Source organism: Callospermophilus lateralis, chromosome 14, assembly GCF_048772815.1.
Source record: "Callospermophilus lateralis isolate mCalLat2 chromosome 14, mCalLat2.hap1, whole genome shotgun sequence".
In the NCBI taxonomy this organism is placed as follows: domain Eukaryota; kingdom Metazoa; phylum Chordata; class Mammalia; order Rodentia; family Sciuridae; genus Callospermophilus; species Callospermophilus lateralis.
In genome coordinates this window covers 97,302,398-97,446,576 of record NC_135318.1, presented here as the reverse complement: position 1 = coordinate 97,446,576, position 144,179 = coordinate 97,302,398, and the positions used below count along the sequence as shown (strand labels likewise).

Below are 144,179 nucleotides of genomic sequence, written 5' to 3'. Positions count from 1 at the left end.
CTTGCTAAGTTGGAGAGACTGATCTTGAACATGTGATCCTCCTGCTTCAGTCTTCCAAGCTGCTGGGATTACAGGTGTACACCATCATGCCTGGTAAGAAGTGATCTTTTTTTCTTTTTTATGTGGTGCTAAGGATCAAGCCCAGAGCCTCACGTGTGCTAGGCATATACTCTGCCACTGAGCCACAGCCCCAGCCCTTTCATCAATTTTTGTCATTATTATTTTTTCCATATCAGACAAGTAATGTGCCCAGAAGGTTTAGAGGGAGGCATATCTCACACACAGCATGAACACCCAACATCATGATTATTAACTGAAAATGTAGTGGCACCCCCTCCTCTACCAATGCATCTTAATTAAGCTTCTTCAGAGACCCTCACCACAATTATTCTTATTAATAAAATATCAGTCAAGAAAGATCTCTGCAGAAGGGCTCAATGGGCTCAAAAACTGACAAAAACAACCAAGCTGAATCTAAGCTATGGAACAAAAGCCAATACTTAACTAATCCTTGAATATGAGAAAGAAGGGATACTTCCCACCCTATTTTCTGTTGCTCTGCTCTGTCTTGCAAAAGCTAATTTTGGTTGTGAACCTCTGACTGTCATAAGAAATGAAACAAAAAGCACTTTCTGAGAATTTTGATGTTGACTCCTCTGCATGTAAATCTCCAACTCCCCCCCTCACCGCCCCCACCCCACACTGGGTATAAAGTTCAAAGAAATTCTAGTCATTGTCCAGAGGAGAATGTTTTAGGCCATCCAACAGACTCTCTGGACCCTGCAGTTTATTAACCTGCTTCTTGATAATTCCTTGGGTGTCCACCCTTTTCTGTCCCACTTCAAAAGGATCAATATTATTATTTTTCTTTATCCTATTTTATGGTTTTAATTTGTGCTTCTTTCCTTTATCTAATGATTGTCCTCTACACACTGCTTTAGTAGAATGATACATGTTTGGATATATTTTATTATAAGTTAGTTTAAAATATTTTCTACTTAGATCTTCAGGTTATTTAGAATTATGTTGCTTCATCTTCAAACATTTGGAGATCTAATATCTTTACATTATTTATGTTTAAGTTCGTAGTGGTTAAGGAACATATTGTATATGATTTCAGTTCCCTAAAAAGTTGTTGAGCTGGTGGTGGGGGTGCATGATTATAATCTCAGTTACTTGGGGGGGGGGGGCTAGGAAACTTAGTGAGACCTGTTTCCAAAAGTTTACAAAAAGGTGGGGAGAGGGCAGTTGGTTAGCATGCATGAGGTCTTGGGTTCAATTCCCAGTTCCATTAGGAAAAAAAAAAAAAGTTTTGAGATTCTTTATGGCCCAGAATGTGTATTTTCGAAAGTGGCAATACATGTACATTTGAAATAAATGTGCATTCTACAGCAGTTTGATGTAATACTCATTATATAAGTAGAAATAGGGCAGTTGAGTTACTATGCTATTTCTATCTTTTTTTCTAAAGATGCAGAAAAAAAGAGTGCATAAAGCACTCTGGCAGGGAGGTTGATAAGCAGACCTTGTAGGGCCCCATGAGAAGGGAAGGCCAGTGTTTTGGGGGTTCTGAAAACAACTCTGAAAAAACTGACAAAAACAATCAAGCTGAAACTAAGCTATGGAACAAAAGCCAATACTTAACTAATCCTTGAATATGAGAAAGAAGGGATACTTCCCACCTATGTTAAGCAAATTATCTCATTTCTAGAAAAACAAGGCATATAACATCACAGGGGTTTCAGAAACAATCTTGATCATGTCAAAAGCTGCTGTTTCTTCTTCCTCCTCCTTCATCAGGGATGGAAAATGACCTCACGCATGTGGCCTGTGCAATTTTACATTGTCCTTGGGAAACTGTGCCACTTAGAATATGCACATTATTTAGCATTGTAGTGAGAAAAGATGAAGGGAACAGGTTTTTGGCCTGAAAGACACACAATTTTAGATTGAAAAGGGAATTGCAATTGTGGTATAAGGAGGCCTCCATGATCCCTGCCCCCATACTTGTGGAATTCCCTTCTTCCTCCAGCCAGGACAGGACCTGTGATTTGCTCCCAGCTAATGGAATGCAACAAAGGTGATGGATCCTTGGGACTGTATGTAAATTATGACCTCATAGTGCCCTTCTTGTGAGTCTCTCTCTGGTGCTGTTTTTGAAGGAACAACTTGCCATCAATCCTAGAGCTACAAGGAATTGAACTGTACAACCCTGGAGCTTGGGAACAGATCCTCTACAGTCAAGCTCTGAAGATACCCAACCTTGGCAAAAAGATTTTTCTGCAGCCTGTGAGATCCTGAACAGATGACCCAGCCAAACTGTCCTCACTTTAGACCCACAGACATTTCAAGTTAACAAGTGTGTGCTATTTCAAGCAGCAGTTTTTGATAATTTGTTATGCAGCAGTAGAAAACCACTCTGGAAAGCAGCATGGAGGTTCCTTAGATAACTTGGAATGGAACCACCATTTGACCCAGTTATCCCACTCAGTATTTACCCAAAGGACTTAAAATCAGCATACTACAGTGATGCAGCCACATCAATGTTTATAGCAGCTCAATTCACAATAGCTAAATAATGGAACCAACCTAGGTACCCTTCAACAGATGAATGGATAAAGAAAATGTGGTATCTATACACAATGGAATGTTACTCAGCCATAAAGAAGAATGACTTTTGTTGGTAAATGAATGTATCTGGAGACTATCATGCTAAGTGAAATAAGCCAATGTTTTCTCTGATATGCAGATGTTAACACACAATAAGAGGGGAGGGCAGAAAAGAATTTCAGTAGAGTAGAGAAAGGGGAATGAAGGGAAGGGAGGAGGGATGTGAATAAGAAAGACAGTAGAATGAATCAGGCATAACTTTCCTATGTTCGTACATGGATACACGACCAGTGAAACTCCTCATCGTGTACAACCACTAGAATGGAAAGCTATACTCTCTCTCTCTCTCTCTATATATATATATATATGTGTGTGTGTGTGTGTCAAAATACACTCTACTGTCATGTATATCTAAAAAGAACAAATTAAAAAAGGAAAAGAATGCACTAGCCCTAAAGATTTTTCCTCTAAAGATTTTTCCTTCAAAACAACTGCATTTCTAAATATTCAACTTAGCATTTAGATTCCTTCTTCTACATTAGAGGACAACAGTATGCCCACACTGGAGTTATCTGAGCCAGATGTTCAAGAGACAAAGGAGAATAAAGGGTGACTAGAACAGAGGCTCCTCATCTTCAATGAGCTGCTGAGCTGCCCAAGGCTTCCCCAATATTGACCCTCCCCTACAATTTACTTCTCTCCACCCCTCCAGGTGTCAGAAATAGAAGGAAATAAAGTAATTCTCCCTAAAAGATTTCCTCCTCTTTTTTCTTCTTTTAACTAGCAACCTCAACTGTAGACAGAGGTTTCTTAAAAATTCAAAAAACATCCATTTTGAAACTGAAAACAGAAGTCTATTTTTTATTAATTCTAAATGTTTTTACTTCATACTCTGTTCCGTTAGGAAAATAGCTACATACAGCTGAATATATTTTGTCCATGCAGAGTGCAATAATAAAGTTTAGCCAAATTTAACTTTTCAAAAATGGTTTTAAAGTGCTGGGGATCAGGGCCTCACACATACTTTGCAAGTGCTCTACCACGAAGCTATACTTTTAGCCCTTTTTTGGATTTTATTTTGAGACAGGGTCTAAGTTTCACCCAGACTGAACTTGGAACTTTTGATCCTTCTGCCTTAGCCTCACATCAGGTTTATAATTAAAAAGTAAGAATTTTTTTGGCATTAAATTAGGGAGAACATGAATCTATGTCCACACTTGAATTTATGGACTCTGAAGCACTGGATTACTGGATCCAGAAACACCCCATGTTTCATGCCTTTGTATTTCCCCAATACATAGCACAGTAGTCAAAGAGCTTGTCATGGTTTAGATATGTTTGGTTCCCCAAATGTTCATGTGCTGAAAGCTTAGCCCCAATGTACTGGTACTGAGAAGTGAAAGGATCTTTCACTTTCAGTGGAGGGTGCCTGGGTCATGGGGTCACTTCTCAGAAGGGATTAATATCTGTCTTACACAAAAGCATTAACGTCATTTTGGCTTCCTCAGCAAGCTCCTCCATCACTTACCACTCTCTCATGTGCTCAGATCATACGTTGTCATCTTCCTTGTTATGATACTGTAGGAGGCCCTCACAGGTATGGCTGCCCAAGCTTGGACTTTTCAATGTTTGAAACCAAAATAAAACTCTCTTCCTTATAAACTACAGTCAGAGATTTTGTTAGAAATACAAAGTGGACTAAATAGAGTCACTCAAAGAATTTGAGGAATCCAGTTAAATTGGAAAATAATTTCTACACAAAAATAAGTTACTTGCTATGATGTCAGAGGATCTAAATTTAGATATTCAACAATGCTGATCTTACCTACTTTAGAGTGAAATTCTTATGGGAAAAGAGAGAACATTAAATAACCAAACTTATAAATCTATATGGTAGGGAAGAATCAACAGTCAGTGAGAAGACTGGGATTTCAAATATGTTTTAAAGATTTTAATGAAAACATTTTCTCACCAACTTTAAATAAAAATAATTTGCACTTTTTAATCTGATGCTGCAATGGTGTCAGGACTTAACTGCTTCCTACTCCACAGGCTTTAGATGCCACTGCACTACTAACTCCCCAGTGCTCTTGAGGCATGTGGAAGACATATTCTCTTCTGTTGGAAGTCCTTGTGGCAGCTTCAGGGGCTGGATTCTGTGACAGAAGAAAAGGCATTTAGAATCAAACTAGATAACACATTTTTAAAAAACTGCTGAGATAATGAACAACAAACCTTATCAAATGTTTAACCACTTTCAGTTTTGCATTCACAGAAGGGATATTCTTGTGAACTTGAGGGGTATGTGCCTACAAACAAAGGAATAATGTTATGAATCAACTGAAAAAGCAAATAGCTCTGTTTTTGGAAAATGTTAAACTGAAGGTTCAGTCTGTTTAGATCAAAATTACAAACAAGTTACATTAAGTAATACATTAAAACAAGAGACAATTTTAAAAAGTTTGAAATGTAAAGCAAATTTAAACAACACTGAGAATGACTAAAATAGTTGCATACTTTTTCTAATCCAAGCATCTTTATTGTATCTTTTTCCCAGTATGGACGTCTTTTTGTACTTTTTATTCTGGTAACGATGTGTAGTTTATGAGGGTGCTGTGGATCCCCACCATATTTTTCATGATCTGCTGGTGAAGGCTGAAATACCTACAAAGGAAGAATTATAAATGGTAAACTTTGAACTTACACAGTTTCTATGTACTTCCCATTTTTCTTAAAAAATGCTTGCACTGCATGTGTACACATAGACACACACCCCATACTGATCTCATCCTTAATCTTTATATAATCCTCAATCTGAAACTGCACATTTCTACCAGTTTAGTCTGATTACTAAAAGGGAGTTTAAGACTTTTATCATTTTAAGAAAAATGTCACATAAGCAAGAATTTTGTCTTGTTTTTTAACCCCTGGGAACAAAGCCTGAGGAAACCAAATGACACTAAACGATTCAAATGCCAAGAGAACATATTAGTCCTACAGGTTGAACATCATTCATCCCAAAATCTGAAATTCTCTGAATCTGTCAAACTCAAAGCAAACTGGGGTACTCAATTAGAAAAGTTTATGTAAATATTCCAAAATCAAAAATCTTCGAAATCTGAAATTGAAAAGGGCCAGTTAAGACAGTAATTTTATCTCTGTATTTTACCACTATAAAACAATGCAGGGGATGGGAGACCCCAAACCAACCAACTAACCAACCAACCAACCATCCAAACCAATAAAAAAACCCAGGTTTCACAAAGCTAAATACAGTCTTTACCATAAAATCTAGCAACCATGCTCCTGAGCATTTACCCAAAGTGTTGACACTTATGTCCACACAGAGACCTGCACATAAGTATTTGTACTACTTCCTGTAGTATTGTCAAAACTGGAAGCAATCAAGATGTCCTTTAGTAAGTGAATATACAAATAAACTATATAAATCCACACCATGAAATATTCAGCAATAAGAAGATATAAGCTATTAAGCCATGAAAAGGCATGGAGGAACCTTAAATTACATTGCTAAGTGAGAAAAGCGAGTTAGAAAAGGCTACACACTGCATAATTCCAACTACAGACATGCTGGAAAAGATAAAACTATAAACATAGTAAAAAGATCAGTTGCTGCCAGGGTTTGGGAGTTGGGAAGAAGGGATGAGCAGGTGGAGCACAGGTGATATTTAGGGCAGTGAAAAATTCTGTACTATACAGTGATAATGTATATATGACATTGTATCTTTGACCATAAAATAAACAACATAAGGAGTGTAAACCATGAGCTTTAGTTAACAAAGTATCAATGTAGTTTTATCAGTTGCAATAACTGTATACCAATGGAAGATGTTAGTATCAAGGGAAACTGTACGTTGTGGGGAGAGAATATATAAGAAAGTCTCTATATTTTCTGATCAATTTTCCTATAAGTCTAAACTCCTTTATGCAACAACATCTATTAATTAAAAAGCAAAACAAACAAAAATACAAAACAAAAGCCAAAAATCAATGGAGGGCTTTTTTTTTTTTTTTTTAAAGAATGATAAGTACACATAAATCTAATAGAAAAAAAATGGAAGATTTGAAATATAGAAAGTGAAGATGAAGAGTCCCATTGTGAGAGCCTGGGCAAGAAGGACCATTTTCTCAGGACAACGATGATACAAAAAATAAACAAATAATAATAATAAAAAAAACAAAAACAAAAAAACCCAAGAAGCAGGAACAACACTCAGAAAAACAAAACAACTCACCCTGCAAAGGCCAGCAGCACAAGTAACAGAACACAGTTTTATTTTTAATAATCATAATTTACATGAATACTATTATGTTTTAAACTCTGTATATATGACTTAACATAAAAGCTTTCAAAACAGGTACCTTTTAATACATGGTACTTAAAAAAAAAAAAAAAAAGAAGGAAAGAAACAGTAGCATTGTTCTTACTTTATCTGGAATTCTTGATTTGGTAAATTTGTGACGAATCCAATCTGTACGAAGGAGAGACTCTACACCTTTTGTCACAGTCTAAAATACGAAATAAAACATTTGACTTTTTAGAATTCTGTCTAGTGCAGAAAGCCACACCCACCAATCCTTAGGTGACTTCATACAATTGTTAAAGATTTATCTCAACTCCCTAGCAGAATGAATACCTCCCATCTAACCACTAACCAAGTTGGTAACTTTTTCCTGGGAAGAATCACATACTATTATCCAGCTTTGGAGCTTTAGATTCTCCACTGCCAAGACTTGATTCTGCCCTTATAGGGTGAAAGCAGTCATAGACAAATATGGGCATGACATGTTTCCACAAATTTCCTGCCAAAGTGGCAGACTGAATTTGGTCTAGAAGTCACTGTTTACCAACTCTTGCTCTAGACAATATGCAATAATTCACCTTCAACAAAACAATGTAAAAGCTGGGTGCAGTTGTACACATCTGCAGTCCCAGCTACTAAGGAGGCTGATGCAAGAGGAATAGCAAATTCAAGGCTAATGTGAGGAACTTAGTAAGACCCTGTCTCAAAATTTAAGTAAATAATTAATTAAAAGGGCTGGGATGTAGCTCAGTGATAAAGCACTTGCCTAGCGTGTGCCAGGCCCTGGGCTCAATTCCCAGTACTGCACATATGCCCCATCCCACCCCACCCCCCCAAAAAAGAAAAAAAGTAAAAGAAATCCAAATAAAGAGTTTCCCATTTTCTTTCTGGTTTTCATAATGCCATCACTCCTAGCTCCTATCTCTTGTTCCACTCTGTATTCCTCCAATCCTCTTTTTCTCAGACTACTGAAGAAAAAGGATTAATTGGCAACCTTTCATATAGAAAGTGCTTTGCGGATTGGCAAGTCACTCCTGTCATTCCTTTTCAGCCTTCCCTTTATTGCAAGGATGGCATAAACAACTAGAAAATAGGCCAGAGGGGACAAGTTAAGTAGAAAAAACAATGGGCTTCTAATCCTGGTTCTGCTACTTACAACTATGAGAAATGAGATACTTATCCTCTTGGAGGATGATTTCCTTGGCACTAAGAAGGAAACAATACTGACTTCACAGAATTAATCTGCTGTTAAGATAATGTATATAAAGAAACTGATATTGTTATCATCTGTAACTAGTTGTATATAGATCCATATGGAGACCCAGTGTATATCTAGAGCTATCTTGTTGGGACCTCAGGTAAAGATTAAGCTATACCATTGAACTCTCTAAAAGAAAGAATGAAAGGTGTACATAAAACTACTACCATTAATGGTCTCGGGAAGATTGTTTCTCTTCTTGTTTTCCTATATTTTTCTAATTTTCTATGATTGAAATAATATATTCTTCCTTGTTTGCTTTTTCTTTATTTATATACTTATTTGTATACTTATCTATCACTAAGCTGCATCCTCAACCCTTTTTATTTTATTTTTAAAATTTTGATTGTGATTCTCCTGCCTCACACTCCCAAGTAGCTGTAACTACATGTGTGTACCACTATACCTGGCAAAAATGTACTCTTTTCATAACTGAAGGGAAAAAAATCTCTTTAACTTTAGGAAATTTAAGGCAGATCAAGGGGAATCAATGGTTGTCGATTTTCATTGGAATTTTCTCAGGAAAAATTGTTTTGTGGTTCCAAATTTGATTTTGAGACAGAGTCTCAATAGGCTGTTCTCAAACCTATAGGCTCAATCCCCAGGCCCAAGCTTATCCTCCAGCCCCAGCCTCTCAAGTGATTGGGACTCAAGTGTACCACACTTAGCTATGATTCCAAAGAGAGAAAACTGAGATAAACCATAAACAAACAAAATTAACCCCAACATTAAAAATTAATATAAAAAAAGGACTCTGCAAAAAACATTTTTTGTTGACTTTAACATCGCTGTATGTTTTGTAATTAGAAAAGAAAAAATCTTAAGGAATAGGGCAAAAAAATTCTTGAAAAGAAACACTTACCTGTAGCCTGTCTGGGGGCCTCTGAACTACTGAGCGCAAAATCCCTGCCATAAGCGTAGTGATTGTTCTCTTTAGCAGCTGTGAAAAGTAGAAAGCAGACCTATCAGTCAAATAAGTCTTGGAAATGGACAGGACCCCTTTCTAGTGTTCACAACAAATCAGCACATTAATTGTAAACCTGATTGAAGTTTACCAGTAAAATTTTATTTTAACGTAAGAATAAGAATTAATTTATAGTGTTTCATTCAGATTCAGCAAAACCACAGGTGGTAATTATACATTAACCACATCCCTTTTTTGTCCAATGAGTTAGAGCCTTGGCTGATTTCACAAAATGGGGAAATGGGAGTTTATTGTCCTTTGAAACATCTTCAGTAATGAGGGCAGATAAAGAATGTTTTGTCATAGAAAAACAGAAAGTTCAATCTGTTTTCCAATGTCATCCAGCCATCAAGAATATGTGTTCTGGAGCCCAATTCTCCTAATTCCTAGTACTATATACTTTCACTAAATCAGAATAATTCTGTTAAAAATAAGTCTCACTTTTGCTTATTTGTATTTTTGAATGATTCTAAACACACGTGCATTGCTTTTGTTATGTAAAAAGATCATGTTGATCTAGTTAGACACGGAACAGTTCGTCTACTATATTGATGGACACTGAAAGCAGAAAGATTAGGTTCATGAAGTATCTATCTATCTTAAAGAGAGTATTTAAATTGTGTTTCAATTTCTTGCCCAGAAAAGAGAATAATACTCATCTTTCACTTAAATTATTCTATAAAACACTTGAAACAGTACCTGCCACATGAGAAACCCTCAATAAATTGTAGCTTTTATTATTATAAGATTATTAAATTATTATGAAGCTAATGGGAATACTGTATACACTAAGATATGGTATGTGTTGTCAGTGTCCATCAGTTTCTAGCACGCTCAAACTCTTCCTATGATGTAGAGGAAGTTGAGAATCATCCAAGATATCCCTGAAAAGAGCCAGACCTCAGGAAAACTGCTCAGCAACTGAAATCTAATGCTAAATTATTTTGTCATACTTCTTCCTCCCAGACTAAGGGTTATATACTAATCTTACTCACTTAACTTTGTACTTTATTAAATCTTTTCTTTCTCACTTTCAACAAAATCCTGAACTGACCTTCTGACTTCCATTCCAACTCCCCTAATGTCTTTTTCCCATAACAGCTGTATGTTATCTTGTTAAATAACGTCACTCTGCTCGAAACCACTGAAGAGGGAGGTCATACTTAAGAAAGAAGGCTATACTGGATTTCATTTGGAAATCAACATTTAGCTTTACATAAGCAGTGAAGGACATGAAAATAATTATATATATAAGTATATACATGGGTTAGCTTTGTTAATTGAGAGAACCTAAAGTCAATAACACCTAGTAGCAATGAACAAACTCACCCAGACCTTGGTTTCTAGTAGCATTATCTAACAAAAGGAAGCAGGTCTCCTCAAGAGATGGCTGATAATGTTTGAAACATCTTAGAGTGACCAAAAAAAAAAAGACTTAAAAAAAAAATGAGTAACAAATAATTGGCTTATAACCCGAACCAAAAATATAAATAAGCCTATACAATATAAATAAGTGGATAAATTAATAAGAGAAAACAAACAAATGTCCTATATAAAAGAATTCTATGTAATTTATGAGGACACTACAAGAAGGTAGAGCAGAACTATTCACTCCTAATTGTGGGCTATGGTTAGTAACTTGCTCCCAATGAGTACAGTACAGAAAAGGGGAAAATAACTTCATAGAAGAAAAACCTGACAAATACTACCTCCGCCAGCTGATCAACGTTAATTAACATCAACAGTGAAAACAGTAAAGTTGTTAGCATGTACACTTGATATGATGTAATGAGAATGGCACTTTACCTCCATGTTTGTTTGTTTGTTTCCCCCCAAACCCATAGGCCCACTCTAAGAAAAAAACAACAAACTCCAATTGAGGGACATTGTGCAAAATACTTGACAGGTATCTCCTCAAATACCTAACAGCCTCAAAACTGTCAAGGTCATCCAAAACAAAGAAAGTATGAGAAACTTGTCAAGGAAAATCCGAGAAGATAAGATCATTAAAGTAATGTGGTATTTTAGATGGGATCCTGGAAATAAAAAGGACACTGGACGAAACAAAGGAAATTTGCATAAAATAAGTATGGATTTTAGTTAATAGTGTATCAATATTGGTTCACTGGTTAATAAATGTACCATACTAATATATGATTAGAAATGGACGTGGCACATATAGGAACTCTGCACTATCTTCACAACTATTTTGGAAATTCAAAATTATTCAAATATAAAGCTCATGTATTAAAAATTTTAAAATTTCCAGTGCCTCTCCATTTAATCACAGTGAAAAACAAAGCCCTTAATTCCCTTACCCTAACTCTCTCCATCTCTAATTACTCTTGTTTAACCATTAGACAAGCTGCCCCTTGCTTGCCCTGCATCTAGCCAAGCAGGCAACCTCCCCTGAACTGAAAGGATCCTAACATGGCTAATCCCTTCACCTTTTTCAATTTGGGGCTCAAATCTCATTTTTTCAATGAGGTCTGCCCTGGTCACATTATTTGACATTTTACTCAAACAACTGTTAGTACTCCCAATCTCTCTATTCTACTTGGTATTTTCCCCATGGCATGTCAGAGTCTTAATATAATTGTAAGTTTTGTTGCTTAGTATTTGTCTCCATGTTACTTCCAAAAGAGAATCATTTTTAGTTTTGTTATTTCTGGTTTGTTTTACTCACAGATATATTCCAATCTTCTTCCTAAAACAGCATCTGCCTCACTGCAGGCATTTGATATGTTTTTGCTGAATGAAATTACAGACATCAGATGTGACAGTCAAAAGTTATGTCTTTTCCCCCACTGAGTGCTCTTACATGCTAAGAACTCTACCAGTGAGCTGCACCCCCCAAAGTTACATATTAATGAAGTAAAGATTATTCTTATAAGGCACTCTTGGACTATAAAGCAATTATACAGTCTTCCACTGTATAATAACTATTCTCTTGCACAGCTGCAGAAACAGGAAAATACCATGCTTCCTATGAGATAGGAGAACCCTTTCTATTCTTAAAACTTTGGAAACTTGTCAAAAACTAGCATACCCCTGTGGGGTAGGCTACCATGGTAACTGTTCTTTTTATGTCCTGTAACGTCTGATAGTTGTTTTTTTGTTTTTTTGTTTGTTTTTTAAGCATTTACCATGCATGTAGTGGTTCTCTTAAAACACGATTTCTTCTTCTAAAGAGATGACATGGAATGACACTGGCCAAACTATGCTATGTCGTGCACATTTTCGAATGTATAAAAACAAATCCCACTATTATGTATAATTATAATGCACAGATAAAATATAAAAAGAGACATGCATTTGGGGCTGGGGATGTGGCTCAAGTGGTAGCCCGCTCGCCTGGCATGCGTGCGGCCCGGGTTCGATCCTCAGCACCACATACAAACAAAGATATTGTGTCCCCCGAGAACTAACAAATAAATATTAAAAAATTCTTTTTTAAAAAAAGAGACATGCATTTAAGTATATGAGGGAAAAACATTAATTAAAAATATAGCACACGGAATTTCCCTTTCAATAAACCAAGATCTCTTAAGACAAGAAATGTATTTCTCTTCTCTCAACTAGCGCGTAACTAGTAGTAGGCAGCCCTCATAACTGCCTCTTGCCTAAAAAAGACAGAAGCAACTTTCGGCAGGTGACGATAAAAACATGGTTGTAAAAAAAAAAAAATTAGTTTTTGGCAAATAACTGCCAGCTCCCAAAGGTTTGCATTCTAAAATGCAACAATCTTAAAAAATAGGGCAATTTTGTCTTCATTTTTAGAAAATCAAGCTGGCCTGATCTTCCGTTGGAGCCCATGCCCATGTTACGAATATAGCAGAAGCACAGAAAATGCTAAAACAAACTTGAATTCCCTTTCCCAAGCAGTCCAGCTTCGGTGGTTCAGCTCCAGGAGTTAGAGAGCACTCATGGGCCGGGCCGGGGTTCCTGGAACCAGCAATGGCTCAATGGCTTTTCACAAGCCAAAGAGACGGGATTCGGGCACAGGCCCATATAGTCGCCAACTCAAAATGGAACAAGGAGAAATCAACCTCACGCCACAGAGAGTTCCCAGATACACGCTCCTGGTGAAAAATCAAATATTTCACACCACTTATTCCCGACTCACCAGCGCCCGCTAACAACGCATCCTGAGGTGCCCCACCGCGGAAACCGAGCGCAGGAAGGACGACCCAGCGCGCCACTCAGACCTTTCCGTCGCAAGGCGTGCGATCCTTTGGTTCCGGGGAAGGGCGCGTTATTTACAGACCTCAATCCCTCCCACTTAAGGATGAGCGTAGGGAGAGAGCGCAGGCGCGTGGCGTCACGTGACCGCTTCCGGGCAGCGCGGCTGACCCGGGTAGGCTGAGCAGAGTTCTTGTAATTATGGCCAAGCCCGGGATGGCGCTGGGTTCGGAGAGCACGGCTGCGGCCACTGTGCTAAAACGGGCGGTGGAACTAGATTCGGAGTCTCGGTACCAGCAAGCTCTTGTGTGCTACCAAGAGGGGATTGACCTGCTCCTGCAGGTTCTGAAAGGTGAGCTGTGAGCCTTGGAGGGCATGAGGACCGTAAGTTTCGATTTCCGCTTTGTCTGCAGTGAAATGAAACCTGAAAGTGATTCTTCTACACCACCAGGAAACAGATAAGAAGGTGGGGATTTCTACAGGACAAATGGGCTAGTTTCTTCTCTCCCTTTTTAAAGTATTATTATTGTTTTTTAGTTGTTGATGGACCTTTATTTTATTTATTTGTACGGGGTGCTGAGAATCGAACCCAGTGCCTCACGCATGCCAGGCAAGCGCGCTACCACTGCGCCACAACCCCAGCCCCTGGTTTTTGTGATAGATTGATGTCATCATGAAAATGGGGTGGGGGGGGTACTACTCTAGATTTTAAAAGACTTAATGAGACATAACAAAATTACTATATAATCCTTGATAGATGGTAGGTGGGTTTGAACGAACTTTAAAAGACATTTTCGATCAGTTAAGAAAGTTTCGGTGGATTCGGTGACACTGAAATTACTTTTTGTTAAGCATTTTTTCCCCCTGAAAATGTTAATATTTAGAGATGCAGACTGAAGTGTTTCAGAAAGAAATATTGTGACATCAGTATTAATTTTACTTAAGCAAGAAAATTTTTTTAAAAGTTGAGCGGGACTGGGGTTGTGGCTCAGCGGTAGCGTAGCGCGCTTGCCTGGCATGCGTCAGGTACTGGGTTGATTCTCGGCACCAAATACAAATAAATAAAATAAAGGTCCATCAGCAACTCAAAAATATTAAAAAAAAAAAAATTGGCTGGGGGTGTAGCTCAGTGGTAGAGCACTTGCCCAACATGGATGGAAGCCCTAGGTTCAATTCCCAGCATAAATAAATAAATAGGCAAAGCTGCTAACAGTTTTTAAAATCCAAATAATGGATAATTAATATGTTCATTATAGTACTATGCTTTTTTGTTTAAACATTTTGTTTGAGCATTTTCATTAAAACAACAACAATAATTTTTTTTCTTAAATAGATGTACTGAAATTCAAATATAACAAATACACAGGGTTATAGGTAGACCCATGGGAATTTTTGTGTTACATAGTTATTCATTATTGAAAAGTAACTCAATTCCTTTACTCTCAGCACAACCCTGACTTATAGAAGACACCCAATAATTAGGTAGTAAATTGATTAGCCTCTATACCCCAATCCAGGACCCCCAGTGTGGTCTAAGATGATTTCCTGGGTGCTTTCTGGTTGAAGCTTGTTATAATTTTACAGAAGCTTTAAGAGAGCAGAGGATTTCCTTCAAAGTTTGGTGCCCTTTTTTTTTTTTTTCCCCAAAACTCTAAACTCCACCTTTGTAGAGCCTATTTAATGGCGATGATGATAATGATGATGAGGTCTGGTTTCATAATTAAAATTGTTCTATGAATCATGAGTTGATGGCATTCTAATTTCCTTGCATGGAAGAGTATGCAAGGAAAGTTAGCTTTCAAGTTCTACCACTAGGAGATGGTAGTACTACAAGTGGAGCCCAAGGCTTTCATGACTTCTATACTGAATCACAAAATGAGAAATGGTATAGTGTCAGGTGGAACCCTGCTGAAGTCCTGGCTGCTGTAGGAATCTGAAACAGGAGAATCATAGGAGTTCTGCTCCAATGTGCTTCATTGATCCCAGAGCCATTACAGAAACAGGGACATGACAGAGACAGATTAAGACCTCAATGCAAATAACTTTAATGTAGAGAATGTGTCTGGAGAGAGAGACAAGTGCAATGAGGATTTAAACAGGTAAATGTCTTCTGGGGATAGAAAGGTAGAGGAGGTGTTTGGTAGAGGATTTGGAGGAAAAAGAATTCCAGAGGTCAGAAATTCAGCTAAGAATAGGTATATTGTTTGTGCTGTTTTACCAATAAATAGTTGAGTTTGGTTCAGTGTTTGTATGAGGAAGAGTGAGAAAAAATAAAAGTTTAAAGTAGCTAGAGGTTTGGATTACACTGGACTCATTCTGTAGGCTAGGAGAATGACAGTATTACAATTGTATTTCAGTGTTAGTATTTCTTAGGAATATGCTTTCTCTCATGTATTTTCATGACACACTCCCTCTCTCTCCTATTACAGGCCTTTATACAAATAACACCCTGGATTCCAAATAACAAATAACACCTTTGTGAGGCTTTCCCTGATCTCCAGTATAAAGTTACAACCCCATCCTAGCTCTCCCTGTCTGCTTTCTTTTTTTTTTTTTAAATTTAATAGCACTTATCACAATCTATTGAACGTATTTTAACAATTTATTTTTATTGTTGTCTTTCTTCCCACTTAAAGGGGAGAATTTTGTCTCTTTTATTACCCGATGTATTCCCAGTGCTTAGAACAATGTCTGGAAGGTAGTTAAGTTCTCACTAATTATTTCTTGAATAAATGACTGAATATGCTAAGGGTGTAGGATAGATATTAGCCTATAGACCCCGGATTCCAACAGACAAATAAGAGTTCCTCCTGGTATTCCAAGGAGAGATGATAGGGCCTGAATGAACCAGAGATGATATCAATATTAGGATAAGGAGGGGACAGTATAGATGTTGAATTACTAGCATTGGCACATGATTAGATTTGGGGGTGAAGTTTCATTGGCAATCAAAGATAATTGTAGAGTTTCAAGCCTTGGAAAATCAAAGCCTGATGATTGAAGGGTAACCCACAGTGTCTACCATTGCCAGCTGATCAAAGACGATGACTAAGAAAGGACTTTTGTACAACTAGAAAAGACTACTATATTGCTGAGCTTAGCTTTTGAAATCACTTAGAAATATTTCATTCCTAAAGACCAAATGGCAAGTAATTAAATTGAGTGGGCAAATGCAGACTTATTTTTCCAAGAAAGAAATCATTAGTCGAAAAATTGGTAAAATTCAAATAAAGTTTGCTAAAAAAATGAGAAATTAAAAATGAAACTATTGTGGAAAATATAAGCAATGTTGAAGGAAGGAAAAGAAGAAATCAGAAATGATTCGGTGGGGTAGATAAGATTTTTTTGGCAACATGATCAAAAATAACATTTTTTTTTTTTTTTTTTTGCGGGGTGGCTGAGAAAATAATTGAGCTAATTATAAATGAAGTTGTCTGAAAGAAGTTGGTTTTATGGAAGATAGTTCTTGTTATCTTTTAATTATGCTAAAATTTAAAACTTGTGGGTAATAAGGACAAAACAGTGCTTGAACTCAGGTTTAATACATAGGAAGGTATCTTTCTCAGCCCACCAGGTTTGGTTTCCCGTGGGTGATAGCATCAGAGACCAATTCCTAAACAAAGCTGCTCCAGGTGCTTACTAAAAGTGAATATCCTGCATCAAGCTGAATTTGAGCTTAGCATCTATATATTTTAGGACTAAGACAAACAGTCAAACAGTGCTAAAATAGGAAATTTTGGGGAAACTGGACATAATGCTTGAACTAAATAGAAAAACTGTTTTGTTTTGTTTTTTTTTAATTTATAGGGACCAAAGATGATGCTAAAAAACGTACTCTCAGAGAAAAAATTTCAGGCTACATGGATAGAGCAGAAAACATAAAGAAATATGTGGATCAAGAAAAAGAAGGTAAAAAGACTATTTTCAGAAAATGTGTCCAGGACTTGGGTGTGGCTTGGTAGTAGAGTGCTTCCTTAACCTAGCATATGTAAGGCCCTCAGTTCAATCCCCAGCACTAAAAAAAAAAAACAAAAAACAGTAGAAAGAAAATGTGTCTGTAAGTTACAGTAATATATTCTATTTACTCAGTATTTCTGGCTTTTGTCCTTTGGACCTCTGTGTGGTATGGACTGTTTGAGCCTGGGAGATTATAGATTTACTCTGCATTTCCTCTTCCCTGTATTAGAGTTATCTTGACCTTTTTTTAAGAAAGCATGCTTGTCTTTCCATTGACACATTTAGCACCCAACACCAAGTTAGAACCTGCTGACCTGTTTTATCACTTCAATCTCATTGGAACTTTAGGTTTCACAGCACGAATCCCCTGAAGTCTAACTGGACATGTGCCACAGGAAGATTTTGGTGCTTTCCCCCTTTACGCTTCTGATGAAAGCTATACATGCTGCAGAACTTTGCCATTTTTAAAAAGGAATGTGCAGATCCCCAGGAAGCTTGTGTATGGAACCCAGTTTAAGAACTACTACAGAGAAATACTGAATATGGATCCTGGATTTTATTTGAAAGTCTAAAATCATTACAGTAGCCAAAGAAACTCCTGGGACTTCTTTCCAATTTTATTGAGAATCAAAATATTTCAAGAGTTATGTATTCCTAATGATTAGAGGTGAGATTTTAATTCCCTATTCATAAGATCCAGTTTACAGACATCTGTATAAATGGGCATTGACACTCTTATCTGAAGTGCACTCTAGGGCCAGTGGTTCTGCAGCTCTCAAAAATAGTGTCCTCAGTCCTTAGTTGATTTTCCTCCACATTCTCACAATCCACTGCCCAGCTCTTCCTAGTGTTCTGTACTGACATATCCTGCAGACTCCCACTGAACTGTTTAAGTGGAAATAAAAACTGTACTTTCTTCACCACAAGTTCAAATATAGAATGAAATTTACCTCCAAAATAATGAAACATAGTACCACATCAGCACTGAGTTAAGATAACTTATATGACTAGCATGGCTTGAAAATTTATGCATATTTGCTAACATTATCTCTGTGGAAATATTTGGAACAGAATCCAAATCACAACTGTGTGTGTGTGTGTGTGTGCGCGCATTGCCTGAGGGTTGATTGTTTATAGTGCTAGGAGTTGAACCCAGGACCTTGAACATGCTAGGCAAGTGTTATACCACTGAGCCACACCCTAGCCCAGCTTTTATTTATTTATTTTTTTGACTTTAAAAAGCTTCTCTTTTTTTTCTTTATTTAGCTGACTCTGTGCTTATGCTTTCAACACTTTCACAACAAATTTCTGCTCCTCATTAAGAAAGCATGCTTGTCTTTTCATTGACACATTTAGCACCCGACACCAACTTAGACCCTGCTGACCTGTTTTATCATTTCAATCTCATTAGAACTTTAGGTTTCACAGCACCTGGACATGTGCCACAGGAAGATTTTGGTGCTTTCCCAGTTTTCTTGGTACAGAAGTAAACAATTCTGTTCCCAGGGTTTGGGTATAGCCTGGTTTTGTAGGCTTTGTTAGGAAAGCCTACAATAGTACATCAAATAATGGGCCATTCTGAGTGCCTCTAAATACTACTCTGCAGAGGGGCCAAACCACTTTAGAGAAGGTATATAGTGCACTAGCACAAAAGTTAAAAATTACCAGTAGGGTTATATTTTTTAAAAACTTTAAAGTTCTCCGATAATTTATTCAAAAATTAGTAACACCAATAGAATTATCCTATTGATCATGTGACATTGCCAGTCTATCACTTGAATTATTAAGTTGTATTATAAGTTTCCACTTAAGGGGCTGGGGTTGTGGCTCAGTGGTAGAGCGCTTGCCTAGCATGTGTGAGGCACTGGGTTCTATCCTCAGCACCACATAAAAGTAAATTTAAAAAATAAAGGTCCATTAACAACTAAAAAATATTAAAAAAAAAATAAGTTTCCACTTAAAACATTCTGTAGTGTGATTGGCAGATACACGGCTCTGGGCTCAATTGCCAGCACAAAAAATTTAAAAGAGAGAGAGAGAAAACAACAACACCTTTTAGTGCTAAGAAAGACTTCTAAATGTCCTGTAATGCTGTTTGTATTTAATAATTTATTAAATTGCAAGACCAAAAAAAAAAAAAGGAGAAGTCTGAAGAGGACTAGCTGCTACTAGTTGTGATTTTACCCATGGTAACAAAAAGTTATCTAATGGGATGCTTTTGTACATACAGTACTCTCTCGAATAAACTTTTTTCTCTATAGGATCCAGCTCAGAAACCTGTTCCAAGAAACCTCTGGAATTTCCCCTTCCTACCTTAATGAAGATAGAATCACTCATGGAGTGGTTTGTCTTATTTACCTCTATATGTGTAGCATCTTATAATATGTACAGAATAGACATTCAGTAAATATTTTTTGAGAGAATAAGTTTAAAAATTAATTTGAAATTGATCATGAGTAATCACTATATGAAATATAAAATGTATAAAAATTTATATTACTGAAGCTTGTGTCTTATAGATGGAAAATATCACAAGCAAATTAAAATAGAAGAGAATGCGACAGGATTCAGTTATGAGACACTTTTTAAAGAATACCTTAATGAGACAGTTACAGAAGTTTGGATAGAAGATCCTTATATTAGACAGATTCATCAGGTAAGTGAAATACACTAAACTATAATGAAATGTTATTTTAAATGTATAACCAGCCATCCATGTTTGTGGGTTGCACATCTAGATTCAAAGGAAGTTGAAAATATCTGTATAAAAAATTGACATATGCCAGGCATGGTGTCACACATCTGTAATCTCAGTGGCTTGGAAGCTGAGGCAAGAGGATCACAAGTTCAAAGCCAGCCTCAGCAAAAGCAAGGCACTAAGCAACTCAGTGAGACCCTGTCTCTACATAAAATACAAAATAGGGCTGGGGATGTGGTTCAGTGATTGAGTGCCCCTGAGTTCAAACCCTGGTGCTCCACCCCCCAATAATTTGACGTCTGTATAGAACATTTCCAAGTTTTTTTCTTGTCATTATTCCCTAAGCAAAATAGTAAAACAACTATTTACATAGGATCTACATTGTATTAGGTAATGCTATTATAAGTATCTATAGATTGAAAGTATTTAGGAGGGTATGCAGATATTCTGTGCAAATACTGCAACATTTTATATAAAGGACTTGAACAACCATGGGTTTTAGTATGGTGGGGGTCACTGAAACCAGTGTCCCAGAATACCAAGGGATAACTATATTAGCTATTAATAACCCATCTTGCTGTCTTTCAGCTATATAACTTACTTCGATTTTGTGAGATGCTTATTAAGAAACCATGTAATGTAAAAACTATTCACCTTCTCACCTCTCTAGATAAGGTAAGTATCTGGAAGAACTTTCTTTTAACTTGCTAATTTTATTCGGTTACAAGGTATAGTCTGATCAAGGAAAACCTTGATGTACTGTATTGGTTATATCTATTTCCTTGAAATTGAACTTATTATCTAAATAATAAGCATAGCATATCTTGAGAAAAATGCTGTTGATTTTAGGATGTTGACCTTATTTGGCCATTTTGCTAACCTCTGTTAGTTTAGGTAGTTTGTTAGTTCCGTGTTTTGGAGGTGATCATGCAGTCTGCACTTTGGGCAGTTTTGTCTCTTTACCTGGGATTAGCAGCATGATAGAAGGCATCTCTATTTTTATTTTGACCTAAGTAGTTTTTCTAAATAATCATGATTTCCAGGATTACTTGAATAAGTAGGCAGCCCCACTTGAATGACCTAAAGATAATTACTAAAATACATATAAGGAGACAAGTTTTGGAATTGTGAATGTTCATGTTAGAAAAAGAACAGTTATTTTTATAAAAACTATTGTTTTCGAAACAACTTCACAATCTTGAGTTAACTTGTTATAACAGATATAGAAACTAATAGAACCTTTTTTTCATTCATGTGTTTATTCCTCACTCAAAATAAGTCATAATTTAAAGCCATAATTTTTCCACATTTTTAATTGGTACAGTATAGCTGTACATACTGGTGGAATTTGTTGTTACATGTTTGTACATGCATACAATGTATCAATATAATTTGGTCAATGGCATTCCCCAGTGTTTCCACTCTTCTCTCCTCCCTACCCCAGTTCCCTTTCCTCTGTTCTACTGATCTCCCTCCAATTTTCATGAGATTCCCAGTCTCCCTTTTCTTTTTTCCTTTCTAGTGTTCATATATAAGATAAAACATACAACTCTTAACCTTCTGGGTTTATAAAGCCATAACATTTTAAAAGATAAAGGAGAATTTTTGGTGTTAACAAGACAGATACTAGTCTAAGGTGCAACACTGAACAGTTGTTCTCTTTTTCCCATAGTGGAATAAATGCATGACAGTTACACATAAAATTTCACTAAAGATCTGGAATGAGGCAAATAATTCTTTGAAACACACTGCCCAATGAGCAGAGGCATGCTGCAAATATTTTTCTGTTAACATTTTTACTATAAGATGAAAAAATTTCCAAAGTGACTACTAATTCAGATTCTTCATTTCCTGTGCCTGGCCTTGAATTCTGTCTTCCTTCCTTGGTCACATCCAAATCCAGAAGGTTTCTGCATTCCATGCTGAAAAATGCATTCCTCAGCACAGACGGACATTAATGAGCCCATGTGCAACCTTCATGCAGTACCTCCAGGGAAGTCAGGAGCTCAAAACACAGAGCACAGCATCATTTCTATAAAAACTAATTTTGGCTGAAGATATAGCTCAGTTGGTAGAATGCTTGTATCACATGCACAAGGCCCTGGGTTCAATCCCAGCACCACCAAAAAAAAAAAAAAAAAAAAAAAACCACTCGTGTTTGTGTGTGTGTATGTGTACGTACATTTATATAAACAATAATTTTAACTGTCAAATGAGCTCTGACTTTTGAAGATCACATATATAAACAAACCAAAATACTGTCTTCATATCTTTTTTTTTTTTAAAGTTGAGTAAACCATCAAAGTAGGAAAAAAAGTACAGAAACCATGAAAAATGAAAATTTAAAGGGTTTATGCCAAAAAAGACAAACCAATCCTCTCCAGCCCAACTCATCTGTTTTTGGGCGGTGAAATTATATATAGGGTTATCAGGCAGTAGATGATCCTTCCCATAGTTACCGCCATGCAGCTCCAGTGAAGCATTCAGTCAAGCAGGCCTCATTTCAGGTGGATGTGCACACCATTGGATTCCTGGAAAAACTTCTGTATCTCTGGAACTTTGTTCTTCCCAGCACAATCATATGCAGTGGGACTGGTGGTCAGTTTAGATGGCATGACAAATATGATAGGTGGCTCTTCTCTGGAAACCAGAGGCCTTAATCCATGGAATGTCTCACCTGAGTGGACTTCAGAAACTTCATACACACAGTAAAGATACATCTTAATCTGGGGGCTGGGGTTGTGGCTCAGTGGCAGAGCGCTTGCCTAGCATGTGTGAATCACTGGGTTTGATTCTCAGCACCCCATATAAATAAATAAAAAATAAAGGTCCATCAACAACTAAAAAAAAATTAAGAAAAAAGAAAGATACATCTTAATCTGGAAGAGCCCGCAGATTTGTAGGCCTCTTAAGCCCAAACTCCAGCCAACTTCTGCATGAGGTCACTCAACTCATAATACATGATAACCTGTGTCCACAGCTAATGCTGTGTGACCACCTACAGAACCTTTTCATATTAATCTATCTATACAATATTCATTGTATAGCTTAGGGATAATTTAAAATATTAATAAATAAGGCAGCAAATTATATTTTTGCTCTTAGCAGGGGTATGTGAAAGAGTCACAAAGAAATGGCCTAGAAGAAATAAAAATGTCACTCAGTAGACATGGAGTGCTGTTGGAAATAGAATACTCTTCTTCAATACATGACCGAGAAATTAGGTTAGTGAACAGTATTTTTATTTTAATACAATTGAAATATATGTTTAAAATTTTTCTTAATAAATGTCATAATTGCATGTGAATATTATAAATATTCAAAATTCAAATAAAGCTCAGTTCTAATAATTTCACTTTTGAAAAGAGGAAAACCTTAGCTTACTTTGTTCTGTGAGTATAATATTTCCTAACTGAATTGAATTTACATGTTCTATGTCATGTGGGAAAAGGCAGTACTGCTTTTCTGCATGGTACATTAAGTATTATGATATTGAAATAATTCCTTTTCTAATGAAATTAATATTTAGTGTGGTTTTCCTTAAAGTAGGTAAGTAAATATTTTGATAGACACAACAGTATGCTGAGTCAATAAGAAAACAGTATATGCAGTTATTTTTATAATATTTTCCGTCTGTTTAGAACAGTGGTTTTCATAATGATAGCAATGGCACCCTTATTTTTAATGAAAATTAACTTAAATATGCAGAACAGATGAAAATACAGTTGTTGCTGAGGTTGCAACAGGAGTAAGGGTCCAGGACTCTTCCTGCTCACTTTCACCATCTGCAGGTGGGAAACCCCCAAAACACCTCGATCCCTTGACTGACAGCTTCCCTGAATATATTTGGTAACCACTTGTTAGCAGAACAGGGAAATTTTATCAACAAGCTGAAATTCAAGAATAAGTTTTAATTTAATTGTTAGATTTTTTAATAGCTAATCAAATCAGCTAATTATTTTTGTGGTCCTTTTGTTTCATTGTAGACAGCCCATGATTAACCTCAGGTTATATTGAACTTGTGTCATTGGAGGAAGTGGTTTTCTTGGTTAGGGGGAAATTTTGCTCATACTTAACACAATACAGCTTTAATAATTGTCTGACTTTAATGCCTTGAATATAATACTATATATTAATTTCAATAGGTTCAACAATGGATGGATGATTAAGATCGGAAGGGGACTTGATTATTTTAAGAAACTGCAGGTAGGAAGCTAGGCATGGTGGCAAATGCCTATAATCCCAGCAGCTTGGAAGACTGAGGTAGGAGGATTGCCAAGTTCAAAGCCAACTTTAGCAACCTAGCGAGATCCTATCTCTAAATAAAATATTAAAAGGGCTACGGATATGACTCAGTGGTTAAGTGCCCCAGGCTCAATTCCTGATAGCAAAAAAAAAGGAAAACCGAAAGAAACTGCAGGTAGGATATAATTTTATGAGTTAGTGTGTAGTGCTGTTTTTGTATAACTTTTATCTATATGTATATGTATTTTTCTTCCTAGGGTCGTTTTCCCCTTGGATACCATGATTTTGACCTGAGGCCATGTCATGAAACAACAGTGGACATTTTTCATAACAAGCATACAAAAAAAATATGATGGATAGTGGCCTAGTCAATATATATTACTACTTTCAGTGATATCTTAGTCCATTTTCTGTTGCTATACCTGAATACCACAGGCTGGATAATTTATAAAGAATAGAGGTTTATTTAGCTCTTGGTGGAGGCTAAGACATCTTAAGAACATGGTGCTGGCAACTGGTGAGGACCTTCTTTCTGCACATGGAGGATGGCATCACATGGCAAGACAAAGCAAGCATGCCAGAGAGCTTAACAAAGCCACTCCCGTGAGGCACAGCCCTCATGACCCAGTCATCTTCCAAAGGTCCCACCTCAACACTGCTGTACTGGGGACCACGTTTCCAACACATGAATTCTTGGGGAACATATTTAAACTATAGCAAGTGAACATAAGATTTTTTATAAATTATTTTTTTACTATGAATAGACCTTTCCTATAATAAATGAATTAACAATACACTTACATTTCTACTCATTTATGAATTCTGTGTGTCAACTGTAGGAACAATCAGATATTTTGGCAAATGCATTACTCAATAGGTCTACAGTGTTTCTTTTTATATAGTCATATAGCTGGTTAAGATTTTGCCAGCTTTTTCTCTATTTGGCTGTTGGAAAATAAGTCAACAGATATTGAGCATCTCTTATGATGTGAGCTGGATGTTATTATTGCTCCTGGGAGTTTAGAGTTCAAGAGGGAAAATCATAGTTTACAGTGATCTTAAGAGAGAGATGGGTTTGGGGTGGGGGATGGGTAGTAACCAGATAAAACAGTGGCTGGGGATATCGTTCAGTGGTAGAGTGCATGCTTGGCATTTGCAAGGTCCTGGGTTTGATCTCCAGTATTTACCCCCGGCTCCCTCACCAAAAGAACAAAAACAAAAGTATAATATTAACTATTAAAAATTTAAAAATTGTCTTTGGCAGACATTCACAAATACTCTGTGGTCTCATTACCTAGCCCCATGAAGGCAGATCAACTCATTTAGTCATCCTGATGTACACTGCCCCTCATTCACCTTGGCTGACACCTTTATAAAGCCTTATAGCTTAGAATCAACTGTTCTAGATAAGCTCATCCATCCAGATGCCAGGTGATTGGTTGGGGACAAAGACTAGGTTCCATGGTCACAGGCTGGAAGAGGAAATATATGCTGGAGGCAATGGGCAGTGCACAAATTAAAGAATAAACTAAGCCAGAGGAAAACAAGTACCCCAGGATTCAGTACTGGAGAGTGCACACATAAACATCTGGAGAATATGCCAAGGGAGAGGAACAAAGAATATGAACAAGAATATTCTTAGCATGGAGGAACAAAGCCAGGTAGAGACCTTTGGCTGTCCTGGGCAGGCTCAGACATTAGGTTTATTTTGCTTTCATGAGCCAGTAGGTACATGATTGAATTGGTATAAAAGGCTAGGAAGGAATTACAGAAAGGTTCCTGATACTTTTCTTTGATGCTTTCAGGTTTAGAAGCTGATAATGCTAAACCTGAAAAATTCAGCGTCTGAGAATACTTGGATTTTAGGCCTAACAAAAGTTCCTTTCAGCATCTTAGCTTATCCTCATGGTGTGGAAGCGGCACAGCTTTTCATTTGGGTGAGGACATCTCTACCTTCCTATTAAAATAATACTGATTTCTAGGGGCTGGGGTTGTGGCTCAGTGGTAGAGCGCTCGCCTAGCACACGTGAGGCACTGGGTTCCATCCTCAGCACCACATCAAATTGAAATAAAGATATTGTGTGTCCACCTACAACTAAAAAATAAATATTAAAAAATAATAATGATTTCTAGACATATGTACATGTCACTGTAGAGAATTCTGCAGTCTACAGCCCTCTAAATTATTTTTCATTCAGTTCCTATAAAAATCCCATCTAAAGCAGGGGATGTAGCTCAGTGGGCCCTGGCTTCAATCCCAGCATGGGAGGGGGAAGGGACCCTGGCTGAGAGAGTATTAAGGAAAAGTTCCATTATTCTAGATATATGGGGCCCCCAGATCAAATTAGAACACTAGAAGGCTACCAGGTGCAAGCTTAAATATGTCAAGAAATGTATAAGAACTAAAGGAACAACTACAAGTTTTACAGAAAGATGTAAGAAAACTCAGAAAACTGGAAAGAAAAATTACATTTTTTTTTCTAGTTGTAGGTGGATAGTATGTTTTTATTTTGTTTATTTTTATGTGGTACTAAGGATCAAACCCAGTGCTCTCATATGCTAGGCAAGCACTCTGCCACTGAGCTACAGTCCCAGCTCCTAAATTATTCTTGAATGGAAGGTTTCCTGTCAGTTCTCCTTAAATTGGTTCATAAATTAGATGACGAAGAAGACCAGCACTAGGAGACTTGCTCGACACAATTATAAGACACAGCTACAATATTTCTTTAAACATGAATGGGCATAGGAATGGCTAAACAGTGGAATACAATAAAGAACTTAGAATCAGAAAGTCAGTCTGTGGGTGCGGATAATATGTAATAAACATGTCAGTTTAGTGGCTGGAAAAAATATTAGATCTCTGTCCTGCTCTACTTAAATAATCCTAAATGAATGACTGAAAACTAATTAAATGGAAAACCGAAGTGTATTTTTAAACCCCTACTAAATATATAAACATAACACAAAACCCAGGAACTGTCAAAGGAAGAGCAAAAGAACAGATCATATATTAAAACAGAAGGACCCAGGGCTAGGGTTGTGGCTCAATGGTAGAGCACTTGCGTAGCATATTTGAGGCTCTGGGTTCAATTCTCAGCACCACATATAAATAAATAAAATAAAGATCTATTGACAACTAAAAAAAGAAAAAAAAAAAACAGAAGGAACCATAAATGAAGTTTAGAAACATGAAAGATCAAATTGACAACATATAAAAAAGTTTTAAGATTCCTGATATGTAAGAAAGATGGTGTGATTTTCAGCAGTGACCCTGATCTGCCCTTTAGCCTCACTGAGTAGCTGGCTCTTTGAGCACCATTCACTGGTCTTTCCTGCCAATGTGCACATCCCCAGCCAGGTGCTGCCCTAGTTTTTGTTCTTCATGAACCAACTTCTTAAAAGGTTTCTCTCTAAAAAAGTATGCACCAACTGTTCGTACTTTCCACCACTTCACTTGCTGCTGTCCCAGTCACTCCACTGAAATTGCTTTTGGTAAGCTCAATAGTGACTTCCATACCACCATATCTAATCAGCACTTCTTAACACCTTCGCATTACTTGACCTTTGGGGGCATGTGACCAAGCTGGCCCTTCTCTTCTTGAAACTCAGCTTCTGGGAAACATGCATTTCTCTTCCATCCTTCCTTTTGAACAGTACAGTTGGGGTCAAGGGTGCTAACTCAGTGGTAGAGTGTGTGCTTAGCATGTTCAAGGCCCTGTGTTTGATTCTAGACACAAAACAAAAAAACACTACAGTTCCCCTGAAGTAGGTAGTAACCGCTTTTCTTCAACCCATACTTTCCTGGAGTGACTGTAACAGTAAGTTTTCTTAGTAAAAAGCAATAAAAACTGCTGCTACTTGATGTAAGCAGGATGTATGTGGGGAGTATTAAAAGGCTGGTAAGTGGTTTAAACCATCATCATGAGAGTTATAGACTGAAATGTGGAGGCTTTGCAACTAATTATCTTCTCCTAAGCCAAAGATTTTAAAACTGAGGTCTTGATATATTAATGAGTGATAAGAACAATAAAAAGCAAAAAGGGCTGGGGTTGTGGCTGAGTCCTTAAGTGCCCCTAGGTTCCATCCACAGTACCCCCAACAAAAAAGACCCCAATTTTTTTTTTTTTTTTTTTTTTGGTGTGTGGGGCGGGCACCAGGGATTGAATTTAGGGGCACTTAACCACTGAGCCACATCCTAGCCCTATTTTGTATTTTATTTAGAGACAAGGTCTCACTGAATTGCTTAGGGCCTTGCTTTTGTTGAGGCTGTCTTTGAACTCGCAATCCTTCTGCCTCAGCCTCCTGAGCCACTGGGATTACAGGTTTGTGCCATTGCACACAGCACCAATTTTTAAAGACAAAATAAAATGGAAAATATCAGAGAAGTAAATAGTAAGGAACAAGCATTGTATTGTTAAGCTTATTAGGTATGCATAAATGTGTGTTAAGGCACAATGTAAAATATATTTTTTACTTTGGTCTGATTTTTAAAATGTTTGAAAGGCATTATACTAAACTGTCAATTCCTGAGGTCAGTGATCATGTCTTTTTAACTCCCTATGAACATCCAATATCTAGTCTAGTGCTTGACACAGTAGGCACTCAATACTAACACACAGTATATTTTAGAAATAAAAGCAGGATGAGAATTAATCAGCTGTAGAGACAGGAAATGGTCAACAAGAATGATACTCTGAAGAAATTTTGTAATGAAAACATTGAGAATCTTTTCACAAGCATCTTGAGCAGGAATGTTTTGGGAAAAGGGAGACATGTTCATTCATTCTGGTTAAGGATCCAGTAAAAGTGGGAAGACAAATGCAAGACAAAGAAGATATAATGGTGCAAGTCCCAAACACAAGCAGGAGAGAAAAAATCCAGGTTTAATTAGAGAGGTTATACTTACGGCAAAGGAGGCACTTCCTCCTGAGATTGAAAGAAAAGATAAATATTGAAATAGAGAACCTGAAGCTAAAAGACTCATTTCTGAAGACTTCAACTCTCAACAAATTAAGAATCAAGGTTTGTGAAGACTTGTAAGGGCTCTATGATTGTGATTGGGGGGTCTCTGATAAACTTTGTGATTGTGGCATGCTTGGAGGCTAGGAAGTTTCTGTGCAAAGGCACAGAATACCTGGCTGCTGGGAAACTTCTGTGTAAAGACACAGGATGCCTGGCTGCATTAGAGATGTCCTTCACAAGAAAGCTCTGTTAAAGTCGTATCAGCTTCGACCTTCATCTCAGGCACACAGCTCCTGGGGAATATAGGGACTCTCTTGTTAGAAAACCACAATGATTCACTGAACCTAAATCTGTCCACATAATAGTAACTTTATACAATGGATTTTCTTCAGAGCTGCACAAATCTCCTGACATTGCATATTGTAACTGTAACTGCAGAATAAGCAACCTTACTGACACTGTGTAAACAATAATGTAGATATGGTACTAATGATATAATGTAAATTATTGATATAAATAAACGTGGCCACTTGGACAAGCAGTCACTTTTCCTGCCTCTGCATCTTGTGTCTGTGTCACCCTCATTTTATTTTCCTTACAAAGACTAGTGGAATTCTGGAGCCTGTGAGAGTGGTAACCTTTAGGAATAAGATGCCTGAGAATGAGAGGAATGCCGGGCATAGTGGCACACACTTCTTATCCCAGCTACTTGTGAGGCTGAGGCAGGAGGGTCACAAGTTAGAAACCAGTCTGAGCAATTTAGCAAGACCATCTCAAAATTAAAAAAAAAAAAATGGCTGGACATGTAGCTCAGAGAATGCTTGCCTAGCATGCGTGAGGCCAAGGATTCAATCACCAGTACTGCAAAATTTAAGAATGAGAGGAAGTCAACCAGAGACAAGATGAATCTGACACCAACAGAAAGATGTGGTAAGTTAAAAACTGTAAATATGAAATTGGGCAAATCTGCATGATTATATGATTTTACCCCCTGGATTGCTTGCCATCTAGGTATAGAAATAGAAAATCGATTGTCTGAACTTTTTTTTTTTTTTAAAGTGGCAATGGTAGGTCAAGGGAGAAAAACAGATGAAAACACTGGTAAGAAAGTAGAGTATACTTGAAATAATTCAGGCTTGGTGAGGGAAGGAAATGAAGGTAGGAGAGATTAAAGTCAAAGGCTGGGAAAAATCAATGGGTTTCATTTAGTGAGAGAAGATGGAAAGACAAGAAAATATTTTAAATATGAGAGAATTTTAGAGATTATGATATTAGAGGTGGCAATAGAGGTATGAAAACAAGCAATTGTGAAGCTGGACTGTCTACTGTGGCATACATTTCCAAGGCAATAAGAAGTGAAGGAGCTAAAATATAAATGTGTGCCAGGAACTAAATCAATGAAGAAAGAATATTCTATATGTCAAAAGAGAAGATGGATGAGGACAGATAATAAACAATTTCAAATGGGGAGAAGTTACTGAAAGAGACTAGGCTTTTTTCCCCAGACATGGTCCTCACTGTTGTCCAGGCTGACGCTGAACTCCTGAACTTCAGTGTCCCTCCTGCCTCAGCCTCGTAAGTGCTGGGATTACAAGCAGATGCCACTGCACTCAGCTTTTTTGGTTTTTAGACATACAATACATTTAAAAGTTTTATTTTCTCATTGAAACTGACAATATAAATAATTACTTGGAGTCACATTATTCCTCTAATTTTTTCACAAAGAATATTCCATTTACTATGTAGTTCATGGTCTTCTGGGTATGTTCTAAGTAAAATGTTTGTCAGCATGGTAGTTTCAGTTGGGCAAAACTTGCTGCCAATAAAACTTGAATTTAACTTGTCACATATTGCCAGTGGTAACCAATGATCAGGTGCTTCAATATTGCAGATTTCAATTCTTCCATTCTTTATATCTATGAATAATTTAATTTCCAAGTGTGATTGCTCATATAACACATTCAAAGTAGTGTCTATACTAAACTTCGGTGTTTTGCCATATATCCATTCCCAAGTTTGTAGTTCTTTGGCTTTGCTATTTATTCCAGGAAACAGTGTTTCATCTGTTGGATTTATTAGATTAATGTGATTATCAATTTGATGATAAGCAGCATACTCTGCAGCAATAGCATTTATCAGTACTTCACAGGTCAGAGTGGGATCTTTTTCCAAAAGATTTTTCACTAAAGAAGGTATGCTAGTAGTGGCATTGCTCTTGATCCCTCGGTAAGGGCTCTTTAGTGAAGAAGACAAAGAGGTTCCATCAGTACTACATAATAAGGTACAATGGTGATAAGCAGTAGTCCGGCCAATCTTTGAGGCTGTTCCTGAGATTTTAAACTGACCATCAAGTAAAAGGTCAAATCTTTTGGTAGCCTGAACATCCAGCTGGGGTTGGACAGCATTCAGTGCTCTCACAATTAATTTCAGATTGTCCATTCTATCATACTTTTTTTTGGTTGTAAAGAAAGTCAAATTGATATTACCCATATCATGGTAGACTGTTCCTCCTCCACTTCTTCTCCTAGCCAGTTTTATACCTTCTTCTCTCATCAGATTCAGGTTACATTCTTGCCAGGGATTTTGATGCCTACCAATCACAACACAGGGAGAATTTCTCCAAAAGAAAAGAACTGGCTTGCCTTCTAGGTTTACATGATCATGGATCCAGTCTTCTACAGCCAGATTTTGATATACATCATTGGAAATTGACTGTAAAATGAGCCCACCTCTTGTAGTGTTTTTAAAGCCTGCTGCTGGAACCTTGTGATTACAAAGCAACTGGAAGCAGTTCTTCACTGAAAATGGGATCAGCATGCTTTTAAAAATGGAAGACAAACAAATTAATTCAATGAAAAAAGGAAAATTAAATTCTACCTTCTAGCTATCAGTTATTGGTTATTTGATTCAAACTTAACCAGGTGTCCAGTCCGATTGTTTTTCTTGCCTGTTAGCTTTTTAGTCTTTGCAACTCTATACAAAGTACTTTAAAAAAAAAAATGAAGATAAAATTCAATAATTTCAGTTGAAATGAAGGCACATACTTTTCAAACAAAAAAGGATGCAGCAAATACATTACACATACCAAAGTCAAACAAATTATTTTGAATTCATAATACATGCTCATTGAAAAAAAAAATGAGGAAACAACAGGTAAGCAAAAGAACAGAAAACATAATCCCACTGCTGAAAAGAACCACAATTAACATTTTGGTATAAACAACCCATTTTATGTCTTCTGGGAATTATGTATATACATATAAATGATTTTTTATTTTTATTTTTAAGATGATGTCTTACTATATTGCCCAGACTGGCCTCAAACTCCTGAGTTCAAATGACCTTCCTGTCTCAGCATCCCAAGTAGCTGGGACTACAGGTGTATACATCATTGTGCCTGGCTCTCGTTCAACATTAAATCTATTTTAAAATCAGGTTTAATGACTGTGTAATATTTTGTTATTAAATATATCAGTTCACAAGTTCAAGGCCAGTCACAATGTATAACTTAGCAAAACCCTTCTCAAATTAAAAGCACTGGGCTGGTCATGTAGCTCAGTGACTAGCATATGTAAAGCCCTAGGTTCAACTGCCAGTACCATTAAAAAAAAAAAAAAAAAAAAAAAAAAGCCAGTTTACTCAGTTTCTTAGTCTATATTGCTTTTTTCCTAGTTTTCCTATATTATCAACAATGCATTCATGAACGTCTCTATGGAAAGTTCTAATTATGTCTTTACAATGTTATAAAAATAATTCCTATTTCAACTTGGAATATATGATTTACTGCCAGCATAACTTTTACTTAGGTCAATATTAAATTAGTATGAATTAAAGAAAGGCTAGACTAGAGACTAGAAAAGAAAACTAGTTTATACCTTCCCCTAAGAAATATCTGGAGAGTTTAATAGAGGAAGGGATACTTGAACAGTGTTGAAATTTGATGGTTGATGGGAGTAGCATATGCAAAGGCATATACAAAGGCTGAAACTATCAGAATCTTCTACTACTAAGGCATGTTTTGGGTACTCCTTCCTAAGAGACAGTTACACTGACAGTATTCTAGCTCCATTGATGCTCACAGCTCTACTGTCCTAGGAAGTTGCTGCACTCAGATTGCATTTCTTTGGTTAATCTCCTTGTTCTTGGTTCTGTTTGAGTTTGATAAAGTCTTATACTCATTCAATAAATATTTATGGAGTGCCTGCTAGGCACAGGTAGTAAGAAGACAGAGAAGGGAGGAGACAAGTTCATGTAATCCTAAAACATATGGATTCTCTGTGAAGGCAACTATGATCTACTGATATGTTTTAAGCAGAAAAGTGTTGAGTCACACAAAACTATCTCCACAGTGTTGTGCATGGATTAAAGAAAGGCTAGACTAGAGACAAAAAGAGTAGTTAACTGATAATGTACAGATCTCACAGGAAGAGGAGGTATGGGGTGAAAATATTTGGTTCATTTAATTGTGTTGAACTTAAGTGTCTATGATTATTTGTCAGCCAATGGGACAGGGCTGAAAAGAAAGTAACTAAGGCCATGGGAGAAGATTAGATTGTCTCAGGAGGGTTCTGTAAGCAGACACAGAGTCTTCAACACAACCCTAAAGAGCAGCAACATTTAACAGATATAAAGAGAAGGGAGGGAGAGCTCCCAAAGAAAACTGAGAAAAATAAGAAGAAAAATTTTAAATAGGGCATTATGGAAGTTTCAAGGAGGTAAGATGCTGAAAATAGATCTTCATTAAGAAAGTTATTAGTGATCTTGGCAAGAACCAGGTATGCTGAGTGACTAGAGGGTCCACAGTGATTCAATGAATATATTCTAGTTGTAAAATGGAGAAGCTAGGGCAATAGAAGAAATGTGAAGTTAGGAGATAACCTAACATGCAAGAGACCAAAGCATGTTTAGATGTTGCTGGTAGGACAACTGGAAGAAGAGGGTAACATTGGTGAAGGGAGCTCCTTGAGAAAGTGATGGTGCTGGGATCTAGAGTTCAGAAGGAGCAGAAAGGATCCCCTTCCAATGTGATCCAAGGGAGAAACAATGACAAATGGGTCGGTGGTATATTGGACACTAATGAGCCAGAAAGTGTTTGTGGAAGACCTCGTGACATACTCTTGTTAATATGTGCAGAGTGTGGCAGGATAGCAAAGTAGTTAAGATCTTAAATTTTAATTCTGGCTCTGCTGCTTACGAACTGAATAACCCTAGGAAAGTAGTTAACTTCTGGCTGCTTCAACTGTCTCAGACCTCACAGAATGGTTAAGAGAATTAGATGTTATTACACATAAACCATTCCTGTCTGGCCAATATGAACTGCATGGAAATGTTAATTGTTATTATAGTGTTCCTTCCCATCTCTGTTTTTCTGTTCCAGGCATAAAACATTACGTTCTCTCAAGTGTACAATGACTCATAACCAAGATGCAATAAAGTGGCATTTACTTTGAAAAATTAACCATAATCCACAAAATATTGGTCAAAAATAATATTTTCTAGGGTTCTATAACTGATCTGATTCATGTATTGATCCAATGTATGGATCATGAATTGATCTAATTTATGTATTTTAATAGTGCCAAACTCTCCATTCATCCAGGCACTGTGTACATATTATGAATGAAACACAACCCAGCAAAGGTATTAATTTGACAAATTCTGCATCAACTATATGACATGTACTCTTCTTACCACTTGGGATTTATCAGTAAGCCAAGTAATTAAGGGGGGTAAGGTCTTTAGGACAAAGAAAAACTAAAGCTGGGAGAGGGAAGACTGAAAATGTATATGCAAGAATCATTAGGCTTCAATTTCAAATAGGATTGTTAAACTACTCATCTTTAAAAAAGATGGCATGGGAACAAAGATTAAGGAGTTAGGTTGAATGCTTATGTAACAAACTATTCTAGGCCTCAGTGAGAATGAAACATTATAACTGGGCCCTAAAGGATAACAAGATCACACAGAGAAAAGTGGAAAGAAAGGTATGTCCAAGAAAACCTAAATGTGAACTTACTGATTTACAGAGAGAACCATAAACTATTCACCAGAGAGAGATTCCTCTAGACTTGCCCAACTCTTGCTATAGGACTACAGGTAAGGCTATTTATCTTAACTTTGGTAAATATGCATCAGAACCAAAAGACTGAGTTATATGATCTCAATATCAGATAGGATGGGTCCAGAGGAAACCACCTCAATTCCTGGGACCAGGAAAGATTCTACTCTTAAGCCAGGATAGTGTTTACTCCTCGGGGAGCTTTGGATTCGCTGGGACAGGTGTGCCTCTCTTTGGCTCTATGCTCCTGTGGCAGATAGGTACGGACTAAATGATAGTTGCCAGGATATAGCTAAGACTTTGAAAGACTAGCAAAATTTTTTTTAAAATCGCTTTGCATATCTACTCTAACCCTGTAATTACGAACCGTACACGTTTTCTTCAGAAGACGCTCTCATGTCCCTGTTCTGCGGGACACTTTGTTGTCACTGTGCACTGCCAAACATACTTCCCCATCACCAAACAGAAAACAGATTTAAAAAAACAAAAAAGCATAATCCCGGCTAATCATAAAACCTTACCCAGACTTTTACTTTGCCACCTGACACACACGACCGGGGCTCGGGATCGGCCGCTCTTAACAGAGCCACCAGGTCGTGCCGAGCGCGGAGCACATGCTGCAGAGCCTGCAGCACCAGCCGCTGAAGGCCAGAGGCGCGCGCACGCAGAACCCGTCTCGGGGATCTTTGTCCTGACCCGCCGCCCGAAGAACCCCGAGCGCCCCGCTGGGCCCGTTGCCACCCGCCACCACGCGCCGTTCGCGTTAGATCCGCTTCCGGCTTCTCTCACCTGCTGCTTCCGGTAGCACCTACCCGCCGGGGAGGACTGGTACCCGAGAAGAACGAGTCGACCCCGGGTGCTCAGCGGCTGCGCACGCGACGCGCACCACCCCAAGCCCCGCCCACGAGCAGAGGCGGTGCCCTGGACCGGCCCGCCCACGAGGGCCGGAGGAGGCGTGGCTACTTCCCGAGCGTGCCCTGTTTGCCTGGGAGGTCGCCGGGCGGGGTTCCTAAGGCTCCCTCGGGACGTGCCAACTAAAGCAAAACCACATTTGAGACAGGGTCGCAGGCCACGTTTGAATAAAAGTATCTAAAGTTTTAAAGTCCCAGCTCAGATGGCAGTTCGCTGTGTGAGAGCACAGAGATAACAGCCGTCCCGGGGCGAAGGTAGGAGAGGCAGGTGCGCCAGGTGGAAGGGACATTTCGTAGGCTTGTTCAGGGGGAGTCCCCAGAAACCCAAAGCACTCAGGTCACAGCCCGCAAGAGTACCAGCAAGTGCTCTTTACTGACTGCGTGGACTCTCAGTCCAATTGGCAGGTAACTCAAAAGGGAAAATTCAAATCATTTTTGAAAGACAAATTGCATTTAAAGGAATAAACATTGGCATTCGCAACACAGAGATGGTAATAAGTTGGACTGAGTGGATCAAAAAGCAGACACATTGGGTTGTACTCATTGTTGGCAAGAAAGTCCTTCCCTTCAGCCAGATGGGAAATTCTCTCAAAAGCCAAGATTTCAGCTAGTTATTGCAGTGTGATAAAGCACCTCAAACATCATGACTTATTATCTCTAAGAATTATGTGAACAAGCTGGTTTCACCTGGGTTTACCCTTGTGGCTCCATTCAGCAAGGGGTGGCTGAGCTGAGGGGGTCCAAGATGATCCTTATTCACACTCTGGCACTTGGTGTAGGCTACCTGCTGGAGCAGCTCAGTTCAGCATCTGGAGGCAGCACTTGAGAAAGCCAGTGGAGAGTTAAGGGATAGGATGATGGCCCCCTGTGAAGAGCAGGCTGTGCCCTGCTCCAAATTACTCCATGTTGTGTAGAACAGCAGTGCCTTGCCCTTAGTCACTCCATTTTATAAAGCAACAGTTTGTCCTGAGCTACTCCAATTTGAATGTCAGTGCCAAGGCAGAATGACTTGGTAACTTGTCTTGGCAAATAGATAATCATCATATTTTGGACATACAGAACTTTTTGAAAAGAATAACCCTCAGCTACACAGCACAATCATAAGGCACACACTGATAAATTAATTAGTCATGCTAATAAAAATGACCACCTGTGGGGCTAGGATTATGGCTCAATGGTAGCAGTGCTTGCCTAGCATGTGTGAGGCATGGATATACCACTGCATATACATAATAAGTAAAATAAAGGTCCATTAACAACTGAAAAATATTTTTTTCAAAAAAAGTCTATTAAAAAATGACCACCTGTGAATTTATTAAATTAGAAGCACATGTATGAATGGACAATCAAATGCATATCAGAAAAACCGGGCTCATGAGTTTATTGTAGTCACCAGATATAACCCCCTCACCTAAGGCCCATAAAAGGAGGAGTACCCTCCTGGACATGGCAGCACTCTGACCCTGTCACTAATCATGAGTCCTGCCCACAATGCCACATCAATGGACTTTGGACTCTGTCCCCAGGGTTCAGCTCAGTGTTTCTCCTGCCCACGACAAGACAAGGCCCACGTCAAATGACCCTGTTAAGTGCCTACCTTCTGGACTCTCAACTTATGAGAACTGGTTCCTTAAACACTGATCTCACCACCTGCAATGACTCTTTGCCTTTGCACCTGCTGTCTACCTTTTTTCTCACTGCAGCCTTTGGAAACCTGTGGCCACTTTAACCCTTCGTTAGCATTTCTGTGATGTATGTACATCACTGTGTGAAGCCTGATGTGTGACTTGAGTACTACAGATATTATTAAGATTGGGATGGAATAAAAGAACTTGTGACTGCTCCACTCATGACACCAAGTGAACTGTGAGTATTTTCAGTGAATTAATCCCAATGAAAGTGATATAGTTTGTGAATTTACAGTTATTCAATAAATTTGACATTGTGGAAAGACACAAACATGTCTAGCCTATGTTAATGGCATAGCCCACTCATGACAACCCCATTTCTTGGTGAGAGGACCCCAAAGAATTTGTGACCATCTCTTTCAATTTTCCACAAAAACCAGTCCCTACTTCAGTTAGAAGGGTATCCACCAAGACTTATCTCTTGGAGTAAGCAGCATTCTGTGTTCACAGTTGGCAATGCTGATACCATAAATGATAGGGCTGAGTCTTATATTATGCAGGTAGAAATGGATTCTTTTCAGTAGGAATTTTCCTAGTAATTGATAGTAGGCCCATAATGTTGTCACTCTCTGTATTGTTTCCTTCCAAATTTGATTTCTCTAAAGTAGTTTATTTTTCCTCTTCTTTCCTTCTGAGGTGGTTATAGAGAATCCTATTCTTTTCTCCCTGCTCTAAGATTTCTGTTCCTTGGCTATTGTTACCCGCTTTCCTACTTCTTCAGCTTCTCCCCTGGAACTTTTCAGCAATACTCTAATATGCTTCACAAATCCTCCAGAGAACTCATTTCCCCTTCTAACTTTCAATGTGTTTACTCCCTTTCAGAGCAAGGCTTCTTGGAAGAGTCACTATATATACAATATCTACTTCCTCACTTCTTATTCAACCCACTCCAAAATGGCTTTTGCCCCATTTATTCCACCACAAATGCTTTTGCTAAGACCACTGTGACATTCGTGTTGCTGGATCCAGTGGACTTTTTTGGTCTTCACCTAACCTTTCTGTTCACTGGCTCCACCTAGAAAGACTCCCATAGACAACCTTTATATTATCAACTTGGTTTTCCTTTGGCCTCATTACCAACTTCTCAGTACCCTCTGACAGTTGCCCTTGCTCTGATCAGCCCCTAAATGTTGCAGTTCCTCATATCTTCACCTTCCCACAAATGTGCTCCTTAAACAATCACATTTATTCCCATGACTTTAAATACCAACTTGATACCACTATCATCATCCATTGGACAATCATGTAACTGCAGAAATTATAAATGTCATATCCTTGGAGAAGTCTTCCTAGTTCCCAGAATCAAAATCAACTTTATGTGTTATTTCTCCTGTTACATCTCTCTTAATTTTTTTTTACGTTTTCTTCATAGCATATCTTATGTAATTTCTTTATATGTTTTGGCTGGTAGACAGACAGAAAGCACTGTGAAGGCAGTAGCTATTTTATCCACTGCCATATCTCCAGCACCAAGCATAGTGCCAGCCTTGGTGAACAATGAATTCTTTTTTTCTTTTCCAAAGAATTATGTTTTGTAAGTGACAAAAAGCATTGTTTTACTCATTTATGTATCATTTGACAATTCTGGTTCTTTTTACTTTAGGCTCAATATTCCCTTCAAATACATTTAGCATTTGTCTGTTATTTTTAAAAATGAATATTGAGGAGATTATGCAGTGGGCATTACAGACAGTTGTTAAATACTACAGTACAGGAACATGTTCCAACTGTGTGTGTGTGTGTGTGTGTGTGTGTGTGTGTGTGTGTGTTACTGGGGATGGAACCCTTGCACTTACTGGGCAAACACTCTACCACTGAGCTAAACAAAATATACTAGGGGTGTAGCTCAGTGGTAGAGCATGTGCTTAGTATGTGTGAGGCTCTGGAATCAAGTCCCAGCACCAAAAAACAAACAAACAAACAACATGCATAATATAATTATAGGTCACTCTCTGTATGGATATAAAATGGTTTTAATTTCATCTAACATTACTTGGAACAACACTGCTGTTTCACACTGCCATGTATTTCAATAACTGATATGTAAAACAAATTTTGAACACTAGGTTGTTTTTGTTATACAAAATATTGGAATATAACTTTTTAGCATCTGCAAGATATGCTGTGATATTTGGAAAGAACTATTTTCTAACTTTGAAATGAATTCCACATGAGAGAAAGTTTTAAAAGAAAAATTTTAAATGTGAAATGCTTCTGAAGCTATGTAATTTATTGGTTGGTGTAGAGTTTATCTGCAGGAATCTTTTACAGAACAGAAATGCAAATTATAGGAAGGCAAAGTATCCTAAGGAAAAATCCCAAATTGAAGACGCAACATACAAAAATGGTACAGCAGAAATATCATAAAATACTGGTGTGGAATTTCTTGAACACTCTGCCCCTCCCACCACCACTTGTTAAAGAAATTCATAAAAAGCATAGCAAAAAGTTTTGCATTTCAAATACTGTTACTAAAATATTCTATTTTTTAACAAAGATAGAATATAATCCCAGAGAAATCTGCCTTGAATTTTGGAAGGCTATTTTTTTTCCCTTAAAGCAACTGCATATTGCTTTATATAATATCTACAAATACATTTAGCATTTTTCTGTTACAAAATATTTTTATTCCCTGAAATCATGCCTTTTCCTCTTTTTAAAATATGAATATTGAGAAGATTATGCAGTTGGGTATTACAGAGTTATTAAATATTACAGTACAGGAACAAGTTCAAATGTCTGTGTATGTGTGTATATTAGTTACTGAGGGTGGAACCCAGGACCTTGCACAGTTTTTGCACCATCAAAAAATATAGTTTAAGATGACTCATAAATAATAAAATATAAGATACCAACCTTCCTTCATTTTGTTAGATTTTCCTAATAAGGCTCAGTTCTCATTTAACACCTCCACTTATCAAAGGCAGTTTTTGGATTTTTTTGGTAATATGTGTATGATACTTCATTCCACATCTGTCATTTCTAGTCCATCACTTTCTTTAACATATACCACTGAACCCAAGGCTTTCTTTGAAAAAGATCCTGGGCCAATTCCTTCAATTCTTGAAAAGTTTTCTTGGTTTGTGTCTTCTAACCTTATTTTCTTGGTGTTTTGAAATAACAGAGTCACTGGTTTCAACCTGCTTTTCTCAGTCCCTTGCATTAAGTGACTGTCCACTTTTGAATCCATTCGCATGGCAGATACCTGAGTAGTAGATTTACTAAATGAAAATCCCATTGGGACAGTTGAACAAATATCAAGGTTGTTTGAAGACACCTTTTTAAGTAATTGAAACGTTTCTTCAATTTGATTACTGAAAAAAAAAATGTAGGTAACAAGTGAATACAATAGGAATTTTGACAACTTCATGGCAATGTTGGTTTGGATAGAATGTCATGGTAGAATGTCATTTTACTATAAATAAAAAGTAAAATTGACTTTTACCTTTCAGTATTTACATTTTCTTTGTGGAAGTGTTTGTAGGTTTATAAAGTCCCTTGAAAGTCTTTTTAAAAAGGAATTTGCCTGACATTATGTTTATCACCTTTCAGTAAATAACAGAACTTCTCTTAGTCTTGTCTTGTTATGGGCCAGGCTATATGGACAATGACCAAATAGACTCAATTTTACCCTGATATTCCACATCATATAAGAAATGCTTCTCCCATGGGAATACCCTGCCTCTGTACCTATTAACAGTTGCTTATTAGTATAGTATAGCATGTCTGACAACACAAAATAGCAATTCTTATACAATGAAAGATTCTCTTTTTGTTTTCCATTTTTCCTGGACAATGTACACTGTCAGAGATTGACTATTTATTTGTTTATTTATGGTGCTGGGGATTGAATCCAGGACCTTGTGCATATGAGGAAAGCATTCTACCAACTGAGCTATATCCTCAGCCCCCAGATGTTAGGCTTTTAGGTAATGATTGGATCATGAGGATTCTGACCTCATTAGTGGATTAATCCATTAATAGCTGAATAGACTACTGGGGTGTGGGACCTAGTTAGAAGAAGGTCATTTGGGACATGTCCTACCTTCTCCCTGGTCCCTTACTTCTTCTTTCTCTCTCTCTACTTATTGGCTACCATGTGCTGAGCAGCTTTCCTCCATCACACCCTTCGACCATCTTGTTCTGCCTAATCTCAGGCCCAAAGCCATGAAGTTGGCCTACCAAAGACTGAATCCTTGGAAACCATGAGCCAATAAAACAACATATTGCATTTGAAATAAATCTAAAATAATGGTAATTTATTTAATTATCAATTTGCACATTAAACTTCATTCTAATAGAGGAATTAAGGAAGAACCAAATATCAGGGCAGATTTGTCCATGAAAGTCTCACTTTAACTTCCTCCAGAGTCCTGAGGACATGAAGAAAGAACAAGTGTGTTGGGGGCTTCTTTGGCCCAGCATTCAGGTTGCTATTCAAGAGGAAATCTTGAATGTGTATGGAAGAATAAAGGTCCATGAAGATTAAATGAATTTAGACAAAAAGAACAAAGAGGCTTATTTTATCAGATATTAAGATATGCTACAAAATCAAAGTAACAAAAGCAATCTTGTACAGGTGCAGAAACAAATAAAGGAAGAAAAGAACATGACAGAGCTGCAACTTGGACCTAGGTATATTCATGAACCTCACATGTGCTACAGGAGGCACTATAAGGCAATGGAGATTGAGCACACTAAGTTTGGTATGTTGGCACTGTGAACACTGGCTCACCATGTGGACCATGAAGCAATCACATAGGATCCTGTGAAAGTAAAGGAGGATCCCTATCTTACATATAAAAGTAAAGTTCAAATGTAGAAAAGACCTGAATGTGAATGGTAGAACTAAAAATACAATTGAAGAAAACATAGAACAATTTGTTTGTCACCTTGGGGTGGAGAAGGATTTCTTTCTTTCCTTTTTTGGAGAAGGATTTCTTGAACAAGTCTTAAAGAATTTAGATTGGAGTCTCATAATTAATAATTTCTATCAGTGAAAAAACCATACATAAAAAGGAATAAAAGTTTGAAAGGAGATATTTGCTATCTAAAGATGACAGGCATAATAGCTGCAGTATTGGAAAGAACTACAAATCAATAAGAATAAAGAAAATCCAAGAGAAAAATGGGCAAAGGATATAAAGACATAATTCATAGATTGAGGAATCCCAAGTGTGTTATGAATACATAAGAGATGTTCAAATTTAGTAGGAATTGGAAATCCAAGTTTACTGACATTATGGTCGACTAGAAATGTGGATAGTACTGAACATTAAGGAGAATGTGGTATGACATGAAACCTTGTGCACTGCAGGTGGAGTCATTTTTGACTCTTCTTTATCTTATATTCCATGTCCAATCTGTCAATGGATCTTGTTTCTACTTCTACCATGGCCTATACTGTAGTTTTCTAACAGTTTTGCTTTTATTTTTATTTTTTAGTTGTGGTTGGACACAATATCTTTATATATTTATTTATTTTTATGTGGTGCTGAGGATCAAACCCAGGGCCCTGCACTTGCTAGGCGAGCGCTCTACCGCTGAGCTACATCTCCAGCCCCAGCCCCAGTTTTGCCTTTTTAAACATAAGCCAGATCACATCAATCTCCACTCAGCATACTCTAGTTGCTTTCCATCTCAGACAAAAAGCCAAATTTTCCACATATCTAGTCCTCACCTGTGGGAGGCAGAATAATGGCCCCCAAAGACCAGCTGACCCAGAGGTGGGAAGATGACACTGGATTAGTTGGGTGGCACCAATATAATCACAGGGGTCTCTATAAGTGAATGAGGAAGGGAAGAAGGTAGGTGTCAGAGTGATGTAATGTGGGAAGGACTTGTTGACTTTGAAGACAGACAAGGACTACAAGCCAGGGAATCACGAGCAGCCTGTAGAAGTTGAAAAGGTAAGAAATCTTAGTTTTAGCTCAGTGAGAACCAATTTGGATTTCTAACCTTAAGAACCATATAATAGGGGCTGTGGCTGTGGCTCAGTGGCAGCGCACGTGCCTGGTATGTGTGAGGCACTGGGTTCGATTCTCAGCAACCACATATTAAAAAAAAAAATAAAGATCTATCAGCAACTAAAAAAATATTAAAAAATAACCATATAATAATAAACTTGTTTAAAGCACTAAGTTTGTGGCAAATTGTAGCAACGAAAACTAACATACCAGTTAACACTCTCCCCTAGCCCTCTTTTCTCCTGCCCCAGCTGTATGAGCTCACTGATGTTCTTAAAGTATGTGCTGTGGCAAATCTGCATCTGCTTCCAGTCTTTGACCTAATCATTCCCTCAGATGGTAACAACTGTTAAACTGCAAATTACTTCCATTGGAGATAATTAGTGACATAGAACCTCAAACTATGGCGATCTGGTTAGCTTCTGTTTCCAGTCATAGGGGAGCAATGGGAACCAGATTTATGCTCATGCTTTCCAATTTAAAAATATAGACAAAATACATAAAAGTGGTTTTTAGATATTGGACAAAGGCTGTGCGAGACAGTGATCACTGAGAGAAAGAAAATAAAGAAGGTGAGTCCTCTGAAGGCAAATTATTTGGAATTTTCAGGCTTCAGCAGAGAAGAAGTGAACCCAAAGAGAGTGTGGTCATTTTAATGAACTGAGAAGACAGAGTTTAGAGTTTGGAGAGGATAGAGTCTGTGGAGAGGAAAGAGATAGAGTGGGAAAGCACTCTAGGGGTCTGAAGAGGATTCCCCTCGATTCTTCAGCTGAGTGCTAATTAGTACATGTATAGAAGGAAAAATGTGAAGTCTGGGAAACAGCCACCTAAAAAGAGAAGGCAGAATAATCCAGAGCTTACACAGGACAAGGGATGATTTACATTGTCACCAGAATGGAAAGACCTCCTAATATTTGAGGTATTGGGTAGAATGCTCAGAAAGTTATTGACTCAGTATAGGGTCCAAATCATCCAAAACTAAAGATTACATAGAACATAAACAAACCATAAAAGCTAACCACTATATAGCACTGTCCAGTAGAACTATTTGTAGTGATGAAAATATTCTATACCTATGTTGTTCTATATGGTAGCCACTAGCTACATGTGGCTTTTGGTATATGAAATGTGGATACTACAAATAAAATTTAATTTTATCAACTCAGATTCAAATAGTCACATGTAGACAGTGGCACTATTTTGGATGATACAGTTTTTGTTTTTTTTTTTTGGGTACCAGGAACTGAACCCAGGGTGCTTAACCACTAAGCCACAACCTTGTCCCTTTTCATTTTTTGAGACTGGGTCTCAGTAAGTTACTTAGGGCCTCACTAAATTGCTGAGGCTGGCTTTGAATTTATGATCCTCCTGCCTCCGCCTCCCAACCTGCTGGGATTAAAGGTGTGTGCTACCATGCCTGGCTTGGATGGTGCAGTTCTAAAGGATCGAACTCTTTCCAAATAACCTTATTCATCGTAGAAGAAAGTCAAACATATTTAAAGAACACACACACACTTCAGCATCCCAAAATGTAATATCTGAAATGTTTGGCAATCAAACTTTAGTAGGCATGAAAACAAGCAGAAATAAAACTGTAAACAAATCGAGAAGTGACACTTAAAATATAATTAGTATACAAGTAAGTACCTTAAATATTTTAAATATAGTCCATATTTTCAAGAACTAGAGTAAACCACGAGCATGATACAGTGTGAAATGAAAGATTTTTTTTTTTTAAACCAAACTTCCAGAGATGAAAAACACAATTTCCAACATGAAGCATATTGTGGGTGGGGTTAACACTACCAAAGGATGAACTGAAAAATTCCAAGGTACAGCAATAGAGGGCTGAGGATGTAGCTCAGTGGTAGCTGTCAGGCCCTAGGTTCCACCCCCAGCACCATTTAAAAAAATGAACAGACCTTTAGTAAACTGTGGCACAACATCAAGTAGCTTAACATGTATGTCTGAAGTCTCAGGGTTTTTTTTGAGGGAACCAAGAGTGGCACAGGGGGGACAAAAAAAGGGCAAAGCAGAGGCTTTTTCTGGTAAAGCTTTTGAAATGACGGAGAAACCAAAGGTTTAGAAAATCCAGACCTTAGAGCAATAAAGAAGTTATGTGTCACAAGGGTGAGCAGAGGTACTATACAAGGTTCTTGAGTTTCCATAGAAGGAAGGAAATTTTCACTTTCTTAAGATAGGGGAGTAAGTGAATAGTCTGCAATAGGAAAAGAAATTAAAAATCTTGATGCCTTCTTTTGGCCTTCAAAATATCTTCTCCCTATATTCTTTCCCAAGAATCTGTGGTAACATCTGGAAGCATACATAAATGCTTAAATTTTTTATTCCTATATTAATAAAATTTTCCATTTCCTATATTAATAATTCTCCTCCCCCTGAAGTCTTCAATTGCAATGGATAGATTTTTGTTTTGTTTTGGTTCTAGGGATTGAACTCTTGGCCTCCCATGTGGCAAGCACATGCTTCCACTAAACTACACACCCAGCTCAACTGCTAGTTTTTAAACTAGTACATTCTTCCTCATTTGTTTTCAATGCCAAATGACACTCTTCTATTCAAAATAATCTTATATCTAAAGAGGATACCAGATTATACATCATTTCCCCTAAATTTTTAGGATAGTCTTTGAAAGCCCATGCTCCTTCATTACTTATTTTATCAATCAGGTATAATATTTCACAGGAAATGTGCTCCCTGGGTATTCCCATCTCTTTGTCTAAAATAACAGGAACATTTAATTTGCTAGTATCTAGTTATAAAGTATGTGGTATATGTAAATAAATGTTACAAAATATTATAAAAACATAATGACATAAACATCTTATGGAAAAACCCCAGGGATTAGAAAAACAAGACACTTATATTTAAGTACTTTTCTAAAGAAATTTGTTTTAACGTAAAAGTTGCTTACCCCCTGCAAATAATATTTGGTTAAAAAAAAATGAGCACTCACCAAGAAACAGGAATTGTTAGTTTTCTCAAACATGAACTTATTTTTGACAGGCACAGACTTATACCGCATCAAAAAAACTGGAGACCGTGGAAAAAAAAACAAAAACAAATGTCTATGTTATCTGTGGGAAAAGACAAAGACAAGATCAACAATGCGGTTCAGATGCTACTGGGTTATTTAAGAAGGGTGGAACATGTTATATGTTAAGAAACAAAAGACAATATATATTTTTTAAGTTAGGCTTCAAAAAATTGGCAAAATAACACAGAGCTCATTTCTTTCACCTAAAAGTTCATTTCTCCACTTGAACATTTTTTACGCAATTGGATGGCCAAAAATACTACCCAGGTTAAGTTAGAGTGTTCCCAGATTGAAGACTCCAAATTAAGAGAAGTTTGAAGGATATTAACCAAGGGAAAAAATCAATACTCTATAAAACATCATGTGAGGTTGTCTATCTTTCTTTGTTAACTACCACCCATTTTTCTGGGAAGGGGACTTGGAGGAGGCCTGGGAATCTGGGCTTTCATTCCTATTTTTGCCACCTCCCAATACCAGCTTGAATCCATCGTGCACGGCTAACGGAGGTCATGGGTGCATGGCTTCCCTGGACGAGAGGCTGCACGGGCTCACCGGGACCGGCGGGCTCGTTCCCTGGAGGCTGCAGTGGGAGGACCCAACCTGGAGGCTCCCTCAGGAACAGCCTCCTGGCTGTGGCAGGAGCCGCGCCGAAGAGCAACTCTGGGGAGTAACCATTTCACTGAAGGTGAGTCCAGAACGATGCCCGATCCTTAGGAAAAGTGACACAAAGCCACTGCCTCAAGCAGCAGGTGTCCCAGAGCTGAGGGACCGCCAGCGAGAGACTGCACCGCGCATGCGCGTCCCATCCAGTGGCGGCAGCCGTGGCTGGAGTAAGAAAGTGGTGGGGTAGGGGTCTCGCTGATGGTTACTAGGAGACGGGACGCTCAGGGTCGGGCGTCTAGACGCAGCGTGGGCTTGCGCCTGCGCGGCGCGAATGGGCCGGGAAGAGCCTCTCCTGGGCTCCCTGTACCGCGAGCAGGTGGATGTACGCGTCGCTACGTGCGTGGGTGCACGCGCACGGCTTGTAGTCCCCGCGAGAGGGCGAGTGGAGCCAGCTACGCGTGCGCACGGGGACTGGGGGCGCGCCGGACGGAAGCGGAGCGGAGGCGCCGGGGAGGTGGAAGAAGAGCCCCCCTCAGGTACAGAGCGTGGAGGGCGGGGCCGACGGCGCGCAGGCGGGCGCTAACCGCCCCGGCCGACCTCCCGTCGGGGCCCGCTTTTCTCCGCCTTCGCAGGGGCGGGGCCGGGCTGATTTTGGGGGTGGGCAGGGAGGAGAAAGGGGCGGAGGATGGAGGCCGGGCGGGACCTGGATCTCTCCCAGCGGCCCTGGCCAGGCAGTCGCAGGGATGAGCTCCGGGGAGGATGGCGGGCCAGAGAGGTCCCCGGAGCTCCAGGTAGAAGCAGCGGAGATGCGCCAGGGTGGGGAAATGCCGCTCTCGGGCCGGAGGCCTCCGACCGGGAGGCTGCAAGAGGGCTCTGTGGAGGGGTCGGGGGCTGAGGGGGCCCAGGTGGGTGTTCGCTGCCGCAGCCGCCGTGAGGGGCAGTAGCGGGCCGGGTCGCGGGCCAGGAAAGCCCTCGGGCGGCGCAGCCTGCCCGTGTGGTCGTTTGTGGGGAGCTCAGGGTTGAGCCCAGTTCCTATGGTGACCGCTTCGCTTCCCTCCCTGCCACAGCTGTCCGCTGGGTTGGTCTGCTTAGAAACGCGCTGGAGTGGAGCGGAGACTTTTGGAAGTCAGATTTAGCGTTCAGTCTACCTCTTCTGACTCCCAGGCTCACTTCTCAGTCTCCCTTATAGACTTCGATATTATTTGGTCGTTTGCATAGTATAATTTCAGCAGGAATTGGCCACAGGAGAGTCAGGGTACGTTGGCTTTTGTTTGAAAAGCTATTGTGGGTCTCAAATATGCGGTTTTCATGGACCCAGCACCTAAAATCATCCCCGCCCCCGAATAAAATTAAGTATTCTGGCTTCATTGAAACTTTGCACAGAAGACAGTGTTCTAGCGTTTTCCTTTTTCCATTTTGGGACTTTTTGTCCCAGTGTTTTGTTTTAAATGTCTTCTACCAGCTTTCAGCATGTCAAGTACAATTTGGTTTTTCTTGTAAGGAAGACAATCGGTTTGTAAAATAAATAAATAGGTTATTTATAAGAGAAAGGGAAGAATCACATCTCTGCCTCCAAGATAAAACTGATTCTTATTTGTATTTTAATTGATTAACGGACTAAACCTTTTGATCTTAATTCATCTAGTTAATTCTCAATAATTAACATTAATGAATTTACTAGAGAATTAACATTAATGAAACATTTCAGACTCTAAACGTTGGCATTATTTAATGGTAGCTTCAAAATATATCATTTACTTTCTGAAGAAAATATAATTAGGAGTAGACATTCTCTGAGCTCTCTTTTCTGCCTTTTTCAGTTGCTTAGAGCAGGTTGTTCTAGGATGATTTGATTTAAACTCCTCCATATGCAAAGGTAATTAGAGCAGGTGCAGTTATTCATCTCTACACATCACAGGCTCTGTTTTCCCCCCATACATAAACGCTTGCCCAACTTCCTTGCCTTTCCTTGTAGTTTCACAGTCTTTAACATGAACATGTATATTATAGTTTAGCTTGTTTTTGAATTCCATATAAATGGAATTTTACTGAGTACTGTTTTGCATCTTCTTTACTCAGCATTGTTTTAAAGATTTTCCTTATTGTTGCTTGTAGTTAGTTTGCTGATTAGTGTTCCCTTGTTAAAACACACCATTTATCTATCTTAGGAAGGTATAGATTTATACAGTTTGGGGCCATTACAAACTATGTTGCTGTAAACATCCTTATATCTGCATCCCAGGATAATATTTTGAAGTGAGTGAGTTAGTAAGGTAGTTCTTTTTGTCTTAGTTATGTTCTTAGCAACAGTTTGTTATGTTGCTAAATCCTTTTAGCATAGAAAAGCCTCCTGAAAACAACCGTTTAATCCCTTCTTGTGTTTCCAAGAGATCTTGGTAAATACTACCTCTCTGAAGAGAGTAGCTTTGAAGACACAACTTATTTCTTTACTCTATGGTCAGGAGTGTAGAAAAGAGAAGAGCTTGGGTTTGGATGGAATTATTGGAGAGATTATTGAGGAGAAGATCTAGTAAAATTTAATTTTTTAGTGAAACAGAAGATCAAAGAGACCTAAGTCTAAATACAAAATTCATTTTTGTTTTATATACATCTTATACACATTTCCTGAAAGTGATTTTATCAGTGTTTTGGGTGCACCCAATGGCGAGATTATTTCTTTTTTTGTTAAGTTAAACTGTTACTTTACTATTTTTAAGTGAATTCACAAAATATTCACTTGTTACAAATATAAAATTCTTTGAAAATTATTCATCAAATTTTGTGTGGTTTCTACACCCTTTGACTTTTCCTTCCTATTCAAAGTGTCTATAATTCTAAACTTTTGGAAAGAACTTTTGGAACTTCCCCACATTTCTACCCCTTCTTTCTTTTTTAAATATTTTTTTTAGTTGTCAATGGACTTTTATTTTATTAATATGCAGTGCTGAGAATCGAACCCAATGTCTCACACATTCTAGGCAAGCACTCTACCACTGAGCCACAACCTCAGCCCCACATTTTTACCCCTTATCCAAATCTTCACCTATCCTTGCTTTTCTCATCCTTGTCCCAGAGGACAGTGCGCACTCTTCATGTGGGTTGCCTCATATTTCCTCTTTTTTTTTTTTTAAAGAGAGAGAGAATTTTTCAATATTTATTTTTTAGTTTTCGGCAGACACAACATCTTTGTTTGTATGTGGTGCTGAGGATAGAACCCAGGCTGCATGCATGCTAGGCGAGCGTGCTATCTCTTGAGCTACATCCCCAGCCCTCATATTTCCTCATTATTTCTTCTTCATCTCTTAACATTAACCCAAGTTTTAGGAATGGTTGTTTGTATACTTTGGGGCTTCTTCACCTGAGGCCATGGACCTTAAGGAGTTTTTGAACTCCCTGAAATTGTAAAGTTTTGTGGGTACAGGTTGCACATCACTATCTGAAATGCTTGAAATCAGAAGACCAGGTTTTGGATTTCAAAAAAATTGCATAAGCATAATGAAACATCTTGGGGATGGGACCTAAGTCTAAATACAAAATTCATTTATGTTTCATATACATCTTATATACATGTCCTGAAGGTAATTTTATACAGTGTTTTTGGTGTACCCACATTTTCATTTCAGCCCCAGACATGAATTCACATGTGGAATATTTTACCTATGGTGGTACTGTTGTCAAAAAATTTCAGATTTTGGAGCATTTCAGGGTTTGGATTTTTCAGACTAGGGATGCTCAATCTGTATTTGCATTTTCCTGAGGGAAGAACCCAGGGCTTTTGCTTGATTCTTAAATGGGTCCTTGAGAATTAAGAAACATTTTTCTCCTCTTATAATGACCCTTCTGTAACCTTGGTCTTCCTCCAACTTTCACTTTTCTTTTCTTTTCTTCTTTTCAACTATGCTTCCTAAAAGAAGTTTACATTTTCCACTTCTCTTCTCTAATCCTCATTCATTCATTAGTCCTCTTTAGACTTTTCCCTTCTTCCCCGCCACTGAAACTACTTTGTTTAAATAATCAAAATTCATTATTTTGAAAACTATAAAATAAATATTTTACCAAGCAACTTTGGAGTGGGCATTTATCAGGCATTGGAGATATACTTGTGACCAGACAAGAACCTAGTGTCTTGGATGGTATATAGTAGGGAAAGACAGATAATAAACATGTGAATAATTAAACGATGTAATTTCAAATAGTGATAAATACAAATAGCTTAAATAGATAGCGGCTGGGAAAGAGGCTACTTTAGATGAGAAGGCAGGAAAGACCCTGTGGTATTCAAGCCAAAGGGCTGAGGATGAAAAGGAGCCAACTATGCAAAGGGCTGAGGAGAAAATATTCCTGATGGGAAAAGCAAGGGCAGAGGCCTTGAAGAGAAGTGAGATTGGCATGACTTGGTTCATTTGGGCTGCTCTAACAAAATACTATCTACCTGGTAGCTTGTGAACAACAGAAATTTTTATTCTCACAGTTCTGGAGGCTGGGAAATTCAAGATCATAGTATTAGCAGATTTCATATTTGGTGAGGGCCTATTTCCTGTTTCATAGATACTTTCAGGACATTTGCACAGGCAAAGGAGTTCTTAGGGGCTTTTTTTTTTTTTTTAAAGGGCAATTAATTTTGACCTAATACTTCCCAAATACTACAATTCACCCCCATCCCTAGTTTTTGTTTTGGTGCTGGGGATGGAACTCCGGTCCTCAGGCATGTTAAGCAGGTATTCTGCTGCTGAACTACAGTCTCAGCCCTGGTACCTCTTAATATAACCATTTGGGGGTTAGGATTTCAACATGAGAATTGAGGAGGAACAAATATTCAGTATAGCAGTGCATTAGAGGAACAGAAAGAAAACAAAGCTAGTAGGTGAACAAAGAAGAGAGTGCCAAGTCTTTTTAAGTGAAGGCAGGGCCCAAATCATGTAGGACCATAAAAAGTTTGGATTTTATTTTTTGGATTTTATTGCAGTAGGAACCACAGTAGGAGTGTTTTCAAATGGTATTAATTTTACTTTTTTTTTTTTTTTTTAACAGTTTGGAGATTTAATCCAGGGCCTTGTGCCTGCTAGACAAGACTTTATCACTGAGCTACAGCCCCAACTGGTATCTTGTCATTTTAAAATGATTGATTTGATTTTAGTATGGAGAATAAGCTGTAGGGAGTAATAGAAGCAGCAGAAAGACCAGAAGAAAATTTGAAGTAATCTAGGTGGGAGATGACGATGACTTGAATTCAGACGGTGTAATAAAAATGTACAGAAGTGAGTGGATTTAGGATATATTTTGGAGGTGGGACCAACAGGATTTGCTGATAGAGTACATGAGTGTCGGGGAAATTAAAAATGACTGCTCCTTTTTTGACCTTGGCACAAGTGATGGTGCCATTTGACACAGAGAAGACTGGAGTGGAGGCATGGCTGAGAGAGCAGGGGTACAGGTGAGGGTTTAAGAGGTCTATGTTAGACTTGTTAAAGTTGCCACAGTGTGGACATCCAATAAAAGCAATATCACGTATTCAGTGCTTAGGGGTATGTTCATGGTTTTGGGGGGAATGGAGAGTAGATCCTAAGTCTTTTGGTTGGGAGGGGCAGTAAGTCAGAAACACTTTTTTTGTAGCTCTTTTCTCTGTCTTTTTTTTTAGCATACATATGCAATAATTTCATGTGGCAGCAATCATGCTGTGTTGTAATTTCTTTTTTTTTTTTTTTTTTCTTGGTACTGGGGATTGAAGGTTGGGGGCACCCAACCACTGAACCACTTCCCCAGCCCTATTTCACTGAGTTGCTTAGTACCTTGCCATTGCTAAGGCTGGCTTTGAACGCTCAATCCTCCTGCCTCAATCTCCCGAGCTGCTGGGATCACAGGCTTGTGCCACTGCACCCAGCCTGTGTTGTAAATTTCTGATTTATTTTTCCTGGACTTCCCTAATTGAAGGTTGAAATTGTAGGTTTTTATTTGTTTCCATTTTTTATCCCCATACACTAATATTATTGATTTTTTTCATATTTTAACTATTTGAAAATTTGTCTGATCAGTGAATAAATGTGACTATTACAATTGAATAGCTATGAACTAAAACAATGATTTGAGAGAGTTTTGTGAAAAGATCAGAAGGATGTGATGGCTGATTAGATAAATAATGAGAGGAATTAGTAATAATAATAATGGTAAATAATAATACTTATAGTGTTTATTATGTACCAGGCACTATTCTAAGGACTTTATGTATACCAATTCATTTAACCCTCACATAGCTCTATGAGGTAGGCACTCTTTTTTCACCCCTAGTGATCAGATGAGGAAACCATGGCTAGAGAAGTAATGTGCCCAGTGTCATGCAACTAAGAAAGTGTAGAGTTAGGGTTATGTTCATAACCTTTGATTAAGAGCAAAATATGTGCTCTTAATCACCGTGCTTGCTACTTCCCAATTAAGAATAAACTTAGCATTTGCATTCTCTGTATGAAATCTGTGCAGAAATACCACATTCTATTCTTATAGATATTGATGTTAAAGATCACTGGAATGTGTAAGATACTCAGGTGTCCCAAGGTGTAGGAACTGGCAGGCTAGGTGTGGGGATTTCAGGTACAATAATCTCTCTCTCATCAGCCATATTGCCTCCAAAGCTAGTGTCGGGGGTGGTAAGTAGCAAGTTCAACATGATTGCTTATAATTGTTCAGTGGATTTGTGGCTGCTTCCTGTTTTTAATTCCTAGACTAGCCTTATAGGTAATTGTGTAGAATTCCTATTTGACTAGTTTACCAAAGAGAAGGAAAAATTCAATTTCGTCTGCTTTGCACACTGCGTATCAACCTCAACAGATTTTATTGACACCTTATTTATTTAGGTACCAGGGATTGAACCCAGGGGTGCTTAACCACTGAGCCACATCCCCAGCCCTTTTTATTTTTTTATTTTGAGACAGGGTCTCACTAAGTTACTTAGGGCCTCCCTAAATTGCTAAATCTGGTTTTGAACTTGCAATCCTCCTGCCTTAGCCTCCCGAGCCATTGGGATTATAGGTGTGCTCCACTGAGCCTGGCACCTTCTTATTTTATAAAGAACTGTGTTGATGGAGACACAACTTTTGGACATTGCTTGTTCTTAAGATTTTAGTAAATGTGTGAGGAAGACATACCTAGAAAAAATAAATAACTACATAAATTGTTCTATATTTAGTAAGACAGAAGTCTCAATGAAATGTAATTATGTAATGGATAAGATAGAGAAAACCTGGAGAATATGAAATTGAAGACAAGCCTTAAAAGTATCTAGTTAAATGGAGAAAATATAAGTGTATGTAAGTAGATGTGTAGAATACTTTGTCTTTACTAGAGGGGTTCTTGGAAGTGCCAAGTAGGAGATAAGTTTGGAAAAGTGGGAAGAGAACAAATTATGTTGGGCAGGCTTAGACTTTAGTTAAATAGATCCTTGCAATTCAAGATGTCCTACTAGCCAAATAGGGACTACAGGGCAGCTTTTTACAAATGCAAAATCTCAGGCTACTGTATATAAGGGTCTGTATGTGAGTCATATGTTCACTAAAATTTAAACAGTCTTGCTGAAGTGAGAAATCATTTTATTACCCTAAGTTGAATGTTTATAACTAGAAATACACTTCCCAACAGAACTTGTAAGAAACGATAGGATTCTGATCTAGCCCATAAAAGAGTAAATGATTGATGATTTCAAATATTCTGTGAGATTTTATGCTGACATTCCAGATGGTACAATAATTATTGAAGTGGACATAAAAGGACCCATCTGTATTTTATTTAAAGAAAGGAAAAAAGGAAACTAAATCCAACGGTTTGCTTAAGTGCCAGGTTGCACAAGATGCAATACAAGACCAGTCAAAAGAGAGATTCTAATTCTATAATTCATCAAGGGATATTTTGGAGAACAGCAGCTGTGTTGGAAAGAAAGATCTAGGATGCTCATAGTAAATTTTTACTTTCTTTACATAATGGTATCATTGATTCATGAAAAGAAAATATTTCCCTTAATAACACAATCTTTAAGGTATGTTATCAAACTTAAAAAAGCTCAATGTGGAGGAGTATGTATAGTATACTAAAGTGGAAAATCTTCAACATAGACATTTTATACATGTGCAAATGTATATGTAGGTTAAACTCCTAGAAATGGAATTATTTGGACAGAAGCTCTATATACTTTTGTAATGTTAGTAATACTCTATCAATTTATACTACCACCACTGATTTATTAGGATGCTGAATTATATATCCAGTTTATTGATCTTTGCCAAGGTAATGGTTAAATGAATAAATGTGACTATTTTGTGTTCTAATTTGTACAGTAAAGATGGAACATTTCTTTCTTTCTTTTTTTTTAAAGAGAGTGAGAGAGGAGAGAGAGAGAGAGAGAGAGAGAGAGAGAGAGAGAGAGAGAGAATTTTTTGATATTTATTTTTTAGTTATCGGCGGACACAACATCTTTGTATGTACATGGTGCTGAGAATCGAACCCGGGCCGCACGCATGCCAGGCGAGCGCGCTACCACTTGAGCCACATCCCCAGCCCGATGGAACATTTCTGTAAATGCCTATGGTCTTTACCAATTTTTGTATTAGGGCATCTCTTCTTCCTTTTTTATTATGTATATATTAGGGAATTATGTATATATTGGGGAAATTTGTTCTTTATGAAAGGGTAGCAAACATTTTTCTTAATATACAATAGCAACAGCAAACTTGTAGCTAGTGGCTACACAGGCCTAGACGTAGACTGCTTCATTTGCTACTTTCTCATATTTCCTTAGAACAGTGATAAGATAGGGCATCTCTTCTTTGAAAAACATGTTCAAGTTTATAGTTTTATATTTAGAAACCATACAGATAATGTTTTATAATGCAAATTTAAGAAAATAACTTGTTCTTTTGATCACTGGCTCATAGTTAAAAATAATTTAAAACATCATCTAGGGCTGGGGATATAGCTCAGTTGGTAGAATACTTGCCTCGCATGCACAAGGCCATGGGTTCAATCCTCCGTAAGCCCCCCCCAAAAAATCATCTAATATAGAATGTTACGAATTCTCAAAATTTATTGATAATCATGAGAAATCACAGCTTTTTGAAAATGAATGCCTCTGTGTTATTTCCCATTCTTTCCTCTAGGTTACCACCAAAGAACATCATTTTGGTTTAGGGGCTCCAGTTTCTGAAGCTGAAAAATACCAGAATACTCTCCAACTAGAACAAGAAGTGAGAAACCAAGATAGATTCATCTCTACACTGAAATTACAGGTTACCTTTAGTTTACATGTATATTTTTCTGAATCTATTTGGGATGGGGTCCTATTTTAAAACAAAAAAATGGAGAATAAATAATTACTAATTCAGAGCTTATTTATATCTAATGGGTCTCAAATAATTCCTTTTTTATCTTAAGTATTTTGACATGCATAGAGTCAGAGCCATTGAGTGCAAACTTCGTGCCAAGAGTTGTATCAGGTGCTTTTAAGTACATAATCTCACTTAATCTTTTCAAGTCCTATGAAATGGTGATGTTATTTCTCTTTGCAGATGTGGGAGGTAAAGTTCAAAGAGGTTAAATAATTATGAATTCGAACAGCTAGGATTACTCTGAACTTCCAAGTTAGTTGATATTTGAACCCAGTCCTCTGAACTCCAAGTTCAGTATTGTTTCTGTTTTTGTGCCTGGTACATTATATAGCTGTTAGTAAAGGCTATTAAAAGAGACTACTGCGAAGATAGAGTAGACTTACTTACCTTTTCCTATTCCTCTCACTAAATACAGCTGGTAACTCTAAACAGTATATATAAAACAAACAAAAGAACAATGAAAAGTAGACAGAAGAAGGATGACTGGTTAGGATCTTAAGACACAAAGAATAACATATAGTGAGTTCCTATATTTTCCTTTTCTCCATATATCCCAGAAAGAATGCTGTAATAACTGGCAACTGGACATGACAATGAGTGTAACCCAAAACAGACCCCCCCCCAATAAAACAAACCTCTCCTGAACTAAAGGACTAGGAGTGGGAGAGCCTCACAAAGCAGACAGCTTTTAATCATTAACTGCTTATTCCAAACACCATAGAAAAAAATAGAGCCCCGTTCCTGCCTGCAAAGGCCAAGTAGAGAGCCTAGACTCTGACCCTGGCTAGGTTGTAACAAAGAACCTCAAATGTGCATTCTTGGACCACATTTCCCACCTCCTAGGCCCAGCCAGTATGGTATCAAAGAAGGCTGAATGAGGAACAAGGACTTCCATCCACACCAGGCAGTAAGGAGGCCCCAGCCTCATGGAGTCAGTGGAGACCATATAGGGAGCCAAGACATCTACTCCTATCTTGTAGTAAGAGGTGTCCCTTCTACTTGCTAGGGTGGTGACAAAGGAGGCCTCCTGCTGGGTCAGAACTCTTACCACTTCTCTGAAGTAGCAGGGCCAACCACCATTAAGTCAGTGGAGGACATGTGAGGATCTGTAACAAACCGCCTCTGTTCTTCCTAGCTCTGGTGGTAATAGCAGAGGTCCAGTGGAGAACCTGAACTCCCACCTCTGCCTTCAGTAACAGGGAGCCTGTACTCCTCAGTCTCGTGGTTCCACCCCAACCTAGCAGCAGTGAGACAGTGTCTCACTTTCCTAACAGGAGCAAAGTTATAGGAAGCTTATGAAAATAAAAAATTCAGAAAGTGATAGTACCAGGTCTCAATAAAGAAATTTACTTGTCATCACAAGAATTAAAACTGTTGAGAAAAGACAAGAGAAACCAGCATTGGAATGCAACTTGTTACAGTTGTCTGACAAGGATTTTTAAGGCATTCATCATGTAAGTGTTTCAACAAACAAGTATGAGCCCACTTGAAGGTTATCAGGGATTTGGTGAGAGGGAGAGACGAATAGGTAGGTGGTGTACTGGACTTTTTAGGACAGTGAAGCTATTCTGTGTGATATATCAGAATGGACACATGTCATTGTACATTTTTCAAAATCCAGAGAATGTGCAATACCAAGAGTGAACCCTAGTATAAAACTATGGACCTTAGTTAATGTATCAGTATTTGTTCATCAAGTGTACCACACTAATACAAGATATAAATGATAAGAGGACACTGTTTGGGGGATAGAAGGGAGTTTGTGGAAACTCTCTATATTTCCTGATCTAACAAAAACCCTGTTGTAAAAAACAAAAACCAAAACAAAAAAAAAAAACAAACAGGAGGCACAGGGATATATCTCAGTGATAGAATGCTTACCTACATGTGAGTGCCCTGGGTTCAATCACCCACATCCCCCCCCCAAAAAAAAAAAAGAAAATGTTTTTTAATTTATCTGATAAGGGCTCAATATCCAGAATATCTAAAGAACTATAATTCAACCAAAACAAAATAAAACAATCCAATTTAAAAATAGGCAAGAGGGTTGGGGAGTATAATTCAATGATAGAGCACTTTTCTGGAATATACTAGGCCCTGAGTTCAAAATCCACCACCTCAAAAGGAAGAAAATAAGCAAAGGACTTAAATAGACATAAAAATGGCTAGTAAGTATTTGAAAACATAATCAACATCACCAACCATTAAGGAAATACAAATCAAAACCATAGTGAGATATTATTTAATAGCCATTAGGATGGCTATTATCAGTATAAGAGAAAATAACAATGTTGGTGAGGATATGGAGAAACTGGAATGTTGTGTTGATGGTTGGAATACAGTTGATGGTTGGAATACAGTTTGGTAGTTTTGCAAGATGTCAGAGATAGAATAACCGTGTAATTCAGTTAGCTATTCCATTCCTAGGTATATGCACCCAGGCATATACTCTATAGAGTTGAAAGCAGGTGCTCAAGTAGATACTTAGACACAAATGTTCAAAACAATATTATTCACAATAGCCAAAAATTAGAAACAACCTAAATGTCCATCAACAAATGAATGGATGACAGATTGTGTAGATGGACTCAGTGGCATGTGCCTGTATTACCATCTACTCAAGAGATTGAAATGGGAGGCTTTTTTGAGCCTCAGAGTTAAAGGCCATCCTGGGATAGTAAGACCACATCTCTTTAAAAGAAAATGAAATTCTGATACATGCTACAAAGGATGAGCTTTGAAAACATGCTAAGTAAAACATGCCAGACACAAAAGGACAAATATTTGATTCCACATATATCTAGAATAGGCAAATTTCATAGAGACAGATCTATTATTTAATAGAGTGTTTTTTGTGGGGGGAAGCTGAAAATTCTGAATGTAGACAGTAGTGATGGATGCACAACACTGAATATACTTCATGCCACTGAATTATATATTTGCAAATGGTTAAAATGGTAATTTTATGTATATTTTAGTGTAAAAACAGCTTTAAAAATACGGTAAAAATACTCAGTGCTCTCAAACAGAATGGAGAAAGGAATGAATCAATGAATATAAGAATAGAACAATATAAATTACATAATCTGTAATGCAGTGCCTATCCAAATTCAAGTGACGTTCTTCATAGAACTAGAAAAAGCAATTCTGAAATTCATTTGAAAAAATAAGAGACCTGGAATAGCCAAAGCAATCCTTAGCAAGAAGAGCAAAGCAGGAGGCATCACAATACCACCTCAAATTATACTACACAGCTATTGTAACAAAACCAACCTGGCACTGGCACAAAAACCCATATGAAGACCAATGAAATAGAAGACACAGAGACAAACCCATAACAGTACAGTTATCTGATAGTAGACAAAGGTGCCAAAAACCTAGGCTGGAGAAGAGAGACCCTTTTTAACAAATGGTCTTGGGAAAACTGGAAATCCATATAGAGACGAATGAAACTTGACCCCTATCTCTCACCCTGCACAAAATTCAACTCAAAGTGTATAAAGACCTAGGAATTAGACCAGAAACCCTGCAACTGCTAGAAGAAAATGTAGGCCCAACACTGCAGCATGCCAGAAAAGGAACCAGTTTTCATAACAAGACTCCTAAATCACAAAAAAGTAAATAAAAAATCAGTAACTGGGATGGCTTTAAATTTAAAAGCTTCTGCACAGCAAAGTAAATGAGTGTGAAGAGAGCTTACAGAATGGGAGAAGGTTTTTGCCACCTGCTCCTCAGGCATTAATATCCAGGATATAGAAAGAGCTCAAATACACCAAAACCAAAATCCTCCAAATAACCTAATCAGTGGACAAAAGAAACTAAACAGTTCTCAACAGAAGAAATACAGTCTGGCTGGGCACAAATCACGAGTCTCCACACAGCTTGTAGATTCAAACAGCAATTCTTTATACCCGAACTCACACCGGCCGTCTACAAACACGCTCTGGGGGAATCCACGTTCTCTGCCCAAATCCACTCCGCATGGGCTTCTGTCTCCCAAAATATACTGTCTGACCCTAAGCACTCAAGAGGAACTCAGCAGCAGGATAAGCCCTATTCTAAAGGGGGAACACCCTAATCTCCTATTATGCTAAACTGCCCTATTCTAAAGGGGGAACACCCTAATCTCCTATTATGCTAAACCGCCCTATTCTAAAGGGGGAACACCCTAAACACGGATCCTGCCCTGGTCCTTGAGCAAGGTCACCTTTCAGAAGTCCTTCCACTAGACAGCATGGGAGTAAGCTGGCAAGGAATTTGTCATACCTACTTGGCTGATGGCTCCCAGCAATACAGAAGGTCACAAGTAAATGGAAAAAAATGTTTAACATCTCTAGTAATTAGGGAAATGCAAATCGAAACTACACTGAAATTTCATCTCCAGTCAGAATAGCAGTTATCAGGAAAACAAATATAAATGTTGGTGAGGATGTGGGGAAAAAGTTATATATTGTTGGTGGGACTGCAAATTAGTGCAACCACTCTGGAAAGTAGTATGGAGATTGTTCAAAAAACGAGGAATGGAACCATCATATGACCCAGCTATCCCACTCCTTGAAATATATCCAAGGTTTAAAATCAGCATACTACAGTGGTACAGCCACATCAATGTTTATAGTATCACAATTTCACAATAGCCAAGCTAGGGAGCCAACCTAGATGCCTTTCAACAGATGAATGGATAAAAGATAATTTGGTATATATACACAATGGAGAGTTATTCAGATATAAAGAAGGATGAAATTATGTCATTTGCCCATATATGGATGGAACTAGAAACTATCAGCCTGAGAAGGAAATGAGGAAAACTTTCCCATTTACAATAACCTCAAAAAAATAAGATACTTGGGAATCAACGAAAGAGGTGAAAGATCTCTACAATGAAAACTACAGAATCCTAAAGCAAGAAATCAAAAAAGACCTTAGAAGATGGAAAGATATACCTTGCTCTTGGGGAGGCAAAATTAATATTATCAAAATGACCATACTACCAAAAGCACTATACAGATTTAATGCAATTCCAATAAAAATCCCAATGGCATTCCTCATAGAAATAGAACAAGCAATCATGAAATTCATCTGGAAAAATAAAAGACTCAGAATAGCTAAAGTAATCCTTAGCACGAAGAGTGAAGCAGGTGGCATCACTATACCAGACCTTATATACTACAGAGCAATAGTATCAAAAACAGCATGGTATTGGCACCAAAACAGACTGGTAGACCAAAGGTACAGAATAGAGGACACAGAGGACTCACAAAACTACAATTATCTTATATTAGACAAAGGTGCCAAAAACATACACTGGAGAAAAGATAGCCTCTTCAACAAATGGTGGTAGGAAAACTGGAAATCCATATGCAACAAAATGAAATTAAACACCTATCTCTCACCATGCACAAAACTCAACTCAAAGTGGATCAAGGACCTAGGAATTAAACCAGAGACTCTCCGTCTAATAGAAGAAAAAGTAGGCCCTAGTCTTCATCATGTGGGATTAGGTCCCAACTTCCTTAATAAGACTCTATAGCGCAAGAGTTAAAACCAAGAATCAATAATTGGGATGCAAACTAAAAAGTTTCTTCTCAGCAAAAGAAACAATCTGTGAGGTGAACAGAGAGCCTATATCCTGGGAGCAAATTTTTACCCCTCACACATCTAACAGATAGAGCACTAATAGAGCACTAATCTCTAGGGTATATAAAGAACTCAAAAAGCTAAGTACCAAAACAAAACAAACAAACAAACAAAAAAAAACAACCAAATAACAAATGGGCCAACGACCTGAACAGACACTTCTCAGAAGAGGATATACAATCAATCAACAAATATATGAAAAATGTTCATCATCGCTAGCAATTGGAGAAATGCAAATTCAAAACTACTGTAAGATATCATCTTATTCCAGTCTGTTATGAAGACAAACAACAATAAGTGATGACAAGGATATGGGGAAAAGGTACACTCACACATTGCTGGTGGGACTGCCAATTAGTGCAGTCAATATGGAAAGCAGTATGGAGGTTTCTTGGAAATCTGGGAATGGAACAACCATTTGACCCATTTATCCCTCTCCTCGATCTATACCCAAGGGACAGCATACTACAGGGACACAATCAATGTTTATAGCAGCACAATTCACAATAGCTAAACTGTGGTGCCAACCTAGATGTCCTTCAGTGGAAGAATGGATAAAAAAAATTGTGGTATATATCACAATGGAATATTACTCAGCAATAAAAGAGAATAAAATCATGGCATTTGCAGGTAAATGGATGCAGTGGGAGAAGATAATGCTAAGTGAAGTTAGCCAATACTCCAAAAACAAATGCCAAGTGTTTTCTCTGATATAAGGAGGCTGACTTATAGTGGGGTAGGGAGGGGGAGCATGGGAAGAATAGATGAATTCTAGATAGGGAAGAGGGAATGGGAGTGGGCAGGGGACTAGCAAGGATGGTGGAATGTGATAGACATCATTATCCAAAGTAGATGTAGGAAGACACTAAGTGGTGTCAACATACTTTATATACAACCAGAGATATGAAAAATTGGTCTGTATATGTTTAATAAGAATTGTAATGCATTCCGCTGTCATTTATTTTTTTAAAAAATAAAAAATTTAAACAAAGTACACACTTGTGATCTGAAAACTACGGAGCACCAATGAAAGAAATCAAGGTCTAAACAAATGGAGAGACATGTTCATGGATTGGAAGCATCAGTGTAGTAAACAATTTCAGTTCTTTCCAAATTGATATATAGCTTTAATATAATTACCATCCAAATTTCCACTAAAACACTTTTGAAGAAGATTAAACTGGAGTCACTTTCCCTAATTTCAATATTTATAATGTAGCTACAATAATCAAGGCAGTGTTGAGAGATCATAGATAAATGATACAGAATAGAGAATCAGGATGATTTTAAACAAACATGCAGACTGAGGTCAATGGAAGAAATAGTCTTTGCAACAAGTGATGCTAGAGCAACTGGATATCTCTGAGAAAAAGTAAACTTCTACCTAAATCTCATATCTTATGCAAAAATCAATGCAGCAATCAGTGCAGCTGGGATAGGAGAAATTGGATTATTCATACATTCCTGTTGGGAATGTGAAATGGTACAAAGATTCTGGAAAATTGTTTGGGACTATTTTTAATAAGATGAAACATACAGTTACCAAATAACCCAGTGATTTTACTTCTGAGCAGAGAAGTGAAAACTTACTATTCAAAACCTATATGGATGAGGCGTGGTGGTGCATTCCTGTAATCTCAGCTGCTCTGCAGGCTGTAGTAAGGGGATCATGAGTTCAGAGCCAGCCTCAGCAAAAGCAAGGTGCTAAGCAAGTCTCTGAGACCCTTTCTCTAAATAAAATAGAAGATAGAGCTGGGGATGTGGCTCAGTGGTTGAATGTCCCTGAGTTCATTCCTCAGTACCAAAAACAAAAACAAAACAACATCAACAACAAAACTATACGTAGTTGTTCACAGCAGCTTTATTTGTTCTAGCCCCAATCTGGAAAAAACCAGTTTTCTTTTATCAGTCCTTGGTTAAACTGTGGTGATCCATACCATGGGATTACTTAACTATAAACAAAAACAAACTATTGATTCACAATAGTGAAATGGATCTTGGGCATTGTGCTGAGTAAAAAAATTACATACGCAGCCTGTATGATTTTTATATAACATTCTTAAAATGATGAAGTTACATGGATTACTGGTTGCCAAGAGTTAAAGATGAGGAGGAAAAGATGTAAATATAAAGAGGTGGCAGGAGGGGGATCCTGCAGTGATGGAATAGCTCTGTATCTGGAGTAATTTATACGTATGGGAAATGGGGTAGAACAATTTGAACATACTGTGTCAATGTCAAATCTCTGGGTTTAATTTAACTATAATTAAATTGCAGTTATTGGGGGAAACTGGATGAAGGGCAGAAGAGACTTCTCTGTATTACTTCTCCAACTTTCCTATGAATCTTTATTTAATTAAAAAATAAGATTTTTATTTTGGTTTTTGAGACAGTCTTACTATTTGTTGAGGCTGGTTTTGCACTCCTTTGCTCAAGCTATCCATCTGCCTCAGCCTTCCACAATTTTGGGACCATAGGTAAACACTACCACACACAGCTTTTAAAAAAAATTTGTATTAAACTATTGTTGAGTTTATGTAGTCTTTCAGAAATTTTATTTGAACTTTCATAACAACCCTGCAAATTGTAGGGATCCTCTCCATTTAACAGATGAAGCTGAAGAGGCTCCTATTTATTTTTTTCTGAAGTCAGATGCATCCCCTAGGTTCATTAAAATATGGTAAATTGCTCAAGGTTACATGAGTGAAAACAGAGAATTTTATTCTTCATTGCCAAAGTCCACATCCTTCTTACTACTATATGCTGCCTCTTCTGAAGTGCTTGTGTCTTGAAAGGGCCTCACACATGCTAGACAAGTACTCTACCACCAAACTACACCTCCAGCCTTCATTTGTTTATTGATAATTTATTTGTTTTATTTACTCATTTAACAATCATTTAAGTATTATGTTTGAAACACATAAAGTATGATACAGAAATGAATGATAGAATCCTTTATGTTGCTTAGAATTTAGTGGAAGGGACAGGGAAATAAATGATTTTTATACATCTTATAAAATACTGAGATAAAGCTGAATGAGAGGCTTCATTGGAGCATCTATGGAAAAGGAGAAGCATTTAACCTCTGCTGGTATAGTGGGAGGTTAACCATATATTTTGCACATCCTTCTTGCTGAGAAATGTAGCATAGTTGACAGCACAAAGAGAAAATTCATGTAGATAGATAAATTGAAATTTGTTTACCCCACATCCTATAGTTTATGAAAAAATAACAAAACCTGATGATGAAAATAGTGGAGATAATATAGATAGGAGAAAATAATGAAACAGTAAAAGTTTGAGTTGAGAACTATGAATAGATTGCTGCACATGGATTCTGTACAAATTTTGCTTCAGGTGGGGTATAGATTGGCTTTGAAGTTCTGTGAGGCAAAGACAAGGAAATAGTAATTAAATAGTCCATAGATATTAGGGACTCCAAAAGAGGAATATATTTTCCTGAAATTGAGGACTAAGTGGAGATTTTCCCTGAGATTTCTCCTAAAGAGTATTCTGTGATATATAGTGGGTAACATTTCAGTTACTTCCCTAAAATATATTTTTAAATAAGTTCAGTGAGATTATTTCTTATAATGTATTTGGAGTTTCACTATATATACATTGGAGATGTTGGGAAGTTTGGGCTGGATAGGTGAGTAGGGCTGGGGTTTTAAATGGTGTTTTTCTTTTGCTCTCAGTGTGATTAGTCATCATAAGGTTACAGTAGTGACTCCAAAATTGTGTTTTCAAAGAATTTTTATTATATGGTAGCAGGCCATAAGAGAAGAGAATAGGTGGCTCAGGCTCAGGCCAGCTGTGATAAGAGTTTGAACTAAGTAAACAGAGCCTTTTTTCTTTATTTTCCCTTCTTATTTTCTAAAAATTCTTAATTTTTTTTGTTTCACACTTTTGATAATTTAAACTCTTTACCTCAAAATCTCATAAATTAGTGTGCCTTACAAAATGCCAAAGCAAGGGTTGGAGTAAAAGAATGACTTTTTATGCTTCTTGGTGTGTATTAGTCGGGTGTAATAGTTGATACTAGGATATTTCATTAAAAATAATTCATGACCTGGAGAATATTCTTGATATATAGTAACAAATTGCAAAGTTTACATTTTTAAAGTAAACTTTGTTGTTTAGGATCTGAAAGAAGATCTCTCTCTACTTATTTGAGAAGGTTAAGGTTAGGGCAAGACTAATGTTAGAATTAAGAGATTGGAGATTTAACAATGTTAGATACTCCTCAAAGACTTAGACTATTTCTTCTGATTTGTTTGTGTTTGTGTTTTTACATCTTCTACAGGACACCAACTCTGTGTCTTGAAAATAGTAGGTGCTCAATAATTGACTGTTAAAGAGCTGGGTGCGGTGGCACATGCCTATAATTCTTTCTACTTGGGAGGCTGAGGCAGGAGGATCACAAGTTCGAGATGAGCCTGGCAACTTAGCAAGAAAGATCCTGTCTCAAAATAAAAATATAAAAAGGCGGGCATGGGGGCTGGGGTTGTGGCTTAGCAGTAGAGTGCTGGCCTAGTATGTGCGAGGCCCTGGGTTCAATCCTCAGCACCACATAAAAGTAAATAAATAAAATAAAGATGTTGTGTACAACTAAAAAATAAATATTAAAAAAAAAAAAGGTGGGCATGTAGTTCAGTGGTAGGATGCTTGCCTAAGCATGGGAGAGTCCCTAGATTCAATGGGCAGTACCTCAGGGGAAAAAAATTGTTAAATATGCAAGGGACAAATACTTTGGAAAAGTATTTGTGCCACTATTTTATCTCATAGATGTTTCTTTTATTGTACTTAACATATTTCCTTCAGTAAACAAAAATTCTCTGAGGGAAGGCATCTAATCTATTTTAGTATTTTTGGAATAGATGGCATAATTTCTGATATAATTGTTCAGTGGGTCTAATATGTTTTTTTTTCCTTTAAAGGCATTTGGATACCTTCGTGATAGAAAAGCCCCTTTTCTTCACCGTTGATGGTTTGATAGTGGGCTGGGAAGGAAAGCTGTGGTCCTCCATAGTAGTCAGCAAACACTTGATTGATTTGGTATTTAGCTTAGTCAAGTAAGTTACTATGTTCAAAAGGACTTTTCTAAAAAGTTAACATATTTTGATAACAGTAACTAGAAATTTAATTCCAAAGAACTCTTAATGATATTTATTTACATTAGTTTTAAGACTGTAGTTTATTATACGTTTAAATAATTGGCTCTTTTTTTTTGAGTGGTTTGTTAAACATGAATCGTGTTCAAGTCCTTTCTTTAATGAACTGGAAGTTGTCTTAAAAGACATAGGTTAGGGCTGTGGTAGGCATGCACAAGGCCCTGGGTTCTAGCCCCAGGACTGTAAAAATAGTAAATAAATACAAAGATAAGAAAAAGATATAGCTTACATTTTTTAAAAAATTCGGTCTGAAGATGTGACTGTTAAAACACTTGCCTAGCATGCATGAGGGCCCTGGGTTTGATCTCCAGCATTACAGTAAATAAATGGCTAAAATTTTTAAAATTTTCACTCAATACTTTTTTTAAGTAGGTAATATATTTGTATGATACAAAAGTTATACAGTTAAATCTCTTTACCTGGGAAGCAAATCTCCCTTTCTGATTACACTCACCTAGTTTCTGTCCTCAGAAGGAAGCTAAATAAAATTTTTAATGTGATTATTTTCTTTCTAATTATAACAGATTGAAGACCTCAAACAGACAAATCATGGCTTGGAAGAATGCGTTAGGAAACTCTTGCATAGTAAGGAAGTGGTAAGCAGTCAAGTAAACGATTTAACCAACCACAATGAGCATCTTTGTAAAGAATTGATTAAAATCGACCAACTAGCAGAGCAACTAGAAAAAGAGAAAAATTTAGTGGTGGATACTGCTGATAAGGAACTTGAAGGAGCAAAGGTACTACTAGATTTACCACGGTTGGGGTCTTAATTCTATTTTAGACATGTAATTATTAAGTATAATGGAAAAAATGACATTCTCATATTAATTGGAGGCTTTTTAGATTTGACGTTATTTTTAAATATCTATACAAAGGGCTAAATTATGTTTCTCACATTTTTATTTAAAAATTTTTGCTCAAGAAGTTTTCTAAGTAATATGCAGTCATTATAACAATTTCAAAACAACTGGAACAGAATGTTGGAAATAGACTGTTGCTCTCCCTCCCCAATCCTTTTCTCTGCAGAAAAATCCACAAAGAGGTAGATCTATTTACTTATATCTGTTCATTTTCATGTACATTTATTTCATATTTAATGAAGGGATTTTACCCATATTTAAATTTCTCTGCAGTTAAACTTACTAATTCATTCTTTGTTGACTTCTGAGTTGTGGCTTTGATTTAGGGAATTCCCATCATCCCAAGAACTACAAAAAGTTCTCTAAAGTTTTAATCCTTTTATGGTCTTTTTAAAAATTTAGTGTTTCTTGAATTTCATTTTGTTCTAGTAAGCTGTATTGTTTTTTTCTTTCCCCAATGATATGAAGTACCATTTTTTAAACAGTTTTTTTAATATTTATTTTTTAGTTATAGTTTATTTTACTTTATGTGGTGCTGAGGATCGAACCCAGCATCTCACACGTGCTAGACGAGCGCTCTACCTCTGAGCCACAACCCCAGCCCTAAAGTACCCGTTTTTTTAAAAAAATTTTTAGTTGTAGATGGACACAATACCTTTATTTTATTTTTATATTTGTATGCAGTGCTGAGAAACAGTGCCTTACATGTGCTAGGCAAATGATCCACCATTGAGCTACAAGCCCTGCCCTAAAGTCATTTTAAATAGTACATCCTATGTCTGTGGATGTATTTCTGGACTATGTGGCCTCTTTGATTAATTTTCCTTTTCTGTGCCAGTACCATATAATTTTAGTTATGGTAGCTTTATGGCATTTTGTTAAACATTATATTTCTCGATTGAATTTTAGTACTGTGCCATAAAATTTAGAAACCAGGGATTTAAGCATAATTATAAAATGAAGACAGTTTCATTTCTCTTGCTGCCTAATTGCTTAGAAGCAAGACACAACCCTATTGAACTTTTAAATGATAAATGTGATATTGTGCTTATCTGGATTTTATTTATCACCAAATTTGTAAATTGTGTATGTAATGACATAATTGTTAATATATGTTGTTCCTTAATATCATTTTAACATACCAAGAGTCTGTAGCATATAATGAAGCATATAATTTATTAAATGATCAGACTGAACATATTAATATGGTGTTAGTTGCTATAGTAATTTGAAATATATAAACCTGGTTGATGAACTCTAGGCTTGTGAGTTTTTGTGCAGTAATCTTTCTTTCTTAGACTGTGTAAAAGATAAGACTAAATCAATGAAAAGTCTAATAGTGGGCTATTTAAATACAAAAAGTTTATTACTTTAATGTAAGGACACACTTACCTCTGTCAGAGTCTTGCCTGAAGAAGTCCTAGAAGGACTACTTAAAAGAGTAGATAAGAATGGTTTGTCTTCAACTTGTGAATAATTTACCTTCTAATGGATGCTGCTAATATATTTGAAGGACATTTAAAAGTAGTTTGTATATTTTAGCATTTCTCAATAATAAGCCTTTAGTTTGCCTGTTACTTTATTTAAGAACAGTTATCCTTCATTCACAGTTTAATGGTAAATTTGAGTTCAGTCTTTCTATAATTATAAAAATTACCAAGTTGAGGTTTTATTGTTTTCCTTCTTTAAATTAAAAATAAACTGCACTATTTCCAAGACTGAGGGAAGCCTAGATTGGCTGAATTCCCACAACGAGAGTGCCCTTTTTAGAAGTCATCAGTTTAAAGGGTTATTTAGGGTCAGTATTCTTCAGAGAGGGCAAGAACTGTGTCAGGCTGAATTCTCTGCTTTCAAAAGGAAAAACATCTAAAATATAAGAAATATGGAAAACATCTAAAATATAAGAGCTAGGATTTCCTTAAAATATTAAATCCATGAATGGAAATTTTGCCTGGCTCAGACAAGAGTATTTCTGGAATGTTGGATGCGTTTGAGAATTGGAAAGCTATCTGAACTTTCAAGGAAAACCCGGGCAGCAGTTTTGGAGATAGTATTGTTGATGCAGGGAAGATGTAGGAAATTTTAATAGACGACAAAATGGAAAGAGATGCTTTGAATTGGTAGAATGTCCTGAAATGAGGAACCCTCCAGCCTCAGTAAATCAGTGTCCCAGATAGAATGGGGATTAGGAGATGCATGCCCAACATTGGGGATATGAACATCAAGTGTGTTGTCACCATTCCCACGCCACTGGGTGTGCTATTTAGGTGTATAATCACTGGTCATAGATTCCTTGCATAATATGTGGACAGAACTTGAAACGAAAATTTCTAATTTGCTGTCAAAGAGTGTTTGAGTTCCTATAGCATTGGAGATTTTGCTATAAGTACTAGGAAGTAGGGTCTGAGGCTAAAGCTGCTGTTAGTTTGTCTGGAAGTGAGATAGTATTAAATTTATTTACTGGGAAGAGTTTACTTTTAGTCATATTTTTAAAGTTCAACAGAGTTAAAATGTTTTGAGTATTATATTAGTTATTGCTCTGTAACAAATTATTCCTAAACCTTAATGGTTTCAAACAGCAAACATTTATATTTTAGGTTCCATGAACCAGGAATTCAAGAATGGCTTGCTTACCTGGATGGTTCTGGTTCACAGTTTCTCAGGAAATTGTCAAGACAGTGGCAGAATGCTGTCTTGGCTTGACTATTCTTGGAGAATTAGCTTCTAAGATGGCTTACTTAGATGGCTATTGGCTGTTGGCAGGAGGCCTCTGATTGTTGCTAAGTGGACATCTCCCTAGGGTTGCCTGACATGTTCTGTATGACAGTTGCCCACCCCTTCCTTAGCCAGTGATCCAAGAGAGATTTTGCCTGACATGTTCTGTATGGCAGTTGCCCACCCCTTCCCTAGCCAGTGATCCAAGAGAGATAGTGCCACATATAGTGTGGTGTGCTGACTTCAACTTTTGCTAGTATACTATGTAATTTATTCATTAGTGGGTTTTTTTGAGTTGTTTATCCCATCTAGAATGTTGTTAGATGCCCCAAGGCAGGGATCTTCACTTTTTTTTCTTAAATGTCAAGTGCCTAGAACAGATACATGAGTGCTTATTGTATATTTTTTGAGTGACACAGTTACTATCTGACATATATTTTGACTGTAGTCTTTTTCTTTCTTTTATTTTAGCCCTGGGGATTGAATCCAGCAGCGCTTTACCACTGAACTATATCCCCAGCCCTTTTTATTTTTTATTTTGACATAGGGCCTTGATAAGTTGCCCAGGCTAACCTTGAAGGGATTCTTTTGTCTTAGCCTTCCAAGTAGCTGGGGTTACAGTCATGTGTCACTGTGTTCAGCTTGTTTTTTCTTTTTGGCTAGAGTATAAACTCCACAAGGGCAGAGATTTTTGTTTGTTTTATTCAGTACATATCACAGTATCATGCATTTAGTAAACAATAATTGAATAATTATCAAATAAGTAAAATCACTGGATTATCATTTTTTCATTTGGGCTAGTTATAATTTTATTTTTCAGAATAGAATCAACATTTTTAATCATTATAATATAAGTATGGGCTTGGACTGTGGCTCAGTAGTACAGTGCTTACCTAGGATGGGTGAAGCCTTGGGTAGCACTGCAAAAACAAAAATGACTCATAGTACATGTTTATTTTAAGAATTTAAGTCTCCATACAAAAGTATAATGAAGATAATAACATCTGCTCTAGTCACACCTTGTTAGGTATAGATATAATCTGTTTTCTTTTGTTTCTATGTTATTGGTTATATCTTATCCTGTCTTATCTATATTTAGGATGTATGTGTATAAATTTATTTTTTATGGAAAAATGTCCTATTAGATATTCTGGTTTGTTGATTTTTTTATACTTAATTTAGAATGGGAATTTTTACACATTATTTTTACTAGACTCATGTCTTTTTATTATCTATGTAGTAATATAAATTAAAACATTAGAAATTATCCATTCAAAACTATTCATAAGCTTATCCAAACTCTAAATTCCAAATAATAGGATCTCTTAATATTTCATAAATTTAAATCTGACTGCCAGACTTCCAGAAATTTTAGAAGAGAACTTTTCTTTGATATAAGGAGGCTGATTCATAGTGAGATAGGGAGAAGGGAGCATGGGAAGAACAGACGAACTCTAGATAGGGCAGAGGGTGGGAGAGGAAGAGAGAGGGGACATGGGGTTATTAATGATGGTGGAATGTGATTATCCTTATTATCCAAATTACAGGTATGAAGACACAAATTGATGTGAATACACTGTGTATACAACCAGATATATGAAAAATTGTGCTCTATATGTGTAATAAATATTATAATGCATTCTGCTGTCATATATAAATAATAAAATAAAGTGGAAATGGTTAAAAAAATTAATGAAGAGGGCTGGGGTTGTGGCTCAGTGATAGCATACTTGCCTAGTATGGGTGAGGCACTGGGTTCATCCTCAGCACTGCACATAAAAAAATAAAGGTCCATCAAAAAATGATTAGAGAGCAATAGTTTCAGAAAATTGAAATCTAAAATATAGGGGGTATGTGAGTGAGCTTTGTATTGCTCACAATATACTTGAGAAAATAAATTTAAAAGGAGGAATTATTTATTTTGGCTTAAAGTTTCGGAGATTTCATTCCATGGTTATTTGACCTGTTGCTTTTGGACCTATTGTGAGGTAGCATATTCATGGCAGAAGTTCAAGGCAGAGGAAAACTGCTCATCTCATGACAACCAGGAAGTGAAAAGAGAGAGGAAAGGGCCAGGATCCTTACATATACTTCAGCAGCATGCCCCAGTGACCCCACTTCCCTGCACCAGGCCTTAACTCCTGAAATTCCCACCACCACATCTCAATAGCACCATTAGCTGGGGAATAAGCCTTCAACACATGAATCTTTGAGGAAATTTAAGGTCCAAATCATAAGAGCAGGCAAGATTAGGACACATGGTATTGGAGAATAAAATCGGGGAAGTTGATGAATTGAAAAATATGTTCATTAAACTAATAGGCTAACTTTCAGCAGAGAGCCTTATTGCCTTACATAAAAATTTGGTCATTCTCCTTTAGGAACATACAGTGTAGACATATGCTACATATATGACTATAGGTGGCAGTGCTTTAAGACTTGGTAGGTTCAGTGTTGCAGGAGCGATACAAAATCTATTGAGTGGATTGAATTGAATTAAGCTATTTAAAGTAGTTTTAAGGAGAAGGCAGACTCTTCTAAATGGTATAATTTGAGGAAACTTTTTTCCTAATCGTTCTTTATAGACTTCTTATTCAGAATTATAACTAGTAGTAACATTTTGTTCTAGTTCATAGGGAGTAATTTGGTAAAATATAACCCATTATTATTTTATATAAAACATTAGGTGATTTAAAGGAACTCTTTGTTTCATCCTAGGTTCTTTTACCATTAAAGGTTGGTAAATACAGGGATGGGTTACCTTTTTTAAAAAAAAAAATATTCACTGTTTTTAAGTGAATTCCTGTTTTTGTTTTTGATGCTCTTCCTAATTGAATCAGCTTAAGTATCTTTAACATGAATTATTTCTAATTTTTCAGATTGAACTCATTTGCCAGCAAAATAATATAATAGTTTTAGAAGATACAATAAAAAGGCTTAGATCTGTAAGTACACTTTTTGAAAATATACGTAAGGAATCATTTTATCCAGTTAAGTAACCTACAAAAATATATCATACCTTTTGTAAGCAATAAGAATTTTATTTTTCAAAAGTCAGCACCCCAGGCTGGGGTTGTGGCTCAGCCATAGAGCATTCACCTAGCATGTGTGAGGCGCTGGGTTTGATCCTTAGCACCACATAAAAATAAATACATAAAATTAAGGTATTGTGTCCAACTACAACTAAAACAAATATTAAAAAAATAATAATAATCAGCACGTACTACTGGGCCACAGCAGTATCTCCATCTGAAAGAGTGATGTTTTTCATTGCTCCATTTCATCATTACTTTCTTTCTTAGAACAACTTTTGGTTGCCTTTTACTAATGACTTTTTCTGTTTTTAAATGTTAAATAATGGCACTGAAAATTTTAATTTTTAAAATATAAGATGAACATATTAAATTTTTTTTTATTGCCTTTAGTATTATTTTTAAACCATAAATTGTTTCATTTCTTTTATTTTATTTTTTTAGTACTGGGAATTGAACCCAGGGGCACTCAACCACTGAGCCACATCCCCAGCCCTATTTTGTATTTTATTTAGAGACAGGATCTCACTGAGTTGCTTAGCGCCTTGCTTTTGTTGAGACTGTCTTTGAACTCTCTATCCTCTTGCCTGGGATTAAGGCATGCGCCTGGCCATAAATTGTTTCTTAATCCCAAGTGTTATGTTTGATTTATATGACAACATGAAATGAAAATTGCTCTGTTTAAATATTTTAATCTTATCCTTTAAAACATTTTAAAAACTTTATAAAATGTTTGTAATTTTCTCCCAAGAAAGTATTGATAAAAAAAGGTAAAAATATTGTAAATGTTTCTAAATGTATTAAAGTAAATCAGAATTCATGGAAGTGCACTTGAAAGTATGTAATATTCAGCATCCACTTAATTTATTCATTTATTGAACAATTATTGAACAAACTAACCAATGTGTTAAGAGTAGTATGTAAAGTTTTTTTTAGAAGCAAATTAATTTCATTTCTAAGACTTATATTAGGTTTTGGATATCTTGGTATTTCTGCCTTTTTTGTTACCATTCTTTCTTCAAAATTAGGAGTATTTTTTTAGTCAAATAAAAATATAGCACATCCAGTAATTGTGAAAAAGAAAACTATCTAATTGCATTTTTAAACCTATTGATGAATAGTTTTTTAAATGTTCAGTTTTTAAAATACCAAATTTAATATTTTTAAGGATCTATTTGTTTTCCTTTAGAAAAGTATGCTATAGTTTAGCTTTAAATAATTACCTAATTTTTTCCTCCTTGGCAAGATAATTTTAGAGACTGAAAAAGCACAAAATAAATCTCCTTCTAGACTTGATTCCTTTGTAAAGACTTTAGAAGCAGACAGAGATTACTACAAAAGTGAAGCTCAGAATTTGAGAAAAATGCTCAGAAGTAGATCTAAAAGTCCAAGACGCCTGTCTCCATCTTCTCGGGTAAGTTGGAAACTTATAAATATTTTGAAGTTTGTTACTCAAACACTGACTGTATTCTTTGATTTACCTAATCTGGGAATACTTTGTTTTGATTTGGCATGAATTATTGTATCACAAAGATTGGGAAAAAAAGGTTTCTTTGAAGGCAGAGTGGACAACAATATTGGTTCTTTATTTATTGGTGGTTAGGAGGTAATTAGACAAATTTGGAGCAATTTGGGATGAAACTGTTGTAAAAGGGAGATGATTTTGTTATTTATTCTTCACTATTTCATTGAATAGTCATGTTTGTATAATAGAGATTGTGTACTATCAGCAGCAGCACCTTTTTATTAGTACCGTATGTGAAAGAAGAACTTCACATTCTGTATAATTGTAGGGTGCAAACTGTGATGTAGAGCTTTTGAAGACAACAAGAGATCGTGAAGAACTTAAATGCATGCTGGAAAAATATGAGCGTCATTTGGCAGAAATTCAGGGTAATGTCAAGGTTCTTACATCTGAGAGAGACAAGACCTTCCTTCTTTATGAACAGGTAAACTTATTTATAAATAAGCAAATTTTATAAGTAATAACGTGCTTTTAGAGGTATATAATTTTTTAAGTTCTATGAAGTGCTTAAACCTATCAATCAAATTATTTTAACCAATATTTGGGAATTATGTTTGTTCTTAAGATATTCCTAATGAACGGTAACATATTTCTAGTTTTATATGAGTATTCTCATATACTTATACCCTCTAAAAGATAATATGCATGTGTAAAAATAGTCTGATTTTTGGATTAAGAAATGAGGCTAGGGGTTGGGATATAGCTCAGAGATAAAAAACTTGCCTAGTATGCATGAGGCCTGAGTGTTGAATCCCAAGCACCACAAAAATTAAAAAAAAAAAAAAAAGAGAGAGAGAGAAAAGAAAATGAGGAAAATGTATAATGATAGGATTTGGTGAGTTCAAGGTAAAAAGATCAGGATTTGAGTGTTAAATACTAACATTTTATTTTGGGAACTGCCGTATAATTTACTTAATTTCAGAGAGTAAAATCACATTGTAGTTTATCTCTATCTTGTTGCTTAAAAATGCATAGCTTTTGTGAATTAGATGGCTTTTAACCCCAAACTGTTAAATCTCATGAATCACAACATAATTTCTGTTAGTTACTATGTGCAGAGTTCTAGGGTTACTACTCTAAAGGATAGAAATTTTTTTTTTCTATAAGCTTGCACTGTAATCAGGGAGATAAAAGTATATAGTGTTTATTTTTGTTGTTGTTACTATAGGGTAAGTGGTTTGGATGATGTTTCAAGAAATAAAAGAAGTAAGCATTTTTAGTTAGGGTGATCAAGAAAATCTTTGTAAGATGTGGAATTTCAACCCTGGAGAATGAATGGGGCTTCTATTATCCTGAAAGGGGCAAGGAGGAACATCCAGCCTAAAAGAATGCTATGAGGCAAACGATAAAGAGAAGACAATCAACAGATAACTAGGTCAGCTTAAGACTAGAGCAGATTGTATTTGTTAGTAAAGTAAGAGACATTAAGACTTGAAAGGAATATTGAACTAGAGTAGGAGTCTGGAAACTTTCTGAAAGGCCCAAATAGTAAATATCTTCAGCTTTTCAAGCCTGTGGTCTCTATTGCAACTGTTCAACTCTGTTGTAGGTGAAAGCAGCTGTAGATGATACATACATGAATAAATTGAAATTATAATAAAACTTTACAGACACAGAAATTTGAATTTCACATTATTTTTACCTGTTATGAAAAATTATTCTTTTGCTCTCCAGCCATTTATTTAAACATGTAAAAAAAATTCTTGGAAATAACAAATGGCCAATGAATATATATGAAAGAAAGTTTAACATCTTTAGCTATCAGGGAAATGCAAATCAAAACTACATTGAGATTTTATTTCACTTCAGTTAGTATGGCAGTCATCAAGAATACAAATAATAAAAAATGGCAAGTATGCGGCGGGGGGGGGAGCGGGTGGTGGTGGTGGTGGTGAGGGGGGGGGTTGGGCAGGGAATGGAACACTTATATGCTTCCCTTGACCCGTGTGGGCAGCTGAACTTAAGGTCGCTCATGTGAATTTCCAGAGACACCAAATAAAACACAGACACACTTTACCTTTAAACAAGCTTCAGGAGGGCTTCTCCACTATTAGTCTCAGGCTCCCCAAATGGGGGAGCAAGAGAAAGTCACGAGAGGCTGGGGAGAGAGCAAGCACATTTGGAAATGAACTTTTATTGGGGGGACCCTATTCTTAGAAAGTTCCATCCAAAAAAAGGCCAGAAGGGGCAGGGTTACACGGGACAGGTGAGTATAATTCAACCCAAGGGGCATCGCCTATATCTGAAGACACGCCCTCAACTTTCTGGACCGGAACAATGTCCAGGTCACTACAGAATATAGTGACTGGTCAAAACCTTTCACTTTAGGATGGAAGGCACGAATCATTCAGAGTGGCTCCTCACACTTATACACTTGATGATAGGATTATAAATTAGCACAACCACGTTGAAGTCAGTATGGCAGTTCCTCAAATGGAATTGGAATGGAATTACCATATGACCTAACTGTACAACTTCCCCTTATTTATTCAATAGAATTGAAGTAAGCTTACTATGGCAGTACATGCATACCTATGTTTATAGCCACACAATTCACAATAGCCAAGTTATAGAACTAGTATAGGTGTCTATCAACAGATGAATGGGTAAAGAAAATGTGGTATATATGTAATTTTTAGGAAAATGGATGGAACTTGAGATTATTCTGTTAAATAGAGTCAAGGGTTGTGTACTTTGTTATATGTGTAAGCGAGAGGGAAGAAAAGCAAGAAAGGGGCATTGTTCTTGAAATTACAAGGGACACCAGTAAAACAGAGGCAGGAGATCAGCGGGAGGAAAGAAAAAAGAAAAAGGAAAACTGGGGAATGAAAGTGACCAAATTATGTTATGTTAATTTACGAATATTTCATGATGTTTTCCACTATTATGTACTATTATAATGTACCAATAAAAAATTAATTAAATAGAAAAAACATTCCTAGCTTATAGATCTATAAAATCAGGAGGCAGGCTGTATATTTGGCTTTAAACTCTATATAATTTGCTCACTTCTGGACTGTGATGGTAGAGGCTATCCCACAGACCTAATTATGGACTCATACTTTACTTTAAAAGCAGTGTGCAGTTTCTTACTTTTAAAGCAAGAGAAATATGAGCAAAAATCAGTTTTAACCTAGTGGCAACCTTTTATTATCTTACACATAATCTTTCTGTATTTCTATTTTTATGTAACAATTTGTCTTTTAAGAGAATTAGAGGAGACACACACACACACACACACTGTGGACTCCTTACAAGACTGTTACAATGTGCATGCACACAACATTTAAGGATGTAATGAGGGTGCCATCAGTAGAAATAAATACAGAGACCAATATAAGAGACATGAAGGAAGACTTGACAAGATTTGATTTAAGAGACAGAAACACTATAGTAATATTCACTAAACCAGTATTATGTGTGATTTATGCCGATTTCAAATTTATTCCACAAATGAAAATAACTGAAATTCTTTTTGAATGACAGAACTGTGATAATAGAAGAACTAAGAAAGTCATTGGTGGTTTGAGGAAAATTGTGATTTTGTTGTTAGATGGAACAAAATCATGGTAATATGGTCAGGTAGTTACTGCCATCAGTCAATAAGTAATATAGGATTGGAGAGGGGAGAGAGCAGGAGCTGATATGTGGCTCTAAAAGTCATCTTCTTAGAGGTAAGTTCTGAGCCTCATGGTAAATGAAGTCTCTAAATATGAAGGCTCTACACAGCATAGTAAATGAAGTCTCCAAATGTGAAAGCTCTTCTTAGACAGATATCCTCCCACCCCTATAATCTACAAGAGGCAAAGAGGAAACTTCGAAAGATAAAAAGAAGACAGAAAACTAGGGTAGAAGTTGTTACAAGCACAAGGGAGGAAGGAATCTCAAGAGAAAGGTTATTAAAAATAGTGTCAGATGTTGCCAAAATATGAAGAACAGGAACTGAGAAAAGGCCATGAGATTTGGTAAGTTCGGTAGTTGAAATTCTGTAGAACCACAGGGATGGAACCCAGGTTATACTGGGGTGAGAGAGTGGTAAGGAACAATTAGCAGTGGGTACAGATAGTGCTGTGTGTGTGTGTAGTGGGGGGGGTGTCAAAGAGATATGGACTGGTAAATGGGACAGTAGGATTAAGTGACAGGTTTTCAAGATAAGGGAACCCTTGTACATGATTAAAGGTGGGGGAGACAGTCAGTAGAGAGGACACTGTTCAAGTTGAGAGGAAATAATTATAATTCAGTCAGGGAGCTATAAGAAGGCACTTTAGAATATGAAGTCTGCTGTTTCTAAGGAAGACTTAGCTATGGAAATTGGAAAGTAATATATCTTTCTCTGAGACTTGGAGACTGAAAAGATAGTGATCCCAATGAAGAAGAAAGAAGATAAGGAGACTTACACAATGAAGTCTCCTCTTCAGGTGTGCAATAGATTTGGGACTTGGAGGTCATGAACAAATGTTCAGAGAGTATTGTGGGCTATTGGGAAGGATTGGTGGGTTTTTCTGTCAGTGTAGAAGTAGCCCAGAGATGGAAAATGGTATATACACTTGGAGACAGAAATACTATGGCATATTCACTAAACCAGTATTCTGTGTGATTTATGCCATTTTCAAATTTATTCCACAAAATAGATAAATGGAGTATATTAAATATATTTCTTAGCAAAACCTTCTCTGTTGCAATGACTTGGCAAAGATATTATAAAGCAAACTCCTATTTCAATTAATTGACTTGCATTTATTTGTATAAACGTATTTGAAAATAAAAATGGTAACATTTCCTTACTGCACAAATATTAATATAGGCTTGCACTTTAACCAGTTAGGTATAAGCTATATTATATTTAGTTTAAAGCTTGTTTTAAAAAATTCTATGTATTTGAATAATAGGCACAGGAAGAAATTGCCCGACTTCGAAGGGAAATGATGAAAAGCTGTAAGTCTCCAAAATCAACAACAGCACATGCTATTCTCCGGCGGGTAGAGACTGAAAGAGATGTGGCCTTTACTGATTTACGAAGAATGACCACAGAGCGAGATAGTCTGAGAGAAAGGCTAAAGGTTTGGAATAGTTTTATCTATCTGAATATGTGTGAAACACAAATACACTGACACTAAAAGCACTTTATTTTGTCTGTTTTTTTAAATAGATTGCTCAAGAGACAGCATTTAACGAGAAGGCTCATTTGGAGCAAAGGATTGAGGAGCTGGAGTGTACAGTTCATAACGTAAAAAAAAAAATCACTTGGCTATAACCTCAGTGGCTTTAAAACCCTTCCTTTTTTTCCCTTTGTTCAGAGAAGTTCTTTTACTTATCTAAGATAGCGTTTATAGTCCTTAAGGTGATATGTATGATGTAAACAGTCACTTTTTACTTATTTCCTTCTGAAAATGTGAGTAAAGTTTTTTGTGTTAGTTGCAAAGTATTTTATTTTTAAAAAAACTATTAGAATGTGTTCTCAGGAATTTTAGTAGCTTTACTTCCTTATTTTGTTAAAGATAATATTGCTAGATATGAAGATATAATAAAGAATTTGAGATGCTATAAATAGATGTTATGACTATAAAATTAGAATTAAGAGAATTTGACTTTTTTTCACCAAGTTTAATTGAGTGTATTTATAAAATTATCTATAGTTTTGTTATAATAAGTAAAAGAAATTAGAAAAATTATTTTTCTTTTCATAATCCTACTTTATATGTGTAATTTATTGATATTGGGTAACAAATAAATCCTTTTGCAGATAGTGTGCATACTGTAGTCAAACTGAACCAGAATGAAAAATGTAGACTGGTATGTTTTATTAGTCTTTATAAAAAAGTTACACAATGATTTGCTTTTATTCTTACTATTCTATACCTTATTCATACAATCTTCCATAGCATTTAGGTCTAATATGATCATCACATTAAGTAAATTTTGCCATAAATCTGGTTTGTACAGAGGGAATATGTCTCTGCAGGAAGACTGCTCTGGCTGTTTTCTTTTTTTTAGCGATGGCAGTAACTTTGTCATTCTACTTGTTAGCTTGATGATGAACGTATGGAACAAATGTCAAATATGACTTTGATGAAGGAAACCATAACCACTGTGGAAAAAGAAATGAAATCACTAGCAAGAAAGGCAATGGATACTGAAAGTGAACTTGGAAGACAAAAAGCAGAGAATAATTCTTTGAGGTAAACTAAATTACTATTAAATAACTAATGGTTTAGAGTGTACATTATAATGAAAATTATTAAATTTTATTTCTGAGAGGATTATTATGAAGCAGCTGTAGAAACCTCAGGACACATTGAATGATTTCCCCAAGATCAGAGACTGTAAATGGCACACTTAACTGGGAAGTATACTTCAAATAATATTAACCTTACATTTGGATAATGCCTCAGTTTATCTGAAATAGCTTTTACAAAGCCCTTCCGAGTACTGAGCATCTTCAATTTTGGTATTTAATTGTTTAATTTGATTTAATAACTTTACATTCTGTTCTGCAGTATGAACAATATAAAAAAGCATAAAGCACAGGTTTGATAGTAGCTTAGAAAAGGTGGTTTAGAATATGGTGAAAAGTCTTAAAGAAAAATAGGATCATGTGGTAGAACTTAATTAATTGAATGTTGAATACATCACCTAACTCTTCCTATATATTGGTATAGTAGCAGAAGAAATATCAATTAAAGTAGCCCATAGGTTATATGTATGTGAGAATATATTTTTAAAAGACTTCTATCTTAGCGGTTTTACTTTTAGTATCTGTTGATGTGAGAAATAGAGGTTGTACAAATTCAGTAAGTTTGAATTTCAGTAGATCTGTGAACATTTGAAAAATGGTGGTTGATATGATTGTGAAATATATTATTAAATCCCAGTATGTCCTTAATCTTTCCATGATCTGTGGTGCATTGATTGGAGTTGCTTGTCAGGACAGATAAATATTCAGATTCTTTCCCTTCACTTTTTAAAAAACATTTCCTGCTTATAAGAGTATTGAAAACTCAAATAAAATCAAAGTAATAATAAAGCAAGAAAGAGACAACAAAGAAAACCTTGCAAAGTAAAGTACTAAAAAATTTAAATCACTCCCATTTTCATAACCCAGGGGAAAATAATTGATACAGAACTGTTTCCAGCTTGAAATTGGTTTGCCTGCATATATTTCATAGCTTTCTGTGTAATTGAGATCACCTTTGTATAGTTTCATTTTGGGCCATTTTCATTTAATCATTTGCCATAAGCATTTCTCCATGGCTTTAGACATTCTTTAAAAGCATTTTAGTAGATTACATGCTATGATAACAGATAGAGGTATAATAATTTAGGGAGCCAGATGCAGTGATGCTCGCCTATAATCCCAGCAGCTCAGGAGGCTGAGGCAGAGGAGGATCGATAGTTCAAAGCCAGCCTCAGCAACTTAGCGAGGCCCTAAGCAGCTCAGTGAGACCCTGTCTCTAAATAAAGTATAAAAAAAGGCTGGGGATTTGGCTCAGTGGTTAAGTGCCCTGATACCAAAATAATAATAATTCCTAGTACCAAAAATAATAATTTGGAGGATTTTTTGATGCATATTTGTCTTAAGAGTTTGTTAAAGTGTAATTGACATACCATAAACTGTATCTTCAGTTTGCTAAGTTTTGACCCGTGGAGGTGCCTATAAAACTCACCACAGTCAAGATAGTGGCCTATCCTTTACTCTCAGAAGTCTCTCCTGCCCATCTCTAATCCTTTATTTACCCAACCAATCCCCAGGGAACCACTGATTTTATTTCTGTTATGGAGTTTTTTTTTATTTTCTAAAATCTATAATACATGAAATCATACAGTATGAATTGTTTTGTCAGGATACCTTCAATAAGCATGACTATTTGAGATTCATTCATGTGGCTATATGTAATTAATTATCCCTTTTGATGCTGAGTATTGTTCCATTGTATGGATAGGTATGTAGACATTTGGGTTTCCAGTTTTTGGCTATGACAGAACTGCTGAGGACATTCCTAAGTAAGTCTCTGGGTGAACAAATGCTTTGATTTTTCTTGGATTGAAATTGCTAAGTCTTGGTATGTTTCACTTTTGGAGAAGCAATTAAACTGTTTTCCAAAGTGGTTGTACTGTTTTATTTTGCATTTGCACTGGCAGTGTATGAGTGTTTCAGTAGTTACATATCCTCACCAACATTTAGTGTACATTGTCTTTTTAACGTTAGTGTTTCTAATAGGTAAATGTTATGATTTTAATTGGCCCTTCTCTAATGATTAGTGATTTTTCAGCATCTGTTCATGTGTTTATTTGCCATCCATATATCTTCTTTTGTGACATATCTCTTCAAATCTTTTGTACACTTTTACTGAATTACTTATTAAGTAAAAGTACCTCTGTTTTAGACATAAAGCCTTTGTCAGGTCTGTTTTGCTGATATTTTCTTCCAGTCTGTGGCTTGCCCTTTTATTTTCTTAACATTATCTTTTTTTATTATTAATTGTTCAAAACATTACATAGTTCTTGATATATCATATTTCATACATTTGATTCAAGTGGGTTATGAACTCCCATTTTTACCCCGAATACAGATTGTAGAATCACATTGGTTACACGTTTTTACATATTGCCATACTAGTGTCTGTTGTATTCTGTTGCCTTTCCTATCCTCTACTATCCCCCCTCTCCTCCCCTCCCCTCCCATCTTCTCTCCCTATCCCATCCACTGTAATTCATTTTTCTCCCTTGTTTTTTTTCCCTTTCCCTTCACTTCCTTTTATATGTAATTTTGTATAACATTGAGGGTCTCCTTCCATTTATCTTTTAAATAGCAAATATTTTTTATTTCAAATAATTTTGAAGAAAGGTACATGTATTTTGTGTTCTTTTTAAGAAATCTCTGTCAAGGTTAAGATCACTGAGATTTTCTCCCAGTGTATTCTCCGAGTAGTTTTCTAATTCTAGCTATGATCCATTTCAAGTTAACTTTTGTGTGTGGTGCAAAGTGTAAGTTGAAGTTCCCTTTTTTAAAATTTGCATATGGATGTCCAGTTGTTCCAGCACCATATTTAAGTGTCTGTTAATGTTAACTATAAGAACAGTTCTTCTGATCTCGTTGTCTCCTTTAGGGAAGTTGTGCCCAAGGTATCTGTCTTGGCACTGGTGTCCTCTGTGTGGACACTCATGGGATGGCTTAAGGGCCCAGGTCCAGTGCATGGTTTTATATAGCTACTGTTGCTCTGGGAATGGAGATTCAGACATGTCTGCTGCACTGGTGGCTGGTTTTTTCAGAGTGGCTGAGGGACTGGAATTCAAGTACATGTGGAGTAACAATGGCTCCAAGGCCCAGCCATCAACTAACTCACTATGGTGGTATCCCAGATATCTGAGGCATAGGTGCATGTGGAGAAGTGGCAGAGGAAGCACATGCAGAGGGACTGTGGCATCTGGCTCTAGCCTGAAGTGGTGGTTCTGGTGTCTGAGATGCAGGCGTGCGCAAAGCATCTCTGGTTTGGGACGCAGGCAGGTTAGGTAATGCCCTGTTCAAGGGCTGCACAACATTGACTCCTTCTTGCAGGGAGGACCGTATCAGCTTCTCCCTCTCTACGGGGTCTATGATAGGTATTCCTGATAGTTTATTTCCACGGTGAAAGTTACCAATGACCCTTGTAGAGCAGGCTACTGGAGACCATGGTGGCATCCACCACATGGCTAATACAGTGGCCCCTGCCTTCCTCCAGATGTCTCAGGTATACTCATCTCCCAGCAATACTTTCTGAGTTGTTCTCTCTTTTTTGTTTCCATCATATTGCTGTTGGTTCTTAATTGACACTGAATCCTTCCTAAAATATTTTCTTTCATGGATAGCTATTTGGTTGTTTCTTTGTGGTAAAAGGTGAAGTCTGAGCTCTCTTCTCCCATCTTATTGATGATACTTCTCATATCTTTAATTTTTTTTTGTAGTGTTCTTTTTTTTTTAAATTTTTTAAATTTTTTTAATTTTTTTCATCTTTCATACATTTGATTCAAGTGAGTTATGCATTTCCATTTTTACCCCAAATACAAATTGCAGAATCACATCAGTTACACATTCGCAATGTTTACATAACGCCATATTAGTGACTGTTGTATTCTGCTGTCTTTCCTATCCCCTACTATCCCCCCTCCTCTCCCCTCCCATCTTCCCTCTCTACCTCATCTGTTGTTGTTCCGTTCTCTCCCTCCCCCCCCTTCCCCTCACAACCTCATATATGTGATTTCGTATAACGATGAGGGTTTCCTTCCATTTCCTTGCAATTTCCCTTCTCTCTTCCTTTCCCTCCCATCACTCGTCTCAGTTTAATGTTAATCTTTTCCTCATATCTTTAATTTTTTGAAGAGACTTCATACTGTTTCCCATGGTGGCTTCAACATGTGCTTCCCCCAAACCCAGTAGTGAACAGCACTCCAGTTTCTTTCTCACCAAAATCTGTATGTAGTTTTTCTATTGTTTGTTTGGTTTTGGTAGCTATTCCAATGAATTTGAGGTAATATCCTACCGTGGGTTTGATTTCCATTTCCCTGATAATTGATGATGTTGAGCACCTTTTCATATACCTGTTGGTCATTTGTATGTCTTTTTAGAGAATTGTCTATTCAAGTACTTTGCCCATTTTAAAAAAATATTTTTTAGTTGTAGATGTTCACAATACCTTTATTTTGTTTATTTAGTTTTTTTTTTTTTTTTTTTTTTAATGTGCTGGGATCGAACCCAGTGTCTCATACATGCTAGACAAGCGCTCTACCACTGAGCCACAATCCCAGCCCACTTTGCCCATTTTTAAACTGAGGGGTTTTATGTAATTATCTTGCTACTGAGTTGAATGAATTTGTTATATATTTTGGATATTAGCACTTTATCAGATATGTGGTTTCCAATTTCTTCCATTTTTTATGTTGCCTTTATACTCTGTTGAGTTTTAGGTAGTTTCAGGTAGTCTAGTTTCACTTGCCTGTTTTTGGCTTTGGTATGATATCTAAGAAATCATTGCCAAGATCAGTATTATGAAGCTTGTCCTCCTTTGTTTTCTTCTAGAACTTAATGGTTTCTGTCCTTCTGTTTAAATCTTTAATCTGTTTTGAGTTGATTTTTGTGTATGGGGTAATCAATTTTCCCTGTGCCACTTGTTGATGAGACTTCTCTTACTCCATTGTATATTCTTAGCACCCTTGTTCCACCCTTAGCATCATTTTATCATTGATAAGTAGCTCTGAAATATGATTTGGAATTAGGAAATTAATTATAACCAAGTTTCACAATGTATTAAAAAAAAGCCTGCTGAGAACTTTATTGGATTTGGGGAGATAAAATGATATTTAGCCTTCCCACTCATAAACACAGTATCTCCATTCATTTAGGTCTCAAATTTCCCAGCAGCGATTTGGTGGAGTTTTTAGTGTACAGATCTTGCACGTCCTCTGTCAGATTTATCCCTGTGTATTTCATATTTTTATGCTATTATTAATGGGGTTTTTATTATTTTATTTGTTCTTTTTAGATATACAGGACAATAGAGTGATTTTGACTCTGTGTGTGTGTGTGTGTGTGTGTGTGTGTGTGTAGTATGCCTTATCCTATTTAGGATTCTATTCTTGTGTTGTAAATAATGTGGAGTTTCACTGGTCATGTATTCATATATGAACAAAGTATAGTAATGTTTGATTCATTCTACAGTCTTTCCTAATCCCATCTCCACATCCCTTCCCTTTATTCTCCTTGGTCTAATCCAGTGAACTTCTGTTCTCCCTCGCCACCCCCATTGAGTGTTAGCATCCATATATCAGAGAAAACATTTGGCCTTTGGTTTATTGGTACTGGCTTATTTCACTTAGTATGTGTCTCCAGTTCTATCCATTTACTGCAAATGTCATAATTTCATTCTTATTTATGGCTGAGCATTATTCCATTTTGTGTATGTATACCATATGCATTTTCTTTATCCATTCATCTGTTAAAGGGCATGTAGGTTGGTTCCATAGTTTAGCTATTGTGAATTGAGCTGGTATAAACATTGATATGGCTGCATCACTGTAGTATAATGATTTTAAGTCCTTTGGGTACATACCAAGGAGTGGGATAACTGGGTTGAATGTTGGTTTTATTCCAAGTTTTCTGAGGAGTCTTCATGCTGCTTTCCAGAGTTATTGCACCAATTTTCAGTCCCACCAGCAATGTATGAATGTACTTTCTTCCCTACATCCTCGCCAACAGTAAATTGGTTTTTAAATTTTACTTTTCATTTGTTTATTCTTAGCATATCAAAATTCAGTTGTCTTTTAAAAAAATAGATGCAGTATTTTAGAACAGTTAAGTTTATGGAAAAATTGTGAAGATTGTCCCTATATACCTCACACCCAATTTTCTCTAGCAACATCTTACATTACTATAAGTGTACTTATTGTAAGTAATGAACCAATAAAGTTAACACTTTATGCAGATTTTCTTAGTTTTTTCCTAATATCCTTTTTCTGTTCCAGGATTCCATCCAGGATACCAAATTAAATTTAGTTGTCATTCCTCCTTAGGCTTCTCTTGGCTATGACAATCTCAGACTTTCCTTGTTTTTGATGATCTTGGCAATTTTGAGGAGTACTCATCAGGTATTTTGTAGACTGTGTCTCTGTTGGGGTTTGTCTTAAATTTCCCCCATGATTAGATTGAGGTAATATGTTTTTGGGAGAAAGATCCCAGAGATAAAATTCCATCTTAGGGTATGTGCATCCAGGGTACATATATAGTCAATACAATTTAACAGTGCTGATTTTTCTTTAAATGTTTATTTTTTAGTTGTGGTTGGACACAATATCTTTATTTTATTTGTTTTTATATGGTGCTGAGGATCGAACCCAGGGCCTCGCACATGCTAGGCGAGCACTCTACCACTGAGCCACAACCCCAGCCCCCGATTTTGTTCTTGATCACCTATCTAACTGAAGTAGTGGCTGCCTTTTCCAGGATGTCTCATATTTGGAATAATCCAGTATGAAATCTTTTCAGGTGGACTTCTTTCAGTTAGCATTATGTACTTAAGGTTCATTCATGTCTTTTGTACCTTGATCATTCATTTCTTCTTATTGTTAAATAATATTACATTGTGAAATATACCACATTTTGTTTATCCACGCCCCTGTTGAATGAGATCTTGTTTGGTTCCATGTTTTTGGTGATTATAAATGAAGCTGCTATAAATTTTTGCATGTAGGTTTTTGTACAGACATAAGTTTTCAAACCAATTCAGTAAATACTTAGGTGCATAGTGTGCTGGATTGTGTAGTGAAACTATATTTGTAAGAAACTGCCAAACTCTCTTCCAAAGTGACTATACCATTTTGCATTCCTACTTGCAATTAAAGAGAGTTTCTGTTGTTCCACATGCTGTCAGCATTAGTATTTTCAGATTTTTGAATTTTAGTTATTCTGATAAATATACAGATATATCATTGTTATAATTTTTGGTTCTGTAATAACACAATGTGAAGCATCTTTTCATATGCTTATTTTCCATTTGTTTATCTTCTTTCATGAACTATTTAAATTTTTTGCCCATTTTTAATTGTTTATGTACTTATAGTTGAGTCTTAAGAGTGCTTTGTATATTTTTGGAACATTTTCTTATCAGCTATTTGGTTTGCAAATACCTCCTCCTAGTCTATGCCTTGTCTTTTTATTCTTTTAACTTTATTTTTTTGACAGCAAAAATCCTTCATTTTATTAAAGTTAAGCTATCAACTTTTTCATGGATTGTGCTTTTTTGTTGTATTTATAAACATATAATTTTTATGTTACATAGTTTTGCATTTTACACTTAAATGTCAGTGATTCATTTTTAGTTATTTTTTGTGAAAAACATCTGTGTTTGGTTCATTTAATTTACTATGTACATCCTAAAATTGTTCTAGCACCATTTATTGAAAAATTATTCTTTCTCCACTGAATTGTCCTTTACTTCTTTGTCAAAGATCATTTGAATATATTTACATGGGTCTCTTTCTCAGCTCTCTATTCTGCTTCATTGATCTGTGTCTGTTCTCTTGCTAAACCACGCTGTCTAGATTCCTATAGCTTTGTATTATGTCCTGAAACAAGTAATGTGAGCCTTCACACTTTGCCTTCTTCAGTACTGTATTGTCTATTTTGAGTCTTTATGTTTCCATTTAAGGTTAGAACTATTTTGTACCAACTATAGAATAGCTAGCTGGGATTTAAATTGAAATTGTGTTGAATCTATAAATCAATTGGGGAATGATTGACATCTTAATATTATATATTTAAATCAGTGTCGTGAAATACACTTTGATCATCTTTGAGTCTTTTGTTAATGTTTTGTAATTATCTGCATGTAGATATTATATATTTAATTTTTGAAAGTTCCAGGGCATTTTTTACTTCCAATATTTCTTATGCTCAATTTTATTCTTTTTATCCTTTTTTTGTTTGAAGGGTATCTATAGTTCTTAGATGCTCCATCCTAGTTTTCATTTTTTTTCTCGTTGCAATTTATTTTTTAATTTTTGAAAATTTTTATTTTTTAGTTGTTGATGGACCTTTATTTTATTTATTTATATGTGGTGCTGAGAATTGAACCCAGTGCCTCACACATGCTAGGCAGGTGCTCTACCACTGAGCCACAACCCCAGCACCTCTTTGCATTTTAGTTTAAGCAGTTTTCTATTGAACTTTCCTCAAGCTCAGTGATTCTTTTTCTTGGCTGTATTCCATGTACTGATGAACCCATCAATGGCGTACTTCATTTCTCATAGAAAAATGGATGTGTCACATTCAATATTTTTTTGTTCCAAGAATTTTCTTTTGATTTTCAGACTCTCTCTCTCTGCTTGCATTGCCCATTTGTTATTGCATGTTGCTTACTTTCCCATTAATTACCTAAACCATTTGTCACGATTATTTTACATTTTCTATCTCAGAATTCTAACATCTGTGTTTGTTTCTGATCCTCCATTTTAATTTTTCTTGCCTTTTGTTGTGCCTTGTAATTCTTTTGTTGTTGTTGAAAGCTGAAGAATATGTGTTATTAAACTTTAGCAACTGACATAGAGGCCTTTTATGTGAAGGTTCCTGTTAACTTGGCTAGGAGTTGGGTTGTATTCAATATTTACTTTTAGCTATAGGTACCAGAAGTTTCAGATTCCTCTTTTGTCTTGATTTTCGTTTAAGTTTGTTGAATTTTTTTTTTTAAACTTGTTCTAATTAGTTATACATGACAGTAGAATGCATTTTGACACATTGTACACAAATGGAACTTCTTATTCCTCTGGCTGTACACGGAACAGAGTCACACCGGTCATGTAATCATACATGTATATAGAGTAATAATGTCTATCTCATTCCACCATCATTCCCACCCCCACACTTCCCCTCTCATCCTCCCACTCCCCTCTGTCCAATCTAAAGTTACTCCATTCTTCCCTACCTTTTCCTTCCCACCCCACTGCCCCCAATATGGATCAGCATTCCCTTATCAGAGAAAACATACACCCTTTGGCTTTTTGGGTTTGGCTTATTTCACTTAACACGATATTCTCCAGCTCCATTGACTTACCTGCAAATGCCATAGTTTCATTCTTCTTCAAGGCTGAATAATATTATATTGTGTATATATATATATACACACACACCACATTTAAATTTGTTGAATTTTTTTAAGTTTTAAATTGACTCATAAAAACTGTACATATTTACTACATGATGTTTCAGTACTATAAATTGTGTCACATTCAAATCAGAGTAAACATTTCTATCTGTTCAAACCTTTATTATTTCTTTGTTATAAAAACATTCAAAATCACTTCTTCTGGCTTTCTTGGTATAAGTGACACATTATCATTACCTATAATCACTCTATTTACTGAATATCAGAACTTTCTCCTGTCTTACTGTAACTTGGTTCCTATTATAGGGTCCTCATTTTCTTCTTGTGATGTCTCCTCTTGATTTGGGGCTTCTCTGAGAATTCCTCAGTGAGTGTCTGCATCTTCTTTCACTATGATTATCATGGAACTCTGTTGGTAAGGAGAGGCGAAATGTGGCCTGTAGACTTAACACTTAAGTCTCACTTCAGTCCCCAGTACCATAGATAAATAAATTTGTTATCCTTGGTGATTTAGTCTATTGCTTTCATAAGTAGTATTTTGCAAAAACAAAACAAAGCACAAAAATGAAGAAGACAGTTGGACACCTGAATGAATTATAATATGGACATCTGCTTAACTGCTCCCCAGTTCAAGAAATGGAACAGTACAGCCACTTTAGAAGTTTCTTATGTGTGCCTCTTTATTTAATCATAGCAATTCAGCTTCTTCAAAAAAATCATCATTTTGACTTTTATAATTATTTTCTGCTTACTTTATAATTTTACAACTTGTGCATCCCAAGAGATTTTATTTTATACTTTTGGGATTATTAATAAGGTTGAGTGCCTTTTCATACAATTATCTTACATATTGTTTTGTAAAATGCTTGTTTATATTCTTTCCCCATTTATCTATTTGGTTGCCTTTTTAAAACTTACAGCAGATGTAGAAGCTGTTCTTTATGTTCTACAATTCTTTGTATGTATTCCAGGTGCCAGTCCTTTGTTGATTATTTGTATCTTCTCACTCTTTGGCTTGTTTTGTGCATTCTCTCTCTCTCTCTCTCTCTCTCTCTCTCTCTCTCTCTCTCTCTCTCTCTCTTTAAATTGTTGTAGATGGACAGCATGCCTTTATTTTATTTATTTATTTTTTTAATATGGTGCTGAGGATCAAACCCAGTGCCTCATATATGCTAGGTAAGCGCTCTGCCACTGAGCTACAGCCCTAGCCCTGTTTTGTTCTCTTAAAACTATCTGTTTACTAACAAAATTTATTTACATAGTCAGATTTATAAGCCTTTCCCATTTCATTTTGCTATTATTGGCTCTTTGCATTTCTAATTCTATATAAACTTCAGAGTAGGTTGGTCAGAGCCCATCCCCTACAAGAAAAAATAAAAACAGAAAAATCCTATTAATACTTTTTTAAAGTACTATTTTATTATCATAGTAACAAATACAGAATTAAGTAATGCACAACATAAAACCAGCCCACTGATCAACTCCTTTACAGTTAACGGCTGAAGATATTTCTCTAAGGGGTTTCACAGTCCTGACACCTTTAATCATTTCACAACAAAGTAGATATAAAGTAAAATATTATCTTATAGCCAACTTGTCCATTTTATATGTACAAGATGACTAGTCTAAAAAATGTGAAATATCAGTGTTCCCTTCCAAGAACAAAAAGTATGTATTCTTAGAGGACTTCACATAAATGGCCATGTGTTTAACCTGTAAAAAATTAAGCTTTTTAAACTTGGTAGAATATAAGCAACTCAACCTAAATGTCTCAGTGTGTTCTTTTCTGCAAAGTTCTGTCTATTATGGAAAGATAAATTACAAAAATATAAAATTTTAGGGAATAAGACTAAATAAGTAGTATCTGTTATAGAGATACCTATTCTTTACCAATTCCCATCCTTCCCTACCCCTTCAAAATCATAAGCAACTTTCTTTTGTGACAGATAATGTGAAAATCCAATATATGTAGCACATCTCTTGGTTCACTGACTGGCTATTCTATCATATTCTGAGTAAGATTATAGTTTGTAAGAAAGGAGCAGATGAAAAGGAGGACTTTAGAAATGATTAGTGCTAGACTCCAGTTGTGTCTTAATATGTTCAGGCAAATAACTTCTCGACCCCAGATTAAATATTAGAGTGGTGGGTTATTATCTAAAATGTAGCCCTTGGAGACTTGAAGGGATACTCTGGTATAAAGTGACATCAGGAAGGAGTATACCACCCTCATACATGGATCCTGGGGCCCTGGAATGGTGATCTCCTTCATAGATGTTATTTCCTTTGGGACAGCACAACTCTTAGGTAGACTATCTAAAGTGATCTCTGCCAGTTCCTTCTAAGCCCTCTTGGTGCTGTTGGAAGGGAATTTGGAGTTTTTCTCATGTTGAATTGACTCTTTCTTGGAGATGTTTGTTTCTGACTTGGTTTGCTGTTAGAAAGATGAAGATGAGCTGGTGCTGGTCCTCGAGTTGTTATCCATCATGGCAATCTGTTCCCTTCCCACCCTGGAGATATTTCTCTCTTTGTGTCTGACTCCTCCATGGCTACAGTTGGGCCAAAGTAAGATTTTGATTGGCAATGAGTTTCATCACTAGATGAAAATCATTTTATATTCTTTCATTGCTTGGAAGATTTTGGGTAAAATTGGAGTTGTAGAACCTACCAGTAAAGCCACTGGAGTCTCAACCTTTCTATAAGGGAAAGTGTTTATTTCATTTATTTAATAGATAAAGAAGGAATTAAGGGCTGGGGTTGTGGCTCAGCAGTATATAGCGCTCGCCTAGCACGTGCGAGGCCCTGGGTTTGATCTGCAGCACACATATAAATAAATAAAATAAAGGTATTGTGTCCAACTACAGCTAAAAAATAAATATTTTTTAAAAAAGAAGCAATTAAACTTTTCTTCCTTTTCCAGTCAGTATATTTTTTAGGTATTTATACATTCTGTCTAATTTTTAAAACAATGTTCCTCATAATGTTCTTTATAATAGCCTATGAACATTTTTACTGTCCACAGAATCTGGAATGATTTCCTATTTTTCTGTTCTGGATTTGGGGGGGTATCAGTCTTTTCAGTGTATCAGCTTTTTGCTTTGGTTATATGATCTTTTCTGTTGTTTCTTTATTATTTTACTAACTCTTATTATTTTCTTTCTTCTGCTAGACCCCCCTTACCCCCAGTTTCTTCAGATGAATGTTTACCTTATTACCTTTTGGGCCCTTTTTTCCTAATAGAAATATTTAAGGCCATGAATTTTCCTCAAAATGCTTTAGATGTATTCTACACAAACTATGATATGTACTATTTTCTTCATAAAGTTTTTTTTTCTAATATTATTTCCCATTTGATCCATTGGTTGTTTAAAAGCATCATTTTTTTTTTCCCTTGGTCTCAGAGATTTAACCCAGGGGTGCTTCACAATTGAGCCATATCCACAGCCTTTTTAGTTTTGAGGCAGGGTCTCGTTAAATTGTTTAGGGCTTTTCTAAATTGCTGATTCAGGCCTCAAACTTGTGATCCTCCTGTCTCAGCCTCCTTAATAGGATGATAGGCATGCACTCCTACACCTGGCATAAGCATAATTTTTTAAATGTTCAAAATCACAGTGAATTTTTTTAAAATATCTTTTTTGTAGATGGACACAACACAATGCCTTTTTTTTTTTTTTTTAATGTGCTGAGAATCGAACCCGGGTCCTGCCCATGCTAGGCCAGTGCTCTACTGCTAAGCCACAATCTCAACCCAAAATGAATGAACAATGAAATTTCAGTTATCTTTTTGTGATTGATTTATTACTTAATTACTTTGCAGCGCATACTGTTAAGTTTTATATTTCTAACATTTATTAATTTCTATTTTACGGTTAGTCTCTGATAATGAGCTGTGTATTTTTATTTTTATTTTATTTTTTGGTACTGGGGATTGAACCCAGGAGTGCTTAATCACTGAACCACATCCCCAGCCTGTTTTATGTTTTGAGACAGGGTCTCACTAGGTTGCTTAGGGCCTCTCTAAGTTGCTGAGGCTGGCTTTGAACTTATAATTCTCCTGCCTCAACCTCCCAAGCTGCTGGGATTACAGGTATATGTTACTGTGCCTGGCGATTTAGGTATGTTTTTTATTTACCTATTAAGTCAAGTTTGTAATGATGTTATTCAAATATTCTACACTAAATTTTATATCATTTTTACGTCTATTTTAATTTCTAGTATGTTAAATTTTTCCATTCTGATTGTGAATATACTTTCCTTGTAGAGCTGTCAGTTTTTTCCTTATATATTTGAGGTATGTCCTTAGGAACATATAAACTTAGAAATTTTATATTACTAAGTGATCTTCTTTATCTCTAATCATGTTTCTTAACCTCTTGTCTGATATTTAAGTAGCTATGCCAGATTTTTTTTTGGTATTCATTTTCATGAAAAATGTTTACTATTCTTTTACTATTAACCTTTCCACATCTTTGTTTTAGCTATCTTTCATAAACATGATTAAGTCTTTAAATCTATCTTTATACTGCAACTGGATCATTTTATAATTTATACCTTTTAATTTAAAGCTAGCATGTCATTGGGCTTTTTATTGTTCTACATATGATCATTTTTTTCTCATTTCCTGCCTTCTTTTGGATTGATTTTGGATTCTTTATTCTTTTAATGTTTATCTGAGAAATCACAAGGACCTTAGAACAGGATCTCCATTTAGAAGCTCCTTCTCAACTTATGTGCCATTGTGGTTCTGTATTTTAAAGTATATGAGTATAAATATATATATATATATATATATATATATATATATATACACACACACACACACACACACACACACACACACACACACTTAATAAGACACACTAGTTGTTTGCTTAGTTGGGTCTTGTGTAGATTGGCCTATATATCTGCCCAGTTTTTCTTTTCATTGCCTTTCATTCCTTTTATCAATTTTTTTTTCTGTCAGAAGAATAATCTTCAGAATTTCTTTTAAAATTTTGCCCTACTTTTACCTTTTTTGGGGGGACACTATTATATATTTTTAGATTTAGATAATTAAGGTACAATAAAAAAGTCAATTTCATGAGTTTAGACACACATATTATGCCTGTGTAGCCACAACTTTAAAAAATATATGAAAGATAGAAAAGAGAACATTTCCTTCCCTCCAGATAATTCCCTACTTCCTTTTCCATTCAGTTTCCCTTCTCCCTACCACTTTGCACTTATTACCATTGATTAATTTTGCCTATGTGTGCATATTACATACAGACAATCCTCCCTTTACATGATTTCTATACACATAAATTTAATTAATAGGTCTTAATTAAATAATACAGTTCAGATGTTGGTTACTGTAGTATATTAACTGTTGAGTAACTTGTTTGATTTTCTCTGCTGGTAAAGAACAAACTCTAATGTTTCAAAGCAAGACTCATTTTCAGTGTTTCTTTTCTGTTCCAATGAGCCTTGCTTTCTAAGTAGTTATGTTGTTACAGATAAGCCAATACTTAAAAGCTGGAGTGTTTTTCAGAATTCCTCCCAGAGATAGTTTTTAAAATGTCTTGTCTGCACCTTTGCATCTAACATCCTTAGGTTCAAGATACTAGAATTTCCCATATAGTTGAACAAATGATAGAGAGATCTATAAGAAGAAAATTAGTCTCTATGTCCAGTGACTCTGTGACTGGTTCAGTTTGATTTTGGGGAATGAGTAATAAAATGAACATCTATGGCAGAATTCTGATTTTCTTGTTTGTTTGCTTGTATTGCCAAAACCACATAAAACCTTAGCATCTTAGTTATTTTAAGCATATAATACAATAATACTAACTGTAAGCATGTTGTTTTGCAATGAATCTCCATAACTTTTTCATGTTGAAATTTGAGGCTAAACAGATTTCAAATCCAAAATCTATTCTACACCAGATGTGATGGCGCATGCTTGTAATCCTAGCAATGTCAGAGGCTGAGGCAGGAGGATTGCAAGTTCAAGGTCAGGCTCAACAACTTAGTGAGACCCTGTATCAAAATAAAAAGTAAAAAGGGATGGGGATGTAGGGATGTAGATCCATTGGGTTCAACCCACAGTGTGTGTGTACAAAAATCTATTCTAGTACTCTAGAACATCAGAGGGCAACTGTGCATATCTCAGTATCAGACTGAGGAACATAATGATCTGGTTTCTGACCACAAAAATTACTTGACAGGCTATTTTCCAAATTGCTTTAAAAATCTATTATTTCGTTCTGATTATGTCACATTTTTTAAAGAAGCATGCCATTGTATGTGCTGAAGTTTATAATAGGTGAAGGTTTCTCATCATAAATTCAAAATCTTAGCATTATTCTCAGGTAGTACACCATCAATTTCAGTTTCTGGTAGTAAAATGTTGGTTGTAATATCTGAAAAATGACTAAGTGATGACTGGAAACTATAAAAAGCCATTACCAGATCTTATAGCTTGGTTTATCAATGTTATCTATAGAATTCTCTATTTCACTGGTTTGAATTTCTTGGGAGATTCCACTGGGCTAGAAATGAGTTTCTGTAAAAGCATCAATTTGAGTGGCTCTGAATGAAGTTCCCTTAGGGCTGGGTGAAAATGTTTACATCTGAGACTAATGAAAAGAATAATTTATGAACTAAATAGCAAATCACTTGGAGAGTAAGATCATACAGAGAAATCATTGCAGTCCCATGGTGCAGATTGTAAAGCTCTGTGAGGTGTAAGACATATTTATATAAGGAATAGGAGATTGCTAGTCCTTTGATGGTTTTTACCTAGCACCTGTAAAATATTACACTGACTTTTACCCATGTCCAGTGGTGTACCTTACTAATTGATTTATCAAAGTTAGGTTTTCAATTTTTGAAAGATTTACTTAAGAGAAAAATTACCTTAAACTAGACCAAGGATCATAGTTGCTTTCAACAAAGGAATAAAATGAACATCTATGGCAGAATTCTGATTTTCTTGTTTGTCTGCTTTTATTGCCAAAACCACATAAAACCTTAGCATCTTAGTTATCTTAAGCATATAATACAATAATACTAACTGTAAGCATGTTGTTTTACAATAAATATAACTTTTTTATGTTGAAAACTGAAATTCTTTTTCCATTAACCAATTCCCCATTTCCCCTTACCTCTGGAAATCTGCCATTCTACTTTCTGTTCTTAAGAGTTTAACTATTTTAGGTACCTCATATAAGTAGAATCATGCATTATTTCCATTTTTGTGACTGGCTTATTTCATTTAGCATAATAACTTCAGAGTTCATCCATGTTAGACAGCATGACACAGAATTTCCTTTCTTGTAAAGGCTGAATAATTGTTTACCGTGTATACCACATTCTCTTTATGCATTCACCCGTTGTTGGCTTGTTTCCACCTCTTGGCTATTTTGTATAGTAAACATGGGTGTGCACATATCTCTGAGATCTAAAGAACCTGGTTTTGGATATCAGCTACCTAGACATAGGAATTGGGTTTTTTTGTTGTTTTTTATGTACCAGGGATTGAAACCAAGGGCACTTAACCACTGAGGCACATCCTATGTCCCACCCCTTTTTTATTTTGAGACAGAGTGTTTTTTTTTTTTTTAGTTGTAGTTAGACACAATACCTTTATTTTATTTATTTATTTTTATGTGATGCTGAGGATCGAACCCAGTGCCTTGGCATACTAGGTGAGCGCTCTACCACTGAGCCACAACCCCAGCCCCTTGAGACATGATGTTTCTAAATTGCTTAGGGCCTTGGTAAGGCTGGCTTTGAACTTGTGATTCTTTGTCTCAGCCTTCTGTGCCACTGAGATTACAGGCAAGAGTTGGTTTTTAAGCCCCAAATGGGGCTTAAAACTGCATATTAGGTAATTTACACTAGAGACCTGTAGACTTTGGTAAAAGCTATTTCTAAATATATTCTGGACAATTCTTAATCTGTTTTATGACATTAAGATTCTGCAATACAAACTATCAGCATAATTTTTAAGGTTTGTTTTTCTTGAATGCCTGGTTTACGATTAGTGATTTTTTTTTAAAGAGAGAGTGAGAGAGGAGAGAGAGAATTTTTAATATTTATTTTTTAGTCATCGGCAGATACAACATCTTTGTTTGTATGTGGTGCTGAGGATCGAACCCGGGCCGCACGCATGCCAGGCGAGTGCGCTGCCGCTTGAGCCACATCTCCAACCCCGATTAGTGATTTTTTTGATCTGGATCTGATAATTTATGATTATGCATGTAGTTTTCCATTTTCTTCTTTCTTATTAGGTGGTTCCCAGTGTTTGACAGAGATCTTATGGTTATTTGGGGGAATATTTGGTTGTAATGTAGTATAACAGCTTAAAATGGCCATAATGTATACTGGAATGTTTTATCTGTGTATGGTGGATGAAGAGGCCCTGACACCATAAAACTACCGTCATCTTTTGCCTCACATATACCTCCTTTGTCAGTTTCTCACCTTTTGTTCCTATAGGTAAAGCAGTACCAGGAGGCTTTTCTTAGCAACTGGAACTGCAGAGTGGAATCAGATGAGGAACTTAAAAAAAAAAAAAAAGTAGTGTTTTTTTGTTTGCCTGATTCCCACTGCCAAAGATTTGTATTTAATTGGTTTATTTGTGTGGCCTGGGTCTGGGAATTTGTTAGTTTGTTTTAGTGCTTTAAAATAATTTCATAGTTGAAAGAAAGTTACAAAAATACAGAGAAGTCCAGAAGCTGGGCATGTAACTCCCAGAGAGGGGAAAAAAACAGATTAGAGAAAATTACTCATTTTAGAGCACAGGTTTAAAAAAAAAAAAAAGCAAAAATCCAAACGGTTATGAGATGGAAAGATTTCCCAGGTCTTTAATTGTCTTTTCAGCTTTGTCTGGTTCTTTAACGTGTCCATTGAGTTGTATTATTTTAAAAATTGTAATGATGTTAGTATAATTTCATGAAGCTTTCTGGTTATTTTTCGGTAATTAGCATTCTTTTTTTTTTTTTAGAGAGAGAGAGAGAGAATTTTTTTTTTAATATTTATTTTTTAGTTTTCGGCAGACACAACATCTTTGTGTGTGGTGCTGAGGATCGAATCTGGGCTGCCCGCATGCCAGGCGAGCACACTACCTCTTGAGCCACATCCCCAGCTCCAGCTTTCTGGTTATTTTTCAAATCTGTTTTTTCTTTTTATTCTATTTTTATGTCTTTGTATTTAAACATTTCTGCTTTTAAGTTTCTATTTGGTAGTGCTATATTCTGTAGTTCTTGGGGATCTAATTTAGTTTGTGTTTGACTCTTACTAAGGTTGTATTTTTTTAAAAAAAAATATGTTTTTTATTAGTGCATCACAATTATACTTATGGGTCTCATTTTTACATCCTTATGCATGCACACAATATAATTTGGTTACTTTCATTCACCAATAGGTTGTATGGTTTCTTAATACAGTAAGAATTGGTAATTTTGAATTTTGTTTCCATTTTTAGTAGGACTTTTTCTGGGCTTTAAATTCTGTGCATATCTCAGAGAGGTTTGGCCGAGTGTCTGAGGTTTATATGACCAAGCTAGAAACAAATTCTATTTTGAGATCTTATCTTGGGTTTAAGAAGAATGGGGTTCTAGCTAGAATAGCTTATATTACATATTTGTACAATTATATCAAAATGAATTCTATTATGTATAACTAAAAAGAACCAATTTTTTTTAAAAAAAAGGAATCCCCAGGGGAAATTCCTTGTTATTATTTCCCAGTGCCTAGCAACAATTGGCAAGATCTCAGGTCTGACTTTCCCACTAATGGTTTAATCCTCAGTGGCTTTATGTGAGATTTCTTAGTTTATTCTTTGTGTTGCAGACATCTCTGTGCCCTCATGTTCTGTTTCTGAATTAAGACACCAGACTGTAGGCTACTGAGACAGACAAACCCTGGCTATAATTAGTATAAGTTTTATTATATTATTTACAAATTCTTTGAAGTTTTGCTATACATTTAAAGGATACTTCTTACATTCAATATCTCTGAGTATTTTGTGGTGAAAGGACTTTTAAGATTATCTAGTCTTCTATATTTACAAAAGTTAAAAAGTCTTTTACTTAAATGTTGACTATGAACTGCATGAGGGCAGGGCCATTTCCTACTTAGTTCACCAAAGATTGCTGGTCCATACCAGCCGCTTAGTAAATGCTTGTAAAATGAATGAAATTTTTAGTTATAAAACTGAGAACCTGGAATGAAACTATGTTTGGTAATAGAGGTGCAGTAAAGTAAATAAGTGGTCATGTTTGCTTAAACGTAATTGATTATTACTCACATAATCTTTTTCAGTCAGAAAATACTGATTTGGAGGGCTTTATTTCAAAACTTAAAAATTTATTAAAGAGAAAGTTTTGGTAAAAAAAAAATCAGAGTTCAATTTTGAATTAATAGTATGGTACCAAAAATGTACCAAAAATATTAGTGAATGTCAACAAAATCATAATAGCTTACATTTGAGTGGTGGATTGATGATCCTTTTTTTACCGTTTATTTTCCATACTTCTTATCATGTGATTTTATTTTATTTTTTAAAAATATATTAGCAGGGCACGATGGCACATGCCTGTAATCCCAGTAGCTCAGGAGGCTGAGGCAGGAAAGATCATGAGTTCAAAGCCAACCTCAGCAATTTAGTGAGGCCCTAAGCAACTCCATAAGACCCTACCTCAAAATAAAAAAGTAAAAAGGGCTGGGGATGTGGCTCGGTGGTTAAACACTCCTGGGTTCAATCCCCGATACCAAAAAAAAAAAAAAAAGGCATTCTTAATTTTTTTATATTTAAATACACTAAAAGTTGACAAAACTTAAAAATTTCAGAATTAGTTTTATTATTAAATATTTGCAGACTTTTATATGAAAACACAGAAAAAGATCTTTCTGATACTCAGCGACATCTTGCTAAGAAAAAATATGAACTACAGCTTACTCAGGAGAAAATTATGTGCTTGGATGAAAAAATTGGTGAGTTTTTTTTCCATTACTTGTATTTTTTTCTTAAGTCTCATAGAAAAATGTGTTCTGTCTAGTTATAAAATAGATAAACTTGGAAATGGATCCTTAATCTAAAAGTTTATGAATCAAAAATAATGAAAATTCATTTTTATTTGATAGTAAGATTATTTTTACTTAGATTTAGGATAATATTTAGTTATGACTTAAAATTGTCAGTGAAGAAATAGCTAGACAAAATAGTTACATTTTTAAAATTTATTATGATAAATTTTAAATTTACAGTTTCAATATGATGCAGCTTGCTCACAGCTGTTGTAATGAAATAGTGTATGCATGTGTGTATATAAATATATACATATCTATAGACATAAAACTTTTGGTGGAAAGTATACATATATGTTTGGCTGTGTCTAGGATATCACTTGGGTTTATAATGAAAATAACATTTATAAAATCTATGTGTTTTTTACCAGTGATCTGTACAAAAGTATGGTCATAACTTAATCTTCTTAGAAATATACAGCAGAATTTTTTCAGGGCTTTAAAAGAGCCTATTTTTAAGCTGTGGAAAAAAATTTAACATTTACTATTATGTAGTTGAATAAATGTCTGGCATGAACAATTAGGTAGAATTTCTGTTATTGAAACAAGAAATATTAAAAGAGGAATATAAAAGGGAATGTTGAAGGAGAACTCATTTTTTGATGTTTTGAGTCCAAGTAAAGATGTAAAGTAAGAAGTTGGATATATGAGTTTGTATCTCAGAAGACAAATCTAAGCTAACAATATATATTTGGGATACGTCAATCTATAAATTATATTTTAAAACCATAAGATCACATAGGAAGAATATAGAGAAAGAGGAGAGAATGATCCGGGACAGAATAAGAAGAAGCCAAAAAAGTAGGAAGAAAACCCAGAAGTGAGTGTTATTTTGAAAGGCAAGAGAACCAAGGATTTTTAAAAGGGAGGGTATGATCACTTGTCAGGTACTTTTAAGCAATGAAACAAGATGAGGATAAAAATGTGTTTATAGGATGTGTCACACTGGAGTTTTAAAGTTTAAATAGTCTTGGGTGTGGGTTTAGAAATGGGAAGTGAAGTACAGATGGAAAAGATTAGAAAAGTCTCTCAAGAAGTTTGACTATTGAAAGATAGCAGAAAAATAAGGTGGTAGATTGCATGGATTTCGTGAAGTTGAGGATTTTTTTTAAGCTAACAGATATAAGAGCTTTTTAAGAAATTGATTGATAGATTGGAAGTGGTAATGAATTCAGATATCGGAACACCCAAAACATGTGGGTTGCCTTAAAGGAAGCACTGCCTGCAAAAAGAGACATGATGCATTCTCAAATACTATGTGACATATGACAGTACCTCCCTTGACACTGAACCCAAGTGATCCTTGGTAGGTTTAACTTGACGGGCAGTATCTAGAGGTCTGGTCTAGCAGAGATCTTCTTGTAGAGCTCTAGACCTGTGGTTTTCAAATTTTGGTGTATATCCTAATCACCCAGTAGATAAAGATCACTAGAGCTAGACCCCCTGAAGTATCAAGGACCAGAACTCTTGTATATTAACCAATTTCCCTAGGCAATTCTGAAACCCTAGGACCTCTTCTCTAGACCAGTGGTTCTCAGCCCTTTTATTGTGCATTAGAATCACTGTGGGACATGGGGAGAAGTGTGCTTGTTCAGTAGGTCTTGGGTGGGGACGTGAGAGTTTTCACTTCACAGATGATGCTGATGGTACTGGTTGAAAAACCACAGTTTCAAAGCCTTTGTTCTATAGCAGTCCTTTAGCTAGTCAACATTGCCATTGACCCGCCAGTTCTCACAAATAGAATTATACTTTCTTGGATGATATGTTCCCTTGGAATATTAGAAAAATCAGAAAAAATAAGAATATTGCAAGATATTTGACTTTAATAATGACTTAGTTGAATAGTTTATTAATACTTATTACCTACCAATTTTATATGCAGCAGTCATTCTAGTCTGTGGAGGGAAAGGAGGTGACATTAAGGGTGGCAGAAACTACAGGTTATTTTGATATTACACCTATTGCATTCATCCACCCTCTCTTTCCCACACCCAGCTTTCCTTCACTATTTTAATTCAAAGGTATTGTGTTTTTATATTTATGAGCCATTTAGAATTTCTTGATGGATTGTATTTTATAATCACTAATAAAAAGAAACATTTTTATTGGGAATATTGTACTCTTATTTTTAATCATGGAATATAATATAGAGGAACTTTGAAAAGTATTTCAATCTGTTTGAACTGGAAAAAGATTTGTCTTGATTAAACCAACACCTTTATGATTACATATTTAGATAATTTTACAAGGCAGAGTATTGCACAGCGAGAAGAAATCAGCATTCTTGGTGCAACCCTCAATGATCTGGCTAAAGAAAAGGAATGCCTGCAAGCATGTTTGGATAAAAAATCTGAGAATATTGCATCCCTTGGAGAGAGTTTGGCCATGAAAGTATGTTCTGAGAACTGGGTGGATGAGAAATGTTTAAATGAAATATTTAAATATTAAACTGTAGTTTGCTTGAATCTGAATAAAGTAATAGGATTTTCCTCAAAGTTTTTTTCTAGAAAGCTAAAATTTAAAATCTGACTTTGAAATATTTTAAGATAGTCTTAGGAAATACATGAGCAAATTTACTAGGTAACATTTTAAATTGATTTTTCTATTATGAATTAGTGACTGTTGTTCACTGACAATAACTAACTCAAATATCAAAATAAGGTAGTGAATCTGATTTCTTCTTAAAACCATTTTCAGGTAGTCTAGGAAGCAGTATGTTTGCTCCATTAAACTGCCCTTGGGGTATGAACTAGGAGTACCTTTTTATATCATCCTCAGCCTTTGAGAATAGATCATATAGTGCTGGTGCATAAAGCTGGATGATAATTCATCCCATATGTTTTTTTAAAATTTTATTTTAATTTGTTATATATGAAAGCAGAATGCATTACAATTCATATTACTCATATAGAGCACAATTTTTCATCTCTCTGGTTGTATACAAAGTAGAGTCATTACATTCATGTCTTCATACATGTACTTAGGGTAACGATGTCCATCTCATTCCACCGTCTTTCCTAACACCGTGTTCCTTCCCTTCCCCTCCCCTCTCCCCTTTTTCCTATCTCGAGTTCATCTAACCCTCCCATGCCCCCACCCCACCAATCATATTATCAATCAGCAGCCTTAAATCAGAGAAAACATTCAGCATTTGGTTTTTTGGGATTGGCTAACTTAGCATTATATTCTCCAACTCCATCCATTTACCTGCAAGTGCCATGATTTTATTCTCTTTTAATGGTGAATATTGCATATATTTTGCTCTTGTTGTTAAACAAAAAAGGTCATGCTTGAAGGCAGCTATTGGTTTTAGCTCATAAATTGTGAAGCCAGTTCCTAAACTGTTTTCCACATGTCTTAAGCAATAACAGCATCAGTAGAATAAGGTCTTCCCACATTCCAAGGAAATGGATTCATGAAAATTCATCCATCCCTCTACCCATTCTTCAAACATTTATTGACATGTACCTGATATTATGTTAAAACTGAGGGTTAATGAGCCTATAGTGGAGCCTAATACACAGAGAGATAAATATATTATTATGATTGACTTTGTTAAATGCCATAATGACACAAGAAAAATGTTCTATTGGAGTTTGACAGAAATACATCTTAGACAGCCTGGGAATTGGGTTAGGGGAGGAGGAAGATCTAGGAAGTCTTCCAGGAAGTAGCAGTGCCTGGGCTTCCATGAAAAATAACTAGAAATTAGCCAGAAAAATATTTAGGGGACTAGGACAGTGATACAGACAGGTAGAGTAGCTTACTTCAAAGCTCAGTGGCTTTCAAGAGGGAGTGACATGAGACTTCCTGATATGGTCAGAGATAGGTATGGATAGGTATGGAAGGGCAAAAGATGAGATGGAATAGAAAAACAACAAATCTCAAAAATACATGTGATGCTGAGCAGGTCATTATAATGTATATGAAATGTTAGAGTTTCATTCTTTAATATTGTTGTTGCTTCCAGTACTGGTTATTGAACCCAGGGGCACTCTACCACTAAGCTGCATCCCCAACCTTTGTATTTTTTTAAATGTTGAGTCAGGACCTCACTAAGTTGCTGAGACCTCAAAATTTCAACCCTCCGGAGTCTCTGGGATTATAGGCATGTGCCACCATGCCAGCTTGGATCTTTATTTAAGAGCATTATTCTGGCAATATAAATCCATAAAAAGATATATTATGAGAAAATTAGAGTAGTGACAGGGACACTAGTTAAAAGAACAAGGGTGAGACCTGTATGAGGATAGTTGCAGTATCAGTGAGAATTAGATTGAAGAAGTAAAATTAATTAAGATGTGGTTTCTGCCATGAATAGTTTCAATGAATTAAGTAGGAAACACAGAAAACAGGGCAGGTGTAGGTGAGGAAGATTATTCACATGCTGAGTTTAAATTGTCTTTGAGAAATGTAGATGAAATATGCATAGGCGCTTGGATTTTTAGGCTTGGAGAGAAAATTGATGTTAATAGATTGGGGATCATGAGTGTAAATGAAGTCTTCAAAAGACATGAGATAGTAAATACAAGTTTATTTGATGGGAAGTCTTGATTCATTATTTTAGAATTTTTATGATTTTAAGTGGAATTTTGCTTCTCCTTATATTCAAAACATTTTTTTGAATAGTTATGCATGACTTCCTTTTAAAACACTAACGTTCAGAAACTAACATTTTTCAGAATCTTATTTCTTTAAGTCATATCTAATCTTTTATTTTTCTGACTGTACTGATGTTATCTTTACTTCACAAGGAATTCTTGAGTGGCAAGTCCATTTCAAAATTAAGAACTTTATATAAAATTTTATAAAAGTAAGCATATTCATCCTCTAGATGGAAAATAATTTTTAAAGACAGTGTTAGAGAGTTAAATGAGAATGTTCCATATAATGACATTTCAGAACTGAACTAATAAATGTCATTCAGTGAAATGAAATAGGACTGTTCTATAGTCTTATATGGAGATTACAGAAATAAGTTAATTTGGAAAAGTCTACCTTATAATGAATACAGTGAAAAATTTTGGGTAATCATAGTTTTGAGAGATTTTCTAGTACTTACTACCAACTAATGTTAGAGAACTCAATAGCAACTTCAGATTTTTGAGTAATAAAAGCCAGAATATTTATATGAAGTTTTAATTTTTCTTTTTTCTAATTATACTTATGGCATTCTGTCCAGACATAATTTTAACAGTTAATAAGAATCTTTCTTCCTGGTTGGATGTTCAAGGAATATATTGAGGTTGTTCAAGGAATGGTAGATTGCTAATGTTGGTAGTTTTGAGGAATGGTGGTATTAGGGTATTAAAATCACTAAGAGAAAACCACAGAGTAAGAGGATGCATTTTTTAAATTCTATTCAGTAATTCTGTTGTCCTGAATACTTTATAGTGTTCCTGGATCATCTTACTTTTAAGGTGAACATTTAGTGATAAAGGAAATTCCCTTTTAGGCTTGTCATTATATTTCAAACTTAAAGATTTTATTTTATTTTTTCCCAAAATCCCAGCTGCTCAGGAGGCTGAAGGAGGAGGATCATGAAGTAATGACTTTCAAAAGCACTAGAAGTTCAATTAGGTTTTCAGTATATATTTTTAAATGTATTAAATTATATTTTTAAAAATATAAATATGCCATTCCATGTAAACAATATTTTGTGTTTGATTTATTTCCTTCTTGTGTTTTTTCTTCTTAAAGGGATTTAATTGTTTTTGTTAATGAGTATTTTGACCATACTACATACTTCATTTCTGCCAGATGTAGACTCTTCACCATTCTATTAGAAGGCAGGAAGGGAAACTGAAGCTAAAAATACCCTGGCAAGGGGCACATGAATAAAAGAAGATAGTGCACACACAAGAAACTTACTCTTTAGAGACAAGAACAGAAGTGGTTGGGAGATATAGGTTTGGTTTCTCATCTTTTTTCTTGGTTGCTGAGGATTTAAAAATCCAAAGCAACGTGCTAGGCATTATTATTGAAAGAATAATTTTCCTACTTTTCTTTAAGGCTAATATTAGCTGCAAGTGTCTGTTTATAATTAGATTAACTCAGGATCAATGAGAGTTGTAAAAGGAGACATGGGAATGGTACTGAAGGCATTAAGATGTTACAACCCTTTTCAGCCTTAACTGACTCCACAATTCTATTCCTTCACCACACCTTTAAGAAAAGGGGAGAATGTAAATGGTGCATTTTGTTATATCTTTGGTTTGGGCCTCCTTATGATCTCACACCTACATGTTAAAAATGTACTTTTGTTAGTAATTTCATTGTAGTAGTTTTGTTAGATGATATTGCTGAGTAATGGAAATGATGTACTCGGTCAAAGTTATGAAGAACTAAATTTAGTTATACATGATTCATGCCTGTGGTTTTTATAACAAAGAATGTAAAGAGGTCAATCAGTCCCATTCATTATAAAACAAACCAATGTGACATCATTGGTTTGCCTCTAAAAACAGGGCGTTTATGGGTGTCTTGTCTTGTTATGGGATTGCACAAATCTTAAAAGTACTTGATATATGAGCTCCTATTAATATACTAAAGGGTAGCTTTTACTTCAATGAACATAATCTGTTTTGCTTAGTGAAGTTATTCACACTGACATACTAGGCCTTAAAGTGTACAAGAGAATAGAACATAAATATTCAAAACCAAATAGAAATCAAAAGGGGGGATTTTCAGTTTTATAGTTTTAATTTGATATTTATATTATATTTCAAGGAAAAGACCATTTCAGGCATGAAGAATATCATTGCTGAGATGGAACAGGCATCAAGGTAAATCATTCACCAAAAATGTGAGCACTTAGTGTACAAAGACATTGTTAAGCATAAGGTGATAATTCCCAAATGTTGGAAAGAGGCCTAACTCTGCCTGAGGAAGTTAAAGAAGGGATGGTGTTTACCAGGTAAAATAAGGGGAAAGGCATTCAGATAGGAAAGAAAGCAAAAAGCCACAAGTCATGTTGTAAAGCCTCTTGAATTACAAGTAGGTGGGCATTGTTGAAATCTGAAGTCTAAGAGGAGAAGTGAAAGGAAGGAGAACAGACTGGAAGAGACCTGTGTTGGAGACAATTGATTCTTAATTTTATCCTTTGGGCAATAAGAAACCATTGAAGAATTTTAAGCAAGAAGAATAGGTGATGGGAAACTGGGCCATAGGGTTTGGGGAACAGTGTGAACAGGGGGCTGGTTCTGGAGTACAGATGTGGTTGGGAAGATTTAAATGGGATTTCTTGGAGAGAAGGACTAGAGTGAGAAGAATCAGGATGCTAAGATTTGAGACCTGAAAAACATTAATTTTTAAGAGGGCAGAGGAAATAATTCACCAAGGAGGCTAAGCCATAACAGAGAAAGAATGAAGGCTTTCCTATTCTTGAGTGTCACAAGTTTTCAAATATTTAACAGATCATTAACTATTATGTATATTTAGTACCTTTTCCATAGTGAAATGATGACAACATAGTTAAACTCTAATGCACTTTTTTTTGCAGTATTCTTGTAAATTTAAACATTTAAAGCCTCTTCAAATGTTTTCATGCTAACTGTCCATCTTCTGTCTTGTGAGAATGTGTCAGTCCATTTCAGTAAAATGTCTCTTCTTACATGCTGTTTGATTTGTGGAATAGACAGTCTACCGAAGCCCTGATTATGTGTGAACAAGATATTTCCAGAATGCGTCGGCAATTGGATGAAACAAATGACGAGCTGGCTCAAATTGCTAGGGAAAGAGATATCTTGGCTCATGAGAGTGACAATCTCCAAGAACAATTTAACAAAGCCAAACAAGAAAACCAGGTATCTTTGTTCCTAGAATCTTTTCCCCTCAGGAAAAAATATACATATATTTATTTCTTCTGAGGCACATCCCTTGTTTCATTTTGCAGAAAAGCTCGGCTATTGGAAGTAGCCTTTTTAAAAAATTTATAAACAGAATATGCCATGTAATATTTAAATGAAATTCTCAGACATGAAGTGTTAAATATTAAACTAAAGGAATAGGGACATAATAGATTTGTATTAAACCTTAGAAAGTACTTCCTTAATGAAGAATATATATTTGAATAAACCAACAAATGAGAATAAAAGCCATCAGAAACTTTAAAGAAAAAAGATTTATTTAATGCACTGCATATTACTCTGTTTAAATGTGAGACCATGGACTATACCACATGTTTTGGTCCTCCTTAGCACTGAAAGTCTTTAGGAAAATTCCTTTTATAATTAGTCTTTTCTTTTATAATTCAGTTCAACCCACAGTTCTTATTTCCATTAGTATTATTTTAGCTTGAACATTAAAGTTTCCACTATTTGGAAAGTTTCTTTCCCCCTCAAAATTCCCTGTTACCACTGTCAGTGTATTTAGTTTGCTTCAGAAGCACTTGTATTCTTTAGCTACCAAATAGTTATAATTTATATAAATAGCAATAAAGATTCAACACTTTGTCAATTGCAAGAAATTATCTGAGACATTATTTGAAAGTTAATGAATAATGAGATCCTAGAACAAAAAAGGATATTATGTAAAAATGAAGGAAATTTGCATAAAATATGGACTTCAGTTAATATTATCAATATTGGCTCATTAATTGTAACAAAAGTACTAGTGTAAAATGCTAATAATAGAAGAACATGGGTTTTAGGTATATGGGGCTGTATGAACTATTTCATAATATTTCTGTAAATCTAAAACTTGGAAAAATAAAGATTATTTTTATAAATGAATAAATAGCAGTACAAACCAAAAGATGTTAATCTAGAAGGTCTACCTTTGTGTACTCTGTGTATACTAGAGCAAGTAAGCTAAAGCTAAAGATGGATATAATTTTTATTTATGAGAAACTAGAAATTTAGTTACATATTTTTATTAATAAGAAATAGAAACTCATTAGAAAATTCTTTTTTTCTTATAAAAATGTTTTTAAAAACTCCTATCTTTACTACCCATGGTTAGTCACTATAAACATTTGACATATTTTTTATTGGCTTTTAGTGAAAATTAGTTCAAAATTAAACATTTTTATATTATTCATATACATACATTTATATATATTTTTTTTAATGTAGCTGAGATTTAAAACCACACCACTTTGTATCATCCTTTAAAAAAAAAAAAAAAAAAACCTACCTGAGGAGCACTAGAGCCAAGTATTTTAGGACTCACTTGGGGTTGAATCTCACTGCCAGGTTGTACAATCATATAGTTTAACTTTTCTATATCTAACTTAATAATCCTTAAAGATGGATATTAAGTGAGAATATACCTGGAAAGTACTTACCATAGTGTCCAGCATATTACTCAATAAATTGTAAGCTATTATTAGCTTACTGTAATAGAAGCATTTCCCTGTCTTGTTAAAACTTTATAAGCATTTTTATCATTAGGAGAAAATTGGTAATCATTTACATATGTTCCAGAGTACATTTTTTTTCTTTGTTTGGGTAGAATAGGGATTCGTCTATGGACTGCAGGTTAAGAACCAATATTGTAGAACATTTGGAAAATTGAGACATTAACACATTTTATCATTTGATATTTTTTTAATAAGTCAGGATGTAACCTGATTTTTTTCACTTAATATACATAACATCTTTCTCTATTATTAAAATTACTCTAGACATTTCTCATAGATGCATAATATTCTACTGTGTTATTATACCACTGTGCAGATATACTACTATTTATAGCAACATTCACCAAATAAATATGAATAAAAATGAAATTTTATTAGATTTTATCAAATTGAATCAAATCTTATGAGACTTCTTTTTATGAGCATTTTCAAATGTCTCTTTTTTGAGAGAGAGAGAATTTTTTTTTAATATTTATTTTTTAGTTATTGGCGGACACAACATCTCTGTATGTGGTGCTGAGGATCGAACCCGGGCTACACGCATGTCAGGCGAGCGTGCTACCGCTTGAGCCACGTCCCCAGCCCTCAAATGTCTCTTGATATCATCATATAGTGATTCATATGATTACATATGCAAATTTATGTTTGGAGTAAATAGTATGGTTCATAATTGAAATTTCAAACTTTTACTAACTAGGTAGGCAAAATACTACTTTTTAAATTAGAAAATCTTTGATTATTAGTAAAGTTTAATTTTGTTAATCATTATCTACTTGTGCTTTCTGTTTGTGAATAATTGTCTATTTATATCCTTTGCTCATATGCTCCTGGGCTTTTGTGTTTCTTTGGTTTTTATATGAGTTTTACACATTAAGTATATTAACTTTTTATATACCTACTTGTTGCAAACTTTTAAATTTTCATTTTTGATGTTTTTTACATGCAGGAATTTTTTATTTGTTGTATTCAAATCTCTTTATCTTTTTTTCCATAGGCACTGTCCAAAAAATTGAATGATACACATAATGAACTTAATGACATAAAACAGAAGGTCCAAGATACTAATTTGGAGGTTAACAAGCTAAAGAATATATTGAAGTCTGAAGTACGTATAGATTTTTTTCCTTTGCTCATGATTTTTAAGAGTTTTCACAAGAGTGAACTTAGTAATTAGTTGTACTTACCAGAACAGGTGAATGAACTCTTTATCACATAGCTTATTTTAGTTTTGACAATGGTGAGTTAATTATAGATTTTAAAAGTTGTCAATGTCCAGAAAGGTGGCTCCAGAATATATGCCTTTTAGTTTGCTAAGTAAAAACAAACATTCTAGACTAACAGAATTTTCCTAACTGGATGAAGGCCAAAAGGCCAGAATTAACTTGGCCTCACTTCTATTTGAAAACAGTGGAGGTTTCTGTTATAAGCCTCTGACGGAAGTGGCTCTACCTGATTATGTAGCAGAACAGAATGGATCATCTTGTGATGGAGTCATTTGTTTCTTAGGACCAGAGGACAGAAGACTTACTGCCCTTTGCATTTCTCTCATGTTAGCAACTGTTTGACGAGGTACATGTATCAGGTTTTTCCAAAGCACATACTCCATACTCAGCTATTATCTTTAGTATAATCCAGCAACTACAAAAAATATCAGCTGAGGCAGGTAGAATGTTGCAAGGAGCCCTGTGGATGGCCAGAGCTTTCCTTGGGTATTGGATGGGAAAGGCACCTTAGAAAGGGGGAATGGAGAGTTCCGAAGAGCAGTTTTGCTTCTTCTATAAAATTGCCTATCTTAGGCCCCATACAGCTCTTGTGAGGGTGGTTGGAAGGCAGAAGAAACATTGTCCAGACTCCTTTTTCGCATATTACCTAGTCATAAAACTAAGTTTAATATTAAAAAATGGTTCCTGTCTTTGAGAAATACTAGATATTTTTGTAGCAACAGCACAGCCCCATGTAACTACATGAAATTACGTGGCATTGTTAAGAGAATGACTTAGACAATTAAGTACACACAAAGTTAAAGAGGGAAAAGGTTGATGCGGGTAAACTCAGTTTATGTATGTTTTATTGTACCAGGTTCTTCCAAAGCACATATTCCTTACTCAGCTATCATCTTTAGTATGATCATGGAAAACATACAACAGGTTCCTACTGACACATTTGGAATATCTGAATCTTTTTTCTTTTTAGTACTGGGGATTGAACCCAGGGGTGCTTTACCACTGAGATACACTGCCGGCTCATTTTAATTTTTATTTTGAGGCAGGGTCTCACTAAGTTTCCTAGGCTGACCTTGAACTTGAATCCTCCTGCCTCAGCCTCCTGAGTAGTTGAGATTACAAGCATGCATCATCACACCTAGCAGAATATCTGAATCTTGAAAGCCTATGAAGTAGTTTGCCGTACAGAACTATTTTAACAGACTTGGCAAAGATCTTTCATGTGAGGCCACAAGATGGCAATATTAATTGAATTTCAACAAATTTCTTACAATCAAGCAAACTTAATAATGAGATCATAAATCTGATATGAAAAGCTTATAAATTCAGGATAAAGAGACAAGGCTGACAATGGAGATTTGTTTTTTTTAGAGATGGGAGAGATTACAGTGTATTTTATGTGAGAGAAAGGGTAATAGCTGCTTGATGATGATTTGATTTGGAATTTACTAAAAGTTTCCTCATGGAAAGGACGACTACTTATTTCAGCATCCAATGTATGACACAAACATTCAGTGAATACTTGCTGAATAAACGATTGGATAGTGTAGATGGAAAAAAACTTATAAACTATTACTTATTGCAATTTGGTTATTTTATTTAGCCCAGGATATTTTTTTATAGAGAAATATGGTATTTATTAACAGGAGAGAAAGAGATCTAGGAACTTTTTATTAATTACTGAATTATAACTGATTTTTTTAGAATGGGTTAGCCAAACTGTAATAGTAAGATTTTTTTTTTTTAGAATGTATTTTTTTAAAAGATTTATTTTTTTAGTTGTAGTTGGACACAATACCTTTATTTTATTTATTTATTTTTAAGTAGTGCTAAGGATCCAACCCAGGGCCCCACAAGTGCTAAGCGAGAGCTCTACCGCTGAGCCACAACCCCAGCCCAAGATTTGTTTTTTAAAATAGCCTAATTATGATTATTCAGAATATTGTATTATTTGAGGAGCTGAATTTTTCCCTCTGGGAAAAAGGTTCTACTTCAGTTAATACACTCATGATAGAATTTTGAAGATTTTAAAAGAAATGGTTCTATAGTATATGTTCAATTTATATATGGAAGCATATTTATGAATAATGTTCCTTGGCAAAGCTTTGATATTTCACTTTTGAGCAATTAAGGGCAAATTACTAGAATAGCAGGCAAAAGTGAATTATAGTCCATGATCAAGAAAGTTAAGGCTGGGTTATGAATGAAAGGCAGGAGTCAGACAGGAAATGTTCTAAACCAAGAGAATAACAGAAGTCCACACTTAAGATATATAAGAATTCAGAAGCTGTGTACAACCCAGTAAAATCGTCATGAAGAAGGAATACACAGAAACAAAAATCAAGAAGCTCAGAAACCTGACCAGGAAGTGGTCAGTAAACATGTGTATGGAAAAGGAGACCATGAGAATTTCATTTGAACAAAAGGAAATATAAGAGCTACTCAGGTCCTGAAGATAAGGGTAAGTAGCTTTACTTAAATTTACTGGTGGAATAACTGAGCCAGTACAGATCCTCATCACACTTCCTTTTGTTAACTACTGGATGACCAGTTTTCTAAACTAAAAGTACAGGTAGGTTTTTTCTCAAGGTTATGTTAGAAATGCTCCTTGTAGCAAGTGGATTCCTAGTGACCTGGAAAATAATGTTTAATGTGTATCATATGTTGAGTTTTAAAGTAATACCTAAAATTTGTTTTTCAGGAATCTGAAAACCGGCAAATAATGGATCAACTCCGAAAAGCCAACGAAGATGCTGAAAACTGGGAAAACAAAGCCCGGCAAGCTGAGGCAGATAACAATACCCTCAAATTGGAACTTATCACTGCAGAAGCAGAGAGTAACAGATTAAAAGAAAAAGTAGATGCCCTCAACAGAGAAGTTGAGCAAGTAAGTTTGGGAAAATATACTTATAATACATCCTGCATAATATTTAAAGGAGTTTTGTTTTACTTTCCACAAATTAAATGTGTTAACAAGCAGTTAAATTGTTTAAATACTGTGAATTGTGGCCTGCTGACCATTTGCCTTACACTTATTCTGATTCTCCTCTATTATCTACCTTACAACAATTATCTTTTTTTATTGAGAAATATTTCAAACATAAAAAATGTACAAAAAAGGTCATGAAGCAGACAAAAACATCCATACTCTCCAGATGTAAGAATGCTAGTATTTGCCTTTGCTTCATATCTCTTGCTTAAAAATGCACATTACAGATACCAGTTCTCACCCTTTCCCTTCCTCCTTCCTTGATTGTTGGTGTGTATATCTTTCGTGTTGATGTGTTGCTTACCAATGATGTATAATGTTGTTTGTGTTGTTAAATTTTTTTCAAATATTATCATACTATATATAACCATTTTTCCTTTTTTTATTTTTTTCATTTTTCCTTTTTTTAAAAAATGTATTTTTAGTTGTTCATGGACCTTTATTTTTATTTATTTGTATATGGTGCATGGTGCTGAGAATCGAACCCAGTGTGTCATGCATGCTAGGCAAGCCTACCTAGCATGAGCCACAACTCCAGCACCCCCATCTTGCCTTTTTTGATCAACTTTCCTTTTTTGATTAACATTTTAATTTTGAAGTTTATCTGTTTTGGTACATGTAGTGTTTTTAATATTTTACTGTTTAAATCATTCCCATGTTGAAGGAAATTTAATTTTTTCTCTAATAAGATACTTTGCAGTAAACCACCTTTTACATTTCTCTCAGCTGTATGTCTCTCTAGGCTCATGTGAATAACTAGATCCAAGATAATTGTGATTTCAACTCTGTTATTTGAAAATTCCTAAGGTTTTGCTTTCCCACCAGAAATCATGGGTTATCATTTGCTCAAATACTAATCAGTACTTGATATTGTCAGATTTAAAGTTTTTTCATACTTTTGTGTTTCCTTGATTACAGGTAAAATTGAAGGTCTTTTCATGTTTCTTGGCCACTCTTGGGTGAATTTTCTCTTAAATTCTTTTTAAATTTTGCCCATTTTTCTTTTGAGTTATTTATCTTTTTCATATTAATTTATAGAAATTCTCTATATATTCTTAATAATAATACTTTTAAAGATATGATCATTACCTTATTCTTATCAATGGCTTGTCTTTTTCCTTTTCTTACAGTACAAATCCATGTTAAACTCAGATGCACTCAAAATTATTATTAATCTTGTCCTATGTGGCTTATGCTTTTATCTCTTCCTTAAGAAATTCTTTACTATCCCAAGGCCAGAAAGATACTTCCCTATATTTTTATTTAAATATTCTTTTCTAGAGGATAGGAAGAGTGGGGGAAGGGAGGATAATGGGTGGGTGGAAAATTGTCTCCAAAGTACAGTTAGGGAAAGGGAGGTAGTTCCGATATTCCTTAGCCTAGTAGGGTAACTGTAGTAATCAACGGTACATTATACATCCTGAATAATTAGAAAAATTACGATATCTGAGGAGGTAGAAATGCTAATTTCCACCTCAGTTTGATCATTACACATTGCATACACATATAAAGTTCTAATACTATACCCCATAAATAAGTACCAAGATTATAGATCAACTAAAAAAATACTTTTATTTTGGTTCTTCTAAAAGTTTTATGTAGAATTTTGCTCTTCACCAATATGTCTTTAATCACTTAAGATTGATTTTGTGTTTGAAATAGTGAACTCTTATTTTTGTGGATTAATATCTATCATCCTTTCTTCAGTGAAATATAAGTGTACTTTGTCAGAAAAATAACATTCAACTCCAGTTGTCTACTTAGCCATCCTGTCTTTTTTGTGTGGTTCTCAGGATTGAACCCAGGGGCACTTTACTACTGAGTTACATCCCAGTCCTTTTATTTTTTTATTTTGTCAGAGTCTTCTTAAGTTGCTGAGGCTGGCCTTGAATTTGTGATCCTCCTTCCTCAGCCTCCTGAGTTGCTGGGATTAAGCTATGTGCCACTATGCCTGGTTTATGTTAATCTTGATATCTGGGATGATTAATGTTCCCATAAATTATTTTGACCTTACTTGGCCCTTATTAAACTGTTTCAGATGAATTTTAAAATAATTGTACCACATTCCATGATTTTGTATCTTTCTTCTAAGACTGTGTTTTTCCCTTTTTCTTGGGCTATAGCCCACAAGTGTTGAGGTCATGCTTTCATTGCCATTGTTTTAAATGTAGCCTGCTTCCTTTATGACTTTGCTATTGCTAAAGTTTTTTTAATATTTATTTTTTTTAGTTGTACACAATACCTTTATTTTATTTATTTATTTTTATGTGGTGCTGAGGATCAAACCCAGGGCCTCACACGTGCTAGGCGAGCGCTCTACCGCTGAGCCACAACCCCGCCCCTAAAGTTTTTTTTTTAATTTCCAATATACAGGGGACTAGGGGTTATTTTTCTTTTTCCTTTTTTTGCATCTAATATTATTTGTTGCATCTTATATTTTATTGTCTAATATTTTTAACATCGAGATTGTATAAAATTGCCTATGTGATGCCAGTTCTTTTGTACCTGTTAAGACTTGCTGGTAGCAGGGTATACACTTGGTATTTGATAATATTCTGTGTGAGCTTGAAGCTTGTGTGCTCACTTATTGTTATGTGTTATATTAATGTGTGTGTGTGTGTGTGTGTGTGTACACATATACTTATATATTAGATTAAGCTTAGTAGTGTCAGTAAGTCTTATATTTATTAAATTTGCATTTTTATCTTCTAACTTCTGGTTTGTGGATGTGTCTGTGTGTGTGTGTGTGAGAGAGAGAGAGAGTACATGTATATGTACATCAGTTCATTATACATATATCAGTTCATATCAGCTCATTATTTCTATATTCTTCTGCTGAGAATATTTTATCATTGTGTAATAACTTGCTCAAATAACACTTTTGTTTCGAAATGTGCTTTCATATAGCAATGCAACATCTCACTATCTCATGTGTTTACTTTGTAATGAACTGTTGGTAAATTTAATTTTTAAATCAACTATTGAAGTATAGTTTACATAAAGTACACTCTTCTTAGTATACAATTTAATGAGTTTTGACAAATTTTATACTTCTATAATTACCATTACAGAAGATATGGAACATTTTCATCATCTCCCTAACATTTCTGAAACCCCTTTGCAGTCATCCATCCAAATCTCCAAGCAACTGCTGATTTGCTTTCTATCACCATAGATTAGATCTGCCGATTTTCTAGAATTTTTCATAAACAAAATCAGGTACTATACATTTATTTGTGTTTTGGCTTCTTTCATTCAGCATGTTTTAAAACTTTATTCACATTGTTGTATGTTAGTTCATTCCTTTTTTGTTGTTTTTGTTTTGAGATGTTGTCTTGCTAAGTTGCCCAGGCTGGCCTTGAACTTGGGATCCTCTTGCCTCAGCCTCCCACATAGCTGGAATTTCAGGTGTCCACTACCATGCCCAGCTAGTTCATCCTTTTCTTTTTCTTTTTTATTTATTCTTTAATTATTTGAATTGTTTGAACATATTTGAATTGTTTCCAGTTTGCACAAAATGTTGTTGAAAATATTCTTTCATATGGTGAACATAGGTAGGAATTTCCATTGGGTATATGCCTAATCATTTTTTTCCTTTTTTAAAAAATTTGTTGATTTTAGATATACATGACAAGTGTATTTTGACATATTATACCTACGTGGAATGCAACCCATTTCAATTTGGATCCCATTCCTATGGTTGTACATGATATGGAGTTATGCTGGTCAAGTATTCATATATGAGCACAGGAAAGTTATGTCCAGTTCATTCTGTCTTTCCTATTTTCATCTCTCCTCCCTTCCCTTCATTCCCCTTTGTCTAGTCCAATGAACTTCTATACTTCCCCTCCCTACCCTGTCTTGTTATGGGTTAGCATCCGCATATCAGAGAGATCATTTTGGCCTTTGGTTTTTTGGGACTGGTTTATTTCACTTAGCATGATAGTCTCCAGTTCCATCCATTTATTAGCAAATGCCATAATTTTATTCTTCTTTAATGCTGTAAATATACCACATTTGTGTGGTATATTTATAATGTGTACATATAATGTGTACATATAATGTGTACATATACCACATTTTCTTTATCCATTCATCTTGCTCATGCTAGGCAGGTGCTGTACCACTGAGCTATATCCCTATCCCTGGCCATTTAAGTGTAATGACATCTCTAAAAATCTTAACCTTCAAATTCAGTCATATTAGTGGTTAGGACATCAACATACAAACATGGGAGCAGGGCAGGACACAATTTAGTCCATAACAAATTGCTTTTAGTTTTTGACCATTATGAATAAAATTTTTGCAAATATTGTTTCAAGTCTTTGTATGCACATAAGTTTTTATTTATCATGGATAAAAAGCTAGGAAAACCCATCACCATCACCCTCCAATTTACGGTAAGTTTGCTTAACTTTTTAAGAAACTGACTGATGGTTTCCTGAAGTGCTTGTGCCACTCCCGCTTGCTCTGGGTGGTAGTGCCAGTCACTCTGCATCTTCTCCAGGACTTGCTAATAGGTGTATGACATTATTACATTTGTCATTTTAGCCTGCACTTTCATCATTACTAGTGGTGGTAAGCAGCTTTTCACATGCTTATTGTTCACTAATCTGTCGTCTTCTGTGAAGTATCTTCTAATTCATTATAGATATACATAAAGGGTTTTCTGATATTCATCTTTTTAACGGTATATTTGTCATCTTGTTACAGTTTTAAGATTCTTTTTAGCAATCTAGATGTTACTTTATTAGTTCTTTGCCTAATTTGAGTGAACTTACTATTCTTTTCCTATTTTAAAGCAGATATTTAGAGCACTCGATTTAGACCTTTCTTCCCTTCTGTTGCAGATATTTAAAGTTATCTGCAGAAACTAGATGGAAATAAGGGGGAAAAGGTGTAGGGAGAATGTCGTGAAAATAGAAGAGAGATCAGTGGAGTAGAGGAGGGGGATTGAGGAGAAAGGTGGAGGGATGGGAAATGGGAGGAACAGTGAAATGAAATTGACCAAACTGCCTGCATACATACAGAAATATACTTGTGTGTTTTTATAAAGCACCAATTTAAAGAAAAACTATAAATAAATAGAAGGAGGACCAGTAGAGTAGAAGAAAGGGAATGGAGTGGGAAAAGGAAAGGGAAAGGGGAAATCCTGGGGACTGAATTGGAGCAAATTCTATTTCATGCTTGATAATTGTGTCAAAATGAACTCCAGTGTTATATATAACTACAGTGTACTAATAAAAAAGGGGGGGTTGGGGTTGTGGCTCAGCGATAGAACGCTCACCTAGTACGTGCAAGGCACTGGGTTCTATCCTCAGCACCACATAAAAGTAAATAAATAAAGATATTGTGTCCAAGTACAACTAAAAAAATTAAACAAACAAACAAACAAAACACAAAGTAGAGCTGAGGTGTGGCTTAGCGGTAGCACACTTGCCCGGCATGTATGAGGCACTGGGTTCGATTCTCAGCACCACATAAAAATAAATAAAATAAAGGTCTATCAACAACTAAAAAAATATTTAAAAACACAAAGTTACATATTTTCCTCTTCATGCAGCATTAGTCCAGGCATGGTGTGGCACACACCTCTAATCCTACTGACTCAGTAGGCTACTGCAGGAGGATTGCAAGTTTAAAGCCAGACTCAGCAACTTAACAAGGACCTAAGTAACTGAGTGAAAGAGACTCTGCTCCTAGATAAAATATTAGAAAGGTCTGGCAACATGGCTTAAGCACCCCTGGGTTCAATACCCAGTACCAAAAAAATAAAACAAAAAAATACATACAGGTTTAGTTATATTCTGCATTTTTGACTACTGTTTTGTAATACCTTTAATAAGAATGATTCATATGCTATATGGTTCACTATTTAGAGAATACAGTTCCGTGGTATTTGTTATATTCATAGAGTTGTGCAACCTTCAGTAAAAGCAACATTTAAACATTTTCATGACCTCAAAAAGGAACGCTATTCCATCAGAACCCGCCCTCCCCCCAATTTAGGTCTTTAGTCCATTTTAATTTATTTTTGCACATGATGTGAAGTACATGGTACAGATTCACTCATTCTTTTGCATATGGCTGTACTATTGTTTTAGCAACATTTGTCCAAAAGACTTTGTTTCCCTATTAAATGAACTCAGTCAGCATCCTTGTCAAAAATCATTAGTTCATAGACAATTTACTTATTTTATACTCTCAGTTCTGTTCCATTGATCTGTGTGTTTATCCTTATACCAGTATCACACTGACATAAAAAACAAAAAAGTATGAGTCTTCCTATTTTGTTTTTATTTTCAAGAATTTTTTGGTTATCCTGGGTCTTTTGAATTTCCATATGGATTTTAGGATCAGATTGTCTATTTCTACAAAGAACTCCCCTGAGATTTTGATAGGTACCGTGTTGAACTGACAGTGTGGAAATATGAACATCCTAATAATATCAAATCTTCTGATACATAAACATAGGATATAATTCCACTTGCTAGATCTTTTATTTACTTCAACAACTTTTTGTTGTTTCAGAATATAAATTATGCCTTCTTGGTGTGAAATTTATTCCTAAGATATTTTATTATTTTGAATGCTACTTTAATTGGATTTTTCTTTTTGTACTAGAGATTGAACCCAGGGGTACTCTACACTGAGCTACATCCCCAGCCCTTTTAGGTTTTGAGACAGGGTTGTGCTAAATTGCTGAGGCTATCCTCGAACTTTCAATCCTCTTGCCTCAGTCACTGGGATTATAGGCATGTGCCACCATGCCTCCTGGTTTCTTTCTTTCTTTCTTTTTTCCTTTTGGTATGCAATTTTAAAATTTTTAATTTTAGATTCTTCATTGCAAGGGTATAAAAATGTCATTGATTGTTGTATACTGTGACTTTCTTGTATCCTATAGCCTTACTGAAATTATTTGCTAGTTCTAATAGGTTTTAATTGGATTTCTTAGGATTTTCAATATCTAAGAACATACCATCTCTGAATAGAGAGTGTTTTTATTTTTTTCTTTCTAATCTGGATGATTTTTTTTTCCTAGTTTTATTTTCCTGGCTAGAACTTCAAGTATAGTGTTGAATAGAAGTAGTGATATCTACCTTATATCTTTATGATATTCTGTCTTCTTCCCTGTCACTTTCTTTCCTTTATTTTGCTCTAGCTTCTACATATGAGAGAAAACATTCTTGGCTCTGGGTTTTCTGAGTCTGGCTTATTTCACTTAGCATTATTTTCTACATTGCCATCCATTTATCAGCAAATCCCATTGACCAAGTAAAACTTCATTGTGTATATATACCACAATTTCTTGATCCATTCATTTGTTGATGGGCATCTGGGTTGATTCCATAATTTGGCTGTTATGAATTGTGCTGCTGTAAAAACAAAAATATAAGGTAGATAAGTAAAAGAAGGAAAATGAGAGGGAGGGAGGAAAGAAGGGAAAGGAGTAGAAATATGGAACGAATTAAGCATGTTATATACATATATACATGTGCCAAAAAGAATTTCATATATATAACATATAAATATATAACATATTTATATATAATATATATAAAACAAACAAATAAATGAGGTGAGAGAACCGGGGAGGGAGGAGGGGAAGGATAGAGGAAGGGGGATTTTTTAAGATGTCCTTTATTAGATTGAGTAAGCAAACTCCTTTGTCTCCTTAATTGGAAAAGTATATTAATCATTAAAGGGTGTTGGACATTGTCAAATGCTTTTTTATGTATCTGAGATGGTCATGTGTTTTCATTTTATAGGTATGGTTTATTACATTAATTCATTTTCAGATGCTAAACCAATTTTACATTCCTGAGATAAATCCTACTTGATCATGGTTCAATAACTTTTTCTTATGATGCTGGTTGGTTTTCCAGTGTTGTTGTTAAGGATTTTGTGTCTATATTCCTAAGAGTATCTTGTTTTGTTTTCTTGTAATACCTTGTCTGGTTTGGGTATCAAAGTAATCAGATTTCATAGAATAAGTGTTTTCCTCTTTGATTTTCTTTACAAAAGTTTGTATATAGTTGGCATTACTCTTCTTGAAAAATTTGGTGAAATTTACCAGTGAAGCCACTTGGATCTGGTCTGTTACTTTGGGAAAGTATTACTAAAAAAACTCTTTGTTATTTTAGGTAATTCAGTTAATGCATTTTTTTCTTGTGTTAGTTTTAGTTGTTTGTGTTGGTAGAAATTGGTTCATTTCATCTCAGTAATTCATTAGGATATAATCATAATTTATTTTTATAATTCTTTTTATTTAGTAATGTCACATTACCCTCTTTGATTCCCCCCCTTTTTGTGTGTGTGCATATGTGTATGTGTGTTCAGTGTTGGGGATTGAATCCAGGGCACATGCTAGGCAAGCACTATACCACTGAGCTATACTCCTAACCCTCCTCTTTCATTCCTGATTCTCTTGAGTTTTTTTTTTTTTGTTTTTTTTTTTTTTAATTTTAGATCAGTCTAGGTACAGATTTATCAATTTAGTGGATCATTTTAATCAAATAACTTCAGGTTTTGACATCCCTTGTTATTCTCTTCTGTTTCTTTCTCTTCTCCACTCTAACCTTCTTTCTCTTCTCCCTTCCTTTCAGTGTGAATTCTCCCTAGCTTTATTCGCCCCAGCTTTACTAAAATATAATTAACAAGTGAAAACTGTATATATTTAAAGAGTCTAATATGATCATTTAATATCTGCTTATGTTGTGGAATGAATCAGGCTAATTAACATACTCATCATCTCATATACTTGGTTTTTATATGTATGTATGTGGTTAGAATATTTAAGATCTGCTTTCTTAGTTTTCAAGTATACAGTACCTTATTATTAACTATACTCACTGTGCTATAAAATAAGTCTTTAGAACTTATTTGTTTTCCTAACTGAAGCTTTGTACCTTGGACCAGCAGTGCTGGGTAACAGCCTTACCATTCTACTCTCTTGATTTTATGAGATCAACTTTTATAGATTCCATGTGTAAGTGAGATTACACAGTAATTGTCTTTCTGTGCCTGTCTTGTTTCACTTAACATTAATGTCCTCCAGATCTATCCTGGTCACAAATGCAAGATTTCCTTCCTTTTTAAGCTAAGTAGTATTCATATAGCTATATAGATACTTCACAAGTTTGTTATTGATTCATCCACTGATGGACACCTAGGTTGATTCCATGCCTTAGCTATTGTGAATAAACACTGCAATAAACATGAGAATGAAGGTTTCTATTTGACATAGTGATTTCATTGCCCTTGGATATATACCCAAGGTACTGCTGAATCATGATAATTCCATTTTTAGTGTTTTAAAGAAAACATTGTTTTAGTGTTTTGAAGAAAACATTGTTTTCCATAATGGATATACTAATTTATATTCCCATCAACAGTATATAAGGGTTTCCTTTTTCCATAGCCTTACCAACATGTATTTTTCCTCTTTTTGATAATAGGCATGATAACAAGTATAAGATAATAACTCATTGTAGCTTGTTTTTTAAATGTTTTATTAGTGTATTATAGTTATATGTAGCAGTAGGATTCATTTTGGCATAATAATACATACATGCAGTATAATTTGCTCCATTTCAGTCCCTACTACTACTTCCTCTTTCCCTCTGGTCTTCCTTCTTCCTGTTCCCCTTCCTCTACTCAACTGATCTTCCTTTTATTTATAGTTTTTTAATTGATCAATTATAGATATACATAAACAGAAAATTTGCTGATATATTCATATATGTACATAGCATAATTTGGTCTATTTCATTCCATAGTTTCTGCATTTTCCCATCCCTTTCCTTCCCCTCTAACCACTTGTTGTTGTACTCCACTGATGTCCCTTCTACTTTTTATGGAATTCCACTCTTTATTTTCCTTCATTTTTCTCTAGCTCCTGAATATGAGAAAAAAAAATTTGCTCTTTGACTTTCTTAGTCTGACTTATTTCACTTAGCATGATGTTCTCCAGTTCCATCTATTTACCAGCAAATGCTGTAATTTCTTCTTTTTGGCTTGTTAGAGTCTGTAAACAAGTCAGATTGGCACCTGTTGTTTTGCCTGAGAAATGTTAAAGTCTGTAAACAAGTCTGGATGGCGCCTGGCCAAATGTCAGAGGGAGTGGTTTGTGAAGTAACAAAAGCGAGCCATTAAGTGTGGAGATTCCTTATTGGTTGACTGCTGTATCTAGTTTATGCTAATTAAGATAAGCTGTGCAAAATGTATAAATACCTCTGTTGTCCCACAATAAAGGGCTCCTATTCCTGCTGCATCAAGGTACACAAGTTATTCGTCACCCCCCCCCCCCCCACCACCACCACCCCCCACCCCCCCACCACCCCCCCACCCCGGTTATTTTGCCCAGCCAGCCGGCCAGTGGCATTGACTGAGTATTGTGTATGTATATACCTCATTTTTTATATCCATTCATCTGTTGACAGGCATCTGAGATGGTTCCATAACTTGGCTATTGTGGATTGTGCTGCTATGTATATAGATATGGCTGTATCCTTATAGTATGCTGAATTTAGATTTTTTGGATAAATGTCAAAGAGTGGAATAGCTGGGTCATGTGGTGGTTCCATCCTTAGTGTTTTTTGTTTGTTTCTTTTTCTTTTTTTTTTTTTTTTTTGTAGTTGTATATGGACAGAATGCCTTTATTTTTGTTTATTTTTATGCAGTGCTAGGGATTGAACCGGTGCCTTACACATGCTAGGCAAATGCTCTGCCACTGAGCTCACCCGTAGCCCCTCATCCTTAGTTTTTTGAGGAATCTCCATACTGCTTTTCAGAGTGGTTGTGCTAATTTGCAACCCCTTAACAGTATATGAGTGTACCTATTTCCCCACATTCTTGCCAGCATTTATTGCAATTGTATTCATGATGATTGCCATGGTCACTGGAATGAAGTGAAATTTCATTCTAGTTTTGATTTGCATTTTGCTGATTGCTAGGGATCTTGACCATTTTTTCATATATTTGTTAACCATTTGTATTTCTTTTGAGAAATGCTTGTCTAATTCTTATGCCCATTTATTAATGGGGTTGTTTGTTGGAACTAAGTGTTTTGAGTTCTTTATATATTCTGGATATTAGTCTCATCTTGGAGATTTATCTGGTAAAGATTATCTCTGTTCAAGTTCTTAATTATTTCCTTTGCTCTAGAAGCTTTTTAATTTGATGCAGTCCCATTTATTCATGTTTGGGTTAATTTCTTTTGCTTTAGAGGTCTTGTTAAGGAAATTGGTATTTGCATCAGTATGTTGGAGAGTGGCACCTATGTTTTTTTCTAGTTGTTGCAAAATTTCTGGTCTAATTCCTAAATTTTTGACCTGCCTTGAGTTGACTTTTATACAGGTGAAAGATAGGGATCTAGTTTCATTCTTCTACATATGGATATCCAGTTTTTCCAGCGCCCCGTTTGTTAAAAAGGCTATCTTCTGGTATTCCCCTTCTCCCTCCCTTTCCCTCCCACCCCTATTCCCTATCTAGAGGTAATTTTCCACCCATGCTCTCCCTCCCTACCCCACTTTGAATCACCCCCCTATTTCCTATCTAGAGGTAATTTTCCACCCTACTTTGAGTGACCCCCCTTATATCAGAGAAAACATTGGGCATCTGTTTTTGGGGGATTGGCTAACTTCACTTAGCATAATCTTCTCTAATGCCATCCATTTCCCTGCAAATGCCATGATCCCATTCTTTTTTAGTGCTGAGTAATATTCCATTGTGTATAAATGCCACTTTTTTTAAAATCCATCCAGTATTAAGAATTGTAATGCAAAAAAAAAAATAAGAGAGCTCATGTATAATGGCATAATTTGGCATGAACATACTGTATATACAGAGTTATGAAAAAATTGTGCTATGAATGGATAATTATGAATGTAATGCACTCCACTATTGTCATGTAAGTAAGAAATTTTTAAAAAGGCTATCTTCCGGGGCTGGGATTGAGGTAGAGCACTTGCCTAGCACATGCAAGGCCCTGGGTTTGATCCTCAGCACCACATAAAAATAAATAAATAAAATAAAGATATTGTGTCAAACTACAACTAAAAAATAAATATTTTTTTTTTAAAAAAGGCTATCTTCTCCAACAAATGATTTTGGCATCTTGTTGAGTATCAGATGACTGTATCTATGGAGTTTGTCTCTGTATCTTCTCGTCTGTTCTATTAGTCTTCATATGTATTTGAGATCAAGTATTCTGATACCTCCAGCATTGCTCTTCTCATTCAGGATTGCTTTGACTTTTCTGGGTCTTTTGTAATTCCGAATGAATTTTAGAATTTTTTTATAGCTTTGTAAAAAATATCATTGGTATTTTGATGGGAATTGTATTGAATCTGTATAACATTTTTTGTAGTATAGGCATTGTGACAATATTATTCTACCTATCCAGGAACATGGAAATTTTTCATCTTCTAAGATCATCTTCCATTTCTTTCTTTATTGTTCTAGTTTTCATTGCAGAGATCTTTAACCTCTTTGGTTTGATTTATTCCCAAGTATTTTTTGTTTTGAGGTTATTGTGAGTGAGATAGTTTTCCTGATTTCTTTCTCTGCATTACTGGAATATAGTAAAGCTATTGATTTATGTATGTTGATCTTGTATCCTGCTGCTTTGCTGAATTTATTTATAAACTCTAGAAGTGTTCTGGTAGAGCTTTTTGTGTCTCTAGATAAGGTATCATATCATAAGCAAATAGATAATTTGACTTCTTTTCCTATTTGTATTCATTTAATTTCCTTCTTTTGTCTGATTGCTCTGGTGGAGTTTCAAGAACTATAATGAATAGGAGTGTTCCTGACTTTAGAGGAAATGCTTTTGTTTTTCTCCATTCAAAGGATGTTGTCATTGAATTTGTCATATATAGCCTTTATAATAAAGAGGTAATTTCCTTCTATCTCTAGTTTCTCTAGTGTCAAAACATGAATGGGTGCTGGATTTTGTCAAAGGCTTTTTCCACACCCATTGAGATGGTCACATGATTCTTGTTCTTAATTCTGTTTATTTGGTGAATCACATTTTTTGATTTGTGTATGTTAAGTCAACATTGCATCCCTAGGATGCAATCATTTGATTGTGGTATACTACCTTCTTACTGGTGTTTTTTGTTTTGTCTTGTTTGGGGTACTGGGGATTGAACCCAGGGGCTTAATGAAACAGTGACTAACCCCTGGGGATTGAACCCAGGGGCGCTCATATCCCAGCCCTTTTTATTTTTTTTTCTTTGAGACAGCGTCTCATTAAATTGCTAGGGGCCTTGCTAAATTGCTGAATTTGCAATTCTCCTGCTTCAGCCTCCCAAGTAGCTGGGATAACATGCGTGTGTCACCACACCCAGCCTTACTGTTTTTTAATATGGTTTGTTAGTATTTCTTAAGGTCTTCTGATCTGTGTTCATCAGAGATATTGGTCTGTAGTTTTCTTTGCATGATGTGTGTTTGTTTCATTTGGGTATTAGTGTGATGTTGGCTTCATAGAATGAATTCGGGAGTATTCCTTCTGTTTCTATTTTGTAGAATAATTTGAAGAGAATTGACATTAGTTCTTTAAGGATCTGGTAGAACTTGGATGAGAATCTATCTGATCTTGGGCTTTTCTTTGTTGGAAGGCTTTTAATTTCTGCTTCAGTCTCATTGCTTGATAGAGGAACTGTGGAATGAAACTGACCAAACTCTCCTGTGTATGAATATACCACAGTGAATTTCACCTTTATGTATATCTATAATACAGTAATTTTTAAAAATCTATAAATATATAGAAGAAAGAACAGCTAAATAGAGAAAAGGGAACAGGAGGAAGGAAGGGAAAGTGGATATTACTGAGAACTGAACTGGAGCAAATCATATCCAGGTACTATGATTATATCAAAATGGACCTCGATATTATGTATATAATCCCACTATTATATGTTGTGTATAACTTTAACATGCTAATAAAAATTCTTTTTAAAAAGAGTTATGGGGTTAGGGTTGTGGCTCAGTGGTAGAGCACTCGCCTAGCACGTGCGAGGCCCTGGGTTCAATCCTCAGCACCACATAAAAATAAATAAATAAAATAAACGCGTTGTGTCCAACTACAACTGAAAAATAAAAAAATAAAAGTGTCAGTTACTTAAGGAAGTCTTTCCTGACTTCCTGGACTTTTTCAGTCTAGGTCGGTTTCCTTTGTTACATACTTTTCTCCAGAAATATTTTCTTTTCTTTTATTTGGAGGGGGTACCAGGGATTGAACTTAGGGGTACTTGATCATTGAGCCACATCCCCAGCCCCATTTTGTGTTTTATTTAGAGACAGGTCTTACTGAGTTCCTTAGCACCTTGCTTTTGCTGAGGCTGGCTTTGAATTCGGAATCCTCTTGCCTAAGCCTCCTGAATTTCTAGGATTACAGATGCTTGGACAGAAATAGTTTCTTAATATGTATTTTAAATTCATCTGTATTATTATTTGATTGATGCGTGAGTCCCTCGGTGTTCTGTAAGTTACATAATAGATCATCTTACTTCCCTTGAATATACATTGAGGCACAGTAACTGGAACATAGAGTATATGCCATAAATATGGAATGGATGGCTGGGTAGATATATGGATAGAAGGTTGGTATGAAGAATGAATTAGAATGAATGCAGTGGGAAGGGATGGCTGGAGAGGTGGGAATGAATTGTGGACAAATAACAAGCCAAGAGCAAATTTAGGGCTTTATATTGGTAAAAGCACTTTGTAAAAGTGCGTGAATTTCGTCACCTCTCAGTTTTGTTATTTTCACATTATAGAAAACATATATTTCTCTGTTGGTTGCAGTATACTTACATAAGGCCTTATTCCAGTAAAGGGTGGGAGATAAAATTATTTTGAGCATTTGAAAGCACTTATGTAACTTAAATCTCATGTTATGGTTTTGAAAATATGCTCTTATTTCTCATAAGTGGTTGTATTTTTAATTTACACTTGCCCAGAGTCTTTTCCCCTCAGAGGCGTCAGTGCTAGAAAATTATAAAATTGTGATAATTTTATGATATTATAATTTCATATCAACATGTTAGTCAAGAATAGAAAAATGGGCACTGTGAATGAAACAGTGACTAACATTTTGTCTTTAGCCACAACACTTGTAGAGTAACTGAAACAATGGTAAATCCAGATAGAACAATAGACCAAATGTGTATATCTGCTGCTAAGCAGGAGTGGAAGTTTTTTAAGTGGGAAAAGGATTGGGTCTAAGTGTATGTGTGTGTGTGTGTGTGTGTGTGTGTGTGTGTGTGCACACGCACAAATATATATATATATATATATATATATATATATATATATATATATATACACACGCACATATATATATATTTTTTAGAGAGAGAATTTTTTAATATTTTTCAGTTTTCAGTTGCCACAACATCTTTATTTTATTTTATGTGGTGCTGAGGATCGAACCCAGCACCCCACGCAGGCCAGGCGAGCACGTTACTGCTTGAGCCACATCCCCAGCCCCTAAGTATATTTTTTAAAATCACCAGTTGAACACCCTACTTATAGATTTTATTTGAAGAATTTTTTTAAATTCCTGATTTCTTTTATTTTTTAATTAATTAATTAATTAATTTTGTAGTTGCAGATAGACAGCGTGCATTTATTTTATTTATGTGGTGCAGAGGATCAAACCCAGTGCCTCACATGGCTAGGCAAGTGCTCTTCCAGTGAGCTACAGCCCCAGCCCTATTTAAAGAATTTTTTTTTAACTTTTGCTTTCTTTTTTTTAAAATTTATTTATTTTTGCATTACAATTCTTAATACACCTTTATACCACAATGTATCATGTCTGTGATTGTATATAAGGTATGTTGACACACACAAAAAAAGGAATTTGAAACATGAATTATCTTTCTTGGAGTGTTTTTGCAGAGACTATTAATACCTATATTGTCTAAACTTCTTATAGTTTTAGTGTTCTAGTGTTAAAAGATTGGCCCCACTTTGTTTTGCATGTTTTTTCCAGTTAAAAAATAATATATACATATATATACACACACATATTTATTTAAAAAATTATCCTATCTTTGCAGCACTTAAATGCAGAAAGGTCTTACAAATCCCAGATTTCAACCTTGCATAAATCTCTTGTGAAGATGGAGGAGGAGCTTCAGAAAGTTCAGTTTGAAAAAGTGTCTGCTCTTGCAGATTTGTCTTCCACAAGGGAACTCTGTATTAAACTTGACTCAAGCAAAGAACTTCTTAATCGACAGCTGGTTGCTAAAGATCAAGAAATAGAAATGGTATGTAATACATTTTTAAGATGCCTTTAAAAATTGCTATTACTATAACATTACTACATTTTTTTAAAGAGAGGCTCTCTTTCTTTTTTGTATATATTTTTTAGTTGTAGCTGGACACAATACCTTTATTTTATTTATTTATTTTTATATGGTGCTGAGGATTGAACCTCATGAAGTATCACAAGTATATGGAAATCAAGCAATACACTTCAAAATACTGTAGGTAAAAGAAGAAATCACAAAGGGGGAAAAAGAGATTAATGAGAATAAAGACACAGTGTATAGGATACAAATAAAAATTAAAATATGTATTTTTAAAAATACATATTAAAAAACAAGAAAACAGTTGATCAAATGAACTTCATTCAAATTTTAAAAAAAACTTTGGTGCTGTAAATAATATTAAAAAGTAAAAAGCCAGTGCATGGAATGGGGGAAAATATTTGCAAATCATTTATCTAATAAGAGATCTGTATGTAAAATACAGACAGAATTCTTATAACTTAATAACCCAATAAAAAAATAAGCTAAGAATATCAGTAGACATTTCTCTACACAAGATGCATAAATGGACAGTAAGCACATGAAAAGATACTTGGCATCATTAACAATCAGAAATGCAAATCACCATTTCACATATGCTAGGATGACTGTGTTTAAAAAGGCAGCTGCTAAAAAAATATTGACAAAGATATGGCAAAAGTGGAATCTTCATACACTGATGGTGGAAAGTAAGTGAGGCCACTGTGGAAAACATTTTGTCAGTTCCTCAGAATGTTAAAAATAGGATTAATATACAACCCAGAAATTCTACTCCTTTTATATTTAAGAGGAATAAAAATTATATGAACACCCAAAAACTTTCACACAGTTCTCCATGGCAGCATTATTTATAACAGACCCAAAGTGTAATTTAAACATTCCTAACTGTGAATGCATACCTGTGCTGCAATGGAATATATGGAATATGATGAGGCAATACAAGTAACAGAGTACTGATATCTGCTAAAACATTAGTGGCTTTTTTCTTTCTTTTGGTACTGGGGATTGAAACCAGCAGTGCTTAACCACTGAGCCACATCCCCAGACCTTTTTTTTTTTCTTTTGAAACAGGGTACTAATACTGAGTCTCTTTGGGGGAAGTTGAAAAAGCTGTAATTTAGATTAAAGTGATGATTGTATGAGTCTGTTAATATGTTTAAAATCATTGAATTGTACATTTATTAAATGAGTAAGTTGTGTGGAATGTGAATTATGTTCCAGTAAAGCTGTTGCCAAAAAAAGTGAAGCTCCATTTTGTACTAGTGTCAGCCAAGTATACGGGCTTACCATTGCCTCTTTTAATGTTCATCAACACTAACAAATTTGCCAATTTGATAGAATAGTGTGTCTTTTAAAATTTTATTGGTTCTTCTTAGTTGTACATGACAGTAGAACCCATTTTGACATAATCATACAAGCATGGAATATATCTTATTGTAATTAGAACCCTAGTACCTCTCCTTCCTCTTTTTTCCCCACTCCTTGCTCTCTTCCCTCTATTGATCTTTCTGCCATTTACCTGTAGTTTTTTTAATTAATTTCTTGTGGATGTTCACAATAGTGAGATTCACTGGTGTATTCACATATATACGTGGGAAAGTTATGTCAGATTCATTCCACTGTCTTTCCTTTTCCTATACCCCCGTTCCCTTCCTTTTTATCTACTCCTCTGAACTTCTATTCCCCACCCTGCTTATTGTTAGCTTCCACATATCAGAGAAAACATTCACCTTTTGATTTTGGGGAATTAGCATATTTTACTTAGCATAATAGTCCCTAGTTCCATCCATTTACCAGCAAATGTCATAAAGTCATTCTTCTTTATGGCTGAGTAATACTCCATTGTGTGTGTGTGTGTGTGTGTGTGTGTGTGTGTATCCCACATTTTTTTTTTATCCATTCATCTATCAAAAGGCACCTAGGTTGGCTCCATAGCTATTGTGAATTGTCTTTAATAGACTTTTGATTCAATTGAAATACATTTAGCAATATCTATATATGCTTTGGATCCTTGACCAGAGTAGGGAATGCTAGTAGTATCTAGTGGACAGAGGTCAGAGATTTTGCTGAAAATTCTATAATGCAAGGGCAGCTCTCCACACCAAGTAATTATCAAGCCCAACAAGTCAGGAGTGTCAAGGTAAAAAACCCTGGACTGGGAGTTGCATCTTGTTTGAATTTATATCATTTTGACCACTAACAAGCATAAATTTTTGTATGTTTGCTATTTAGTTGTATTCCTTTTTTTGTTAAGTTTTAATCATATCATTTTCATATTTCTCATTCATCTGATTTTTTTATACTAATAATGGTATTAATTATTTTATTTACAAAGTTATTTTTTTCCAGTTGAAAGTTTTGGTTAAGTTTATGTTGACTAGAAAAATGTTTATTTTTTTTGTGGTTAAACTTATTTTTGCATTGTATTTAGCTTAGAAAATTCTTCCCCTATCTACCTACCTACCTGTCTCTACTCCAGCAATTTTGTTTTTATTTATATCCCTTTACTGGATTTTAAACTTATGCTTTCACATTTAACTTTTTAAATGCCTCTATAGGCATTTTTATAAATATGTTATATTTATAATGTGTGTTATAATATATGTTATAATATGTTATAATAATATAACATAATAATTCTATAATTTATTATAACATATATTATAAAGATTAATTTTTTTCTAAATAGTAATGACAAGTCTTCCACCTTTTGAAGAAATGTTTGATGTACAAAGCATATTTTAGATTCAAGATAACCTTCAGAAACTTTCATAGTAGTTTAGCAAGAGAGGAATGTATGTTTTCCCCTTGCATTCCTTAACTGTGGAGTAGCTAGGTATTTGTAACTCGCCTTTCTTAAGACAGAGCAATAGTCACAGGTATCACCCAGACAGCCTGGCAGTAATATATACAGAAATATCAAAGCTGGAAATAAAAAGTGGTTGCAGTTTGGGATTAATAAGATTTTCTTAAATTAATGAATTTTCTGATCTGATTAGAAGGATGGGGAAAGTGATGCTATATAGTATGTGTGGTATATATATTTGTTAAGAAAGAGGACACGGTTTCAAACTAAGAAATTGAAAGTGGTTGTCAGTTTATAACATATTGAAAGAACTTGAGAGTCCTTGATTATATGCCAGTTAAATGAATGAATGGGAATAAGCGTAGATATCTTCCTATTATTGTACAGATGGAGAATGAGTTAGATTCTGCTCGTTCTGAAATAGAACTCCTCAGGAGTCAGATGACAAATGAAAGAATCTCCATGCAGAATCTAGAAGCTTTGCTGGTGGCCAATCGAGACAAAGAATATCAGTCTCAGATAGCACTTCAAGAAAAAGAGTCTGAAATTCAGCTTCTTAAAGAACACCTTTGTTTGGCAGAAAATAAAATGTGAGTTGGCTAGCAGTATAATAACATAAAGTCATATTTCTTAAAATTTTGGTTCTTTTTAGATCAGTAGAATTTTAAAACCTGAATTTAGCTCCCATACTTTTCCATTAATTAAACTGAGGATTACAAATATTGTGATTTGTCTAAGATTTTATATTTAGTTGTATTATATTTGTTCTTATCTAAGATATCTAAATTTAACCATCTTTGCTGGGGTTTTTTCCCACTTTAGGTAAAATAGAATGTCTGATCTAAAATATTGCCTTTAGGAAATGTAACCAGAGTTGAAAAAAGTAAGCACTCTGAAACTGGAAGAGTTTTTTTTTTTTTTTTTTTTTTTAAAGAGAGAGAGAGAGAGACAGAGAGAGAATTTTAATATTTATTTTCTAGTTTTCGGCGGACACAACATCTTTGTTTGTATATGGTGCTGAGGATCGAACTTGGGCCGCACACATGCCAGGCGAACGCGCTACTGCTTGAGCCACATCCCCAGCCCTGGAAGAATTTTTTTAAAAATATTTTTAGTTGTAGATGGACACAATCTTCTTATTTTGTTTATATTTATGGATCAAACCCAGTGTCTCCCATGTGCTAGGCAGGCACCACTGGGCTATGTTCCCAGCTTCCCGGAAGAATTTTTGTATGTATGGATCATCTGATATTGCTATCTAGTCTTTCCATTTGTCATTAGTGTTTCTGTATACTAGACACCTGGAAGAATTCCTGAATTTACAAAACACCGAACATTTCCCCAGAGCCTGACTTTGACTTTCTTTGTTTGTTTTTGTTAGAATCCCTAGTACAGCTTACACTTTATTAGAACTCCCAGCTGGAGATTGGAGTGGAAATGCTTGCCTTGATAGAGAACATTTCTTTCATTAAACCTGGTCAACACTTACTACCAATGGGGAGTTTTAGCCCATATTTTTGTATGTCCCGTCTATAACACTATCTTTTCCCCCATCATCAGCACCTTTTGATCTAACTCTTTGCTATGTTGAGTCTGTAGAATTTCTTCATTCTTAGGAGGCAAAAGCTAATTCTCCTTGAATTGTTGTCAGTGGCAACCATGAAAGAAAAAAAAAGTTGGGGAGGGGAGTGTGGGAAGTTGGAAGGGTAGTATAAAGAGATTTAATAGTTACCAGTTAACAATTTCAAACTAAATTATTGACATTGCTGTCCTAAACTGTTCTATAAGTGAGATTCCTTGAGATTCCTCCTTGCTTTTTACCAGACAGAATATCAGATTTCTCCAAACCCTTCTTTATAATATTTAAGCAGGTAGGCATAGTTTACATCTGACCTTATTAAGGACAGCAGTGACCCAGCTTCTGTATAGTGCATCCTGAAATTTTGTTTCTATTCCTAAAGATTGTCCTCTAACTAATCTTACTTTCCAGGAAAACATTGGTGGTGTCTTCCTTCTAAATTCATTTCTTAACTTTCTCTTTGGCTTGTCCTTTGAAAAATCACCCCTTTCCTGTAACACAATGATTTGAGAAATTGCCCCTATGCACTTGTCTTTATTTCATAACATGTTCTTCTCCTGGCTCTCTAATCGTTATTTTGACCATGGATCTTTCTGGAGGACAAGGAATTCTTTTCTCTCTCAAGCCCCACAACTTTGTCCTTGCTTCTGAACCTAGGATCTGAAGAAGGTTAGGAATCAGGGTCTTGGCAATCAGCTACTACTGAGAGCTCCTGACTAAGCAAAGATGCAGAGCCAGGGCCATTTTCCTTCAGAAACTGCTGTTAGGTCATGGCGGCTGTGACTGAATCATTCTTTTCAGTTACCAAGCTAGACTGTTGGGATAACTTCAGTTGGGTTTGTAGGAGCCCTTTTTGAAGCTGGTAGGTGGCAAGCTGCCTCAGTAATGTATACAAAAACTCCTACCATAAGGGATACACTGTTTTAGAACGACTGGTAAGTTATATCACTTAGAACTAGTGTGATAAACATTTGTTTTTTTCAGTCTCTAAAGTTTGTATTTCAGCAGCTGTCCTGAAAGCAAGCAAAGAGAATAGAATGTTCTGGGCAAGCAGAATTCATCTGTCATTATCTTCCTAATGATAGTGTGCCTTATCAAAGAGTTTTTGAGGCATTGTTTAGCCTTAAGAAGATTCTGTCAAACTGAAGAGTTTTTGTGTAGCAGTTCTACATAACAAATTTTATTTCATTATAAGTGTGTATAAAGCACTTGATTGAATTGATGTATATAGATTGAATATATGTGTGTGTGTGTATATATATATGTATGAAACCATATTAATCACGATACTAGTGAATTCCAGTATTATTTGTTCATACTACTGCTTATGCTGATATAATACTTCAAAGTACTTTTATAAAAACTATTTGCAGTAAATAGGAAATATAGGTAACTTTACATCATATATACATAGGGAAGCAGAAAAGTTTTAACTAATTGAATGGGACTGGAATCACTTAGGCTCTTCAAGTAGGCTAGTTTATACATTTAATATGTCTAAAATTGGCATATTTCATATGTATTAATAAATCTGTCCATAAAAATCATGCTGTGACTTGAATCCAGCTGAGAAACCATTGCCCACATGGTTTAGTACACTCTAGGAGTCATAGCCATATTTTAACTGGGATTCACTCTTACTTTCTTTTACACAGGGCCATTCAGAGTAGAGATGTGGCCCAGTTCAGAAATGTTGTAACGCAACTGGAAGCTGATTTAGACATTACTAAAAGACAGCTGGGGACAGAACGCTTTGAAAGGTAAGTTTATCTCCATACAATATCTAGCTAGAAAAGCATTGTTTTCTTAGGTAACAGTAGGTTTTAGTCATTTCATGAAGGTTATATTTTAAAATATTGAGTCACAGTTTTATGCCAGTTTTAATGTCACTGAACATAAAATTTAAAAGCATCACTATTTTGCTTTAGGGAAAGGGCTGTACAAGAACTTCGCCGCCAAAATTACTCAAGTAATGCTTATCATTTGAGTGCAATGAAACCAAATACAAAATGTCATTCACCAGAACGTGTTCACCATCTATCTCCTGACCGAGGCCTAGATCGATCGTTAGAAGAGTAAGTCAGTTTAAGGATCCATTTTCTTGGGGCCACGAGGAAACTATCAGCGAATATTTGAGGGAGTGAAGAAACTCAAATATTTATGTCTGTCATTACGAGTGATCTGTAAACATGATTACCAAGATATGTTGCCATAAAAATAAAGGATTTTCAAAATTTTTAGTGTTTTACATAAATGCTATATTAACATGAAATATATCTAATATTTCATCTAATGTTTGCATAAGTTATATTTTAAATTGATTTTTTAAAAAAATTTTTTAAATATTTTTTTAATTGATGATAAACCTTTATTTATTTAGTTATATGTGGTTCTGAGAATCGAACCCAGTGCCTCACACATACTAGGCAAGCATTCTACCATTGAGCCTCAACTTCAGCCCTGATTTTTAAAAATTTCTATAACAAATATTTTTCATTGTGCCTTTTACTATAAAAATGTTAATTATTATCACACTGAGAAATATATATTCTTTAGGAAAGAAATAAGCTAATTTTTCAGAGGAAAATATTTTAGGTATATTCTGCATGTCACAAATTTTGTAATAAAACAACTTTTAATTTGGAATAATTTCAAGTGTACATGAAGTTAAAAAATAAAAATAGTATAAAACATATCTTCATATCTTCACCCATTATCACTATTAATAGCTAATTAATTTGTTAAGTTTATGCTCCATTTGCTTTTCATATGCACGTGTGCTCTCTCGTGTATTCACTCTTACACCTGCTCCTTCTCTTTCACTGCACATACATGCATGCATACACACAGATGACCAGTTCTTTCAATTCCAGATCACACTCTCAGGTTTCTTCCTTGCCTTATTCCATTTTGTATTTTTATATTCTTTATTCTATGATGTGAGAATGCTGGCTCAACATCAATGCGCTTATTCAACATCAGTACCTTATTTGTTTGCCCAGTTCCAGAATGCATCTAAAGTAGTTTCAAATCCGTTTGCAGTTCTTCCTTCCTGCTGTCTTACATTACCTTGTCCCAATTATTGGGGGTATATAGTTAAATATTAAGTTTACTGATTACTTGAATTAGTCCTTCTTTTGTTTCCCCCTTTTTTAATGTGGTTATGGTATTCAATTGAAATAACATTAAATTCATTTGTTTCAACTTGCTTTCATTTTTCCTCTTCTAGCTTTTCTTTGATTTAATTAATTCTATTTTGAATGTGTAGATTAGCATACTTAAAAGTCAAAACTCCACAAGAAGTAATCATCAGGGAAGTGTCATTTTCTGTTGTACACATCCATTCCATGGCACATGCTTTCCTTTGTCATTTTTATGATAAAGATATAGAGACATGTATTTTTCCTTTCTTAACCAGCACACTGCATGTACTTGTTTGTACTTTGCTCTTCTCCCTTAGTAATGTGTCCTGGAAGTCAGTCTAAATTGATGGAGATTCTCTTCATTCCTTTTTATGACTGCTTAATATTCCTTTCTGTGGATATTTTGTAGTTATTCAACCAGTCTCCTACACTTGGACATATAGGTTGTTTCCAATGATTTGTAATTATAATCAAGACTACAGTGAATAATCTTATGCATAGGTATTTTCATATTATTGGAGAAGTATTTTTAGAATAAATTCCAAGAAGTGAGATTTCTGGATCAAGCAGTAATGCATATGTAGCTTTTTAAATATTGCCAAATTTCCCTCTGTAATGGTATCATTGTGCACTCCCTCCAGCTGTGTGTAAATGCTCGTTTTCCTACAGCCTTCTCAGCAGAGTGAATTTGCACCAATATGGTAGGTGGAAAATGATATTTTAGTGTAGTTTTTATTTGCATTTCTATATTACAATTGAAGTTATCTTTTAATAGACCATTTTTGTGTCTTCTGTATTATTTTTTCATTTCTTTTGCCTATTTTTTAATGGATTTTTGGTCTGTTTTTAATTTCATTTTTATATATTTTGGAAGATTAATCTTTTATCTGTGATATGTACTATAAGAATTTATGCTTATTTTTGTCATTTGTCATTAATTTTACTTATACCATTTACTCCCACTTTTAAAATTTTATAAAGTGAAAATTTTAAATCTTTTCCTTTTCTGCATCTGGATTTCTAGACATAGAAAATCTTTCTCTATATCTAGATAGTAGAGTTTTTCACCAGTGCTTTCTTTTAGTACTTACATAGTTTTACTTCTCTGTATTTCTGATGCATTTGGAGTTTAGATTATGAGTGGTTTGAGGAATGGATCTTTTATTTTTCCAAATGAGTATCTAGTTGTCCCAAGATCATTTATTTAAAAAATAAATAAATAACAAAAACCTCTTTGATCCAGGCATTCAAATTTCTTTCAGGACTTTCTCTTTATATTCCATTAATCTGTCTGTTTGTGTACTTATTGTCTGTTTTATTTTAGAGGCTTTCTGGTATTTTTATGTAGAAATAGTCCAATGGTGTGCCAGGAAAACTGGATTTCTAAGAGAGAAGGATCTATAGCACTTGCCAATTTTTGTAATACAAATGCTTCCAATATGACCAGTTTCAAGCTATCAATGGTTTAATCAGCAGATCACCAAATTCTTAAATATTTATGATTAGCTGAGAACCAGCCCCAGGACAGAAATAGGGTCTTCCTTGTAAGTGTTTACCTATATTTTCTTGAGAGTTTATTTTTCCATATGAACTTTTGGGTTAATTTGTGTTACACTGTTTTTTTAAAAAGTCCATTGGAATTTTTATTAGGATCACATTATATTTATAAATTAACACAGGGAGAGCTGACATCTTGATGATGGTGATACATTCTAACCAAAAGGAGGAAATGTCTTACATTTGTTTGAATTTTACATTTGTGTCTTTTAGGAATTCCTTGTAGTTTTCTTTATATAGATTTTGAACATTCCTTGTTAAGGTGATTCCTAAATATTTTATTTTTTGTGTTGCTATTATAATTTTTTATTCATTTATCTTCAAAAGTACTGTTGATATTTATGTTTTCCTTTTTATTAGTGCATTATGATTGTACATAATATTGAGGTTCATTTTGACATAATCATACATGTATGGAACATAATTTGCTCCAATTCAATCCCTAGTACTTCCCCTTTCCCTCATGTATTCCCTACCCCTTTTCCACTTCCTCTACACTACTGATCTTCTTACATTTATTTATAGTTTTTTTTTAATTTGTGCTTTGTAGATATACATAAAGGTGAAATTCAGTATGATACATATGTATATAGCACAGTTTGGTCACTTTCATTCCACTGTTCCTCTCTTTCCCTATCCTTCTTCCCTCAATCCCTTTTCTCTGTTCCACTAATCTCCCTTCTATTTTCATGGGACTCTCCCCTCATCCTCTCTTCCCCTTTATTTTGTTCTGGCTTCTATACATAAGAGCAAACATTTAACCCTTGACTTTTTATGTCTGGTTTGTTTCACTTAGCATGGTATTCTCTGGATCCGTCCATTTACGAGCAAATACCATAATTTCATTCGTTTTGTGGCTGATCAAAACTTTATTGTATTTTTATACATTTTCTTTATCTATTCATTTGTTCTTTTTTTTTTTTAAAGAGAGAGTGAGAGAGGAGAGAGAGAGAGAGAGAGAGAGAGAGAGAGAGAATTTTTTTAATATTTTTTAGTTATCGGCGGACACAACATCTTTGTTTGTACATGGTGCTGAGAATTGAACCCGGGCCGCACGCATGCCAGGCGAGTGCTCTACCACTTGAGCCACATCCCCAGCCCCATTGTTCTTTTTAAATTTTTTTTTAGTTGTAGTTGGACACAATACCTTTATTTATTCATTTTTATGTGGCTGTCATGAGTTGCGCTGCTATAATCCTTGATGTGGTTATACAATTATAGTAGGCTGATTTTAATTGTTTTGCATAAATACCCAGGAATGGGATAGCTGGATCATATGGAATGGATCCATTCTAGTCTTTGAGGAATCTTCATACTCCTTTCCAAAATGGTTTTACTAATTTCCAGTCCCAACAATGTATGAGTGTACCTTTCCCCTCATATCCTCACCAACTTTTATAAATCTTTTGTGTTCTTGATGATTGTCATTCTGACTGGCATGAGATGAATATAATTTTGATTAGCATTTCCCTGATTGCTAGGGATGTTGAATACTTTTTCATGTATTTGTTGGCTATTTGTATTTCTTCTTTTGAGAACTATCTGTTCTTTTGTCCACTTATTAATTTGGGTTATCCTTTTTTATGTTTAGTTTTTAGTTTTTAGTTTTCTTTGTGATGTTTTAGTTTTTTGAGTTTTTATATATTCTGGATGATAATCCTCTGTTGAGGAGCATCTGGCAGAGATATTCCATTCTTCATTCTCTTGTTTCCTTTGCTGTGCAGAAAATTTTTAATGTGATGCTCCCAGTTATTGATTCTTGGTTTCATTTCTTGCACTTTAGGAGTCACGTTAAGGAAGTCGGTATTTTCACCAATATGTTGGAGTGTTGACCCTGTGTTTTTCTAACAGCTGCAAGATTCTGGTCTAATTCCCAGGTCTTTGATCCACTTTAAGTTGACTTTTGTGCATTTTCTACATATGGATATTCAGTTTTTCCAGCACCATTTGTTAAAAAGGCTCTCTCTCTCCAATGAATGCTTTTGGCATCTTTGTCAAGTATGACTAAATCTGTGTGAGTTTGTGTCTTCTATTCCATTGTTTTGGTGCCAATACCATGCTGTTTTTATTACTGTAGCTCTATAGTATAATTTGAGATCAGATACTGTGATGCCTCCCGCATCGCTCTTCTTGCTCAGGTTTGCTTTGGCCATTCTGAGTCTCTTATTCTTCCACATGAATTTTTAGAGTTGAAGTATATCACTGGTATTTTGATGGGAATTGTATTGACTGTATAATGCACTATGGATATTTTTGAAGCAGATCGGACATCCCCACTCAAAAGAAACTTGCCGTAATTAAGCTTCTCCTCTTGCCAGATCAGTAGGATGTCTGCAGAGGTTATTGTGGTTGGTAGTTTTCCTCTTTCTTATAAATGCCAGGTTTAAACACAAAAGATGTGATAAATTAGTCTGCAAGCTTGTTGCACAACATGTTATCTCTGTTTTCTTGGTTTTAAAAAAAAAGTGAAACCTATGTCTGGTCGGGGATGGAGGGAGAGCACTTGTCATGTGAACTTCCCAGCCCCACCCCCACTGGGTATAAAGGTAAAAAAATTTCCAAAATCTGTGTTCAGAGGAAGAATTCTTAGGCGAGAGCCACCTCTGAACCCTGAAGTCAGTAAACCTGCTTCCTGCAAGTTACTTGGGTGACCATCCTCTTCTGTCCTATTTCATTTTGACAATATTAATTCTATACAAGAAAA

The 144,179-nt window shown here is 35.5% G+C and overlaps 5 protein-coding genes and 2 pseudogenes across 9 annotated transcripts; 2 read left to right on the top strand and 5 right to left on the bottom strand.

The window, feature by feature from the left end:
* Nucleotides 1–230: 230 nt before the first annotated feature.
* On the bottom strand, nucleotides 231–325 carry LOC143380845 (small nucleolar RNA U13; annotated as a pseudogene).
* Nucleotides 326–4,546: 4,221 nt separating this feature from the next.
* Mrpl30 (mitochondrial ribosomal protein L30) lies at nucleotides 4,547–13,391 on the bottom strand. Its single transcript, XM_076833464.2, has 6 exons — nucleotides 13,284–13,391; nucleotides 9,056–9,133; nucleotides 7,060–7,140; nucleotides 5,128–5,274; nucleotides 4,846–4,919; nucleotides 4,547–4,766 (listed from the first exon to the last, which is right to left on the bottom strand). Exons 2-6 carry the CDS (start codon nucleotides 9,104–9,106, stop codon nucleotides 4,652–4,654), a joined length of 468 nt encoding a protein of 155 aa, XP_076689579.2. The 5' UTR covers nucleotides 9,107–9,133; nucleotides 13,284–13,391; the 3' UTR covers nucleotides 4,547–4,651.
* A 110-nt stretch (nucleotides 13,392–13,501) lies between these two features.
* On the top strand, nucleotides 13,502–29,736 carry Mitd1 (microtubule interacting and trafficking domain containing 1). Of its 4 annotated transcripts, none has more exons than XR_013088683.2 (7): nucleotides 13,502–13,691; nucleotides 17,147–17,248; nucleotides 19,816–19,952; nucleotides 20,583–20,669; nucleotides 23,100–23,218; nucleotides 24,140–24,414; nucleotides 24,497–24,578. XR_013088683.2 is itself a non-coding variant. In XM_076834030.2 (7 exons), exons 1-7 carry the CDS (start codon nucleotides 13,541–13,543, stop codon nucleotides 24,590–24,592), a joined length of 750 nt encoding a protein of 249 aa, XP_076690145.1. In that variant the 5' UTR covers nucleotides 13,502–13,540; the 3' UTR covers nucleotides 24,593–29,736. The 4 variants fall into 4 exon arrangements, 3 of the variants coding, with proteins under 3 accessions (XP_076690145.1, XP_076690144.1, XP_076690146.1); XM_076834030.2 differs by having other exon boundaries at nucleotides 23,103–23,218; nucleotides 24,140–24,200; nucleotides 24,497–29,736; XM_076834029.2 differs by having other exon boundaries at nucleotides 24,140–24,200; nucleotides 24,497–29,736.
* On the bottom strand, nucleotides 21,610–27,800 carry LOC143380686 (cytochrome c oxidase subunit 7A2-like, mitochondrial pseudogene; annotated as a pseudogene).
* A 343-nt stretch (nucleotides 29,737–30,079) lies between the features above and the next one.
* Lipt1 (lipoyltransferase 1) lies at nucleotides 30,080–36,136 on the bottom strand. Of its 2 annotated transcripts, none has more exons than XM_076833339.2 (2): nucleotides 36,049–36,136; nucleotides 30,080–32,019 (listed from the first exon to the last, which is right to left on the bottom strand). In XM_076833339.2, exon 2 carries the CDS (start codon nucleotides 32,016–32,018, stop codon nucleotides 30,897–30,899), a length of 1,122 nt encoding a protein of 373 aa, XP_076689454.2. In that variant the 5' UTR covers nucleotide 32,019; nucleotides 36,049–36,136; the 3' UTR covers nucleotides 30,080–30,896. The 2 variants fall into 2 exon arrangements, with proteins under 2 accessions (XP_076689454.2, XP_076689455.2); XM_076833340.2 differs by lacking the exon at nucleotides 36,049–36,136 and adding an exon at nucleotides 35,781–36,007.
* A 4,684-nt stretch (nucleotides 36,137–40,820) lies between these two features.
* On the bottom strand, nucleotides 40,821–41,096 carry C14H2orf15 (chromosome 14 C2orf15 homolog). The gene has a single exon (XM_076833669.1). It carries the CDS (start codon nucleotides 41,094–41,096, stop codon nucleotides 40,821–40,823), a length of 276 nt encoding a protein of 91 aa, XP_076689784.1.
* A 34,516-nt stretch (nucleotides 41,097–75,612) lies between these two features.
* On the top strand, nucleotides 75,613–138,877 carry Tsga10 (testis specific 10). The gene is made up of 15 exons (XM_076833408.2): nucleotides 75,613–75,685; nucleotides 76,065–76,220; nucleotides 80,686–80,856; nucleotides 80,946–81,023; nucleotides 81,824–81,975; nucleotides 102,290–102,405; nucleotides 104,735–104,889; nucleotides 109,228–109,283; nucleotides 110,135–110,303; nucleotides 112,854–112,964; nucleotides 115,784–115,969; nucleotides 132,139–132,348; nucleotides 135,584–135,786; nucleotides 138,431–138,535; nucleotides 138,704–138,877. The coding sequence occupies exons 1-15, from the start codon at nucleotides 75,635–75,637 to the stop codon at nucleotides 138,852–138,854; spliced, it is 2,070 nt and encodes a 689-aa protein (XP_076689523.2). The 5' UTR covers nucleotides 75,613–75,634; the 3' UTR covers nucleotides 138,855–138,877.
* Nucleotides 138,878–144,179: the final 5,302 nt, after the last annotated feature.

Bases quoted from the DNA above. Each gene is read 5' to 3' on its own strand.
- Tsga10 (XM_076833408.2), top strand. From the start codon at position 75,635: ATGCTCAGAAGTAGATCTAAAAGTCCAAGACGCCTGTCTCCATCTTCT. The intron at 81,976-102,289 runs GTAAACTAAATT...AAATATTTGCAG, and splicing joins GCAGAGAATAATTCTTTGAG to ACTTTTATATGAAAACACAG. The intron at 115,970-132,138 runs GTAAGTTTGGGA...CTATCTTTGCAG, and splicing joins TCAACAGAGAAGTTGAGCAA to CACTTAAATGCAGAAAGGTC.
- C14H2orf15 (XM_076833669.1), bottom strand. From the start codon at position 41,096: ATGGGATTTTCATTTAGTAAATCTACTACTCAGGTATCTGCCATGCGA.
- Mrpl30 (XM_076833464.2), bottom strand. From the start codon at position 9,106: ATGGCAGGGATTTTGCGCTCAGTAGTTCAGAGGCCCCCAGACAGGCTA. The intron at 7,141-9,055 runs GTAAGTGTTTCT...TTCGTATTTTAG, and splicing joins GGCCCCCAGACAGGCTACAG to ACTGTGACAAAAGGTGTAGA. The intron at 4,767-4,845 runs GTTTGTTGTTCA...CTTCTGTCACAG, and splicing joins GTGGTTAAACATTTGATAAG to AATCCAGCCCCTGAAGCTGC.
- Lipt1 (XM_076833339.2), bottom strand. From the start codon at position 32,018: ATGCTGATCCCATTTTCAGTGAAGAACTGCTTCCAGTTGCTTTGTAAT.
- Mitd1 (XM_076834029.2), top strand. From the start codon at position 13,541: ATGGCCAAGCCCGGGATGGCGCTGGGTTCGGAGAGCACGGCTGCGGCC. The intron at 17,249-19,815 runs GTAAAAAGACTA...TGTGTCTTATAG, and splicing joins TGTGGATCAAGAAAAAGAAG to ATGGAAAATATCACAAGCAA. The intron at 20,670-23,099 runs GTAAGTATCTGG...TTTTGCTCTTAG, and splicing joins TTCTCACCTCTCTAGATAAG to CAGGGGTATGTGAAAGAGTC.